The sequence below is a fragment of the Dermochelys coriacea genome, chromosome 3 (assembly GCF_009764565.3).
Source record: "Dermochelys coriacea isolate rDerCor1 chromosome 3, rDerCor1.pri.v4, whole genome shotgun sequence".
Lineage (NCBI taxonomy): Eukaryota > Metazoa > Chordata > Testudines > Dermochelyidae > Dermochelys > Dermochelys coriacea.
The window spans coordinates 16,138,565-16,260,460 of record NC_050070.1 but is presented as its reverse complement, the minus strand read 5'-3'; the positions used below and the strand labels follow the sequence as shown (position 1 = coordinate 16,260,460).

The window sequence follows — 121,896 nt, the reverse complement described above, 5'->3', positions numbered from 1 at the left end:
AGTCCACGGGGGTGGGGGCAGGGGACGGCAGCAGCAACGGTGTTGGCTGTGTCTACACCTGTGCTGTGCTGCCATCGGCTTAGTGCCAAGTCGAGTTGCCTGCCGGCGGCTGCTCACTACTCCTGGGCTAGAGACGCTGCTCTTCCCCTGCTGTCTGACTCGACCACTTGGTTCTCCTTGTATCTAAATAATAAATGATGCTTTTCCCTTGCTGCTCCCAAGTCATATAATGAACCCAAACTAGACAGTGGCAATGATTTTCTCTTCAGCATAAAGCTGGTAAATAACACTGCTGCCTATAACCACTATGCACTAGCACCAGAGCTGCAGCTAATGGTATATGAAACCATTCCACCCCAACACTTAATTCACCTCGGTCTTGTACAGAAAAAAGGGGGTAATTCACTCTGTGGGAGAGGGAGCTAGCATGTCTCCTCTCTTGGGGGTGGGAGAGATGTCCAGTCAGGGTTGGCCAACTTAAAAATCCAGCCAAGCCAAACCTCACCAGCTGAGGCTGCCCAAATTATTATATCCACTGTGTCTTTCGCTCCACCTCTGCTTCAGTCAGCTATACCCACAGTGTGGGGTCTCTTGGCCAGCTCCCATCCCGGAGTGGAAGAGGTGGAAAGGGCAGCGTGGACTACTGCAACCGTGTTCCTGGGAGATTTTTCTCACTGGGGGCCCACAGGGTGCTTCCACCAGTGAAAGTCAGGAGAAGCCCGAGGCCAAATATTCCCAGCCAAGTGCAAGTGAACATGAGTGGTTTGAAAGTTGGCATTATCCCGTCCCCCTGATTTTGGTCATTTTGCTCAAGGGGAAAAAAAACAATGCATGGATTCCAGAGTCCTTTGTTCCAGCTCTCTTCAGGTGCACACCTCCAATACCCATCCCCTACCATACTACCTGGAGTTGGGCACATACTCAGGGGGAGATTTTGTCAGAGTCCTTTATTAGTATACTGACAGTATATTGCTGGCATAAGCCACACCCCTCCGTGACACTTCTTGGGTGTTCCCAGGGTTGTGAGGCACCTCGCCACCGCCAGTCCTTATCATGAGGAAGCCTTGTCTGTGCCTGCCAGGGATCAACTTCCCAACTCCACTGGCAACACAAACATTCCCCTCTGGACCTACACAGGCCCCGCTCTCTCTCTCTCTGCAGCTTAGCAATAGACACACAGCAACCCCCAAGCCCTCCAAGCATCTCCCTGAAGTGTCCAGCCCCTCGTCCACTGGATGCTCTCAGTATTCACTGATCTGCAGCTCCCAAAGCAGCAGTAAATCCCAGCTTACCAGTTACACTTCAGATCACTGCTCCACTTAACTCACAGCACATAGCTATGTTTACAGTGTGAACTAGTATAAGTTAATGTAACAAAGCACCAAAATGCAAGTGATAGCAGGGAGAATTATTGGAAGCAGGTGGTTCCATATCAAATACAATCATAACACACATTCTAGAACCTAGACTTATTTAACTGGACACTTTTATGTCTTACAGAGCAATGGTGACCAAAATCCTTCCAGCATTGTACAGCCAGGGTAGGCAGTGATCTCCATGCATGAGCCAATTCATGCTCTCAACTTGCCTCCTAGGTGAAAGATTACAGGTGTCTGTTTCACCCCCAGATACATCCCAACAAACCATTGTCTGTATTCATAAACAGACTCCTCTCCTGCTGCTTATTTCTTCTTGTAAACTTCCTCTGGAGGATTTTGCAATCTCTTGAGTAGCATTTGGTTCAGCATGCAAACAGACATCCTCTGAGAGATACAATGCCCAATGTACACGACGAGGCAGAACAGTAAGGATCTATTACCTCCTCCTTGAAAGGAACAGTCCAGAGGTAAGTCACTTCCTGGTGACCTATACTAATTCCAAATCACTAAGAACATAATTTTATATAGATAGATAGCTTCTTAAATATTATCTGCACATACATTTCACACTGATTATGACGACCACTGGGCTACTGGCTCTTGGTAGAGACCTCACATGCCAGCCTTTAGTGAATTATTACTCTGTGTGTGTGTAGGTAGGAACAAATAACTATGCACCCCCTATGCCTTCTGCCAGTTGGCACCAAAAGATTCCTGAGTGTCACACCCCCTGTGAGGGAAAAGGGAGGGAGAACAAGGCAGTTGGGACAAAATTTATAAATTTAGGCACTCAAATGAGTAGCTTGATAGTCAGAGGTGTTGTCAGCCCACAGCTGTCGTTGGCATCAAGCTTGTACCAGCAACAGCCTCACACCATTGCGTTTCCTGTAGATATTCATGCAAGCTGTAGATGCTCATGGAACCACTAAGTCCCAGATCCTATGAAGACTTACCCACATGCTTAACTCTTTGCACTCAAGGAGTCCCATTGACTTGAATGGCCCTACTCATGTGCTTACAGTGAAGTATGTGTATGAGTCTTTGCAGGGCAGAGACTTCTTCTGGAGAATGTATGTGCTAGGGGTGTCCTCTTCTAGTCATTAGCCAGAGGAAGAGCTGCCGCTTCGAGTTTCTGCAACACAACCAACGGTAGCCTCAACATCACAGCGTTGCATTGGCCCAGCATGCTGCAAAATGCTGACTTGCAAAATCAGTTTGAGAGTTTCTCTGTCTCTCCCCTGACCTGTAAGGAAGGGACAGAGTGGTTGTATCACAGGCCAGGATGCTATATTACATACATAGGTCCACAGTGGATGGACACCTTCTTTAAGGCAAGCAATCTAACCTGCCCATCCATCCAGTTCAATCAGACACCTTCCTGCCTCCTCATCACCCTGAGCAAGGAAACATCCACACTCTTTTTACTTAGTTGGACCGTAAGCTCTTTCAGGATGGGGCAGTCTTTTTGTTCTATGTTTGTACAGCACCTAGCACACTGGGGTCCTAGCCCATCACTTGTGGCTTCTAGGTGCTACCACAATAGAAATAATAAAAACTCCCCCTCCTTTCCCCTGATGTTTTGTAAGCTAGGAAGTGGAGGTACTATGTCCACACGGGAACCCCTCAGATCTCAAAAGGTCTGTACCACACCTCACACTCCGAACAATAAAAGGTAAAAATAGTTTCAGACAGAAGTCTGATTTTGCATTGGATGGTCTCCCTTTAATTTTACACTCTAACTGAGCCATTTTACCTTTCTGGGGGATTTTGTGTTGGTGTTTTTAACTCTTCAATGGGAGATTCCTTTTCATCTTATATAAAAATTATTTATTTTCACCTTATAGGTCCTATGTTCTTTCCATTATACCCAGTAGGCCTGATCCTATTCCTGCTCCCACTGACATCAATGGCAAAACTCTGATTGATGTCGTCATTGGGATACAGATGAGGCTCTATATTCCAATCTATGTTTGAGATAAAATCTCATATCGCTGCTTCCTTTAGTCTGAAGCGTGCAATCCTAACATGGAAATGAAACAACTTGCAATAATGTGATGCTATTGTTTTTTATTTAAAACCACACTCCAATAACATAACTGTGAAACAAAAAACAAAGTCTACTAGTGAGTCTGTTCGTCTAGATTGTACGTGTTTAGCGAGAAAGCAGGTGAAAATAAATGACCTGTTGTTCCAATGCAATGACAGAAACCGCAGATATAATGACAGGCAGTGCACACAACATATTGCTAACCCTAACCAAGTCAATCTGCAACATCACTTGAGAAATTATGTGGATGGTATTTACAAGTGCATCTCATATATTGCACTGGCATATATAGCATTTTAAACATTTACAGTAGATAATAATTAATGAGTTACTATTAATTACAAAGTTGTAGCAGTTTATGAAGTCTCAGGAGCATTAATAGTCTTGTTCATATTTCCCCCATTATTTTGATCTTACATTATATTACAAAATGTAGTAATAAATATTTAGTAAATATTTTATATGATTTTTTGCCTTACAGCTGTAGGCAGCATTAAATGTTACTTGCTGACACTGGCACTTTAACACTGACATTTGTCAGCTGTCTGCCAACAGCTGGTAGAATGTTGAGTGCATTCCGCTCAACATCAGCTCTCAGCTGGTTATGATGTGACTACTTCTCACTTCTAAATGTTGTGTACCATTTAATTATTACCAAAAACAGTCAGACCACAAAACTATCCCATCAAAATGCGTCAATGCATCAACCATCTCTTGTATAATGTACACTGAAGGTAAACATTTACGGAGGCTGGACTAATAGGACTTGAGTCTCTTCTAACTTCCACCACATTTTTACAAGGTAGTTCCATTGACATTGGTGAAGTTACTCCTGATTTATGACATGTAGGTGAGTAAAGAACCAGGACCATAGTCTTCTTTCATTATGCCGTTAGGTAGGCATAACGAAAGCAGAGTCTGATTCTATTCCAGGTTGTATTGGTATAAGTTAGATGCAACTCTGCTGATGCTGAAGGAGCTGCTGTGGTGGAAAACTTATTTAGAACCATAGAATCATAGAATATTAGGGTGGGAAGAGACCTCAGGAGGCATCTAGTCCAACCCCCTCCTCAAAGCAGGACCAACACCAACTAAATCATCCCAGTCAGGGCTTTGCCAAGCCGGGCCTTAAAAACCTCTAAGGATGGAAATTCCACCACCTCCCTACGTAACCCATTCCAGCCTAATGAAATTGTTTTTCCTAATATCCAACCTAGACCTGCCTAACTGCAACTTAAGATCATTGCTCCTTGTTTGTCATATGCCACCACTGAGAACAGCCTCACCCCATCCTCTTTGGAACCCCCCTTCAGGTAGTTGAAGGCTGCTATCAAATCCCCCCTCATTCTTCTCTTCTGCAGATTAAATTAGCCCAGTTCCCTCAGCCTCTCCTCATAAGTCATATGCCCCAAGCCCTTAATAATTATTGTTGCCCTCTGCTGGACTCTCTCAATTTGTCCACATCTTTTCTGTAATAGGGGGCCCAAAACTGGATTCAGTACTCCAGATGTGGCCTCACCAGTACCAAATAGAGGGGAATAATCACTTCCCTCGATCAGCTGGCAACGCTCCTACTAATGCAGCCCAATATGCCGTTAGCCTTCTTGGCAACAAGGGCACACTGTTCACTCATATCCAGCTTCTCATCCACTGTAACCCCCCAGGTCTTTTTCTGAAGAACTGCCGCTTAGCGAGTCGATACAAAGCCTGTAGCGGTGCCTGGGATTCTTCCGTCCTAAGTGCAGGACTCTGCACTTGTCCTTGTTGAACTTCATCCATTTTCTTTTGACAATCCTCCAATTTATCTAGGTCACTCTGGACCCTATCCCTACCCTCCAGCATATCTCCCTCTCCCCCCAGCTTAGTGTCATCCATGAACTTGCTGAGGTTGCAATCCATCGCATCATCCACATCATTAATGAAGATGTTGAACAAAATCGGGCCCAGGTCCAATCACTGGGCACTCTGCTTGATACTGGCTGCCAGCTAGACATCGAGCCATTGATCACTACCATTGAGCCCGATGATCTAGTCAGCTTTCTATCTACCTGATAGTCCATTCATCCAATCTATACTTTTTTAACTTGCTGGCAAGAATACTGTGGGAGACCGTATCTAAAGCTTTGCTACAGTCAAGGTTTATCACATCCACCAGTTTCCCCATATCCACAGAGCCAGTTATCTCATCATTGAAGGCAATCAGGTTGATCAGGCATGACTTACCCTCGGTGAATCTATGTTGACTTTTCCTGATCACCTTCCTTTCCAAGTACTTCAAAATGGATTCCTTGAGGACCTGCTCCATGATTTTTCCAGGGACTGATGTGAGGCTGACCAGTCTGTAGTTCCCTGGATTCTCCTTTTTTTTTTTTAAGGATGGGCACTATATTTCCCTTTTTCCAGTCGTCCGGGACCTCACCCAGTCGCCACGAGTTTTCAAAGAGATTGTCCAATGGTTCTGCAATCACATCCGCCAACTCCCTCAGCACCCTTGGATGCATTGCATCGGTCCCAGGGGCTTGTATATGTCCAGCTTTTCTAAATAGTTCTTAACCTGTTCTTTCACCACTGAGGGTTGCTCACCTCCTCCCCATACTGCAGCAGTCTGGGAGCTGACCTTGTTTGTGAAGACCAAGGCAAAAAAACCCAAACCATTGAGTATTTCAGCTTTTTCCACATCATCTGTCACTAGGTTGCCCCCACCATTCAGTAAGGGTCCCACACTTTCCCTGACCACCTTCTTGTTGCTAACATACCTGTAGAAACTGGTCTTGGTACTCTTCACATCCCTTGCTGGCTGCAACTCCAATTGTGCTTTGTCCTTCCTGATTACATCCCTGCATACTCGAGCAATATTTTTATACTCCTCCCTAGTCGTCTGTCCAAATTTCTACTTCTTGTAGCTTCCTTTTTGTGTTTAAGCTCACCGAAGATTTCTCTGTTGAGCCAAGCTGATCGCCTGCCTTATTTGCTATTCTTTCTGACATCGGGATAGTTTGTTCCTGTACCCTCAGTAAGGCTTCTTTAAAATACAGCCAGCTCTCTTCGACTCCTTTCCCCTTCATATTAGCCTCCCAGGGGATCCTGACCATCAGTTCCTTGAGGGAGTCAAAGTCTGCTTTTCTGAAGTCCAGGGTCTGTATTCTGCTGCTCTCCTTTCTTCCTTTTGTGAGGATCCTGAACTCAACAATCTCATGGCCACTGCTGCCCAGGTTGCCACTCACTTCTGGTTCCCCTACCAATTCTTCCCTGTTTGTGAGCAGCAGGTCAAGAGGAGCATGGCCCCTAGTTGGTTCTTCCAGCACTTGCACCAGGATGTTGTCACCAACACTCTCCAAAAACTGGATTGTCTGTGCACTGCTGTATTGCTCTCCCAGCAGATGCTAGGGAGTTTGAAGTCCCCCATGAGAACCAGGGCCTGTGAACTGGAAACTTCTGTTGTCTGAAAAAAGGTCTTGTCTACCTCATCCCCCTAGTCTGGTGGTCTATAGCAGATGCCCATCACGACATCACCCTTATTGCTTTCACCTCAACTTAATCTAAAGACTCTCAACAGGCCATATCAAAATATATAACCACAAGCCCCTAGTAGTTGTTTTATATATATCATGTCATTTTCTACCATTTATTTTCCCCTTCAGTTACAATATACATGAGCCTAGTGGTTTCTAAACATAATATGCTGTACATACAATTGTACTCTCAACAGTCACTGGCATTGTTGAAAATGCCCTGGTTTAAACATGTTGAGTTTAGGGATCAATGTGAGATGGGGCTATTTTTCATTGATGTTGGGGAGCTTTGTCCAATCTCACTCAGGCACATATCGGGGTAAAAATAGTGCTATCATCAAAAACCATTTGTCTACCTATTTTATCACCACCTCCCCCCAAAATATTTAAGTGTATCCAGATCTGAGATATAACAAAAGTATTGTCTCATTATTTGTACTCCCTCATCTGTCTGTATCTATTTGTTGTCTCTTGTCTTATACTTGGATTGTAAGCTCACTGGGGCCAGCACTGTCTTTTTGTTCCATGTTTGTACAGCACCTAGCACCCTAGGGTCCTGGTCCATAACTAGGGCTCCTAGGTGGTAACACAAATAATAAATAATATTACTAATAACTTCACAATATAAGTATCAGGCAAAGAACATATCTTCTCACATTTCAAAGTAAGGGTTATATCATAAATTGCAATATTTCATCTCAGCCTGAACGACACGTGTTGCATATTTGGCGCTACCAATAAATATCCTGTATGCAGTAAATGGAACTTTATTTAGCGAAGCCAGTTCTTTCACAGAAAAGTAACTCTAAGCAGAGTGAACCCTAACTGACTTTGCACAGCTCAGAGCTTTGCAACAAACTCTAAACTTCACTCTACTTCACAATAAATGGAGTTGCAGTTGCACTGCATGCGAGTTCACAAGAAGATGACTTCACTGTGTGCAATATAGCGACCTATACACAGGGGTCACTACTGACTCTCCTTATAATAAAGACACCACTGGTGGGTTATCTAATCTGTTCTTGAATATCCACAGAAATGGTGCCCCAACGGCTTCACTTGGGACCCTGTTCCATTGCTCAAGTACTCTTGTAGCTGAGACTGTTTAGCCCAACTTTTCCTTCTTTAGCGTCAAGATTTGTTTGTTTTTTATTCTACTATCTTCTGAAACTGTGAATAATTCCCTGCCTTCATTTGCATTATCACCTTATATATAGACTGACAAATCACTCCAAGCCATTTCTATTCTAGACTACTTCAACTTAACCGTATCGGCTTCTCCTCAGAGCCTCCATTGCTTTTACTGTAGCGTTTTTCCACCTTTCCCTCCCTATATCTTTGCTAAACCATGGGGACCAGAACTACATGCAATGGGGCAGTCTCTATTCACACCGTTGTAAATCAGAAGTAACTCCATTGAATTCAGGAAGCCTGATTCTCCACTGTGTTGGAGAAGATTCTCAGCTGATATAAATTTACCTCTTGAGTGTAAACCAGATCAAAATGGAGGGGTCAATGCTGACTACACCTGCAAGTTCCAAAGGGAGGAGGGGGGAATGTCAAAAGTCCGAAATAGAATCAAAGGCATTAAGCACCAGTGCTAAGTAAACCAACAAAGCAACAGGGTTTCACATGCTCCTTCCACTGCCCTGGATGGGAACCTTTGCTTCAATTCTGCTTACATAGCATGAACAGACACTTTTCAAGCTCTTCAAAGGCTGGAGATACTGTTAACTTTTTACATTTCAGTGCATTGCTTTCTTCAATTTTTTGGATAACATAAAAGTTTCTATTTAATCTTCTGCCAGCCCTGGTATCTCTTGCTAAATCAGAAATCTTGGCAGAATTCAATTTTTTTTTTTTATAATTTTGACATAAAATATTGGTGTTTATTGTTAAGCCTTTTTATCATTTTACATTTTTACAGATGTACAAAATTATGGGTTTTAAGCATTTTTTCTATTTTTATCAATTTAAATGTTCACCATTGTGTGAAATTAGGGGAAGGACCAGGAAGTACAGGGATCGGATAGGAATTGTTTAATGACAATACATATACAGATTCAAAAAGTGAGAGTTATAACTGTTAAAACACAAATTGTCAGCATCACATGTCAAAATGTACAAAGTCAATAACCTTAAATCAAACACTAATAAATTCTCAAACAACATTTTTCTTACTTTGCCTATCTGTAAATGTCATCTATGGAAACATTTTTTTTTGTCGGTTTATGTGGATATGGTGAAATAGACGTTTACGGATAAAAAGCTAATCCTTCCAAGATGAGCTTTCAGTAGCCTTTTAAATCTGTACGGGAGGTACTTACAGCTTTATGTTTGGGTTCCATTTTCTCCATTGTCTATGTCTACATGATAAGCTAATCAAAAAGTCTTCACATCTATATGGTCTGTGTGACTTTACCATCTGCAGTCTGAACTGTAACCTTGAAATAGACAGCAAGGCTAGATCTCACTGAGCCAACTGAGGTGCCCAAGACAGGTAAATATTAAAGGATAATGCTGTCCTGTTTAGGACTGGAATTGAATCATTTTCTTTATCCAGGAGGCATTGGAAGCAAGTTTAAGTTTTTATGACTTTACCTGATATCACTTTGAATTGGGACAGTTTAATCTGAGTGTGCATACAAGACATCTAATGAGATATGTAAATGTATAATATTATTTATAATATTTATTCAGCATTTGTGTTAATATTTATGTATAAAACCAAGAAGTTCCTTAACATAGCTAAGACATTGAATTACTTAAAATATCATAAAAAGATCTTTCAGAGTCATATTTCACACTCATTCATGCTGACTTGCTTTTATTTTTTCAGTAATTTGACTCAGGTATTTGGGTCCCAGCCCAGATTACAACAATCACAAGTGTGGATCTTATGACGAAGTTTTATAAGATTTTCATACACTGTCCTTGAAATATGAATTTTATTTTTAATGGTGAGCATGATCAGCCATTGGGACAAGCAAGAAAGGGAAGTGGTGGATTCTCCATCTCTTGTCATCTTCAGATCAAGACTGGATGTCTTTCTGGAAGATGTGCTTTAGTCCAACACAAATTGTTGTGCTCAGTGCAGGGGTAAATCGGTGAAATACCATGGCCTGTAATAGAATAGATGATCTAATAGTTCCATCTTGCCTTAAAATCTGTTAATTGGATGAGAGCTACAAGGCCTTATTAGGGTTTACATAAGTTATCTGTATTTAAATTAGAATATTATACACTTAATGCTTCAGGCCCTGATTCAGGAAAACATCTCTACCTAGGACTGCACTTGAACACATGCTTCACCTATCACCAAAATGCAGCCACCTCTGGGGTGACACAACAGCTGTTTAACAATGTATAGTTAAACAGCTAATTGTTCAGGACAAGAAGTGAAGAAGAAAAGTTTGAAATTGAAGGAGAAATTTAGGCAGGAACCATGAAACCATCCTCGCTGGAATTTGGCCAGAATGCTGGTAACTCTTACCACTATCATGAACTCTGATATAACAAATCTCTATTTGTAGGGCCACAGTCTGCAGGTCGCAGTCAGTCCTTAGTTAGGCTAAACATCCATGGACAAGAGTGGAAATTTAGCCTGAGTAAGGACTGATTAAGAGCTGCAGAATCGTTTCATTGCCAAATGGAAGCCCGCTTTCTGGATTTGGCCTCAGTAGGTTGCACTGTGCAAAATGCAGTGTTGGTCATACTGAAATTATTCGGGGGGACGGGAGGGGGAGAGGAATCCCAGCTTCCCTAGAAGAGCCTACCGCTAGGCTCTTCCAGAACTTCCTCAACTCATTTCCTTACTTAACTATTTTGAAAGGGGAAATTGTATTTTCCCTTGTTCCCAGCCGAGGATCTACAACATACACTTTCCAGTCCCTTGTCTGAAAATCAATCGATACAGTGAGAACTGTTTATAGTGCAGCTGTGGAATGACAATATGATAAAAGCACCACGTCTTCTATAGTCTGGGTGTAACAACTCATCTCAAACAGGCTATTAGCTGAACTTCTCCCTTAAATGTTGACTTTCCTTCAAGGATTCTGCTCCTTGGATTGGATAAAGCTGATGAACAGGAAGAGGGAAATCAAGTGATTTCAAGATAGCCTTACAAATGCATAGCATGGGTACTCATCAGACTCTCACTTTCCATGAAAAAAAGAGTCATTCATATGAATGTGCACAGAAAATAAATAAAAAGGGTTATGAATCCGGCCAAAGTGAATTCACAGTTTTAACTGAAATGAAATATTTTCTTCTTCTATTTGCCCAGCTCTAATGTTGATACTTCAGATAGGGTGAAAAATCACATGGTATGTAGGTTAGAGGGAAAAAGAAATACCAAAATAAATCTGCTATTGTATTTTAACTAATTTGCAAAGGAAGAAGTTGAGAAGAAAATGATTGTCAGCATGTTTCCATACACCTGTCCATATGCCATCACACCTCCAGGTGGGTTTCGTTCATTGCTGTTGGCTCTCTATTTCCAGATATCGTATATAGCCTACAGGAAGGAAAAATATGGTCATATTGCCTGAAATAACCTGGCTTTATAAATGATTAAGGTTCCATTCCTGCAGATCATTTTATTCATCACCAAACATACAGAAATTCTCAAGTCCTCACCTAAGGCTAGAGCAGCTCTTCCGCAGGTGTAAAAGCTGGGAGAGACTATAAAAAACCTCCCTCCCATGTGGAACCCCAGCACAAAGGCTAGACATACACTCAGTCCTTACACTCCCTGAGCCCTTCCACATGAAATATAAGAGCCAAAACCAAATATATGGACTAGCTTGGGGGGTTATAGCAGAGTGGTACTGTGGCAGAGGGAGACAACCTCCATTAATTCCAGTTGATAAGATGGTTCTTGTTTCAAAGTAAAATGTAAAGAGAGTTGTAGACTAGGGATGCATTCTAAGGCCTGGCCTCCATGGAAAAGTTATATCGGGATAGCTATGTAGGTCAGGGATGTAAAAACCACACCCTGACTCATGGGCGGTAGGTATCAAAGACAGGGGAAGGCTCAGCCTATCCAAACTGCCTGCATGATCCCACCCACACTCTGCCCCCAAGTCCCCTCCTGCTTCCCACCACCGGAATGGGGGAGAGGGTCAGGGGGCCATAGCCCTCCCACTTTTTGAAAGTGGACCGACCTGGCCCGTCCACTTTTTGCCAGGGCAGACCCCACCATCTTTCTCTCCTCGCTTTCCCCCCGGAGGCCCCACCCCCCAGCCAGGCCAGCATGGAGCCCGGTCAGCTATAGGGAGCTGCAGCGGACCCTCCACCCGACTGAGGTGTGGGGGAGGGGGCCCGAGAGCAGCCCCCAACCCGTGTCCCCACCCCTTGGGTTTCCTGGCCGCCTGGGGCAAGACAAGGGTCCGAAATTCCATGCTGGCTCCCCACAACGCTCTCCCTGGCCCAGCTCTGGCCAGATGGGGGGGCCTCAGAGCTGCAGCCTGGCCATGGTAAGAGCCACGCAGGCGGCTGTAAGGAGCTGTGGAGTTGTGGACTCTCCATCTGCCCCAGGTGGGAGGGGAGCCCAGGGGGCGGGGACTGCTCGGGCCCCCCGCAATGCGGGCAAGTAGTGGGTCTGCTGCCATGGCTTCCCACAGCTGCCCGCCTGGCTCTAATCATGGCCAGGCTGCGGCTCCGATGCCCCCCTCTGCTGGAGCTGGGTCGGGAAGAGCTGTGCGGGCAGCTGTGGGGATCCTGGGTCCCTTCACCTACCCTGGGCGGGGGCCTGGGTCCCTTCACCTACCCTGGGCGGGGGCCTGCCCCTCCCCCCCACACTTTTGGGAGCGCTCTGGTGCCCTTGGTCTGGACTGGTGCTAGTGGGGGCGGTCTGCAGCCAGGACTCCAGGTGGCTGGAGCCAGGGTTCGCGCCACCCGCCTACCAGGTGCTCCAGGGTTGGGGGGACAAAGGAAGCTGTGGAAGCTTGGGATATTTAAACCTAGGCTGGACAACAGGCAGGAAAATGCATTATAGGGTGCAGTTCTGTAATTTGTAAGGGAATGGGTGATGAATAGGATCTGGTCTGTAATTCTATAATTCTGTGAAAAATTCTATTTTGTACTTCCGCACCAGAGGATGCTGTTGGAATCTGAAATGCTGATGCTTAAATCTCCCAGCATTGCTGGGCCCTCAAAACCATTCTCCACAGGCTTGGTGGTGAACAACGAATTGATATTCTTTGTCAAGAAAATAAAATAAAATGCATAGATGGTGCCAACATTTTAGCATCCCATACAGCTAAGAGGCCAAATTCTGCCCTGGATATGCCCTATGGATCCCCAGGGACACTGCAGGCTTGTAATGGCTGGTTTTGCCTCAATTATATCACTAAAGCAAATAGCTTAGAAAGATTCTTTTTTAATTAGGCACTTCTGTGACTAACACCTGCATTTAGGGATCGATCCTGGAAGGTGCTGAGCACATGCAGCTCCCACTGACTTCACTGGGAATCAGTACCTTTCAGGGTTGAGTGCTTACATTAGCTAGGATGGTAAGAGTATGTGTCTCATTCAAAGCCCATTGAAGTGAAAGGGGATCTTTCCATTCATTTCCATGTTTTTTGAATCAGGACCTACACAAACTATTTCTGTGCTTCAGATGACAAGCTGATCACCAGTTACAGCCAAGAAGAAATTGTCCCTCATTTTATATTAGAGGTGTAGTACAGCTAAGTGTATTAGTAGGGGAGGGGTGAAACCTTCCTGTGTAGTGTCCAGCACTGGCCACGATATGAAAAAAAGAAACTAGGCCAGATGGACCATTTCTGTATTGCAGGATTGCAATGCTTATGCTCTGTAAAGATTTTAAAGTAAGGAAATGACTATCCAGAAATCAAAATGTTTTTGGGCTGCCCACTTTTTTCCAAAATTTACCTGGATTTCTTCAAGGAGCTCTTCTTCTGCAATGAGCGGCAACAGGAAAATTTACAATCAATGACCTGGTAAATAATTGGGTTGTACATAGCTGCCGATTTTGCAAGCAAGGTTGGGATGACTGAAACTTGAATGGGCACTGAATCTGGCTGTCCAAAAGCTGACCACACGGATACTACAGCATATGGGATCCAGGCAATTAGAAATCCTGCACAGATCAACATTGCCACCTTGTGAGAATAAAAAGAAAGGAGAGAAAACAGTTACCTAATCAAATGGTCTTTTATTGATGCACTGCACTGCACAGTACTCATCTTTCCCAGTGTTGCAGACAATGCAAGGGTGCATGCAGCAGAAAGGAAAAATGACTCCCACGTCAGATAAGGTCTGCAGTATGAACCAATGCTGTAATTCATTTCACTTTTCCTTATCTATCTCCAGCTGTACTTTTGCTTCACATTTATAGAACAAATAGGGATTCTGCTGGCCCAAATCTTTCCTTGAGGTCATTAGGCCAGACTAAAAGTGGAGAAACTGAACAAAAAGCCAGTGAATTATGATTCTTTGAAGTTAAATTAAATGAGTATTTACTATATATCTAGAGAGAGAGAGAGAGAGAACAAAGAGGGGATGATGTTTAAAAAAGGGATATTTATATTTATATATTTATATCCTTTATAAAAACAAAAGTCACCTTGTTCTTGGGAATTTAACACCAAGAGAAATTATTTGAAATGTCAAAGTCCTAGATAACATTAAAGTGATCTGGGATCATTTAAAAATTTGTGCTGCTTAAGCCACAGATTTGGTGCTTATCTGAAATACTTTTTACTTCTATTGCCTCTTTCCCCCAACTGCTTTCCAAATACACATTTACTGAGCTTCACAACACCCCTGAGAAGTAGTAAGTATTATTTTGTCTCTATTTCATAAATGGCAAACCGAGGTCAAGCAAGACTGAGCCCAAAAATTTCAAACTGGGATATCTAAGGCTTGAAGTCAATGGGAACTGGCTAGTGCTCAGCACCTGTCAATATAAAATTACTTAGTGAAAGGCCTAAAGAGGGATTTAGGTGTCCAACTCTGTACACCCAAGTCTGAAAATTTTAACCTAAGTGACTTGCCAAATTGGCAAATGAGCAAATCAGTGGCAAAGATACGAACAGAATCCTGGTCTTCTGGAGCACAGCCTTATGGTGAAAGCTCAAGGCCATTCTTCCTACCACTCATTTGAACCCCTTTGAAATCACACTACAAACCTTGTAAGACCAAGGACTCTAGAGAGATTTCCAGGAATGGGTTGAAATATTTCCTGTTAATGTTTCAGAAAGAAAACCAGGTTGCTATTCAAGTGTTGTGTGCGTGGGAGGAGCTATAGCGTTCTACTCTCCCTGTTCCCCATTGCCAGTCAGTGCAGTGAGGCCAAAGGACTAAGGAGATGAAAACAGACTGCAACAACCGGAGTCAACATAAGGATTCTTCCTCCCTTGCAGGCAGTACTGATGTTGTGTGACGGCATCACCAGCACCCTAGGAGCAGCTGGCAATAGGTCATGGTGGAGGGTTGGTTGTAATAGGAGGGTTAGAGTCCTAAGTCAGCCTCATCTCCTCCCTGTGCCCAGGCAGCTAATAAGAATCCTTCCCATCTTTCACTGAGAAAATGCAGACAATCTGATTACTTCGGAGGGTGAACAAGTGAGAAACTGAATTTGCACTTGTCACTTGCAAAACACATGCATTGACAGACCTGTAGGAATAGCCATAACTATTGTATTTCACTGGTACATTTCAAAATGACACTGCTGAGAATTTAATACTTCTACAAATTTTTTTAACCAGCTCATAGCAGGGATCTCATTCTCTGTTAAATTCTATGTTTTAGGGAGAAGTAAATTACATAAAGATTGTAGACTTCCCCCCCCTTTTTTTGCGCCGTCTAACATTCATGAGCCAAAAGGGGAAACTCAGATTCAACCCCCTTTGAAATTTTGAAGGTTGATGATGGGATTTCACTCCACAAACCCAAACCTGCCCCAATATTTTGGGTTTCAGTTAGGATCTGGAACTGGATGGGACATGGTTTCCAGTGTACTGATTCAGACCTGACAGAAATTTCACATAAACGTCTGCCCTTCCAGATTGCAGAAATCTCATAACAGCTGATTTCATATTTCTGTAATATTGGATCCAAATGTTCCAGATTTAGAATCTATAGAAGTGCAAAATATTTAGATTTAGGTTGCTATAGAAGTGCAAAATGTGATTGTGAAAGCAGCACTGCAGGTACTCGGTATCTCTGAAAATAAGGCCACCAGAATTTGGGGTTCTTTCTACTGTCAAGGCAGCAGCAGCTAACTAACCCAAACTATTCCCATGGCTGTATTAGCCTGACTGATTATGCTACAGGTGGTCTGTCATAAATATAAAGGGAAGGATAAACACCTTTAAATTCCTCCTGGCCAGAAGAAAAACCGTTTCACCTGTAAAAGGTTCAGAAGCTAAGTCAACCTCGCTGGCACCTTATCAAAATGACCAATGAGGAGACAAGATACTTTCAAAGCTGGAAGGGGGGGGAACAAAGGGTTCTGTCTGTGAGTTGTCTTTTGCCGGGACCAGAGCAGGAATGCAGGTCAGAACTCCTGTAAAAAATCATAGAATCATAGAATCATAGAATATCAGGGTTGGAAGGGACCCCAGAAGGTCATCTAGTCCAACCCCCTGCTCAAAGCAGGACCAAGTCCCAGTTAAATCATCCTAGCCAGGGCTTTATCAAGCCTGACCTTAAAAACCTCTAAGGAAGGAGATTCTACCACCTCCCTAGGTAACGCATTCCAGTGTTTCACCACCCTCTTAGTGAAAAAGTTTTTCCTAATATCCAATCTAAACCTCCCCCATTGCAACTTGAGACCATTACTCCTCGTTCTGTCATCTGCTACCATTGAGAACAGTCTAGAGCCATCCTCTTTGAAACCCCCTTTCAGGTAGTTGAAAGCAGCTATCAAATCCCCCCTCATTCTTCTCTTCTGCAGACTAAACAATCCCAGCTCCCTCAGCCTCTCCTCATAAGTCATGTGCTCTAGACCCCTAATCATTTTTGTTGCCCTTCGCTGTACTCTTTCCAATTTATCCACATCCTTCTTGTAGTGTGGGGCCCAAAACTGGACACAGTACTCCAGATGAGGCCTCACCAGTGTCGAATAGAGGGGAACGATCACGTCCCTCGATCTGCTCGCTATGCCCCTACTTATACATCCCAAAATGCCATTGGCCTTCTTGGCAACAAGGGCACACTGCTGACTCATATCCAGCTTCTCGTCCACTGTCACCCCTAGGTCCTTTTCCGCAGAACTGCTGCCGAGCCATTCGGTCCCTAGTCTGTAGCGGTGCATTGGATTCTTCCATCCTAAGTGCAGGACCCTGCACTTATCCTTATTGAACCTCATTAGATTTCTTTTGGCCCAATCTTCCAATTTGTCTAGGTCCTTCTGTATCCTATCCCTCCCCTCCAGCGTATCTACCACTCCTCCCAGTTTAGTATCATCCGCAAATTTGCTGAGAGTGCAATCCACACCATCCTCCAGATCATTTATGAAGATATTGAACAAAACGGGCCCCAGGACCGACCCCTGGGGCACTCCACTTGACACCGGTGAGCAATCTAGTTAGATATGCGTTAGATTCTGTTTTGTTTAAATGGCAGATAAAATAAGTTATGCTGAATGGAATGTATATTCCTGTTTTTGTGTCTTTTTGTAACTTAGGTTTTGCCTAGAGGGATTCTCTATGTTTTGAATCTGATTACCCTGCAAGGTATTTACCATCCTGATTTTACAGAGGTGATTCTTTGACTTTTTCTTCAGTTAAAATTCTTTTTTTAAGAACCTGATTGCTTTTTCATTGTTCTTAAGATCCAAGGGTTTGGGTCTGTGTTCACCTATGCAAATTGGTGAGGATTTTTTATCAAGCCTTCCCCAGGAAAGGGGGTGTAGGGCTTGGGGATTTTGGGGGGAAAGATGTTTCCAAGTGGGCTCTTTCTCTGTTATATTTGTTAGACGTTTGGTGGTGGCAGCAATAAAGTTCAGGGACAAAAGGTAAAATAGTTTGTACTTTGGGGAAGTTTTAACCTAAGCCGGTAAAAATAAGCTTAGGGGGTTTTTCATGCAGGTCCCCACATCTGTAACCTAGAGTTCAGAGTGGGGAAGGAACCTTGACATGGCCTGAATTCCCAGTGATGTTTTGGCTTTGTATACTATGTAGAAACGTGTTTATCAGAAGAAATTTTTAAAATATATTAGGAACAAAAAGAATCTTGTCAATAGTATTGGCCTGTTACTAGACGGAAATGGTAGAATTATCAATAGTAATGCAAAAAAGGCAGAAGTGTTCAATAAATGTTTCTATTTTGTATTTGGAGCAAAACAGATGATATAGTGTCATCATATGGTGGTGATAACACTCTTTCCATTCCACTAGTATCTCTGGAGGATGTTAAACAGAAGCTACGAAAGTTAGACATTTTTAAATCAGCAGGTCCAGATAACCGCATCCAATAGTTTTAAAATAGCTGACTGAGGAGTTTGCTGTACTGTTAATGTTGATTTACAGTAAGTCTTGGAGCATTAGGGAAGTTCCAGAAGACTGGAAGAAAGCTAACGTAAATGAGATGACTCGGGAAATTATAGGCCTGTCAGCCTGACATCAGTTCAGGGCAAGATAATGGAGTGATTGATATGGGACTCACTTAATAAAGAATTAAAGGAGGGTAATGTAATTAATGTAAATCAGCATGGGTTTGTGGAAAACATATCCTGTCAAACTAACTTTATATCTTTTTTTGATGAGATTAAAAGTTTGATTGATAAAGGTAATCGTGTTGACATAACATACTTAGACTTCTGTATGGCATTTGACTTGGTATGTACAATGTTTTAATTAGAAAACTAGAATGTTATAAAATTAACATGGAACACAAATGAATTAAAAGCTGTCTAACTGATAGATCTGAAAATATAATTATGTAAATGGAGAATGATCATCAAGTGAATGTGTTTTTAGTGGTGTCCGCAGGGATCAAGTTTTAGCCCTACACTATTTAACATTTTAATCAACGACCTAGAAGAAAACATAAAACCATCATTGATAAAGTTTCAGATGAAACAAAAATTGGTGAAGTGGTAAATAATGAAGAGGACATGTCACTGATTGAGAGCAATCTGGATCTCTTGGTAAACTGGGCACAAGCAAACAATATGTGTTTTAATACAGCTAAATGTAAATGTATACATGTGGGAACAAAGAATGTAGGCCATAATTACAGGATATGGGACTCTATGCTGGGAAGCAGTGACTCTGAAACAGATGTAAAAAGAAAAGGAGTACTTGTGGCACCTTAGAGACTAACAAATTTATTTGAGCATAAGCTTTCATGAGCTACAGCTCACTTCATCGGATGCATTTGGTGGAAAATACAGTGGGGAGATTTATATTACACACACAGAGAACATGAAAAGATGGGTTTTATCATACACACTGTAAGGAGAGTGATCACTTAAGATGAGCCATCACCAGCAGCGGGGGGGGGGGGAGGAGGAAAACCTTTCATGGTGACAAGCAAGGTAGGCGATTTCCAGCAGTTAATAAGAACATCTGAGGAACTGTGGGGGGTGGGGTGGGGGGGAGAAATAACATGGGGAAATAGTTTGCCCATCAACTGCTGGTGATGGCTCATCTTAAGTGATCACTCTCCTTACAGTGTGTATGATAAAACCCATTGTTTCATGTTCTCTCTGTGTGTGTGTGTGTATATAAATCTCCCCACTGTATTTTCCACCAAATGCATCCGATGAAGTGAGCTGTAGCTCATGAAAGCTTATGCTCAAATAAATTTGTTAGTCTCTAAGGTGCCACAAGTACTCCTTTTCTTTTTGCGAATACAGACTAACACAGCTGCTACTCTGAAACCTGAAACAGATGTGAGGATCATGGTGGATAATCAGCTGAACATGAGTAGAGCCCTGAGCAGATGCACACTTTGTATCCACATCGAATCCGTGATCCGCAAAAATGATCCACGGGTATTGGCGGATATAAAGCGGATATCCGCAGATTTGCAAAGTTTTCAATATAAAATTTGGATCTGCATCCATCCACCGTCCACAAAAATGGTCCGTGGATATCCACATCTGCATCCATGGATGTAGATATAAAGCGGATATCTACAGATTTGCTGGGCTCTAAACATGAGCTCCTAGTGTGTCGTTGTGGCCAAAAGCGCTAATGCAAGTCTGTAATACATAAACAGGGGAATCTCGCGTATGAGTAGATATGTTATTTTACCTCTATATTTGGCACTGGTGCTACTGTGAGTGGAATAGTGTGTCCAGTTCTGGTGTCTACAATTCAAGAAGGATGTTAATAAATTGGAGAGGATTCATAGAAGAGCTTCATGAATGATTAAGGGTTTGGAAAACAAGCTTATAGGGATAGATTCAAGGAGCTCAATCTATTTAGCTTAACAAAAAGAAGGATAAGGGGTGACTTGATTACAGTCTTTAAGTATCTACAGGGGGGACAAATATTTAATAATGAACTCTTCAGCCTAGCAGAGAAAGATATAACACAATCCAACATCTGAAAGTTGAAGCTAGATAAATTCAGCTGGAAATAAGGCATGCATTTTTAACGGTGAGGGTAATTAATCCCTGGAACAATTTCCTAAGGGTGGCGGTGGATTCTCCATCACTGACCATTTTTAAATCAAGATTTGAAGTTTTTCTAAAACATCTGTTCTAGGAATTATTTTGGGGAAGTTCTTTGGCCTGTGTTATACAGAAGGTCAGACTAGGCGATTAAAATGGCCCCTTCTTGCCTTAGACTCTGTGACTCTATAAATCTATTATATGTGTTGCAACCACTTGTTAATTTCAGTTCATTTCCAAACATGGAAAGAAAATAAATGTGTATCCTACTAATCAGTGTGTTACAAGTTCCCTCCCTCCCCCCATACCCAAACCACAGAAGATGTGATTCTGTTTCTGGAAACTTTGTCTCTTTGTCTCAGGCTCTAGAGACTGATGCTTTTAGCACTGGAGGTTCCCAGTTCAATCCTCCAGTGTCAGCCAAGCTCATGGCTGACATGTTTGCCAAACAGAAAAAGGGTACAGTCGGATGGGGAACACACTACTGTATTCTCAAGGTTCTTGGAGGGTTTCTTAGAAAAAGAACTGCAAAAATAAGGCCGGGGTAACCAAAATTTGTGACAACAGAGGCTGTCTTGGCATTTTGTCTGGACTTTGATTTTTATAAAAAATTCATTGTGAATCTTTAATCAAAGAAATTCACATGATCACCACATTTTCTTGTACGTGTATCTTCTTTGATAGAAGAATACAAATTGTCCATAGTTTTATTTCACCAGTAATAAAACCCCGCTTTTCATCTATCTATTTTATAACCCTCTTCATACCTGAGTGATACCTGAGTGCCTCAAAAACATTTTTAAATTTATCCTCATGACCACACCTGTGAGGTAGGGAAGTATTATTATCCCCATTTTATGGATGGGGAAACTGAGGCACAGATCAAACGATTGATCCAAAGTTACATAGCTTCAGACTGGATCCATCTCCAGGGTCTCATTCTAAGTGCCTTAATCACAATTCCATCCTCCCATTCCTTCAGCTGTGCCTTGCAGATACAGCAAGAGTAAGAGCTGCAAATAACATCGCAGGCCACCACAATCTTTTGCTTGTGACACATTAGAGGTTCACAAATACTCAGTACCAATTATAGGATCTATGGGTTCTTCCCATCTGGTTTTATGGTCTGACAGAGTTTGATAAAAATGTCTCTTACCTACCTTGGTCAATTTAATTTCCAGTACATGACTGTTTTGAATCCTGGTGTCATAATGAGCAACTTCTTTGGCAGAAGACTTGACTTTTGCAATGATTTTAACGTAGGAAAACACAATCACTGCAGTTGGGAGCAATAGGCAGAAGAAAAGAATATTCAGAATAAATGCCTGTCCAGCCACTGAACCCTGAGCCAGCCACCAATCCAGAGTGCATGAGGTTCCAAATGGCTCGGGAGCATAGTTCCCCAAACCAGCAAATGGCACAGTAGCCCAGAATGTAGCATAGGCCCAGATTATTGCCAGGCAGATAAAGGCATGATGTCTCTTAAGCCAGGTACCTGGAAGATAATTCAACAATTATAATGGCAGATTATACGTATTTGGCTAAAGACAACTTGAAATTCTACACCTGCAATTAAGAGCTGGTTAGACCATTTACAGCAAACCAATTCTTTGTTGCATTTGTCACTATCATTTTTGTGAACCTTTCTTGGTTTAGCAGAGAAAGGTATAGAAAGATGCAATGGCTAGAAATTGAAACTAGACAAATTCAGACTGGAAATAAGATGTGTAATTTTTTTTACAGAGAGATTAGCTAACCATTGAAACAATGTACTTAGGGATGTCATGGATTCTACAACACTTAGGGTATGTCTACACTGCATCTGGGAGTATGCCTCCCAAGTAGACAGATTCATGCTAATCTACATAGAGCGCGGATGTTGCAGCATGACAACAGTGGCTTGGGCTAGACACCCGGGCTCAGACCCAGGGGGTTGGGCAGGATTGGACTTAGTCAGCTGGTCCAAGCCACACTTTTGTAGCAATGTCCACACTGCTATTTTTAACATGCTAGCTCAAGCAAAGCCTGTGCAAATCTGTCTGCCTCGGCTGAGAGGGCACACTCCCAGATGCAGTGCAGACATGCCCAAAAGTCTTTAAATCAAGACTGGTTGTATTCCCAAAAGATATGTTAAAAAAAACAATGAAGAGTCGGGTGGCACCTTAAAGACTAACAGATTTATTTGGGCATAAGCTTTCGTGGGTAAATAACCCACTTCTTCAGATGCATGGAGTGAAAATTACAGAAACAGGCATAAATATATATTGACCATGAAGAGAGGGAGTTACCTTACAAGTGGAGAACTAGTGTTGAAGGCCAATTTAGTCAGGGTGTATGTGGTACACTCCCCATTAATTGATGTCCTAATAGATTCATAGATACTAAGGTCAGAAGGGACCATAATAATCATCTAGTCTGACTTCCTGCACAACGCAGACCACAGAATTTCACTCACCCACTCCTGCAAAAAACCTCCCACCTATGTCTGAGCTATTGAAGTCCTCAAATCATGGTTTAAAGACTTCAAGGAGCAGAGAATCCTCCAGCAAGCGACCCGTGCCCCATGCTACAGAGGAAGGCGAAAAACCTCTAGGGCCTCTTCCAATCTGCCCTAGAGGAAAATTCCTTCCCGACTCCAAATATGACTATCAGCTAAACCCTGAGCATATGGGTAAGATTCACCTGCCAGATACTACAGAAAATTCTTTCCTGGGTAACTCAGATCCCACCCCATCTAATTATGTGGTACACTCCCAATAACTAAAAGAAAAGGAGTACTTGTGGCACCTTAGAGACTAACAAATTTATTAGAGCATAAGCTTTCGTGAGCTACAGCTCACTTCATCGGATGCATTTGGTGGAAAAAACAGAGGAGAGATTTATATACACACACACAGAGAACATGAAACAATGGGTTTATCATACACACTGTAAGGAGAGTGATCACTTAAGATAAGCCATCACCAACAGCAGGGGGGGGAAGGAGGAAAACCTTTCATGGTGACAAGCAGGTAGGCTAATTCCAGCAGTTAACAAGAATATCAGAGGAACAGTGGGGGGTGGGGTGGGAGGGAGAAATAACATGGGGAAATAGTTTTACTTTGTGTAATGACTCATCCATTCCCAGTCTCTATTCAAGCCTAAGTTAATTGTATCCAGTTTGCAAATTAATTCCAATTCAGCAGTCTCTCGGAGTCTGTTTTTGAAGCTTTTTTGTTGAAGTATAGCCACTCTTAGGTCTGTGATCGAGTGACCAGAGAGATTGAAGTGTTCTCCAACTGGTTTTGAATGTTATAATTCTTGACGTCTGATTTGTGTCCATTCATTCTTTTACGTAGAGACTGTCCAGTTTGGCCAATGTACATGGCAGAGGGGCATTGCTGGCACATGATGGCATATATCACATTGGTAGATGCGCAGGTGAACGAGCCTCTGATAGTGTGGCTGATGTGATTAGGCCCTATGATGGTATCCCCTGAATAGATATGTGGACAGAGTTGGCAACGGGCTTTGTTGCAAGGATAGGTTCCTGGGTTAGTGGTTCTGTTGTGTGGTGTGTGGTTGCTGGTGAGTATTTGCTTCAGATTGGGGGGCTGTCTGTAAGCAAGGACTGGTCTGTCTCCCAAGATCTGAGAGAGCGATGGCTCGTCCTTCAGGATAGGTTGTAGATCCTTGATGATGCGTTGGAGAGGTTTTAGTTGGGGGCTGAAGGTGATGGCTAGTGGCGTTCTGTTGTTTTCTTTGTTGGGCCTGTCCTGTAGTAGGTGACTTCTGGGTACTCTTCTGGCTCTGTCAATCTGTTTCTTCACTTCAGCAGGTTCTCCCTCCCACCCCACCCCCCACTGTTCCTCTGATATTCTTGTTAACTGCTGGAATTAGCCTACCTGCTTGTCACCATGAAAGGTTTTCCTCCTTCCCCCCCCTGCTGTTGGTGATGGCTTATCTTAAGTGATCACTCTCCTTACAGTGTGTATGATAAACCCATTGTTTCATGTTCTCTGTGTGTGTGTATATAAATCTCTCCTCTGTTTTTTCCACCAAATGCATCCGATGAAGTGAGCTGTAGCTCACGAAAGCTTATGCTCTAATAAATTTGTTAGTCTCCAAGGTGCCACAAGTACTCCTTTTCTTTTTGCGAATACAGACCAATACGGCTGCTACTCTGAAACTCCCAATAACTGATGCCCTAATAAATCTGTTAGCCTTTAAGGTGCCACCGGACTCCTCGTTGTTTTTGTGGATACAGACGGCTAACCCTCTGATAAAAAATACGTTCTAGCTCAACCAGAAGTTATAGGCTTGATGTAGAAACTACTTGGTGAAATGTTATGGCCTATGATATAGAGGGGTCAAAGCAGATGATCATAATGGTCCTTTTTGACCTTAAAATCTATGTTTCTCAGTTGCTACTCTCAGTACCATGGGTTATTACAACTGAAATAATTACAAAAATCTAAATTTACTAATTTACTTATTACTGTTCATATTATTTCTTCATTTCTCTTATGATAATTTTTACTTGGACTATGAAAATAGATCAAACAAAGTAGTCAGTTTTGTTCCTAACCCTGTTCATTTTTGCTTAGGCACCTTCTATGCTGCAGTGTTTGGGTTTCAAACACAGCAAAAAATTGTTTAATAACGGAAATTTTTAAAAGTGCATGAAAGCATTTCCGCTGACACTAGGTTTTGTAAACTAAATTACTGTTGGACCTAACCTGACCTTTAGGGACTTTCCCACTGTTCTGAGAGATAGGTAGGGTAACCATACATCCTTTTTTAGCCAGGACAGTCCCTTTTTTAAGCCCTGTCCTGGCCGTCCTAACTTTTTTGGCAAAGGTGGGCATTTGTCCCATTTGCTCTTGTTGACTTGATCAGTTGGCAAGAGTAAACAGGAACAAATGCCCACTTTTGTCAAAAAAGTGGGGTGCAATGCAGAGGAATGTACAGGAGGAGCAGCAATGCCAGCCCCATGCAGCGGGGGGTAGGGGACAGGCAGGCAGGGCTCAGGCGATAACTCAGGCCAGCCCCACGGGAAGGGTGGGGACAGCTTGGGCCAGCCTCGCACAATGCCCCATTTTCCTTTTGGGAAATATGGTCACCCTAGGAATAGGGAACATGATTCTTATACATTTCAGCTTAATGCTTCTAAACAAGTCTCCAGCAAGGATGGGGGGAGAAAATAGCTGCATAGTGTCACTCAATGCAAATTTTCCTTCTTACCGTAAGTTAAATGACAAATTTTCAGGTATCTATCAAGGCTGACAGCTGTCATGGTGATAAGGCTCCCACAGCCAAAGAAGAAGCCGGCCCATCCATACCAACGGCAGCCCAGCCAGCCAAACACCCATCGGTGAGAGAAGAAGGAAATAATACTAAATGGTTTTCCTATAACTACAAAGAGGGGAAACAATGCGTCATTGGAAAAGTTGGTGCTGTCAAAATAATCTTTAAAAAAAAACAAAAACAAAAACTACCTTTATTCAAAAGACAGGACACTGAGGGAAGAGCAATGATAATGTAGGCATCTTCAAACATAGAGTTGAGTGAGGTAATTGCCTTTTGTCCAGGAGTAAGGTCAAACTTGTCAAATTTGCAAATAGTTTCAGGTTGATTAAAATTGTATTTTTCAGTAAGTAAACTATTCATCCAAACAATTTTGCCCTGTGCTAGTTACAGCATTACATAAGCAGAAAAAGGCTGAACTAATCACATTAATTATTTGTTGCAAAGTATTCACTCAATGTTCATTATAGGCCTTTTACACAATGGCATAGGGAGATTGATTTGGTCAAGGATCACACTCTATGTCTGGGAACAGGGACTAGAACTGGGAATAGAACCCAGAAGTCCTGATCATAAAATGCTTGCTGTAATCACAATTCTAAACATACCGCGAGTTGCACAGTACAGGCATGCGTTATCCAGTAGATGGCATCAGAAATGAATGCACGTTTGCAAAAGTCACCAGAAAGCTGATACTTCACGATTAAATGAGTTGGAGTCACAGGGTATAATTGACGTACGAGACTGGAGCTGTTTCTTGCCTATCTAGAATTCATTTGCTGCATTTCTAAGTGCTAGAGATGGAAAATATCTAAGGTAGCATTCTAAGGGGGTTATCTTGACACTAGAGCAGACATTTTTATGGTAACACTCTTAGAAACAAGCAAATCCCACAGCAGAGACTAATTTGTACATCCACAGGTTGATCATTCAGCCAGAAAACATCATCTTGTACAGATCCTCAGACCCAATCATGCCATTTCCTGGAAAGCCTAATGACAATGACTTTTCTCTAAGGTGTATTAACAAATGAGAGATAACTATACTGGGATCTAAGGAAGTTTGGAGTCGCCTGTTCCTTTAAGCTATCATTTGTATCACACTGATGACACCCTGTGGTTAGTTGGGTGAATATCAGGTGTGGATTTAGAGTGGATTTCCTCCCATTCCTGCGGTCCAAGCCATTTTTTTCAAAAGGTGTGTACAGTTTTTCTCCCAGGTGTGTACAACTCTCATGAGTGTAATGAGAATTGCACAAGCATCAGATTAAAAAATAAAGTATCACCAAGAGCTAGGCACCTCCACAGTGCTGCACAGTCTTCTAAAGGGTGTCTATTCTCACCCTTGAACATATTGAGGTTGAGAGTTGTGCATATGAATCTTTTCATAGGTTGCTTCTTCTTTACAAATTGACACAGACAGTAGAGCATGGCTTTTTACAGGAAGGAAAAGAGGCAGCATCCCATTCTTAAAAGGGTAACTAGGTAGAAAACTATTAGATTTGAAGATCTCAAAGCCCTCAGCATGCCTCACCCCTCGTTCTATGGGATTTGTTCAGTATGCGTTTATATCTGGGGTATAATATTTGGTAGAACTGAAATATAGTGTTCTTCAGCTGTTATGAAGGCTGTTTTGTATTCATCATGCCAAATTGTACAATGTGAGCTTCTGAGATTTGAACCTGCCTGGGCCATTTGCCTGATTCAGGATCGCTGGAATAGGTCATATTTCTCTTCATTTTCATTCTTTTTCCAGGGGAGTTGCTCCTCCCTAAAATTTCTCTGTTGTACTCTTTCCTATCTTTTTTTTTTTTTAATGTAGAAACAATGGAATGGAAACAGTATGGGCTGAGTTCCGCCATCACAAGCACACCCTGACTTCCTACTGTCATATAGGGGAGTCCCATCTGCACAACACAGGGTAGCATTTGGCCTCACATATCACAGCCAAAAAAGTAATAAAAATAAAAAGGGAGGAAACGTAAAAAGAAATAAAACACTGAATTACCTGAAATCCCCAAGTCACACATGGCTAAATTGACAGTCATTATCTCAGCGGGTCTGAGCTTCTTTTTCCGTTTCAAGGACATAAAAAGAACATAGCCATTCCCAAAAGTTGAAAGAACCCCTGTAATAAAAATATCAAAATAAACTGCATGTAAACAAAATTGCTGAGAAACACTTCCCCACAATTCTTTGGCACAACAGTGTTTTTATTTTAATTCTGAGCTTCACAGTTCCAGAGAGAAAGAGGTCAACAAACTAGAAGTAATTCAGAGAAGAGTAACAAAAATGAGTACAGTTCAAGTGGGTGGGATTAGGGAACAATCACATGGAAGGCTGTACATCAAGGAAACTGAAGAACTGTGTGTGATAAAGCATTAAGAGTGACAGGTTGGAATTAGGTAAGGGAGAATTTACATGCAACATCTTACTGAGATAATAGGCTATGGAATAGTGAGGTGTCACATCATTAAATCTTGACAAAACAAAGTCCTGCAGATTATAGTGCACTCAATCCGATCCCATCCTGGGAACTGCTGTAGTGGAAGGAAAAATCATCCTCTGGGGGACGGCAGGTTACATTTGAACTGCTTGTCTCCACTGTGGGTGATTTAAGAAAAAAAGCAGCTTTGATTTATGGCCAGGGTACTATAAGAAAGTTATAAAAGACAAAAAGTGATCAAACCAGAGGCTGCTGACTCCTATGTCACTGCCACCAATCCCATTCAGCCAGCCAAATGTAGGCTAGATATAAGCAGATGCCACTCTTGTGTTGTATTAAATTCCCAACCGGGACAAATCCAGCATGAAATGTGCCAAACAGTGGTGTACAGTACATGTCACATATAAACTTGTTAGAAATGAGTGTGAGTGCAAAAATGGTATAACCGGCTTTATTTATTTTTAATCTTGTCCCTCTGCAACTCATCACACCCCACCCCTGCTCTGAATCATAGCATCTGTCCTCCTCCCATCGCCCTACTGACTCCATTTCCCTTTCCTGGTTACCCAGACCCTCTACAGTTCCCACCAGAAAAAAACCAGTGTACCTCCCACCAAAAGAGAAAAGCAACGTTGTGGACCATGGTAGCAACAAATAAGAGGCTGTAACAAGGCATCTCAGTTATACAATTTGAAACAACTCCAGTGGTGTACTGTGAGAGTGCATTGCTATACATAGTTTAACCCCAGCCCCAGGAATAAATCCACACTGACTTAACAAGCAGTTCAAATGAAAACACGTTTCCCCCCCATACACAATCATCCACAGCAGTAGACCTTCTGGCTCCACTTTTACAGCTCATTTTCTATTTCCACAGAGGATTTAGTTCCAAAACATGTGCTCACTGCTTCAGCTTTGGGTTTCCTTTTTCCATTTTTATTTGAAAATAAAGATGCATTTCAGACATTCATAAAAAAAAAACATAAGGAGCTTGATCATGGTTCTATTTAAATCAATAGGATCTGGGCTGTGAACCTAACTGTAGTACATGAAGCCAATTCTAGTAAGCCAATGAAGCCAATACTAGTAATACCAGGAGCATTAAAAATCATGTTAATTCATTTTGATACTGAGTTGAGCAGCTGAAGGGAAGTAAAACGTAAAGATTGTGGTCAAAATTAAAGTGACCACAATCAAATGCTTAAAATTATTGAAAGAATGTAGTGAACATTAAAGCATATAAAAATGTAGCAATTTAGAATACAGTTGTTCCAGTGACAGGGCTAGCTGTAGCCAGCTTTGTCCCCTTTCTGTTTTCTCTGTGTACATGTCCACATGGTTGGGCCCTGTGCTCTTACCTGCCTCAGGGTAGAATCACAGGATTCCTCCACTCTCAGACTATGACCTGGGCTACAGTACAATGTGTATTAACTGTTCTTACCCTGCAGGTCCGACTGCATTCTGGCACCTGCGATTCTTCCCTTCAGGAGCCAGTGACCAGTGGTATATGGTGACCAATCAGCCTTTTTAAACAAAAGTATCATTTATTTAGCAGTAGGATCAAAGCATAAGAGAAAAAGGATTTTAAAAGAACAGTCTACATGTGTGTCTCTCTTACCTAAAGCCATCCCATAATGAAGCTTGTCTATACAGTGAGGTAATGCGCTCTATGGGGGTGTGATTTCTAAAGTGCACTAACTGGTCCAAGTAGACCCTGTAGGAATACTGTAAAATCATGCTGTTTTTCTATGTTAAAGCACACTAGGGAAATTTTAGTGCACAACTACAGTGTCTGCATGGACCAATTAATGCGCAACTGATTAGTACACTTTAGAAACTAGTTTCAGAGTAGCAGCTGTGTCAGTCTGTATTCGCAAAAAAGAAAAGGAATACTTGTGCCACCTTACAGACTAACAAATTTAGTCTCTAAGAAACTAGATCCCCCATCACATACAACTCATTATCCTGCCATGTAGACGAGCCCCTAGCCTAACTTCTCCAGACAACACCAGCAGACTCCTGTATCTGGGTCTGAGTCTAGTCCCACCTCCCCACCCCCTTTGTCCCTGATCGGCTGCCCTTCTTTAACACCCGTCTGCCCAAATCCTTTGCTGTCCTGCGTTTGGCAGGCCTTGGTTATTCCTCATTAAACCAGTTGAAGGCTGGTCAGAGACAGAGAGAGTCATCAAAGCTAATAGTTCTGCCATCATCCCTTAATGACTCAAGTGTTTGCTGATAGAAGGCTATCTTCAGCCATTCTTCTCCTTGCTGCCTGCATCCAGAAAAAATTCCTATTAATTTTAACCAATATAGTCATACACTAAATAACATCTCAATAACCAGGCTATAAGGATCCTAGGTTTGCAGAGCATGGGCTAGCTGATGGTCCCACAGTGCGACCAGGAGGTAATGCAGTGCTGCAGCCAGGTATCACTGTGGAGAGTAGGCACTACAGGAAGTACTGCCCAAAGGACCCAGAGTGACGGTACCCTGCAGCGTGTTGATTGGCCAAGTGCCCTATTTCACCCTGGAGGGTGGCCCAGGAAATTGTCTGGGCAATCATATGGTTTTCAGGCTTGCTGGGACCCCAGATCTACCACTGATCTCTGATCTCCAATTCTGGCCTGAATCTGATTCAGGCCTGGTACTGTCTCTGACCCCAGGCTGACTATGATCCTGACTCTTCTAGTGATTCCTCCAACCCCTGCTCATAGACTACTGCCCCGATGTGTGGACCCCAGTCCAGCTGTGATCGCTAGGCCAGACTGCCTATGCCCTGGTCCCTTATACAGGCCAACATACAGTACTCGTAAATTATCACAGGGCAGCTCCAAATCCATCACAATGACCTAGAAAAGAAAGAGAGGAATGGGAAAGACCCTAGCTAGAGATGTGTGAATAACTGATTTTGGGGGGGTTCTCTGGCCATACTGAAAAAATATTCATTTTGGGTTGACCCTAAACAAAATTTTTGGTGAACCCCAAAAATTATATGTATATTACACATACACAAACAAATAAACCTTTTTATTAAAAATAAAATTGAAGTAAATTTCAAAATAAGAAGTCAAAATGTTTCCATTTCAAAATCTTCAATTAAATATTTCAACTTTGTGGGGGGGACACTTGGTTTGTTTGTTTTTGACACAAAATTCACCCGATTTGACACTGTCACAGGGTAACTGGTGAGCCTACTCCAGACAAGGGGTTTGGGATACATCTGGGGCTATAAAGGACCGTCAGAGGGCAGGAAGTGAGAGGTGAAAGGGAGTGATGGGGACAGGCTGTGCCTGTGGAAAGGACATCACACCAGAGTGGAGCTAACACCTGGTTCCTTGGAGCAAGGGGATAGATGCTCAAGGAAGCAACCCTGGGGCTACTGTTCCAGGAAGAGTAGCAGCCGTGTTAGTCTGTATTCGCAAAAATAAAAGGAGTACTTGTGGCACCTTAGAGACTAACAAATTGCATCTGATGAAGTGAGCTGTAGCTCACGAAAGCTTATGCTCTAATAAATTTGTTAGTCTCTAAGGTGCCACAAGTACTCCTTTTCTTTTTGTTCCAGGAAGGGAACATAGCTGACTAGATCTGGGAACTATCCGGAGCAGAAGCCCCAAAGAATCCTGGGAGGGGTGGCACTGAAGCAAGGGTTTTTTGACTGGAACACTCAGTTGAAAGGGGACCCTGGCAGCTCCAGTCAGAACTGCTGACCGGGCCGTTAAAAGTCCGGTTGGCATGGGACTGGCAGGCTCCTTACCCAGCTCTGTGCAGCTCCCAGGAGTGTCTGGCATGTCCCTCTGGCTCCTAGCTGGAGGGGTGGCCTTGAGGATCTGCGCGCTGCCCCCACCCCGAGCACTGGCTCCACAGCTCCTGTTGGCTGGGAACGGCCAATGGGAGCTGCAGGGGCATCACCTGTGGACAGAGGCAGTGTACCCTGGCTGCGTCTCCACATAGGAGCCAGAGGGACATGCTTCCCGGGAGCCACCTGAGGTAAGTGCCACCCGGAGCCTTCACCCCTCACCCTCTTCTGCACCCCAACACACTCCCCCAGCCCTGAGCCCCTTCCTGCACTCCAAATCCCTCATCCCCAGCCCCACCCCAGAGCCCATACCCCCAGATGAATCCCTCACCCCCTCCCACACCCCAACCCCCTGCCACAGCCTGGTGAAAATGAACGAGTGAGTGAGGGTGTTGGAAAGTGAGCAACTTATGGAGGGGAATGAAGTGAATGGGGGCAGGGCGTTGGAGAAGGGGCAGGGCAAGGATGTTCAGATTTCCATTATTAGAAAGTTGGCAACCCTATCTGAAGCCTGAAAGAAAAGAGGAGAGTTCAAAGACTGTTTTCTATTGGTTTACTTGCCTGTTTTAAGAGAATAAACCTTCTTAAAGGAGACAGGGCAAGACAGCTAGTGTTTGAAAGCTCAGGAGAAGCCCTGCCCTGCAACAGACATGGATTTGCTAAACGTTTCGGCTGTCCTGAATTTGCATTTTTCACTGAAAAAAAGTTTCAACTGAAAATTTTCACCCCGCTGTAACCTTAACAGAAATGACCAATAGTACAAAAAATACTAATTTCTCATTCTCAGAGGAGTTGCTCACAATGGGAAATGACACACGATTAGAACACTTAGTGTATAAACAATTGAAGCATTGAAATGTGATTTAGCTCACTGTGGTTAACTCTAGAGTTAAAACACCAACAAACAGAACTTAAAACACATCAGTTCTTATCTTCACTGTGTGTTTTACATTTTGTTAGTGTTAAGGTTCCTTCCCCACTCTGAACTCTAGGGTACAGATTTGGGGACCTGCATGAAAGACCCCCTAAGCTTATTTCTACCAGCTTAGGTTAAAACTTCCCCAAGGCACAAAATCTTTCCCCTTGGATTAGGTAAAACGCTGCCACAACCAAGTGCTTTAACAAAGAACCAGGGAAAAGGACCACTTGGAGTTCCTATTTCCCCAAAATATCCCCCCAAGCCCTTACACCCCCTTTCCTGGGGAGGCTTGAGAATAAACAAGATGAGCACAAACCAACTTTGGATTTTTAAGACCCAAAAAACCCAGTCAGATTCTTAAAAAAATAGAACTTTATTAGAAGAACAAAAAAAGAGAAGAGAACAACTCTGTAAGATCAGAATGGAAGATAATCTTACAGGCAGTCAGATTCAAAGCATAGAGAATCCCTCTGGCAAAACCTTAAGGTACAAAAAGACACAAAAACAGGAATACACATTTCCTCCAGCACAGCAAATTTACAAGCCAAAAAACAAAGAAAATCTAACACTTTTTCTAGCTAGATTACTTACTAATTCTACAGGAGTTGGAGAGCTTGCATCCTTGATCTGTTCCCGGCAAAGGTATCACACAGACAGACAGACAAAATCCTTTCCCCCCCCCCACCTCCATATTTGAACGTATCTTGTCCCTTCATTGGTGCCACCAAGGTTACCTTAGCTTCTTAACCCTTTACAGGTGAAAGGATTTTGCCTCTGGCCAGGAGGGATTTTATAGCACTGTATACAGAAAGGTGGTTACTCTTCCCTTTATATTTATGACAGTTAGTAAACACACCTTCCAGATTAGAGCCTCGCAACATTTTTCAGACAAATGATTTAGTCATCAAAAAAAATGCAGTTTCGGTCGACCCGAAACTGTTCATGAAATGGACACAAATTCACTGAATAATTTAGACTAAAATAAAGTTGTCAGGTTAGAGAAGTCCCAAGTATGTGATTTCATTGTCATTATGAGGGATTAAGAGTGAGTGAGTGAGAGAGACTATAGCCTGATAACTACAGCACTCACCTAGTCTAAGAATGTATGAATGGCCATACTGGGTCAGACCAATGGCCCATCTAACCTAGTATCCTGTCTTCTGACAGTGGCCAATGCCAGATGTTTCAGAGGGAATGGACAGAACAGGGCAATTAAATCCCTAAATTAAACTCAAGTCCTTGCTCCATTGGCTATTTAATTATTTATATAAAGTGGAACAGCTTCAATCAGGAAAAATTGCAAGGGCTCTGCCCAAGAGTATCATATAATCTAGAGACCAGGGCACTGTCCTGCAATATGGGAGACCCAACTTCACCTCCCCATCAGGGAGAGGGGAGAATTGAACCATGGTGTCCAAACGTCTCAGGTGAGTACCCTAACCACTGGGCTAAGGGTTATAAGAAAGGCCACCTCAGCTTCCTCCTCCATCAGTGCCTTAAAAAACTCCATTTGGGGTTAAATTAAATGTGTTTCATTTGACTCAAAATGGGGTGGTTTTTTGTTTGGGGGTTAGGGTTTTTTTTTTTAATTCACTGACATTTTTCATAGCTTTTGGATTTGATTTGATCCAAACCAAAATATTTTTTTAATTCTTCAGAACTACCAGTGAACTGAAAAAGCAGTTATTTGCACAGCTCTGTTCCCCAGTGTAGATAAACCCAGAGACAGAAGGCATCCCCTTCCTCACAGTGGATGAAACATCCTTGTGCAGATGCCCACTATCTACACTATTTGAGCCTTACTGTAAATAGTTAAATTGTTAATCTAATGCAGACAATAAAACTTCACATTTTCTTTATCCTTTAATCCTTGCTATCCCCATTTCTCACGTGCGTGTATATGCAACCATAATGATGAAATTCATTGTTTTGGCTCAGTCACAAAGAACTATATCTCCAAAATAACATCAGGTACTTAGAGTAGCAGCCGTGTTAGTCTGTATTCGCAAAAAGAAAAGGAGGACTTGTGGCACCTTAGAGACTAACAAATTTATTAGAGCATAAGCTTTCGTGAGCTGTAGCTCACGAAAGCTTATGCTCTAATAAATTTGTTAGTCTCCAAGGTGCCACAAGTCCTCCTTTTCTTTTCTTTTTATCAGGTACTTAATATCAGAGGAGAGGAAGTCCTTCATGCTGAGAAGTTCCTAGAGGGTGGTTCCACTTTCAATGGCATTTCACTCAGCATTTTCTTATGAATTTCACATCTACTTTGTTGTGTACAACAGGCATAAGAAGGTATCTGGGATTTGCTCAGTGAGGGAGAACTTGTACTATTCATAATGGATATTATTGTCTCTCTCTGCTCACCAGCTGGGGTCTCTCAGAGCCTTGTCTTGGAGTTGTCACTCTACCATCACCCTAACCAGTGGTGAGCTCGAGCCGGTTCGCTGGAACCAGTTGTTAAATTTAGAAGCCCTTTTAGAACCGGTTGTCCCATGAGGGCTTCTAAATTTAACAACCGGCCAAACATGGTGCCTTAGGCGATGACTCTGTGGGTGCTCTGGGGTGGAGCACCCACAGGGAAAATTTGGTGGGTGCAGAGCACCCACCGGCAGCTCCTCGCCCCGCGCCCGGCCCCAGCTCACCTCCGCTCCACCGCTACCTCCTCCCCTGAACGCCCCGTCCAGCTCTGCTTCTCCGTCCCCCTCTCCCACCGCCCCCAGGCTTCCCGCAAATCATCTGTTCACGCGGGAAGCCCGGGAGGGCTGAGAAGCAGGCGGTGGCTTTACGCTCAGGCCCAGGGAGGCAGAGGGGAGGTGAGCTGGGACGGGGGGGGGAGGGACGTGAGGAGGGCCACCCGCACCACAGCAGGTAACCCGGGGGGGGGGTGCGCAGGGGAACCGCTCCCCGCCCCAGCTCAGCTCCGCCTCCCTGGGCCTGAGCGTGAAGCCGCCGCCTGCTTCTCAGCCCTCCCAGGCTTCCTGTGCAAACAGCTGATTCGCGGGAAGCCGGGGGCAGAGGAGCAAAGCAGGGTGGCACGTTCAGGGGAAGAGGCGGAGCAGAGGTGAGCTGAGGCCGGGCGCGGGGTGGGGAGCTGCCGGTGGGGGCTCTGCATCCACCAAATTTTCCCTGTGGGTGCTCCAACCCTGGAGCACCCACAGAGTCGGTGTCTAAGGCGCCACTTTTGATGTGATCAGTGTAGGGAGAGGCCGCTGCCTCTGCTTCCCCCCTCAGCTACACTCCCCTGCCCCTAGGAGCCAGAGGAACCTGCCGGATGCTTCCTGGGAGCTGCCCCAGGTAAGCACCACTGGGACTCCCCACCTCGCCCCCCGGCAGGTCCCTCTGGCTCTTAGGGGTGGGGTAGGCACCCACTACAGTGGCCCACGAGACCCTCCTGCCCGTTTCTGGGGGCAGTCAGGGGACAGGGAAGGGGGTGGATGGGGTAGGGGTCCCGGGGGGGGGGGGGGTAGGCCACGACCCCCTCATGGGGTGAGAAGGGAACCAGTTGTTAAGATTTTGGCAGCTCATCACTGACCCTAAGTCCACTGGTTTCAGAGTAGCAGCCGTGTTAGTCTGTATTCGCAAAAAGAAAAGGAGTACTTGTGGCACCTTAGAGACTAACAAATTTATTAGAGCATAAGCTTTCGTGAGCTACAGCTCACTTCATCGGATGCATTTGGTGGAAAAAAACAGAGGAGAGATTTATATACACACGCACAGAGAACATGAAACAATGGGTTTATCATACACACTGTAAGGAGAGTGATCACTTAAGATAAGCCATCACCAACAGCAGGGGGGGGAAAGGAGGAAAACCTTTCATGGTGACAAGCAGGTAGGCTAATTCCAGCAGTTAACAAGAATATCAGAGGAACAGTGGGGGGTGGGGTGAGAGGGAGAAATACCATGGGGAAATAGTTTTACTTTGTGTAATGACTCATCCATTCCCAGTCTCTATTCAAGCCTAAATTAATTGTATCCAGTTTGCAAATTAATTCCAATTCAGCAGTCTCTCCTTGGAGTCTGTTTTTGAAGCTTTTTTGTTGAAGTATAGCAACTCTTAGGTCTGTGATCGAGTGACCAGAGAGATTGAAGTGTTCTCCAACTGGTTTTTGAACGTTATAATTCTTGACGTCTGATTTGTGTCCATTCATTCTTTTACGTAGAGACTGTCCAGTTTGGCCAATGTACATGGCAGAGGGGCATTGCTGGCACATGATGGCATATATCACATTGGTAGATGCGCAGGTGAACGAGCCTCTGATAGTGTGGCTGATGTGATTAGGCCCTATGATGGTATCCCCTACATTGATGACATCTTCATCATCTGGACCCATGGAAAAGAAGCTCTTGAGTAATTCCACCAGGATTTCAACAATTTCCATCCCACCATCAACCTCAGCCTGGACCAGTCCACACAAGAGATCCACTTCCTGGACACTACGGTGCTAATAAGCGATGGTCACATAAACACCACCCTATATCGGAAACCTACTGACCGCTATTCCTACCTACATGCCTCTAGCTTTCATCCAGATCATACCACTCGATCCATTGTCTACAGCCAAGCGCTACGATATAACCGCATTTGCTCCAACCCCTCAGACAGAGACAAACACCTACAAGATCTCTATCATGCATTCCTACAACTACAATACCCACCTGCTGAAGTGAAGAAACAGATTGACAGAGCCAGAAGAGTACCCAGAAGTCACCTACTACAGGACAGGCCCAACAAAGAAAACAACAGAACGCCACTAGCCATCACCTTCAGCCCCCAACTAAAACCTCTCCAACGCATCATCAAGGATCTACAACCTATCCTGAAGGACGAGCCATCGCTCTCTCAGATCTTGGGAGACAGACCAGTCCTTGCTTACAGACAGCCCCCCAATCTGAAGCAAATACTCACCAGCAACCACACACCACACAACAGAACCACTAACCCAGGAACCTATCCTTGCAACAAAGCCCGTTGCCAACTCTGTCCACATATCTATTCAGGGGATACCATCATAGGGCCTAATCACATCAGCCACACTATCAGAGGCTCGTTCACCTGCGCATCTACCAATGTGATATATGCCATCATGTGCCAGCAATGCCCCTCTGCCATATACATTGGCCAAACTGGACAGTCTCTACGTAAAAGAATGAATGGACACAAATCAGACGTCAAGAATTATAACGTTCAAAAACCAGTTGGAGAACACTTCAATCTCTCTGGTCACTCGATCACAGACCTAAGAGTGGCTATACTTCAACAAAAAAGCTTCAAAAACAGACTCCAACGAGAGACTGCTGAATTGGAATTAATTTGCAAACTGGATACAATTAATTTAGGCTTGAATAGAGACTGGGAATGGATGAGTCATTACACAAAGTAAAACTATTTCCCCATGGTATTTCTCCCTCTCACCCCACCCCCCACTGTTCCTCTGATATTCTTGTTAACTGCTGGAATTAGCCTACCTGCTTGTCACCATGAAAGGTTTTCCTCCTTTCCCCCCCTGCTGTTGGTGATGGCTTATCTTAAGTGATCACTCTCCTTACAGTGTGTATGATAAACCCATTGTTTCATGTTCTCTGTGCGTGTGTATATAAATCTCTCCTCTGTTTTTTCCACCAAATGCATCCGATGAAGTGAGCTGTAGCTCACGAAAGCTTATGCTCTAATAAATTTGTTAGTCTCTAAGGTGCCACAAGTACTCCTTTTCTTTTTCCTAAGTCCACTGATATTGACACTGTGGAATATGTGATCCCTTAAAGGGGAAGCCTCTCCTTGCCATCTGGTCTTTCAGAGAACTGGACTACCCATCTAGATTGCGCTAACTGGACATCTTGTGAAAGAAGATCATGAAAGAAGAAACCTTGAGTATTGGTGTCAGAAAACCACAAACAAATTCTACAAACTTGTGTCATTTTTATGAAAGAGGCACAAAGAGCTTAACAGTCCTCCACCATAGAAATAGCAACGTCTACCAGACCATAAATAGCTTTGCAAATCCAAAGTGCCTCCATTCAGTCCCATAATACAGCACCTACTGCTGCAAGGAATTATAATCTTGTTTCACCGACAGGATCACTCACATCTGGAATGGCTTCATGGGCCACCAAAGATAACAAGCCAGTCAGAGAACCAGAATCACATTGCCCTTCTGCCAAGATTTGAGCCCATTCAAACAAACAGAAGCCATGGAGACACCAACAGGAATCAGGATCACCATCTTGATTCTGATTCCCACCTCTCCTGCCTGGTAGAAGAGTCGAAAATAACAGAGATCCTACTAATAAAAACTATGAACATCTCCTTTATGGAGAGGAATCTGCCACACTTACTAAACATACAGTAGTCCCACAAAAACTGAAGAGACCATTGACTGATGCTAGAGACCTTACAAAATATTATCCTGTATCTAGCCCACATTTTCTAAGTAATCTGATTGAAAACCTAGCAAAATACAAGTAGTCTCCAATGCCACCAGTGAATTGCCCATTTCCTCTCAGAGAACCCATGATAGCTACGTTCAACAAGAACAAAGAAACCATCATCCAACTAGGAACAGAGGTGCTGGAACAATTTTTATAGTGGGGGTGCCGAGAGCCATTGAACCAAACTGTAAACCCTGCAAATGATGGAAACGCCTGCAAGTCAAGGAGGCGGGAATACCCAGCACCCCTAGTTCCAGCTCCCATGCTGGGGAGGTTCTTAGATGAATGAGACAGAACTTTGACAGGAGTTGGACCCTAGACTATGGAACTCAAGATCATAATAGATATGAATGATCATGAAACTAACCACTTTCAGAATTGAAGGCAAAAGTAATTTATTTCATTTCCTTTTTCCCAGTCACGACATCCAGCCATCAATATTACCCTGTAGTTCTGTAATAATAATAATTTTATAATTATATAGAGACACACACACAGACGGTTTTTTTAAATAAGAAATCTGATTATCTTAAAATGTTATGTCACCATGGTTTCCTACTAGGAATTTATTCCTAATTATAGGAAGATACAAAAATCCTGTTTTCCCACTAACGTGTTCCTTGTGGTTTTGTGAATGATTTTACTTCAGTTTTGCTTACATGTACTCTTACTCCTTTTTATGTCTAGTTTTACATTGTAGCTCTAGTGAAATTAGGTATATCATCTGTGATGCTATAAAATGATAACTTTTGGCAAACCCCTCAAAAATACTTATCTCCTGATATTTTCCAATAATTTTCAACAGGCTGGAAATCCAAAAGTAATTCCAGTAAATTTATTTCAGATACAGCTGAACAATAAGTGCTAAGTCATTATTTTCAGTAACAGTATTTCAGTAGCATCTAGAAATTCTATCAGGATCAAAGCCCCAATGTGCTAGACATGGTATGAACATAGGCCATGTGCCTCTTTCAATAATGCAATTTAATATTGAACTGACTTGAAACAAAGTGTTTTGAGCCATTTCAATAAACCGAAACAAATCATTTTCCCATTTCTGTATTGAGATTTTTCAGACTTTCAGTTCTGTGAAAAAATGCAAAATTTGAGACAAAAACAAATGTCAATATGCTGGAATTTCCCACAGGATGGAAATTCAAATTTTTCTCAGCTCTGTCACTGACAATAAGAAACACAAGTAGCAGCAAACAGAGACTCTAGGGATTGGATCTACCTCAGCACCTGGACAGCCCACTAGACCCAGCTTCCTCTTCCTTATACATTCCACCCAGGTAGTCAGGGATCCCTTAACCCTTTCCAAGCTGCTGCCTCACATTGTCAGAGTGTCAGAGGCCTCAAAGGATGTATCTACACTGCAATCCTGGAGTGTGATTGTAGCTCATGTTGACAATACCTGAATTAGCTTTAATCTAGCTAGCTCAGGTATTGCAGCAATGATACTGATCCTGCAGCAGCATGCTCTTCAGCATGAACTGTACAAGTCCACCCTGAACCCTAGGTAATTACTCTCACAGTACGCTCCAGTACCCGAGCTAGGTAGATTAAAGCTAGCTCTGGGATATCTACATAAGCTACAATCACATCCCCTGATTGCAGAGCAGTCATATCCTAAATTCCAGCTTTGGGATATTTAGGTACCTGACTATGTGACTTAGTATTCAGAGGTGCTGAATACATGTAATTTTAGTTGAAGTCAATGACAACTGTGGGTGCTCAGCAACTCGGAAAGCCAGGCTACCTACTAGATGCCTAGCTATGGATTTAGGTGCATAAATTCAGGTATTTAAATTTCAAAATTGTTCAAAATACTATGGGACTTGGGTGACCAATCACAGTTCTCGAATAGATAATTCCAAACAACAAAACTCAGGTGACTTCTCATTATTAGCAGTACACAAACAACCCAGAGGCCAAAATGCGTTTGTATGTCCAATAGTTTTAATTACTTCAAACTGTGACAATTCTCAAACAGGGAAAGGGCTAAATTCAGCAGATACAAATTGTTCATTGTGACAAAATGCATGTGTTTACTAATCACTTTTCAAGAAAAATAAAATATTAAAAACCACTATGAAGTATTGTATAACTTATAATGAAATTATATAAGGCAGTGGCTCTCTACCTGTGTGAGAGCTAGTTGGTTGCATGGTACAGATTCTCCTTATTTGCAAGTGGTAAAGCATTATATTGTTTTGAACAGATTTTAGCTGGCTTAATATTTCTTTTATATGTAATCAAGGGTTGCAATTGCTACGAGGACATCGTGTAAATGTGAAGCAGAAAAGAGGCAGTCTAATGATGAATGAGAGGGGATGTCAGTCCTCTAGAATATGCCTATTAAGATATAGTCTATACTATGAACAAGTGAAATTCCTAATTTAACACTTTAATAATTGGGCAAAGATCATCTAATCAGAAAACACACTTATCTACAAGCAACATCATTATAACAATTATTTAACGTCAAATATGGTGAGGTGGGCAATATGGTTTTTATTTATACATACACGTGACCCCATATACCAACATTGCTATTAACAAAAACACAAGGATTGTCATAGTAGATCAGAACACTGATCCATCTAGTGCAATATACTGTCTCTGATAATAGCCAATACCAGATGTTTCAGAGGATTTACTTTAATGCTTCAGAGGCCGTTTGTACTGTAAACCAATGGAGAGGATAACAGGTTGCCTCACTGTTTACCAATCACTATTTAATATGCTTTACCCAATTGTTGACATTTAAATAATCATTACTGTCATCTGAGTTAGTACACATTGCCATTAAGATACTATAGTTTAAACCTCAGAGCTATTCTTTCTACACCTGGGAAAAATTTTTTGGACAAATAGTATATTCTCCAGAAAATACAATCTTGGGCTGATGAAAACTATTCATAAATTCAGGTCAAATTTGGGAAATAGTTTCAGCTGAAATTCACCCCTCCCTCACCCCCCCCCCCAGTCAAAATGCTTTGTTTTGATTTTGACTGTTTATTTTAAAAAAAGCAATAAAAAAGTATAAAATAAAATAAATTCTGAAATGAAAGGGGATTTTTTAAATGAAAAATCACAATGTTCCACTCTGGTAATGTTGAAATGGAATGTTTCAACATCACCAAAGAGCTTAATTTCAATTTTTTTCTTAGCAAAGTTTTGTAGGAATCCACATGTTCCTGTGAAATATTTCAATTACAACAAAACAGCAATTTTTCAAGGGAAGACGTATGTCAGAAATGGTCTGGCCAGCTGTAGATTCTATGGGCAAATTTAAAGAAATCCCCTTAGCAGGTTTTTAGAACAAGATCAGGACCTTCAGGTACTATCACAATCCTCCTCTGGCAATGCCAAATACTGCACCAGGAACCCTTCTGAGGGACTGAGATTTCAGCCAGAAGATGCACTTACTCACAGATCCCTCAACTGAACCAACGATAGCCTCCCCTCTGCCACATCTGCACAACTGTACTCTGCAATGTGCTGGGGATATGCACTCTCTATTTAGGTTAGGGGGCAAATTATGAGGGGAGGGGTGAGAGGGAGGCTTATGTCTCTATAGTCCTTATTTTTGTTTTGAAAGTCCGATGAAGTGAGCTGTAGCTCACGAAAGCTTATGCTCTTAATAAATTTGTTAGTCTCTAAGGTGCCACCAGTACTCCTTTTCTTTTTACCATGGAAAAAGACACCACAAAGCGGTGCACAGGGAAATGGCTGGCATGAGAAACAAAGATTTGCTCAGAATGATTTATTAGAGTGAATTTGGTGGAACGTCATTAAATGATTATCTTCCACATAAACATGGACACATGAGACGCTGTGTATTTTAATACAAGCAAAAGTCTACTGCAGTCTCCTATGATGATGAGCTAACCAGATCAGCTACAACAAAACCAGGTTCACTCAAACCTTTAATCAAATCAAAACCATTTTTATACTGTACAAAAGGTTTGTTGAGGAACCCTTCCCACTGTCTCCAGACAAAAGGAGATGAGGACCACCTATCATGGCTTCTTTCATGATCTTTGTGAGCCCCACAATCTCTCTGTAATGTCACCACCGACCTTCTCCTTTTTTTGGACAAGATTGTAGAGCCCAACACTCTTTAATCCCCCTCAACCGCATAACTGAAAGCTCACATGCTTAGAATCAAGTTCATGAACACTGGGGTCTTAGTATCAGAGCAGAAGGAGTCTGAATTCAGAAGTGTGGTGTACTGAAAACTATTAGAACTGTGATCTATCACTTTAAATTCTCAGTGGCTTTCCTGGTCCTTCTTGCAGGCAGGGGGCTCTGCAGGGAAGCATGGCTGCGATCAGAGTCGAGGGTGGGGGATGAGTTGTGCCTCTCTATTTTAGGGAGCAGTCTGCTTTGTCTTTTTCTGTTTGGGGTTCTTCTGTGTTATTCTGAATTCTTAGAAATAAAAAAGTGTTACATTGCAACCATCCAGCAAGAATATTTTATGCTTTTAATTTAACTTAGCTGTTTGTTTACATGAAACATAATCAGAAGCTCAGAGGCCTAGTAGACAGTGTGTTGGCAGCATTTTCACTAACTCAAGATTACCATGCCTTTTGTACCATTGGTTTCAGAGCGTGGACCTTAACAGTAATTTTTTGAAGTGTTTCTTGCTTAATATCCCAATGACTAGATGATCACTCTACTTTAGTATCAGTAATTCCCTACTTATACTAAAGACACAATGCTCTGCTTCTTCAGAGAGGCCACTTTTAAGGGCCCCCACACTTCTCTGGACCTCTATGCTTTGGCAAGAGTGCATCCATTCATGTATGACATGGAAAGGCCATCTTTGCGGGCACACACTTTCAAAGGTTCCACTCAAGTTTTATTTGTAAAGGATTAGGGTTTGCAGGACCTGAGGTGGGGAAATTCTGGTTATGTGGCCTGGTTTCTTTTATGCAGAGAGTTTACTACTGATTTTCTTTGTCTTCGTCTGATTGTATTTTTTATTATTTCTCAAAACTGCTTAGAGCCTGCGAGAGATGTTTCTTTTAAAGTTATATATTGAAATCTACATTTAAAAATTATTGTATTTAAAGGCAAGACAATGTATTTTGAAAGGAATACTTTCAACTAGTCTGAGTCCTACATAGTTCCTGGAATCTCAGTAAACATAACTTACTCAGGAAAAAGACCTGAGGATTGCTTTGTTTTGGACAACTCACTGAACACATCTGTTTACACAGCAGCAGGAAAGAAAAAAGTGGGGGGTAGCAAACAAAATGCTAGGATGCATAGAGAGCAGGAAAAGAGTACTGAGAATAGCGTAACATCACTGTGTAAATCAATGATGTACCTTTCACATGGAATACTGGGTTCAGTTACTGAAACCAGGAAATGCATTCTGAACACAGCACTCTATATGAGCATACTCCCCTGATTTATAGAGTGACCTTATACTTCTGAATAACAACAGGTAGAAGAGGTGCCAAGAAAGGCAACAACAATTACTCAAATCTTGAAGAGACTTTCACAGCAGAAGAGATTGAAATATCAAGCTTGTTTTGGGAGGAGACAAGTAAGAGAGGGTCTGATAGAGGTATATGAAATAATGAATGATTATAAAGAAGATTATAATGATTTATAAATTATTATAAATTGGGAGCCCCTGGTATTATGTGCAATATTAAATAGAACAAGGAGAAATGCAATGAAGGACAAATAAATATAAAACCCATACATGTAGAGATGTATTTCCTCAACACATGGAACTCATTGACATGCAGGATCACTGAGACCAAGAGCTTAGCAAGACTTAGATATGATTGGGTGTTTGTGGCTATTCTCATTATCCATATAGTTATATTAGATAGATCTTTTTTAAAAAAGAAAGCGGTATAAACCCCTATGCTATAAGGGCAGAAGCCAGCCACTAACTGTCTGAGGCTAGAAAGCAACTCCTATGAGCAGTTTACCGAATAATTGTCCTTTAAGGACTTCTTGCATTTTCCTCTGACATATCTAGTACTGGTCACTGTCACAGATAGGATACTGGACCAGATGGATCATGGATCTGATCCAGTGTGGCAATATGTGGGAAATGCTGAGTATCAGATGTTTTAGAAATGTGTGCCAAGTAATGGAAAATAACAATACAAGAGATAAAGGACAAGGCCAGAAGATTTTGGCTGGACTGAGGACTAAACTTTGGCTGAACTAAGGACTAATGATATAAGCAGCACCTGAGAGTCTTTACTACCACAAGATAATGGAACCCAAAGATAAGAATGATGAGAACATTGGGTGATAAACAACAGAAAAGGAATAAACAAGTGCTGTATATATATTGCTGTGGGAAGGGAAATAAAGTGCTTTTTACCAGCAACTGTGTCAGTTGTCCTGTAAGCCAGCCTGCTAGCAGCAACAAATGGTGACCCCGACGTGATAGAATTCTGTGAATTTGATACCACGGACAGAGGAAGAAATAGCAGGGACCGCCGCTGCCGGTGTCCTCCGTTCGGGTGAGGAACCGGGACGCCCAAGAGGCGGGGGAGCTCCCACTGAAAGGTGAGCGGCAGGGAATATCTCTCATAATGGGAGCGGCAGCATCAGCAGATGAGCAGGCCGTGTTTAAGGTCTTAAGCAATCTGCTTAATAACCAGGGAGAAAAATTTTCCCCAGAAGCTCTTCAAAAATTGCTTCGGTGGGGAAAGCGACGGGGTGTCCTGGTTAATGCAAAGAATGTGTTTGACTCCTCGGTGTGGAAAACAGTGGGGGAAGACCTGTGGGACTTTGTGGGGGTCGGAAATAAAGAAGCTGCTGTCTTGATCCCTATCTGGCGGACTGTTCATCGAGCCATTACCACCGCAGCGGCTCAGGCAGGGGCGCGTATTCCATTACGCGAGGCATTAGAATCATCAGCGAAAGGGGCCTTCACGGTAGGAGCGAAAGACTTTTTTGGTAAAACAACGCCTATGATTCCTTTGGTGCCGTTGGACCCCAGTGAGGTACCGTTGCCCTTGAAGGATGACGACTCAGATCGGGGCGAACCGATGGCCGTGGATCAGCCTGTGTCGGGGGAATCGTCATTGGACAATCCAGAGAACCCGTTACAAGGGGGGTCAGGATTGCCGCCCGCGGTTGTGCCATCAGCCCCTCCCCGACACGTTCTGATTATTGACTTGCCTAAAACTGGAGAGTTTGATAACTTGACGCAGGATCAGATAATTTGGTGGTTATATAAGGAAGGTATTGCAGCTCAACAGATGATGGATGAGCTGGATAGAAAGGAAAACAGATCGCAAGGATCGTCACGATCGCATCTGCTACAACAGCTTCAAGAGCACGGCATACCTGACCCCCACGTTTGCCCCATATTTGTAGGTTGTGTGGGTATTATGGTTGTACGGAGCACCTCACTCCCGAGGGAGAGTTGCGACCGACAGCAGAAGAAGAATATCGCAAAATTTATGCCCCCGCTACGCAACCGGTTCAACCAAAAGTGAAATCTCCACCACCTATGTGTTCTTCAATTGGACAAAGGCAAGAAGAACGGGGGACGGGGGGTGATTTGGAGGGATGGGGGGGAGGAGTGGGATCTCCTGACCCAATTAAGTGCTGGCATGGATTAATAAAGGATGCTATAATTGAAGGGGAATTTTTGGATGCCATGCCGGCTACTTTCCCGGTATCGGTATCAAGGGAGGGGGTTAAATCTTGGGTGCTGTTAGACTGGAAATTGATGAGGGAGGCTCAGAAAGCTATTGTGGCGTATGGCTTGAAAAATCCGTATGTACAAGCGTTATTAGAACAAATATTCTCGGGGCAAGCGATGTGTCCCTTTGACGCCCAGAAATTTGCAGACATGTTGTTAACACCCACACAGAGATTATTATGGAAGGATTCATGGAGAAAAAAGGCTGAGCACGCGGCAGTGCTTAATTTAGATAGACCCTGGGACGACCCTCTCCAGGTAGCATCAATAGACATGTTGTTGGGACAGGGGCGATTTGAAGAGCCTCAGCTACAGGCGCGATTGGTACCCCAAATATTACAACAGTCTCAGCTTCTAGCATTGGAGGCATTCAAAGAGCTCCCTGATTTGGGCACCCCTTCACCTCCCTATTTAAAAGTCACGCAGGGAGTGGGCGAATCTTTTGCCCTCTTTTTGGACCGCCTAAGGACGGCATTGGATAGGTCCCCTAATTTAACACCAGACGCCAGATCAGCATTGGGGGTAGATTTAGCCCTTCAAAATGCTAACCCCACGTGTAAGAAGATTTTGGTGACCTTACCAAAATCGGCCTCCCTAGTCGACATGATTGAAGCCTGCACTCGTGCCCCCTTGGTGGAGGAGGAGGATAAGGCAAAGATTCATGCACGCGCCTTGGCGGTAGCCTTGAATACCTCCAAGTCGAATTGGCGTAGAGGAAGGGAGGGGGCGTGTTATTAGTGTGGAAAGATGGGTCATTTAAAACGGGATTGCCCCAAGAAAAGAGGTCAGACTAAAGCCCCTTTTTTGTATTTGGGACTTTGGATCACTGACTGCACCGTATGCCCCCAGCAGTTGAAAATCTCTCCTCATGTTCGCACACTGTATGATGCACAGAAACTGCTAGGTGAACTGCAATGGCTTTGCCCCCTTTGTGGCATCACAAATCAGGATATAACTCCTCTCCTTCCTTTATTAGAAGGGGGGAGAGCCCCTGGAGATAAATGACAACTGTCGGTACTACAGAAGCAAGCATTACAACGAATAGGACAGAAGGTGGGAGAGGGTTATTCCGGGAGATATCGGGAAAACTTACCCTTCGTGGTAGCGGTCTTTAGCCTAGATGCAGTATTGGAAGCGCTTTTATTTCAGTGGGATACAAGGGATAAAGACCCCCTAGTCGGTTTGGAATGGATATTTCCACCGTGTAAAAATGTGCGTACGGTAACTTCCAGAATTGAAGCAATAGCCATGCTAATAGTGCAAGCGCGGAAAAGAGTAATCATAATGACAGGAATTGATCCGCATCAGAGGAGGTTGTGCTTGTGGCCATATCCTGTTTATTTCCAGAATGAGGATGTGGGTTATCGATATTGTTATAGTGGTATTGCTTGGGTTACAGGGGGGACTCCTTGTACCCCTACGCGTGCGAATGACGTATAACCTATGGGAACGTCTAGCATTGATAGCCAATGTCACACACTTTTGTTTGTCTGATTCTGTGGCAGCCGGGGAACTACTGGGCACTTGTCTTGTGCCCATATGTCATCATCCCGAAGAAATTGGCAGTCACACCATGCTTGCAGCTTATGCCAATTTGTCTTCACAGTATTCGAATATGGCAAATTGGGGCCCCGCCAATTACTCCTTGCCCCCTGGGGCCCTATCTTTACATACCCCGTACCCAGCCGGGGCAGATGATGTAACGTGTGCGCGAGTGGTTAATTGCACACGCGCAAAAGTACCCATGGGCTGCCAAACCATAAGTGCCCCCCTTTTTAATTGTACTAATGCGGTTAATGTTTCTTTTAATTATGGACATATTATTTTGCCGTCTGGTTGGTTTTTTTACCTGCGGCGAACGAACCTTTAGTTATATTCCTGCCAATATAAGTCATAATACTTTGTGCTGTCTTAGCCGAATGACCCTTTTGTTGCCCGGAAAGAATCAGCAGCGAAATCGGCGAAGCACGGCCCTGCAAAATACGTGTTCCGCCGATGTTACCTTATATAGTCACTCAGAATATTTGGCTTTGCTGAATGCTGTTGGAGGCATTCCTGGCTTTGCAACTTATTACACGGTGCAAACTTTGAATGCATTAGCTTGTTTTGCTGTTAAGGCGCTTAATGCTATATTACAGGCAATTGCTCTTTTAAGTATGGAACAACAGGAATTAAGAGATGCCATTTTAGATATTGAGCTGCGATTGATTTTCTATTGCTTAAGCATCCCTGGTGTTGCTATTATGAAAAATGCTTTTAATTTAGAGAAATTAGTGTGTTGAAGTATTAAACAGTTTAATCTAATTTTGAAAATATTAACTGAGTTATTAATCGATGTAGATAGCATTTGCCATGCAGTTTTATATAATAGTGCTGCGAGCGAATTTTTGTTATTAGCACCTGGACACGGTTGTGAAGATTTTGAGGGTATGTGTTGTGTTAATTTGTCAGATCATTCTCACTCTGTTCATGAGTTACTTGCAAAATTAGAATAAAATATGAACAACATCATTATAGCACACTCTTTTATTAATTGGTATCTGTATTGGTATAATTTGTTTGTGTGGTCCATATATAGTTCAATGTATGCGTTGGGGAATGTCACGGATGATTCAAGCTGCTTTTTAACAAAAAGGGGGAGATGTGGGAAATGCTGAGTATCAGATGTTTTAGAAATGTGTGCCAAGTAATGGAAAATAACAGTACAAGAGATAAAGGACAAGGCCAGAAGATTTTGGCTGGACTGAGGACTAAACTTTGGCTGAACTAAGGACTAATGATATAAGCAGCACCTGAGAGTCTTTACTACCACAAGATAATGGAACCCAAAGATAAGAATGATGAGAACATTGGGTGAGAACAGAAAAGGAATAAACAAGTGCTGTATATATACTGCTGTGGGAAGGGAAATAAAGTGCTTTTTACCAGCAACTGTGTCAGTTGTCCTGTAAGCCAGCCTGCTAGCAGCAACAGCAATACCCATGTTCCTATTATTTAAGTTCTCCACCCACCATCCCATCACATCTTTCTTTCTACTATCTGGTGCACCACAAACATGACTGGCTGCAGCCTTCTTTGCGGGTGCCTCACAGACTTTCAACACCATTAACAAAATAATTAAAGAGCCTTACCAATTATTGTTAAATAAAATCCGGCTACTATGTCAGCTTCCCTAGAGAGTTTTGATGCAAAGGGGTCTTCATCCTGGAGGTAATGAGGAAGATGGTCATCTTGGAGCGAAGTGCTGTGATTTGATGCCATGCCACTCACGTACAGATTAGCAGTGTCTGAAAAGTGAAATAATGGAGTCCATAAGAGATTAGAATTTCCACCAGGAATCACAATGGAATTTTTGTTTAGATACAGAAGAGTGCAACCACATCACCCCATCCCCATCTCTGGTCTACCAGCTCTCCTTTCATTTCAGGATCCAGTTCAAAATTGTACTCCTGGTTTTCAACCCTCCCCCTCCTCCAGTGTCTTGCTGCAAGTTACTATCTGACTTTCTCTATGTATGTAGGTACAGTACTTATAAGGGTCTCAGCAATGTAATATACTTGAGCAATGTCTTTACTCTCCAGCCCCTCTGTTCATGTGGCAATAGATTCTCATCTGCCCCTTCAACCACTCTTACAACTCTTGATCCAAGCACTTTCACATAGGCAGCTCCTTTTAGATGCAGAAACCATAGTATTAATCCTACTTACATGTCATATTTAGTAAATAATATTTCACATTTGTATAGCACTTTTCATCCATACATCTCAGAGCTCCCTCCTAAGGGGGAGTTGCATTATCATTCCCATTTTACAGATAGGGAAACCGAGGCACAGAGAGGCTGGCATAATGAGTGATGCAGATTCAGAATACAGATTTGAAGAAAGGTGCAATGCAAAATGGAGTTGTAGTAGCTTTATTCTGAAAGTCAGATTTCATTTCCGTATGCATTATGTTGTGATGGTCCAAGACTGGGTCCCTCAGTTGATGTCCATCAAAAGCATTTCAGGCTAAAACGAAAAGCAGGGGTATTCCTGCTTATAAAGCTTCTACAGAAAAATGTGGACTTAATAGCCCCATTGAGACTATATATTCCCTACCCCTAACATCTCAAAGGGTTACTGAGTCCAATTCAAGTTCCTGGTTCTAGATATTAAAGCCCTTAATCATTTGGGATCAAGCTACCTCAGAGTTGGCCTCTGCACTGCAACCCTCCAAAACCACTGCACTCTCAATGCCTTTTGGAGCTGCAAACACCACCTTTTTAGTGCCAAGTCCTGAGCTAGGAACACCCACCCTACCTGAGAAAGTCAGAAATATGCTTGAGAACATGGCCACTTTTAGTGTGCCATCCAAACCTACCTTATGGCAGAAGCCAATACGCAATAACCAAAATGAAGGAGAAGAAAGAAGGCCAAGCTAAGGAAGAAAAAAAATCAACTGCAAATGGAAAATTCCAGGAAATCAAGGGCAAAAAGCCAATTTTGTTCTGAGGATCCATGGGGTTGCCTCATGTCATGCTCTATAAACTATGTGTATCAGACCATTTCTGGAGGAAAGCTGGCTCAGAGTCCCATGGGAAAGGGGGCTGACCAGGAAGACTTACCAGGGGAATGGCAGGATGGTAACATGTGATGCCTGACAGAAGCTGATTGGGTAATCATGGGCTCAATCAACCTATTTTTATTTTCACTGTCTCAGCTCACCAGTGGCCAGAGTCTGCAGTGAGTTTAAAAAAAAAAAAAAAAAAAAAGCCAGGACAGCATCTTTTGCAAAACTGGACAGAAAGTCAGGAAATGAGGATCATTCCATAGTTCCAGAGGCAAATGGTCAATCTACCTAATAAGTAGAGCTGATCGGGAAATTTTTTTCAAAAACTTTTTTGTAGGAAAACCTGATTCGACACCCAACTTTTTTGTTAGAAAGGGATGGTTTCAGTTAATTTCTTGTCTTGAAAAACATTTTGAAAAAAGGTTTGAAATAATCAAAACTATTATTTTGGCTTTTTCAACCAAAAAAATTGTTTTTTCAGTTCAAAATGACTTTTTGTTTTGAAATTTAAGATAATTATAGTAAAAACAATTACTAAATGAATAAAAGATTGAAATCTGAATGAAACATTTTAAAATTATCAAAATGAAACATTTTTATTGACCTAAAACTACATTTTTTTTCTGAATGTCCTGTTCACAAACCTTTTCAATATTTTAACTGTAGGATTCCATTGTTGAAGCTGATTGTGGTGTCCAGGAAGTTGATGTTAGTGTGAGTGTGTTCTACAGATGGTTTAGTGGATGGATGGCTGATAGTGAAGTTTTGGTAGACATCTCAGAGGGAGTTTAGGTTTCCTGTCCAGAGGATGAAAATATCATTGATGTATCTCAGATATGTCATTGGTTTCATGATGCATTTGTCCAGAAATTCTTCTCCAAGGTGGCCCATGAAGAGAATGGTATACTGGGGAGCCATCCAAGTGCCCATAGCTGTTCCAATGGTTTGGACAAAGTGTTTATAATTTAATGTAAAATTATGTGTGAGGATGAAATGGATGAGTTTGGTGATGTGTTTGGGGTGGCTATTGGATGGTTGTCCATTATCTTGTAAATATATAAGGCCGTCAACAATGCTGTCATTGAAAAGAAATGTTACAAGAAAAGGGAGGTTACATCCATGGTTTCAAGGGTGATGTTCTGAGGGAGGCTGTTCATGTTGTGGAGTTTCTGGAAGAAGTTGGTTGTGTCCTGGAGAAAGCTGGCCCTTTGTGTGATGAGTGACATAAGGATGTTTTATATGAGTCCCAATATTCCTTCAGTAAGAGTGATGAGGCCAGATACACAAACAAGGAACCCAGGAAAAACTATTATATCTTGGAAAGCATGTGGAAAGTCCCTGGGATGAGCTCACAGGGAATGAGAATATAAAACTTCTCTTGTTGTTTGGGGAAGAATTTGATGATATCCTTAAATTCCTTAGTAAATTGTGGTGTGGGGTGTTCTTTGAGTTCTTTTTAGTAAGCGATGTTGGAGAGTTACCTAGGGAGATGGTGGAATCTCCTTCCTTTGAGGTTTTTAAGGTCAGGCTTGACAAAGCCCTGGCTGGGATGATTTAGTTGGGGATTGGTCCTGCTTTGAGCAGGGGGTTGGTCTAGATGACCTCCTGAGGTCCCTTCCAACCCTGATATTCTATGATTCTATGAGAGGTGTCGGTTGGCCTCCTTGACATAGTCATCACGGTCGAGGACTATGATGGTGCCCCCTTTGTCTGCTGGTTTGATTCCTATTTGGTAGTTGGATTTCAGAGACTGTCTAGCTGTCATCTCAACTGTGGAGAGACTGTGGTGGATGTGATGTTTGTTAAGGATTTCATAGTCAATTTTTTTCCTGAAGCAATCAATGTAATGATCCAGACTGTGGTTCCATCATCCAGTCAGATGATTATTTTTTCTTCTGATTGTTGGTGAGGATGTGGTAATTGTGGGCAGTGGTGTCATTTTTGTGTAAGAATTGTTTGAGGCAGAATCAGTGAAAGAATTCTTCTAGTTCTCAATATGTTCGTATGGTATCAGGTTCTGTGGAGGGGCAAAAGTTCAGTCCCTTGGAGATACAGATAACAACGCTGGTTAGGGGTAATGTAATGGGGTGGAGTAGGCCCAAGGCCCCCTGTTGGAGACCTCAGGGTTCTGCCACACCCATTCCAGGAAAGAAGTAGTGGAGAGGTTCTCCAAGTGGTCTAGAGTGGTTGTGAGAAAGCAACCAATCACAAGGGCTGCTGGAACTGTCAGGATCCAGGAGGGCCCTATAAAAGGAGGTGCAGAACACAGCAATAGTTAGCTGCTGCTTGGAGCTGGAAAAGAAAGGACTGCATGCCTGGCAGGCTGGAAGAGCAGCAGGACCAAAGACAGTCTGCTGGCAGGGACCAAGGGAGCGAAAGAGCTGGCTGCTGGGACTGAGTAAGGACTGAGCCCGGGGAGGGCCACAGGAAGATAGTGTCTCCAGGGAGGAAGCCCTGGGGATACAGTCCCATACCAGGGCTACTTAAAGACTGAGCCCAGGGAGGGATAGAGATACCACCACCAAAGGGGTGGACTGTATCCCTTGGATAGGGTATGTTCTGGTTCACATACAGACAATGTGTGGGATTTGGCTGGACGGCTGAGTTGTTGAAAAAACCATCTGAGAACCACCAAAAAGAGTCACCAGAACTGAAAGAATGCAGACACACCCAACCAGAGGGGACGGTCACGTGAAGTGGGTGCCACCCCATTTCAGGTAGTCTTGATACATTGATGATGTTAGGGTGTCGTGTAGTGTCCATGTGGTGGGTCCTGGTGCCATGGTTTCTCCCGGAGGTGGTATTCTGTGGGCTAAGTTGTTGTAGTTGGTTCCACTTTTTGTTTTTATATTAGTTGGCTGTCCTCAGGTTTTTTTGATAACCGTTTTGGATTTCTTGCATGATTTCCAGGTAAATTTCCTGATTTTTTTCTTCCAGGGCTTGGGAGCATGTGATGATTTCCTGTCTGAGGTAGTTCCTTCTGGAGTATCTGAGATGCAGAAAGTGGTTCCTCAGTTTTGTGGAAGTCCTTTTGCAGAGAAATTCAGCATATTTGGAGTTGTATGTAGTGATCAGAGGGTTACAGATGTTGAAACCCCTGCGGATGATGTTTTGTGTCCTACATTTGCTTAGTAAGTAGATGTCACTGTTAAGTTTTGCTTCCTTTTTCTTGATATTGTGGAATTTCTACTTCAGATCTCTGTTCCCTCTAAACTGTGTGCACGCACACAGATCCTAAACCCCACCCACATGGCAAAACACCACGTGCACAAAAATTTGCACAGAAGCACAATAATTTGTACAGAATAAATTTTTTGTGCACTCGGCCTGTCAAAAATTAGAGGGAACGTTGCTTCAGATGGCAAAATTCGATATCTTCCATTGTTCTATGCAGTGCTGATGTAGCCATGTTAATTACCGGATATTAGAGAGACAAGATGGGTGAGAGAATATATTTTATTGACCTTTTATTGGTGAGAGAGATAAGCTTACACAGAGCTCATCTTCAGATCTGGGAATTATACAGTCACAGCTAAATACAAGATGGAACAGATTGTTTAGCATAAGTAGTTAATACATAGTTCAAGGGACCATTCAAAGTGAAGTGGCCCATTATCTCTCCAGTCACAGGGGGAAAGGGGAAAAAAAGCTGTGGGAGGGGAGGAGTTATAGATTGTTGTAATAACCTGAAGGGCTAAAATCCGTATGCTGTTTATGTTACAACCTGATATATAGACTGTGTCAGCTCTTTTTACAGGCCCAAAATCCAGAGTTTGGTCAAGAAGACAGAGGCTTCGCAAATAATGAACAATATTAGCTAAGAAGCAGAGCAAACAAAGGACAACCTTGCTTTTTGCTAAGATAAGCTTGATCAGCAAGAAGCTAGGTGGAAATTATAATTGGGGGCTTTATCTCAAAGTTGCAAACAGAACATAGGAATGAAAGGGGCCCTGTTTCTTCTGTAGAAGAGGTGCCTTCCTACACACCAGCCTTGAGTTTATGGAAGAGGTTCAAACATATCAATATGAGTATGATATCCTCCCTCTCACAGATGTGCACCTCTCCTCCTAGCCATTGCCAGTACCTGCCTTAGAAACACAAATAAATAATTAAAAGACAATTTTTATTGCTATATACTTTTAATTTGTCCTTTTGCTTTAACTCCTAGGTGTGTACCTGTTGGACAATCAGGGGAGCTACTTCATTATCTATGGATCCCAAATCAGAATTCAACATATATATATTTTATACTAACACACTTAATATATTGTTTAATGGAGAACAACTGTGTACTAATTAAGTGTCATGTGTTAATCTGAAATCATGGGTGGAGACATTATGTAACTTTTTGACCATTGGATACTGTGCTTATCTTGTCTTGCTGCTAGACCTATCCAGGGGTTTAGAATCATAGAATCATAGAATATCAGGGTTGGAAGGGACCCCAGAAGGTCATCTAGTCCAACCCCCTGCTCAAAGCAGGACCAAGTCCCAGTTAAATCATCCCAGCCAGGGCTTTGTCAAGCCTGACCTTAAAAACCTCTAAGGAAGGAGATTCTACCACCTCCCTAGGTAACGCATTCCAGTGTTTCACCACCCTCTTAGTGAAAAAGTTTTTCCTAATATCCAATCTAAACCTCCCCCATTGCAACTTGAGACCATTACTCCTCGTTCTGTCATCTGCTACCATTGAGAACAGTCTAGAGCCATCCTCTTTGAAACCCCCTTTCAGGTAGTTGAAAGCAGCTATCAAATCCCCCCTCATTCTTCTCTTCTGCAGACTAAACAATCCCAGCTCCCTCAGCCTCTCCTCATAAGTCATGTGCTCTAGACCCCTAATCATTTTTGTTGCCCTTCGCTGTACTCTTTCCAATTTATCCACATCCTTCCTGTAGTGTGGGGCCCAAAACTGGACACAGTACTCCAGATGAGGCCTCACCAGTGTCGAATAGAGGGGAACGATCACGTCCCTCGATCTGCTCGCTATGCCCCTACTTATACATCCCAAAATGCCATTGGCCTTCTTGGCAACAAGGGCACACTGCTGACTCATATCCAGCTTCTCGTCCACTGTCACCCCTAGGTCCTTTTCCGCAGAACTGCTGCCGAGCCATTCGGTCCCTAGTCTGTAGCGGTGCATTGGATTCTTCCATCCTAAGTGCAGGACCCTGCATTTATCCTTATTGAACCTCATTAGATTTCTTTTGGCCCAATCCTCCAATTTGTCTAGGTCCTTCTGTATCCTATCCCTCCCCTCCAGCGTATCTACCACTCCTCCCAGTTTAGTATCATCCGCAAATTTGCTGAGAGTGCAATCCACACCATCCTCCAGATCATTTATGAAGATATTGAACAAAACGGGCCCCAGGACCGACCCCTGGGGCACTCCACTTGACACCGGCTGCCAACTAGACATGGAGCCATTGATCACTACCCGTTGAGCCCGACAATCTAGCCAGCTTTCTACCCACCTTATAGTGCATTCATCCAGCCCATACTTCCTTAACTTGCTGACAAGAATGCTGTGGGAGACCGTGTCAAAAGCTTTGCTAAAGTCAAGAAACAATACATCCACTGCTTTCCCTTCATCCACAGAACCAGTAATCTCATCATAAAAGGCGATTAGATTAGTCAGGCATGACCTTCCCTTGGTGAATCCATGCTGACTGTTCCTGATCACTTTCCTCTCCTCTAAGTGCTTCAGGATTGATTCTTTGAGGACCTGCTCCATGATTTTTCCAGGGACTGAGGTGAGGCTGACCGGCCTGTAGTTCCCAGGATCCTCCTTCTTCCCTTTTTTAAAGATGGGCACTACATTAGCCTTTTTCCAGTCATCCGGGACTTCCCCCGTTCGCCACGAGTTTTCAAAGATAATGGCCAAGGGCTCTGCAATCACAGCCGCCAATTCCTTCAGCACTCTCGGATGCAATTCGTCCGGCCCCATGGACTTGTGCACGTCCAGCTTTTCTAAATAGTCCCTAACCACCTCTATCTCTACAGAGGGCTGGCCATCTCTTCCCCGTTTTGTGTTGCCCTGCACAGCAGTCTGGGAGCTGACCTTGTTAGTGAAAACAGAGGCAAAAAAAGCATTGAGTACATTAGCTTTTTCCACATCCTCTGTCACTAGCTTGCCTCCCTCATTCAGTAAGGGGCCCACACTTTCCTTGGCTTTCTTCTTGTTGCCAACATACCTGAAGAAACCCTTCTTGTTACTCTTGACATCTCTTGCTAGCTGCAGCTCCAGGTGCGATTTGGCCCTCCTGATATCTTTCCTACATGCCCGAGCAATATTTTTATACTCTTCCCTGGTCATATGTCCAACCTTCCACTTCTTGTAAGCTTCTTTTTTATGTTTAAGATCCGCTAGGATTTCACCATTAAGCCAAGCTGGTCGCCTGCCATATTTACTATTCTTTCGACTCATCGGGATGGTTTGTCCCTGTAACCTCAACAGGGATTCCTTGAAATACAGCCAGCTCTCCTGGACTCCCTTCCCTTTCATGTTAGTCCCCCAGGGGATCCTGGCCATCTGTTCCCTGAGGGAGTCAAAGTCTGCTTTCCTGAAGTCCAGGGTCCGTATCCTGCTGCTTACCTTTCTTCCCTGCGTCAGGATCCTGAACTCAACCAACTCATGGTCACTGCCTCCCAGATTCCCATCCACTTTTGCTTCCCCCACTAATTCTACCCGGTTTGTGTGCAGCAGGTCAAGAAAAGCGCTCCCCCTAGTTGGCTCCCCTAGCACTTGCACCAGGAAATTGTCCCCTACGCTTTCCAAAAACTTCCTGGATTGTCTATGCACCGCTGTATTGCTCTCCCAGCAGATATCAGGAAAATTAAAGTCACCCATGAGAATCAGGGCATGCGATCTAGTAGCTTCCGTGAGTTGCCGGAAGAAAGCCTCATCCACCTCATCCCCCTGGTCCGGTGGTCTATAGCAGACTCCCACCATGACATCACTCTTGTTGCACACACTTCTAAACTTAATCCAGAGACACTCAGGTTTTTCCACAGTTTCGTACCGGAGCTCTGAGCAGTCATACTGCTCCCTTACATACAGTGCTACTCCCCCACCTTTTCTGCCCTGCCTGTCCTTCCTGAACAGTTTATAACCATCCATGACTGTACTCCAGTCATGTGAGTTATCCCACCAAGTCTCTGTTATTCCAATCACGTCATAATTCCTTGACATCACCAGGACCTCCAGTTCTCCCTGCTCGTTTCCAAGGCTTTGTGCATTTGTATATAAGCACTTGAGATAACCTGTTGATCGCCCCTCATTCCCAGTATGAGGCAGGAGCCCTCCCCTCACAGACCTTCCTGCCTGTGCTTCCTCCCGGTATCCCGCTTTCCCACTTACCTCAGGGCTTTGGTCTCCTTCCCCCGGTGAACCTAGTTTAAAGCCCTCCTCACTAGGTTAGCCAGCCTGCTGGCAAAGATGTTCTTCCCTCTCTTCGTAAGATGGAGCCCGTCTCTGCCCAGCACTCCTCCTTCATGGAACACCATCCCATGGTCAAAGAATCCAAAGCCTTCTCTCCGACACCACCTGCGTAGCCATTCGTTGACCTCCACGATTCGACGGTCCCTACCCAGGCCTTTTCCTTCCACGGGGAGGATGGACGAGAACACCACTTGCGCCTCCAACTCCTTTATCCTTCTTCCCAGAGCCACGTAGTCCGCAGTGATCCGCTCAAGGTCATTCTTGGCAGTATCATTGGTGCCCACGTGGAGAAGCAGGAAGGGGTAGCGATCCGAGGGCTTGATGAGTCTCGGCAGTCTCTCCGTCACATCACGAATCTTAGCCCCTGGCAAGCAGCAGACTTCTCGGTTTTCCCGGTCAGGGCGGCAGATAGATGACTCAGTCCCCCGGAGGAGAGAGTCCCCGACCACCACCACCCGCCTTCTCCTCTTGGGAGTGGTGGTCGTGGAACCCCCAACCTCAGGACATCGCATCTCATGCCTCCCAACCAGCGGAGTCTCTAGGACTGCCTACCCTGTCATTTCCCTCCGCCCATGGAAAATCCATATAATTCATTGTAATCAATTGTTTGGCATCGTCTCTGAGCCTAATAAGCGAGGTGACACTCCGCCAGCGCTGTGCATAATAAACCCACGTGCTTGATTCTACATAGTGTCCATATTTGTTCCTTCAAACCCATACATCTACTGTCTCTATTCAGTCCATGTTTTATACCAGTGAAGCAGGTTAGGTGTTCATTACAGAGTAGCACGTTTCCCTAATGTAGATGGGACCTAAACTTTTTTTTAAATTCACAGTCAATTCCTTGGGAAGTACTTATTATGTGTGCACTTAATCAAATCAAGAGGGGGAAAAATACCTTCTTTTACTTTACTCAATGTGCTCAGAAGATGATCAAGAAATAAGCTTTTCTCTACAGATCTTTAACTAACATTTTGTTTTTCTCCAGAGGAGAAAAATAAGGGTAGTCTGGAAAAATAACTCTCCCTGTCTGGCTCTCACATCGCTCTATATTTATAGTCTCTCCCTGCACAACAACCAGCTCAATAATGTGCTGCTAAGGATCCTGCAGTTCAGCTAGAACGAACAGCTTTCAGCTATACATAACCCACACACAGAAATATGTTTTGTTATCTCACCTATTCACTCTCTCTACAATCTCTTCTACAACAGCCATACGTGATGGGGAAAATGTACCAGACAAATAAAACTATGGTGGAAGTCCTCTAACATCTGGACAACTGGTGTCCCATTCTCTAGCTGCTCCATACACACAAAAGACTGATCAGTTCAAAGAAAGTCAGACAACAGGAGCACACACTGCTCCATTATATACTGATAAACCCCCTTCATACAGTAATTACATATAAGTTATCCATGGGAGATGTGGTCTTGTGCATTTTCCAAAGTGAAAGAAGTGCAACATTGCATCGTGAATTAGTCATCTGGCGGTAAGACTGTTATTCTGACTGTAGATGTTTATTTCTCTCCTGCCCCATGATGTGGTAATGAAAAGTTTAGAGTCCCAACGCAAGCTGACAGAGGAAACCTTGGAGTGACTAACATGGCAAATAGTCAAATGGTGTGCCAGAGATCCCAAACAGGTAGCATTACACCTTATATCGATGCAAGAATTTATTAATTTTAGGAAAATATGTTGCAGATATACAGGCCATTTAAAAAATAATTTGATTTATTTTGTTTAAAAACAAAAACATAATGAAGGGGATAACAAAAATTCAGGGCATGGTAAATAACGAAGATGACAGGTCACTGATTCAAATTGAACTGGATGGCTTTGGTAAACTGGGAGCAAGCAAACAGTATGCACTGTAATATGGCTAAATCAGGAAGGCCAAATCACACTTGGAGTTGCAGCTAGCAAGAGATGTTAAGAGTAACAAGAAGAGTTTCTTCAGGTATGTTAGCAGCAAGAAGAAAGTCAAGGAAAGTGTGGGCCCCTTTCTGAATGAGGGAGGGAAGCTAGTGATAGAGGATGCAGAAAAAGCTAATGTACCCAATGCTTTTTTGCCTGTCTTCACGAACAAGGTCATCTCCCAGACTGCTGCACTGGGCAGCACAACATGGGGAGGAGGTGACCAGCCCTCTGTGGAGAAATAAGTGATTCAGGACTATTTAGAAAAGCTGGACAAGCACAAGTCCATGGGGCCGGATGCACCGCATCCGAGAGTGCTAAAGAAGTTGGCGGATGGGATTGCAGAGCCATTGGCGATTATCTTTGAAAACTCGTGGCGATCGGGGGAGGTCCTGGAAGACTGGAAAAAGGCTAATGTAGTGCCCATCTTTAAAAAAGAGAAGGAGGAGGATCCGGGGAACTACAAGCCAGTCAGCCTCACCTCAGTCCCTTGAAAAATCATGCAGCAGGTCCTCAAAGAATCAATTCTGAAGCACTTAGAGGAGAGGAAAGTGATCAGGAACAGTCAGCATGGATTCACCAAGGGGAAGTCATGCCTGACTAACCTAATTGCCTTCTATGACAAGATAACTGGCTCTGTGGATGAGGGGAAAGCAGTGGGCATGTTATTCCTTGACTTTAGCAAAGCTTTTGATACGGTCTCCACAGTATTCTTGCCAGCAAGTTAAAGAAGTATGTCCTGGATGAATGGACTATAAGGTGGATAGAAAGCTGGCTAGATCATCGGGCTCAACAGGTAGTGATCAAAGCCTCCATGCCTACTTGGCAGCCGGTATCAAGCAGAGTGCCCCAAGAGTTGGTCCTGGGGCCAGTTTTGTTCAATACCTTCATTAATGATCTGGAGGATGGCATGGATTCCACCCTCAGCAAGTTTGCAGATGACACTAAACTGGGAGGAGTGGTAGATAGGCTGGAGGGTAGGGATAGGATACAGAGGGCCCTAGACAAATTAGAGGATTGGGCCAAAAGAAATCTGATGAGGTTCAACAAGGACACGTGCAGAGTCCTGCACTTAGGATGGAAGAATCCCATGCACTGCTACAGACTAGGGACCGAATGGCTAGGCAGCAGTTCTACAGAAAAGGACCTAGGGGTTACAGTGGATGAGAAGCTGGATATGAGTCAACAGTGTGCCCTTGTTGCCAAGAAGGCTAACGTAATTTTGGGCTGTATAAGTAGGGACATTGCCAGCAGATTGAGGGACGTGATCATTCCCCTCTATTTGACATTGGTGAGGCCTCATCTGGAGTACCTTTTCCAGTTTTGGGCCCCACACTACAAGAAGAAAGTGGAAAAATTGGAAAGAGTCCAGCAGAGGGCAACAAAAATGATTGGGGGCTTATGACTTATGAGGCGAGGCTGAGGGAATTGGGATTGTTTAGTCTGCCGAAGAGAAGAATGACAGGGGATTTGATAGTTGCTTTCAACTACCTGAAAGGGGGTTCCAAAGAGGATGGATCTAGACAGTTCTCAGTGGTAGCAAATGACAGAACAAGGAGTAATGGTCTCAAGTTGCAGTGGGGGAGATTTAGGTTGGATGTTAGGAAAAACCTTTTCACGAAGAGGGTGGCGAAGCATTGGAATGGATTACCTAGGAAGTGGTGGAAACTCCTTTCTTAGAGGTTTTTAAGGTCAGGCTTGACAAAGCCCTGGCTGGGATGATTTAATTGGGGATTGGTCCTGCTTTGAGCAGGGGATTGGACTAGATGACCTCCTGAGGTCCCTTCCAACCCTGATATTCTCTAATTCTATGATTAAACATACATGGATACATCTAGGAACAAAGAATATGGGCCATACTTACAGGATAAGGGACTCTGTCCTGGGAAGCAGTGACCGAATAAGATTTGGGGGTCATGGTGAATAGTCAGCTGAACATGAGCTCCCATGTGATGCTGTGGTCAAAAGAGCTAATGTGACTCTAGTATGTATAGACGGGAATTTCAAGTATGAGTAGAGAGATTATTTTACCTCTGTGTTTGGCACTGGTGCGACCACTGTTGGGAATTCTGTATTCAGTTCTGGTGTACACAATTAAGTGAGCTGTAGCTCATGAAAGCTTATGCTCAAATAAATTTGTTAGTCTCTAAGGTGCCACAAGTACTCCTTTTCTTTTTTACAATTCAAGAAGCATGTTAACAAATTATAGAGGATTCAGAGAAGAGCCTCAAGAATAATTAAAGGATTAGAAAACACGTCTCAGAGTTATAGACTGAAGGAACTCAATCTATTTAGTTTGACAAAGAGAAGATTAAGGGGTGACTTGATTACAATCTATAAGTATCTACATGAGCTCTTCAGTCTAGCAGAGAAAGATGTATAACATAATCCAGTGGCTGAAAGGTGAAGCTGGGCAAATTCAGACCAGAAACATTTTTAATGGTGAAAGTTATTAACCACTGGAGCAATTTACCAAGGGTTGTTGTGGATTCCCCATTATTGTCCATTTTTAAATCAAGATGGGATGTTTTTCTAAAAGATATTCTCTAGCAATGATTTTTGGGGAAGTCCTATGGCCTGTGTTACACAGGAGGTCAGACTAGATGATTACAGTGATCCCTTTCTGGTCTTAAATCTATGAATATATTAATATAAAATATAAAAACTCAAGGCCATGCTCACATGTGGAAACTATTACTATTATTTGAATTATGGTAGCCCTAAAGGCCCCAACCAAGGTCAGGGTATCATGGTGCTAAGTGCTCTACAGGAGAGTCTGCAGAGAAAGGAATTCCTATGATCCCCATTTTACATGGGGGAACGAGGCACAGTGAGATTACACAATTTGCCCCAAATCACAGAGCAAGTCTGCAGCACCCCAGCCATCCAAGTCCCAGTCCAATGCCTTAGTCACAAGACACAACTTTCCTCAGAATAGGAGTGTTAGCCCTGGAATTCTGGTTAAATTAATTCTAATCTGCGCAATTACATTCTGCCTTTCAAAATCCCCCCTCCCATTCCAGTTTGAAACTGAACCCTTCTTTACATTCTCTCCTATGTCTGTTGTGCTTTACACTTTTAAACATCTGCTATATTTTAACCTTAAGAGTAGCTGAATTTATGTGAGTGGGGAAATAATTTCCTCCGTGTTTGGAATCTTCCAGCACATTTTGGTTGCAACCTAAATACATAATATCAGCATACGTAGGGGCATATTCTCCTCTTGTTCTACTTGCAAAACTCCATCGGCATCAACAGCAGTTCTCTACATGGCACAAAGGAGAATATTGTCTAGATTTGTAAATCACACTGTTATATTTCAAATCTGCAGCCCACATTCTACTCCACCAAGAGGCCCACTTCAGTAAATCTGGTTCTTAAATTGTCACCAGAAGAAAGCTGCAGGTTTCCTGTACTTTATTGAGAGAGAGAGACCTGGATTAATTTTTAGACTCCCCCAATAGCAGATGAGAGCAAAGATATATTTGCATTAAATGTAACTTGCAGCAAATTAATACAGTTAAAACTGAGCCTTATCAAGTTAGCACCTATCACTAACTAACACTTTTTGTGTCCCCTTTCGCAAAGAGAGAAGGGTTTTGAGTTTTGTCTATAGCTTCTGGAAAAAAGGCAAAATCATCTTCAGAAAACTAACAATTGTCCTCCAGTTAAGCATTTTGAACTCTTTGGCCAGGATGGAGGAAAACATTTTCTATTGTTTTCATGTATATTTTGGACTGCCACTGCTGGAAAACAATTTCTGCAGCTGCTGGAAAAACAGATATTAAAATAGTTATTAATTTTATTTCTTAACAATTCCAAGTAGAATCCTGTTTTAAAATGTGAACTTCTATTAAGAGCTCTAATTTTGGGGAGAGTTAAATTTATGTGACTTGACAACGGATAGCTAGGTGTAAAACTGTGATGAAACAACTAAGACTTATGCTCAGCTTTTTATATTTATTATTTTACCTTTCCACCCCTTCCAAGCCCATTTGTTTGTCCCATCCACCTGTTACATCTTGCCTTTTAGATTCTAAGCTCTTTGGGGCACTATCATTTATTATAGAAAATTATTCTAGATATATAAATTATATTATAGATTTATAAATGGGGGGGAGGGATAGCTCAGTGGTTTGAGCATTGGCCTAGCTAAACCCAGGGTTGTGAGTTCAATCCTTGAGGGGGCCATTTAGAGTTCTAGGGCAAAAACTGGGGATTGGTCCTGCTTTGAGCAGGGGGTTGGACTAGATGACCTCCTGAGGTCCCTTCCAACCCTGATATTCTATGATTATAAGTTTGTACAGAGCTTAGCACAATGGATCCTAATGCTATTGCACTATGAATTACAGAGTAGGGCTCAAAAGGACTTCACAAATCCATGCTGAGGCAGGATTTCTATACATAGACCATCTCTGAGAGGTGTTCTTCTAACCTGTTCATAAAAATCTCCAGTGACTGGAATTCCACAACCTCCCTTGGTAACTTATTTCAGTATGTCCCCATTCTTATAGTTCAAAAGTGTTTCCTAATATCTAATCTAAACCTTCCTTGTTTCAAATTAAGGCAATTACTACTTGTTCTATCTTCAGTGGACATGGAGAACCATTGATCACCATCCTCTTCATAACATCATTTTACATTTTTGAAGGCTGTTATATAAACCCCCCCTCCACACACACACAGCGCCTTCTCTTCTCTAGACTAAGCATGCCCAATTCTTTCAACATTTCCTCATTCATTATTATTTTCCTTGAATTGGAAGTAAATGTTACAAATCCACATTATATAAATGATCCTTATTAAATTTTCAAAAAAGCACCTTTGTGCTTTCTCCTGTTGCCCCTCACGTTTGAGAGGAGCTCTCCATAAACATCCATAAAACCACATCATTGCCCTCCTTCAAATCCCTTTCTAAAACTCGCCTTTGCCATGATGCCTACAAAAAACTTGACAAGGGTTAGGCTTCAGGTGTACCAAGATCATTGCCTGTCATGCTAATACTGTCTCATTGTTTCTCTGTGCTCTCCCATCTGGCTCTATCCATCTGTTGGTCTCTTGTCTTATACTTAGAATGTTAAGCCAGTTGGGACAAGGGCCATCTTTTTGTTCTGTGTTTGTACAGGGCATAGCACAAGGGGATCTTGGTCCATGACTCAAACTCAAAGGTGCTACCACAGTACACATAACAACAATAGCAATACAGAATGCTGGTGGGAATAATTTATAAAATAAGTATAGCAGAAGGATTTATTCACCATTTTTCTAATGATAAATTTTTCAGTGACTTTTTTTGTAAGATTTATGAAAATAAAAGTTTTACAACTCTGCAAATGTATTTTTAATCCTTCTGGAACATGCCTGTAGGATTTAAAAGAGGTTACACCAACAGGATTCTATATAAATTACTATAAAAACTGAAAGACCAGATCTTACTGAGTTCAGTGAGATATAGACTTTTTTTTTAACAAAATATTTATTCATCAGATGATACCGATTGTCAAAACGTAAACTTTTGGAAGAAATGTATCCGTTTTGACATAAGTTTTGTAAAGCAGATCTCAGATTCAGAATGGAGTTTCTGATGAAAACCAAAGAGAGGGGACAAGACCCACCTCATGGCTACAATACTCATCTGAGATGTGAGAAACCCAGGCTCAAGTGTCTCCTCCACCTGATTCAGTGAAGAAACTTGAACCTGGGTCTCCCACATCCCATGTGAGTTACCTAAACATCAGACTACTGCCGGGTTGGGGCTCTCACTCACTTGTGTTCAAGCTGTTCCATCTTATGTAAATAAATATTCACTGAGAAGAAAGAGAGACTGACTTTATACGCTGGTCCTCGCTCACTGTCTGTTTTTTCATGAAAAATTTCAAAAACTCTGTAACCAAATGTTGAAACCTCAAAATTAACTGGGTTCAAAAAAGAATTGGATAAGTCATGGAGGATAGGTCAATCCATGACTATTAGCCAAGATGGTCAGGGATACAACCCCATGCTCTGGGTGTCCCTAATCCTATGACTGCTAGAAGCTGGGACTGGACAACAGGGACTGGATCATTTGATAATTGCCCTGTTCTATTCTTTCCCTCTGAAGATCTGGCACCGGCCACTGTGGGAAGTCAGGATACTGGGCTAGATGAATCATTGCTCCCAGTATGGTCATTATGACCCTATGAAATTTTTCATTTTATGGAAGTTTCCCAAAAAACAGAACAGTGGTGAAGGCCCAGGCTGCACCATTTCTTACAATTTTTTCACTGTTATTAGTGTGAGTCAGGTGGATTCTCTTTGCACTCAGTCATGAGCCTAGCTATGTAAATGTGTAGGGGAGCAAATAGCACAGTCTTCCAATACCAGCCGAACTGGCACAGGGTTTGGGGGAGCGCAGTCACCACCAGGCTGCTACTCCCTGCTTGAAGCAAGGGGGAAGCATGGAATAGATTGTGACTCTTGGAGTCACTGTCAGCTTCCTGCCCTGCTCTTCGGACTGCAGAGCTACATGCTCTGCCCTGCTTTGGCTGGATTGCAAGGTGGAAATTCAGCCCTTATAGATTTAAGAAAATGTCAGGAATCCCATGGTTTTGGTACAAACCAGGAAAGAGAAAATCCAACCTTATCTTTTTATACAAAAAATGTAGATTTATCTCATTTCAATGGATTTTCTCTTTCCTAGTTTGTACCAAAACCATGGTATTATTGACTTTTAAAAATGGGCTATTTCTTTAAAAGTTTATCTTGTTGACTGGTGGAGAAATGAATGCAGCCTCATATTACAAAAGGCCTAAATTATCCTAAAATAAGAAAGCATGCCTTTTCTTACATCCAAAAAGGAACCCTAATATAGAATTGATTCAAGAACACTAGAAACCTAAAGCAGAACAGATTAGTGAATTTACTGTTTCTCTTGTCATTCAAAATCAATAGGAGTTGTAACCCTAGTAAACAAATATTTCTCCTTCAATGCTGGAAGATAACAATAAAGACTGAAGATGGTTTTATGGTATTAATACAAGGCCAGGGTAAGAATTTTTCAATTTCTTTTAATATCTGTGCCTCAAACGCTGATATTCCAAATTTTGTTTTAAAGAAACTAAGGACAATATTCAGGTTTCAGAATAGCAGCCATATTAGTCTGTATTCGCAAAAAGAAAAGGCGTACTTGTGGCACCTTAGAGACTAACAAATTTATTTGAGCATAAGCTTTCGTGAGCTACAGCTCACTTCATCAGATGCATTCAGTGGAAAATACAGTGGGGAGATTTATATACACAGAGAACATGAAACAATGCGTGTTACCATACACACTGTAAGGAGAGTGATCACTTAAGATGAGCTATTGCCAGCAGGAGAGTGTGGGGGGAGAAAACCTTTTGTAGTGATAATCAAGGTAGGCCATTTCCAGCAGTTGACAAGAACATCTGAGGAACAGTGGAGGGGGGGGGGGAGGTGGAATAAACATGGGGAAATAGTTTTATTTTGTGTAATGACCCATCCACTCCCAGTCTCTATTCAAGCCTAAATCCAGTTTGCAAATGAATTCCAATTCAGCAGTCTCTCATTGGAGTCTGTTTTTGAAGTTTTTTTGTTGAAGAATAGCCACTCTTAGGTCTGTAATCGAGTGACTAGAGAGATTGAAGTGTTCTCCGACTGGTTTTTGAATATTGCAATGCATAGCAAAGGAATGACGAGCCTGGTACAACGAGTCTTTGCTATTTCATCAAAGAACCATGATGCTACTATAAAATTATGTATTTCCATCTGCCAACCTCTGTCTGGTTCTCCAATCCCTATATATGGTAACTTGAAAAGGAAAAACAAAACAAAACAAAACAAAACAAACTTTGACTACGTTACAATTTACTACTATAACTGATGTGCAAAGCCAAGATTTGAATGTCATATCAGTGGATATTAACACAATTAAAATAATGCCCACAGAATTTCATGCCTCCTTCATTCCAGTTCTGTACAATGTTGTTGAAAACTCTGTAAAAATGGTTGAGTTCCAGCCACAATGTATGATGCAGGTTTCAGAGTAGCAGCCGTGTTAGTCTGTATTTGCAAAAAGAAAAGGAGTACTTGTGGCACCTTAGAAACTAACAAATTTATTTGAGCATAAGCTTTCACCGATGAAGTGAGCTGTAGCTCACGAAAGTTTATGCTCAAATAAATTTGTTAGTCTCTAAGGTGCCACAAGTACTCCTTTTCTTTTAATGTATGATGCAATCACTTAAGCACATGAGCTGCTTTATTCATGTGAGTAGCCCCATTGATGTCAGTGGGACTAGTCATGCATTAAATTCATCCTTTGGCAAAAAGTCAGCATGAAGCCTTCTCACCCCATGTGAGTAAAGCTACCCAGGCAGCTTTCATCAGGAAGAACACAGAATGGCGGGGGGAGGGGAGAATAAGGATCTGAGACACCTAATGTTCCCCTTCTCCCCTCCACCGGAGCCCCGAGACCTAGAAGCAAAATTTACAATGACAAGTGCATTAACAAGCCATTTCCTGACCATCACATTGCTCCCTCTGCTTGTGTGTTATAATCTTTTCCTCCCAAATCTGGGCCTGGCTTTTCTATTTAGATTGCAAGCTCTTCAGGTCAGAGAGTACCTCTTATTCTGTGTCTGTGCAGTGCTTAGCAGAAAGAGGTCTCAATCTTGCTTAGTGTGCCCAGGCACTGGTGTAATATTAATAACAATAACATCATGTGAGTACATGGCAGGATAGGCTGTGGCACAAAATAAGACAGGAGAAGAAGGGATCTATCAAAAGACTCTGATAATACAGATATAAGCTTTAGAGTGATTGTAGTCACTTGTTCCAATCAGTGGTGATGGGATTTCAGGGTAAATTCTTGTGATGGGGTGTACCCACCCTACTCTGAGCCAATGGGGATGGACCAATCACTGTGGGCCCAGGAGGCCATGCCCCTCAAACCTGCTGCGCATGCTCCAGGTGGAAGGGACAGATAAAAGGAGGCAGCCCAGCTCAGTTTGGTCTGGCTGAGGAGAAGGAAGGACATGTGTTGCAAGCTCTTGTGGAGACGGCGGAGACTCCCAAGGGGCGGAAACCATAGACCAGGACTATGCTGTGAGTGACCAGACTGCCACACAGATTGACGGGGACGCCAAGTCACTGCCAACCAGGGAGATGCATGAGAAGCACCTTGCCACTAGCTGCGGCTACTGCTTGGGCTACAAACTGACTGTGTTCTCCCCTGCCCTTAGGGTCAGAACTCCAGTTGCTGTTTGCCTGCCCCAGCCAGGAAGCTCGGGGCTATAGACTGTTTGCTCTGCCCCACCCAGGAGCTACCAATGGGCCACGGATAGATATTTGTTCGACCCCGCCAGAGGTCCCGAGACCACATTGTTCCAATTATTTGATCCCCCAGGGAGCACAAATGATTGTGTGATGGGGTGTACTGGGCCATGGGGACTCCCCTGCTGACAAACAGGGTCCGCCCCTTGCACTTCTGACATTGGATGAGGGGGATATATGCCGGTCCTATGGCTGTTATAACTGTGAATGGGGATAAATCTGTACATTTTAAGATGGAAGGGAGATGAAGGCCAGGAGGCCCACTTTCACCAATTTTATTTAATATTACCCTTGAACCCCTGGTACAAACACCAAGACAAAGGGCATGTCCACACTAACGAACTTACAGAGACACAGCTGTACCAACGCAGCTGCACCCCTGTAAGATTGCTTGTGTAGCTGCTCTATGCTGACGGAAGAGAGCTCTCCCATCAACATAATAAAACAACCTCAATGAGCGGTGGTAGTTATGTCAGCGGGAGAAGCTCTCGCATCAACACAGCACTGCACACGTGAGCACTTATGCTGGCGACACTTATGTCACTCGGGTTGTTTTTTTTTCATATTCCTGAGACACACAAGTTTTTATGACATAATTGCTAGTGTAGACATGGCCTAAGGCCCTGATTCAGGAAGGTACTTAGGCACATACATAGTCCTGTTGAAATAAATAAGTCTGATTACATACTGAAAGTTAAGCACATAATTACTCTCCTGAACTAGGATTTTAATAAAGGCATCCAGGGTAATCAATTTGCCAAAGTTCCTTTTTTTGCTTTTGTTCTCCATACAGATGCTATGTGCTCCTGTACCAAGCAGGCTTAATTCAAATTTTTTTTTCTGAGGAATTGGGGCAAAACATCTTTGGATTTAAAATAAAGACAAACAAATCCTCGGTAAGGATTGGGAAAAGGTAAAGAAAGCAATTAATCACTGCCCTTCGTTTGGGTACCTCTACACAGCAAGTGGGAGAGTGAGTCCCAGCTTGGGTAGAAATAAATGCAGTAAGTCTGCTCGAACTCGAGCATAAAAATAGCAGCATGGGCGGCGACTTGTGTTAGTTGCCCAAGTCCATATGCAGGGGTTGGGTGGGATTGTATTCGGGCAAGTAACCTGATCCATCATCCACAACCTGTGCTGCCGTGGCCACACTGCTATTTTTAAGCACTGGCTTGAGCAGAGTTTCCATGTGAATGTCTACCCAAGCTGGGAATCATCCTCCCAGGTACTGTGTAGATACACCCTAAGTGACCCAAAAAAGGCTTTATGAGCCTTACCTGAAGCCCACTGATTTAAATCTTTCGATTGACTTCAATAGACTTTGGGTTAGGCCCTAAGTACCTAGATACCAAGTATAAGACTTGAGATCAAGAACATATATACCACAAACATCTTACTGGGGCAAGTTATGGAGGATTTTAAAAATGGTCTAATCCATGAGGGTAAAATTCACTCCAGTACAAAAGGCCAGCACAGGGTTAAGGCCCCACTACATCAGCTCATAAATTCCAGATAAGCTCACAAAATAAAGTGGTATATAACACTCTGTTGGCCTTTTGTACTATATTCCCTCCTTCATTAGCAGCTTGGAAGAATTAATGTAATGAAAATGGTGAAGTGGCAAACAGTGATTGTCTTTAAAAACAAAAAAATAAAAACTTTCCTCCTTATCACAATACCTAATAGATTTCTTTTTAAAACCTCCATACAATTGTAATCAATTTCATCTGGAATGGTAAAAGACCAAAGTTAAATTGGACCATTATGTTAAAAGTGAAGGAAAAAAAGAGTCTCATCTTGTCCGAAGTTTAAAATGTGCTCCTTGGCCTCTCCCCCTAATATCTTTGACAATAGCCCTCGTAATTGTACCCAAATGCATGCTTCTGAAGAATTCCTCATTTTGAGGGACATCATTCATTTTAGTCCTAAAGTTACCTTTGCTCCACACAAACTTGGTAATCCCTACACTGAAGTGAGCTGTAGCTCACGAAAGCTTATGCTCAAATAAATTTGTCAGTCTCTAAGGTGCCACAAGTTCTCCTTTTCTTGTTTTCATCAGAAATATAGAATTGTGAAACTAAGGTTATAGAAAAAGTGTGTTATGCTCATAGCATTTTAAATGGGATTTAAAGTCCTTCATTTGGGGGCTTTGTTAGCATCACACATTGAGTCCATCATTTGGGCCTTAATAGCTTGAGACCTATGCCCAAATGGAGAGTCACAAAAACTATCAAAAATTGGCAGTATCTTCCAGATGATAAAGAGAAACCGAAGAAAAAGACAACAGAGGAACAACACTTTGCAATGGTTGCTCTAACTGTTTGCATCAAGATTTGCTACTTTCATGGAAAACCTCAAAGATTAGAAGAACAAGGCTACAACTATTTGATAAAGATCAGTTTGCTACTTTGCAAAAGATGAAAAATATCATAGGACTTGAACTAGATCAGCTTCAATTTTACAAGTAAAAGAGTCTGCTGCAAAATCACATTGGAAGCCACAGTTCATAGGACATTAACAATGTGAACAAAGTTTGGGTAACAATTCACTAACAAAGGTCCCAAGCCCACAAAGAGATATAGCACATGTATAACTTTACTCATCCAAGTAGTTCCATTGAATTCAATGAGACTTCATAGGGTTGGGATCTAAAAGGATGTAATACGTAGGGCTGGGCAGAAAACATTTCCATTTCATGAACATTTTGAGGTTTCAAAATTTTTTCATGTCCAATGTGGAATTAAAATGAAACCTTTCAAAGTCAGGGATCAGTTAAATTAACAATGTCTTAAATGCTCTACTGTTGTCACTACCGAAGTAAATGGAATTCACTGTCTGGCCTGTTGAATCCACAAGAAAAATATCTAGACAGTGCAGCAACCTGGACACCCTTCTCTTGTTATAATATATAGTAAAAAGTTTCCCCAGTATGGGATGCCCTAAAGACTGTCTCTATGTTTCTTCTCTTCCAATTTAGGGGTTTTTTTTAACAAAGTTTCAGTATGCTTTACCTTGAGAAACTCAGCCAACTGGAAATTATTGTTATTGTCCTGATTCAGCAAGGGACAAAGCATGTGACTTGAAGACAATGAGACTACTGTGACAGTTTTGTTCATCACTTTTACAAGACTATGATAAATTTTGTACAAAGTGTGCCTTGTGAGGTATCACTTGAAAACTCATAATCTGCTGACCATTATTGTCCTGTTGAGATATGTGTAGCGACACTATGTATGAAGTTATAAGATTCTACTGTATGAATCTTACTGAAACTTGCTATAATTCTGGGTAATACCCACAAACCAGTTTTTCAGAGAGAAAGGCATACTGGTCCCAGCCAGTTAAAGAATCATCAACTGCCTAAGGGTAACACCGACAGACCCCGGTTGTCGGCGGGCAGGATCAAACCGAAGACCTCTGAACCTTAGTGCATGAGCCTCTATCACATGAGCTAAAAGGGAACTGGCTGTTAGCTAGGGCTGTAGAGCAGATTCATTTTATCTCTCTCTCTAAGTGGTCTCCGTGCCACTAGAGGGGACAGAACACCACACCCAGGAGGTGTGTAGGTTACATAAGCACACATTGTCCAGCAGTGGGGGCAGTGCAAATCTCACGTCCTCAACAGACAGCTTGTCATCTTCACCCCAACTGGGGGTAATCCTCAAAAAGAGGAGGGCAGTATAAAATGTGAGACAGTGGCCTCCACTTGACCTCTCCTCCTCCTCCCATCTCTGTACTGAAGACATCAAGGAATACCTGAATGACTCTGACCTAAGAGGGAAGGGTCCCAGCCTGAAAGGAGAGCCAGCTTGTGAAATGTACTACAGTTTATGGTGAGACAAACATTTTGCTTTTACGTTTATTTAGCTTGCTAAGTTTAGACATTAGATTGCATTTTTTCATTTTTATTCACTTTGTAACCAGTTCTGACTTTTATGCCTCATGATTTATAATATATCTTTCTGTAGTTAATAAACTTGGTTTACTGTTTTATCTTACCCAGTGTGTTTGAATTAAAATGTGTGGGAAACTCCATTTGGGACAACAAGGCTGGTGCATTACCATTTTCCTTTAAAGAAATGATGGACTTTATATGAGCTTGTACCACGCAATGATTGGACTGGGCAGTATGAGATGCACATTTCTAGGGGGAAGTCTGGGACTAGAGAACGTGCTGGTGTTATTCTTCAATTTAATCTATGAGTAGCTAGCTAGTAGCACTCAATACTGTGCAACTGGGAGCTAGTTACATGCTGAAGACTGGGTTGTCTGGCCAGGAGTGGCTGATCTCATAGTAAAGCAGTATAAGAGGCTCCCTTCATGGGAGAACTAGGAGAGACAGCTGTTTAACAGTCCAGATTGTACCTTGGGGAACACATGCTTAAAGTTACACACATCTTGCTGAATCAAAGGCTATATTATAAAACAACAATGAATTAGGTTAAAATAATTTATTTCATTGGCAGTTTATACTGGATTTCTTTTTTCAATTTTTTTTAAAATTATTATATTTATGTATTTTGCCCCAATTTTCTTTTACATGGTCACTTATTAAATACATCATCATAGGGTTTCCACAGATTTAATCAATAGCCCCAATTATCTAATGCTGTACCCCTGTTCTGCTTTTTGGTAAAGGGAGGCATTTCTGATGTTTGGACTAGATCACTTCGTATATTTGTAGTGGACGTAATGCCCAATGTAGTCAATGCAAACCTCTCCATCAGTTTAAACTGGCACAGGATCAGGCCCAAATAAAATAATTTGTAATAAAATTACTTGACATGGTAACAACAAAGGATAAAAAATGCTTGGCTCAGATGGAGAAAGATAAGTGGTTTAGTGTGTGATAGGAAGATAACAGTAAAATTAAATGGGAAAGTCTATAAAACAGTGGTCTGTCCAGTTTTAATGTATGGTGCTGAGCGTTGGGCAACAAAGAAAAAACATGAGCAAAATTATGTCTTCCACAGAAATGTGACTGTTGAGAGGGAGGAGTGGTGTAAGCAAGAAAGGCCACATAAGGACTGTGTATGTTTGATACTTGCTCAAAGTAACATCCATAAATGAAAAAACGAAAGAGTGCAGGCTCAGCTAGTTTGGTCATGTAAAGCACAGTTCTGGCAATGATGTGGGTAAGACAGTCCAAGAGATCATGACTGAAGGAAAAAGACAGGGAGGCCGCCCCAAGAAGAAGAGATGGAATGTCATAAATTAAGACATGTTAGCATGTGGTGTGACAGAGGATATGGCATTGAAAAGAGCACTTTGGAGGAAGAGGACTCATGGCGCATACCCCATTTGATGGGTAACCAAGGAAGAAGGTAATAACAAACATTTCCAAGTATCTCCTAAGTTAGTCTCCACAATTAGATCTAAGAATAATTGTACAACATAGAGTCATTGCAAACATTTTGCTTCATATAGGGAACTGAAACTTAAAGGAAAGATTTAAAACAATCATACATTCATTATCAAGTGATAAGCAACTCCCGCTTTCATCTTGGACATTTAGGATGCTCAAGCCAGAGAGATCCCAACTAAAAATATCCCTTGCAAATCCCAGCTGTTCTCTCCTCAGTTGTTCCAGTGCCAAATTCCAGGCTTTTGTGGCTTGATAAAGATGCAGATAATTGATAAGCTCCCTCACACTTGTGTTTTACAACCATTATAAAATCATTAAGAAAGGGAATCTATGCCGCATGTAGGGCTCCTGCCTGCCAAATGCTGAACACCATCGGCTCCCAGCTGGCTTCAATGGAAGTTATGGGCAGTCCGTACTTTACGGAATGTTCAGCCCTTGCAAGTTCAAACCCCAACAGCCTCGGGGGACTTCCGTTTGTGATTCCTGCGCTCCAGTGATTTCTTTCCCTGTTCATTTGGATGAAGCAACCTTTGCTTTGGTCAAGATTTGCAAGTCTCTAGTAGTTCACAAGACAATGTGCTTGTGATGGTACACCAGCATCGTCTGCATCCTTCTATGCCTCCCTGTCCTGACTGTTAAATCCACAATGGAATTGTAAAGGAGTCCAACACGTGTCATGACCATCAGTGCCATATCCCTTAACCACCTGCTTCTCTTCATTCAGTCATTTTGTCCAATTAGCAGCGCTTTCTCTAAGCTGGTAGCTGGTTTCTACTAGAGATATACATCCTTAATCACACATTTCTCTGATAGTCCAAGTAATAACCACATTTGGGAAGCTAAACCAGAAAACATATTAATTAGTTAATCCTCACCATCTCCCGGTGAGGGAGGCATGATAATGTTCAGAACCATCTGAACTTATAACATCTTTGGGGTCCATCTCTATGGCTCAGCAAAGAACACCAAAAAATATACTTTGCAGTGTGATACCAGACTATGAGATGTGGCTTTGGTATATTTGTTATATTTGAAAAAATTAATAAAAATATAAATAAAAATAAAAGATGTGGCAAGAATGTTTGTCCCCCACAAGTCAGACTCTGACTAACACGAGATAATATCTCAACAGTGGATGCTTCTGTTCTGGAAATACTAGTGCTTCAATAACAGCAACATGATTTCAATAAAGCAACAGTCTGCTTCGCAAAGTAATAAAAGCTGCAAATATTACTGTTGGTTTGCTATTGTGGATAGTCCCAGTACTTCAATAGGGCTATTCATGGTAGTAACCACTACACTGAGTGCTTGCAGAACTGAGCCTAAATCAACTACAGTGATCAAAAATTAGGAAAATTCAAAGCAATAGCAATCAAGTGATGACTGATGTCTCAACAACAGTAGTACGAATCAACAAACAGTGAAGGCTGTCCAGATGGGAAGGCAAGTATTTGGGAACAGAAATGCCCACAAAGATCATAGCTCCAACTTCAGAAACCCCAGAAATCAGACCAAAGACAGAGCAACAGCAAAGCAACAATGTGCACAATTTTCACAGAACAACACTGAGTTATTGCAATGATATTGTGTGTTGTAATTTCCTATAGGAGAATGCAGGAGAAAAATACAAACACAAAAATCTCCCTGCACAAAAACAAAGCAAAACAAAAATCAATAAAACTGAAAAGAAATTCAAGTCCCCAAAAATATATATATATATTGTCTGTAATTATTTAATTTAACAGGCCTTTTATTATTTAGGATTGTTACGCCAAACACCCTAGAACTCTTTCAGGTAGAGGTCTCCTATTAATGGGCCTACTCCACCTTCAATGGGAGAATGGAACAATATGCAGAGTGCCTTGTCTACATAATTGTACTGTATATAATTACCAAGAGAGAGTTACAGTTGACAAAGTGAGGGAAGTGTTGACCAGCCTATAAGGTCACATGTATTCACTTCTCACACAGAAGAATCAAGTCTTTCAAAAGCCCTGTGGAGTTACATGTTCACATAAATATTTTACAATGTGTAAAGTTAATTACTGAGCAGTGTAGTTACTTGCACTACAATGAGTCAATGGCTGGGACTGTAACCCAAGAATACTGATACCCATTTCTCTGCTCTCCCCACTGAAGAACTCACTCCCCCAGTTACAGGATATAGTATATGTTAAAATTGTCTCTCTCCCTGCCGGCCACTGAAACAGCAACTGTTTCAACCCTCCAAATTTGCACAATGTGTGTACATGAAAATGCGTACTCCAGAAAAACAAAAACACAGGCTCATTGCATTCAAGCTGTCCATAAACATTAGTATTATTGTCCTAATATACCACTCCTAACAAGCACTTTGGTGTTCATTCTTGATTTAAAATGGGGTTTTAAAAATTACAATAAAGATTAAACAGTCAAGTTTTTTTTTTTTTTTTTTTTTTTTTTTTTTTTTTTTTTTACACTTCCTATATACAAAGGACCAGATTTTCAGCTGGTGTAAACTATCACTCAACTGAAGTCAATAGAGCAATGACATTTTATGCCAGCTCAGGATCTGCCCCAGGTGTATCAATCTACATATAAGACATATTATGTCAAACCTAATAGAAAGCTTAGAGGAAGGGATTTTTTATATCTTCTAGATCCTCAGAACAAAATCCTTCAGCAAGCCCATGAAGTGTACTCTAGCGAGCTCCAGCTTTTCTGCTGTTGTGACACATTCACTATTTCTTACTTTGAAAACCGTCAATCAATATTTTACATTTCTAATGTTGCCCAGTGAAGGGATTGCCCACTCATTTCACACAGACATAGGAGACATGCTACCAGCTAAAGGGGGAAAGAGAAACCAACATAATTGCTATATATCAAAACTTTCATTTAGAACCACAGCTTTGAATTTATTAGTTACCTTTCTAAGGGCCAGATTCTGGCACCCTCACTCATGCTAGGTAGTACCTTATTTTGTGGGATGTCCCATGGAAATTGATGGGACTTCTTGTCTAGTAAAGAATTACTCAATATGAGCAAAGGTCATCCAGATCTGGCCCTAAAAGAAGGATATACATGCATAAATGAAAGGTGGATGAAGAGTAGACCTACATACACACAGAGTAAATATCTGACAGTATATATGCACACATTACACACATTGCATACACACACATACACTTTTATTATTCAATTTTCTTCTTAATAAGAGTTATAACAGAAGACAACAATACCTTGTTCTTGAGCTCTGTATAGTGCATTCCCTTCAAAGAGCCAATATTCCCCTTTATGTCAATGTCTGGATCAAAGCAATCTTTCAGCAAGCATAAATCCACAGCATGTTCTTTGTTGCTTAAGTGTTCCAAGTTTTAGAATTCGAAGGGAGGATGTTTATAAGAATGATCACTCTCTCCTCCCCTTTCTGACTTCTTAGGCTAATAGCTCTGCATGTTTCAGTATTTGTTCTCTCTCTCTCTCTCTCTCTCTCTTTCTGATGTGGTGGTGCTGCCACATGAAACTATCATTTTCTAGAGCATCCAGTTCCCTTGGTTCTTCCCCAATCAGCTTGCTATAACATCCTTAGAGAAAAAAAGAATCTTGCTAAGGTACTTATGAATGAATGAAGAGAAATGTGGCTCAAAGATTTGTAGGAGCAGAACTAGATAGAACAATAACAAAGAATCACATGCTGGGAATGAGAAAGTCCCTCCAGTGTAAATCAGAGGCCATAATAATAATCCTGTGCATTGTCTATGGCACAAAAATTAAGAATGCTTTTAAAGTTTAAGGATTAGAGGTTTTTCTCCTCAATAAGTAATACTTGCCCTATGGGCTAGAAAACATCCTAAATAGTAAAAGGCTTTTTATTATTGTTATAATTAATAGAAACATCTCTTGCTATTTGTTTTCACTGGTGTTTTCCCCCTCCACTGATTGGCAAAATTGTACACAGCTTTAAAATTCAGGGCTTGACCTTCTGCTTGTGTAGAGTAATGGAGCAATGACTATTTACAGCAGCGAGGATCTGGCCCTCAGAAATCAAAGAATTTCAAGAAATTTTAAATTTAAAGAAACTTTTAAATTAACTATCTGTGAAAGAAATGTAAAGTCATGAAATCTCAGAGTCAACCACAACCTTTCATCAGAATAGAGATAGATTTTTTAGGAGCCTGCAGGGCCTGTCCTGCAGAATCACTTTGATTTAGCCAGTGTAGGTTCACATTTAACAGCAGGTTAGGGTGTGTGCTTGCAAGATGAATCTGACCCCACCTATGGGAAGGATGATGGCCACAAGAAACATTTGGACTAATTCTGTCACCTCTCAGCCAGAGGTTAAAAATGAAGAGACTGCAGAGGTTACCGAGAGATTTTCATAAAATACAAACTCAATGTGTTGACTTTACATGCAGACTAATTTTTCTATTTCTATTTCATACAGGCTTTTTTTCCTTCCTTCCCTTGTTTTAAAAAGAAAATGTGAATTTCATTAGCCCTTTGCTCTTCTGACCTGAAGTGAAAAAGGCTCCATCATATAGGTAGAAAGATATAAAAATTGGAAGAAGATTAAAAGGAAGAAAGGAGCTGGCAACTGATGTTCTAAAATTAGGACAGCTGCCCTTCTTAGCCTGAGGCGGAGATGGATAGTAGATTTCCACTCTGGCTGTTATTTCTTGATGGTTAAATAAGCAGAGAAAAAGAAAAGGCACATGTTTAAGACAATATAATCAGAAAAACAAGACAACTAGGAAAGCATGCCCTGAAGGGCTCATATACCTTACAGAGCAGTAAAGACTTACGACTAACATAATACTTTTCAGTTGTAGAATTCAAACTGTTTTACAGAAAAAGATATTATCCCCATTTTTTACAGGTGAAGAAACTGAGGCACGGAGGGGGAAAGGCCAACCTTTTCAAAATAAGCCGTTAATTCGGAGTGTTGTTTACAGTCAGGTGGCCAGCTTGAGACACCCTAGGGCCTGACATCACAACTCCAGGTTTCAGAGGCTCTCTGGGTGTTGAAGCTCCTCAAGCTCCATAATTAGTCATCTCATGGACCCAAATAAACCAGGAGTCCAAAGTTAAAGTGCTCAAGAAACTGGCTGCCCAGTCGGCTCACCCTGAAAACAGACATCACACGGTAAGCACCTCTCCCCACACACATACACTTGGGAAGAGAGAGAGCCAGACAGGATGTCCTTAAGGAAAGAGAAAAGGAGTACTTGTGGCACCTTAGAGACTAACAAATTTATTAGAGCATAAGCTTTCGTGAGGTACAGTTCACTTCATCGGATGCATTTACTGAAGTGAGCTGTAGCTCACGAAAGCTTATGCTCTAATAAATTTGTTAGTCTCTAAGGTGCCACAAGTACTCCTTTTCTTTTTGCGAATACAGACTAACACGGCTGCTACTCTGAAACCTGTCGTTACTTAAGGAAAGAGTATTCCAAAGGACGATGAGTGGAAGAGTCAGGACTGAGGGAAGGCCTAGAACAGTGGTAGGAGGAGAAGAGGTGGAAAGGGTCAGTGGGATTGACAGCAGCAGTTTGAGACAGTGGAAGCTAACAAGAGCATAGGCCTGCTCTATGCACAGCAGAGACACAAAGCAATAGACCTGGATTTGGTCCACACCTATGTCTGTGTCCCACCAAAGTATCCCTCAGTTATTCCTCATTCAGAATGGTGCAAGTCTCTACCAATGGCGTTATATCAGTGAAGAGGTAGACATTGACACTGGTATAGCTTCAGTCCTCCCACTACAATCCCATCGCACTACTGTCTTCAGCAGCGACCCATCTGGTAAACTATTTTATCTCCACTGCCCAGGGATCAGAGTCCCCATAACTTTTAAAGGGCTGGTGCTGGCTTTATAACCAGTGCTGCAAATGCAGCATTATGAGAGATCAGCACTTCTTACCAACACTGAGATTGTGGCTTGGGTTCCTGATCAGACTCAGGCTTCAGCATGAGCCAGAAAACTCTGCCCAGCCTCTCCAGCTGCCACCACACATGCTTGAAGTGGGCAGAAATATGCTTCCCAGGGAAGTGTCCTCTCTCTTCATCCCATTCTCCTGACACTGGTACTAACTCCAGCCACCATTTCACCTTCCAGCCCCAATAAGGGCTTTCCCATTCTCCACTGCTCCCAAATCACCTGCCAACAACTTGATTTGAGTTGCAAGATGCCCAGGGCCCACTAAATGCTATTTTAAACACTTTGCAATTACCCAGGTAACCCATTCCCCTACCCCAATATGGCCAAAACGTGGGGTGTGAGGATATAGGTAGTTTCTAAACAAAGGAACTTTCTTCCATTGCAAATTGCAGGTGTTTTTAATTGCTAAAGCAAAAGACAGGGATGGCCACACTTTCACCTCACTAATATAATACATCACAGCACAGACTTTTTTTTAAGAATGCAACTAAATCCACTCATGAAATATAGCAAGAACTGTTAATTGCCACAATAGCAGCATTATTTGGTATTCATAGTGCAGCAGATATGACCAATTTAAAGTAAACATGTGCCAGAGGTAGAAAAGTGCATTATATGGCAGATGCATGTCAAACATGTTCATTCACAAAGTCACGTGAAATACTGTGGTGCCTTGCTTTTTGACATATACATAGCAGCTGGGGTACCACACAAAAATGATTTTGCAGCCAACTTATACAGTTTTTCACTACACAACACGATTTTCTTTGGTGCAACAGCCTCACCCACAAACATATTCACACACACATTGCTCTTATGGCATACCCATTGTCATAAATATAAAGGGAAGGGTAACCACCTTTCTGAATACAGTGCTATAAAATCCCTCATGGCCAGAGGCAAAGTCCTTTTACCTGTAAAGGGTTAAGAAGCTCAGGTAACCTGGCTGGCACCTGACCCAAAATGACCAATGAGGGGACAAGATCCTTTCAAATCTGGAGTGGGGGGAAAGGCTTTTGTCTGTCTGTGTGATACCTTTGCTGGGAACAGATCAAGGATGCAAGCCCTCCAACTCCTGTAAAGTTAGTAAGTAATCTAGCTAGAAAATGTGTTAGGTTTTCTTTGTTTTGGCTTGTGAAATTCGCTGTGCTGGAGGAAATGTGTATTCCTGCTTTTGTGTCTTTTTGTACCTTAAGGTTTTGCCTAGAGGGATTCTCTATGTTTTGAATCTGACTGTCTGTAAGATTATCTTCCATTCTGATCTTACAGAGTTGTTCTCTTCTCTTTTTTTGTTCTTCTAATAAAGTTCTGTTTTTTAAGAATCTGATTGGGGTTTGGGGGTCTTAAAAATCCGAGGCTGGTTTGTGCTTATCTTGTTTATTCTAAGCCTCCTCAGGAAAGGGGGTGTAAGGGTTTGGGGGGATATTGTGGGGAAATAGGAACTCCAAGTGGTCCTTTCCCTGTTCTTTGTCTAAATCACTTGGTGGTGGCAGCATACTGTTCAAGGACAAGATGAAATTTGTGCCTTAGGAAAGTTTTTAACCTAAGCTGGTAAAAATAAGTTTAGGGAGTCTTTCATGCTGGTCCCCACATCTGTACCCTAGAGTTCAGAGTGGGGAGGGAACCCTGACACCCACTATCTCTTGTTCAGAAATACATGCCAGAATTAGTTATGCAGCATGCACAGTGCAGGGCCACGTGAACAACAAAATGGTACATCTTGCTGCGTGCCAGCCAATAACAGCACGAAGCTTAGACTGCTCTGTGCTGGGTCTGCACTGTGCCATGTCTTACAGCAGAAAAAGCCTGTTAACTGTGTCATGAATTCTTCTAATGTCTAATGGTGTTATCTCAGGAAACATTTTGAACATTAATACTTTATCTGATTTCCCAGAGGAAGCACTTTGGACATGTTCCCAAGCTACTCTGCCAGTATTTCAGGTGAATCATCCAGGAAAAAGCATTGCTGATTATTTGCCTGAATGGCCTCTAGACCTCTTACAGAGCTCCTTTCTTTGGCACTTTGGGATCCTTCAGAGGGGTATCTCCTCCAGGGTCACAAGTGCTTGAAATAAGTTAACTTTCTTTACTAAATATATTGCCCTTATGTGCAATACCTGATTTTCCCTCCTTCCCCCCTGTATCTTACCAGGAGAGGGATTTCAGCAAAATGCTGATCTTGCAAAGCAATGCAGACAACACACACCATCCTGAGGACTTAAAGACAGTACTCACCTAAGAGAATTTTAGTAGAAGCTGCATATTTCTAAGTGGGAGTTATTAAGGCTTTGAAACATTTAAATCTATCATGGAATGCACATCTCCCCATAGCTAACATGTGTCTATCGCTATCTGAAGTGGCTTACAACTGAGAGATTAAAGCTGGTAAAATATATCACAGCTTGTAACCCCAAATGGTGGCAGTGATGTAATAAACTGCCAGTTTCCCAAAAGTCTCTTCAGGTTACCTAGATGGTCTCTGGAGAGCTCTACTTTGCATCTGGTTAACTTCCGTGTAAGGTTCCAAACAGTCCAGAGATGAAGAATCTTTCTTTGAATCCATTCTTATATCTTCTTCTGACAGAAGACAAGGTCACATTGTCTCTACCCATGTGGGCTTTTCCTTTGATGATGATGAGTGAGGAATTCACTTTGAGTCTCTGACCTCAGGTTCATCACACACAATGGCAACTTGCTTTGGAATTAACATGTTTTCTGATAAATCCTACATTAACAGGCTTCTTTGATGTCTGATGAGTTATTTAATTACAGGGGTATTTACAATGTAGATGTTTGCTATTACATTATGACAGGACACCGATAAGTAAAAACAATGCCTGTAACAGCCCATTAATTTTACAAAGTTTAAACACCCAAAACATTAATCGCTTTCATCTATACTAATACACAAGTGAATTGACCTGAATACACTCTGACATAACCTGGTCTGCCAGCATCATAGTGTCCTTTGAGTTTTATTAAATTGGTGGATGTGGTGGGTAGATTCTTACGACATGTCTCCCTAGCAACTGCAGAACATCTGGAGCCAAAAGAAAAAGAACCATGGACAACATGTTTTCTGACCTTATTGATGAGTGCCAGAAAAACGTCAGCAAAACTAGTGAATGGCATGAAAAGCTGCTTGAAAAACAAAGGACAGAGAAATACAATAGGACATGGTTCAGTTAATGAAACAGCACACAGCGCTGGTTGAAAATATAAGGGAGCAGGGAACACCCTGGCTAATATACGATACACTAAAAGGAAAGTGAATACAGATCCTTGCTAGGAACCCTAACCCACCCGACACACATAGAACCTTCTCTTAACACCCCCCATATAGCATTTCCCATGTCACTCCACCCCATTGGACTGTATCTCCTGCAACAATACATTGTTGCTAAAGCTCAAGGGTTATATAAAAAAGGTCTTTTTTATTGTAAGCAACAACAATGTCAATAGATGGTCTCTACTCTACAACAATAGAGATAAGTGCCATGGCTTATCCTTATGTTACTGTGTCATTGTACACACGATTTACCTCTATTGAAGGCAATTGCAAAGAAACACCTTCAAGGCTATGAGGATAAGAAACTATTAGAAAACTATGGCTCACTTTCTAAGTTTTGAGAGCTTCCCTCCTCCCAACTTCACTGGTAAGTGATCTAATTTCTGGCTGCTCAAAATTATCAGACACATCTTCACTTCACTTTCCCAGACAGGTAAAAGCATTACAGATGACAATTCCTAACTCAATGTGTTGCATCAAACACAGGAGATTCTATAGGAGACCTCGTATTGACAGATACAGAGGAACTGATCACAGAACTAAAAAGTTAATGGTAGCTTAGGTATAAGTGATCATGACTTGATCACATTTATAATGTATATAAGAACGGCCATACTGGGTCAGACCAATGGTCCATCTAATCCAGTATCCTGTCTTCTGACAGTGATTGGTGCCAGGTGCTTCAGAGGGAATTAAAAGAACAGGGCAATTCATCAAGTGTTCCATTCCCTGTAGTCCAGTCTCAGATTCTGGCAGTCAGACATTTAGGCACACCCAGACCATGGGGTTGCGTCCCTAACCATCTTAGCCAATAGCTATTGATGGACTTATCCTCCATAAACTTATCTAATTCTCTTTTGAACCCAGTTATACTTGTGGTCTTCACAACATCCCCTGGCAACAAGTTCAACTGTACATTGTGTGAAAAAGTATTTCCTTAGTGTAAGGTTATGCATTTAGGGATTAATAACAAGAATTTTAGTTACAAGTTGGGGACGCATCAATTAGAAGTAATGGAAGAGGAGAAGGACCTTGGAGTATTGGTTGATCATAGGATGACTATGAGCTGCCAATGTGATATGGCTGTGAAAAAACCTAATGCAGTTTTGGGATGCATCAGGAGAGGTATTTCCAGAAGGGATAAGGAGGTTTTAGTACTATTATACAAGGCACTAGTGAGACCTCACCTAGAATACTGTGTGCAGTTCTGGTCTCCCATGTTTAAAAAGGATGAATTCAAACTGGAGCAGGTACAGAGAAGGGCTACTAGGATGATCCGAGGAATGGAAAACTTGTCTTATGAAAGGAGACTTAAGGAGCTTGGCTTGTTTAGCCTAACTAAAAGAAGGTTGAGGGGAGATATGATTGCTCTCTATAAACGTATCAGAGGGATAAATGCAGGAGAGGAATTATTTCAGCTCAGCACCAATGTGGACACAAGAACAAATGGGTATAAACTGGCCACCAGGAAGTTTAGACTTGAAATTAGACGAAGGTTTCTAAGCATCAGAGGAGTGAAGTTTTGGAATAGCCTTCCAAGGGAAGTAGTGGGGGCAAAAGATCTATCTGGTTTTAAGATTCTACTTGATAAGTTTATGGAGGAGATGGTATGATGGGATAATGTGATTTTGGTAATTAATTGATCTTTAAATATTCAGGGTAAATAGACCTAATCCCCTGAGATGGGATATTAGATGGATGGGATCTGAGTTACCCAGGAAAGAATTTTCTGTAGTATCTGGCTGGTGAATCTTGCCCATATGCTCAGGGTTTAGCTGATCACCATATTTGGGGTCAGGAAGGAATTTTCCTCCAGGGCAGATTGGAAGAGGCCCTGGAGGTTTTTCACCTTCCTCTGTAGCATGGGGTACGGGTCACTTGAGGGAGGATTCTCTGCTCCTTGAAGTCTTTAAACCACGATCTGAGGACTTCAATAGCTCAGATATAGGTGAGGTTTCTCGTAGGAGTGGGTGGGTGAGATTCTGTGGCCTGTGTTGTGCAGGAGGTCAGACTAGATGATCAGAATGGTCCCTTCTAACCTTAGTATCTATGAATCATATGTTTGTTTTAAACCTGCTGCCTATTAATTTCACTGGGTGACCCCTGTTCTGTGTGTTATGTGAAGGAGTAAATAACACTTCCTTATTCACTTTCTCAATACAATTCATCATTTTTTAGGCATCTATCACATCCCCCCTTAGCCATCTCTTCTCTAAGATGAACAGTCCCAGTCTTTTTAATCTCTCTTTATATTGAAGTTGTTCGAAACCCCTAATCATTTTTAGCATTTAGGAAATAGCCTACCTTGCTTGTCACCATGAAAGGTTTTCCTCCCTCCCCCCCCTGCTGCTGGTGATGGCTCATCTTAAGTGATCACTCTCCTTACAGTGTGTATGATAAAACCCATTGTTTCATGTTCTCTGTGTGTGTATATCAATCTCCCCTCTGTATTTTCCACCAAATGCATCCAATGAAGTGAGCTGTAGCTCATGAAAGCTTATGCTCAAATAAATGTGTTAGTCTCTAAGGTGCCACAAGTACTCCTTTTCTTTTTGCGAATACAGACTAACACGGCTGCTACTCTGAAAACTAATCATTTTTGTTGCCCTTCTCTGTACTTTTCCCAATTCCAGTGTATCTTTTTTGAGATAGGGCAACCAGAACTGCACACAGTATTCAAGGTGTGGGAGTACCATGGATTTATATAGTAGCATTATGATATTTTCCGCTTTATTATCTATCCCTTTCCTAACTGTTCCTAACATTGTTAGCTTCTTTGACTGACACTGTACATTGAGCAGATGTTTTCAGAAAACTATCCACAGTGATTCCAAGATCTCTTTCTTGAGAGATAAAAGCTAATTTAGATCCCATCATTTTGTATGTGTAGTTGGGACACTGTTTTCAAATATGCATTACTTTGCAATTATCACTCTTGAATTTCATCTGACATTTTGTTGACAAGTCACCTAGTTTTGTAAGATCCCTTTGTAAGTCTTTGCAGTTTGCTTTGGACTTAACTATCTTGAGTAGTTTTGTATCATCTGAAAATTTTGCCACCTCACTGTTTACCCCTTTTTCCAGATCGTTTATGAATATGTTGAACAGTATTTGTCTCAGTACAAACCACTGGGGGATAGCACTATTTACCTCTCTCCCTTCTGAAAACTGATAATTTATTCCTACCCTTTGTTTCCTTTCTTTTAACCAGTTACCGATCCATGAAAGTACCTTTATCTTTTATCCCACTGCTGCCTACTTTGCTTAATACCCTTTGGTGAGGGCCCTTGTCAAAGGCTTTCTGAAAGTCCAAGTACGCTATATCCAATGTATCACCCTTATCCATATGTTTGTTGACTCCCTCAAAGAATTCTAATAGATTGGTGAGGTGCTCTTTCCCTTTAAAAAGCCCTGTTGACTTTCCCCCCAACATGTTGTGTTCCTCTGTGTCTCTGATCATTCCATTTTTTATTATTGCGGCAAAGAGTCCTGTGGCACCTTATAGACTAACAGACGTATTAGAGCATAAGCTTTCGTGGGTGAATACCCATTTAATTAGATCCAACGAAGTGGGTATTCACCCACGAAAGCTTATGCTCCAATACGTCTGTTAGTCTATAAGGTGCCACGAGATTCTTTGTCGCTTTTACAGATCCAGACTAACACGGCTACCCCCTGATACTTTTTTTATTATAGTTTCAAGCAATTTGCCTGGTATTGACATTAGGCTTGCCAGCCTGAAATTGCCAAAATCACCTATGGAAGCTTTTTTTAAAAAATTGTCATTACATTAGCTACGCACCAGTCTTCTGGTACAGAAGCTGATTTAAATGGTGCCACAAGTACTCCTTTTCTTGTTACATACCACTGTTAGTAGTTCTGCAATTTCATATTTGAGCTTCTTCAGAATTCTTGGGTGAATACCATCTAGTCTGGGTGATTTCTTGTTGTTTAATTTATCAATTTGTTCCAAAACCTCCTCTAGTGACACCTCTGTCTGGTACTGTTCTTCAGATTTGTCATCTAGAAAGAATGGCTTAGGTGTGGGAATCTCCCTCATATCCTCTGCAGTGAAAACCAAAGCAAAGAATTCATTTAGTTTCTCCACAATGGCCTTGGCTTCCTTTGGTGCTCTTTTAGCGTCTTGATGGTCTAGTGGCCCACTGATTGTTTGGTAGGCTTCCTGCTTCTGATGTACTTAAAAAAATTATGGTTAGTTTTTCTGTCTTTTGCTAGTTGATCTTCAAATTCTTTTTTGGCTTGCCTAATTATACTTTCCAGCCTTTATGTTCCTTTCTACTTTCCTTAGTAGGATTTAACTTCCAATTTTGAAAAGATGTCTTTTTTTTCCCCTCTAACCACTTCTTATTCTGTTGCTTACCCCTGGTAGCATTTTTGGTCCATTTACTGTTTTTTTTGGGGAGGAGGGCGTAGTTTGGGGTATACGTATGGTTTGAACCTCTACGATGTTGTTTTTAAAAAAAAATTCATGCAGCTTGCAGGCATTTCACTCTTGTGACTGTTCCTTTTAATTTCCCTTTAACTAGCCTTTTTGTTTTGTATAATTGCTACTGTGATGGGTTTCCTTGATATTTTCCCCCTTGCAAAGATGTTAAATTTAATTATATTATGGTTGCTACCATCAAGCAGTTCTGCTGTATTCACTTGTGTTCTGGGCCAGGGTGCTCAAAGCACCACAGGCCTGGCAGGAGTACTCTGAGAAAAATGAGGCTTACACACAGCTGTGAATTATTGGCTTTATTGAAGGTTAGTGACCCACCCATAATGGGGACTCCAAGCATTGCAGTCACGGAAGCGGGGAACCCAGCACACCTGAGCTTTGCCTGGGATGGAGTCCAACGGAAAGGCAGACAGTCAGCATTAATAAGCATTACATAAAAACAGCTCATGAATATAAAGTTAGGTGCTTCTTAAAGGGGGGCTTTTTACTACCTGGCGAAGGGCCATGCAAAGCAGCTGTGTCTTTCAAAAACAATTTTTATCCCACAATAACAAAGCAGCTATCTATGTCCCACAGTAACCTCTCGGCTTGAGAAAGCGGAAGATCCCTGAGTAGGCCATAACAAAGTCTTCCGCAGTCCTTTACAACTTGTTAGAGCAGATTCTGTGTGCCACTTAGAGCTAAATCAAGAATTGCTTCTCCCCTTGTGGGCTCCAGTCAGTGCTTAATTTGTAATGAAAGAAGTGCCAGGGCTCAAGCATTTAGGTGCTGGGGCTCAATCAATTTTTTTACATTCATAACTGATGCAGATAGCCCAGAGGTGCCAGGGTTATGAACTGCCAAGCCTAGCAGTGCCGGGGCTTAGCCGTGGCAAGCCCAAGCACAAATTAAGCACTGGTTCCAGGACTAGATGTTCCAAGAAATGATCATGAATGTTGTCAAGAAATTTTATCTCCACATTCCATTCTGAGGTGACATGTTCCCAGTCAACATGGGGATAGTTGAAATCCCCATTATTTTTGGTTTTCTGTTTTTGAAGCCTCTCTAATCGCCCTGAGCATTTCATAATCACCACCACCATCCTGGTCAGATGGTCAGTAGTAAATTCCTACTGCTATTCCCTTATTGTTCAAGCATGGAATTTCTTTCCATAGTGATTCTATGGAACTCTTGATGCATTTAAGACTTTTCTATATTTGACTGTATGCTTTACTGTATTTGACTCTGTGCAAACAGAGTAAAGTCCAGACCAGTAGTATGGTTTTAAAAGGGCAGTTTTACAAACTTGAAAACTATAAAACAAAATCAGCTGGGAGGAAAAATTTAATCAGAAGCATGTAAATGAGAATTGGTAATTGTTTAAGAATTTATTAGATGCCCCAAATGCCATGATCTGACAACCAAGGAATAAAGCCATATTAGTTTAAAAGCCTGCCTTGATTAAAAGAGAAGTGAAGGCAGCTGTGAATAATAAAATATAACTGATGCAAGAAGAGGGAAGTTGATAGTCATGAATATCAGTCAGAAGCTAGGAATTGTATAAAACTGATAATGGAAGTACAAGGAGAAATCTATGGCCAGCAGAGCTAAGGAAAATAAGGAGGGTTTTTTAAAAAGTATATAAGGAACAAACAGAACCCTAATAATGGTACTGGTCCATTACTAGATGGAAATAATAAAATTATCTGTAATAATGTAGAAAAGACAAATGTTCAGTAAGTATTTCTGTTCATATTTGGGAAAAAACGGATGTAGTCATAGAATATTCTATGGAATATTCTGAGGAATATTCTGAGGAAGAGACCTCAGGAGGTCATCTAGTTCAACCCACTGCTCAAAGCAGGACTAGCCCCAACTAAATCATCCCAGCCAGGGCTTTGTCAAGCCAGGCCTTAAAAACCTCTAAGGATGGAGATTCCACCACTTCCCTAGGTAAACCATTTCAGTGCTTCACCACCCTCCTAGTGAAAAGGTTTTTCCTAATATCCAACCTAGACCTTCCCCACTGCAACTTGAGACCATTTCTCCTTGTTCTGTCATCTGCCACCACTGAGAACAGCGGAGCTCCATCTTCTTTGGAACCCCCCCATCAGGTAGTTGAAGGCTGCTATCAAAGCCTCCCTCACTCTTTTAAATAAGCCCAGTTTCATCAGCCTCTCCTCATAAGTCATGTGCCCCAGCCCCCTAATAATTTTCATTGCCGTCTGCTGGACTCTCTCCAATTTGTCCACATCCTTTCTGTAGTTGGGGTGTGGGGGCAAAACTGGATGCAATACTCCAGATGTGGCCTCACCAGTGCTGAATAGAGGGGAATAATCACTTCCCTTGATCAGCTGGCAATGCTCCTACTAATGAAGCCCAATATGCTGTTAGCCTTCCTGGCAGCAAGGGCCTACTGTTGATTCATATCCAGCTTCTCGTCCACTGTAATCCCCAGGTCCTTTTCAGCAGAACTGCTGCTTAGCTAGTCAGTCCCCAGCTTGGGGCAGTGCATGGGATTCTTCTGTCCTAAGTGCAGGACTCTGCACTTGTCCTTATTGAACCTCCTCCAGTTTCTTTTGGCCCAATCCTCCAATTTCTCTAGGTCACTCTGGACCCTATCTCTACCCTCCAGTTTATCTACCTCTCCCCCAAGCTTAGTGTCATCCGTGAACTTGCTGAGGGTGCAATCCATCCCAACATCCGGATCATTAATGAAGATGTTGAACAAAATCAAGCACTCTGCTTGATACTGGCTGCCAACTAGACACCAAGCCGTTGATCACTGCCCGTTGAGCCTGATAATCCTAGCCAGCTTTCTATCCACCTTACTGTCCATTCATCCAATCCATACTTTTTTTAACTTTGTGGCAAGAATACTGTAAGAGACCGTATCAAAAGCTTTGCTAAAGTCAAGATATATCATGTCCACCACTTTTCCCATATCCACTGAGCCAGTTATCTCATCATAGAAGACAATCAGGTTGGTCAGGCATGACTTGCCCTTGGTGAATCCATGTTGACTGTTCCTGATCACCTTCCTCTCCTCCAAGTGCTTCAAAATGGATTCTTTGAGGACCTGGTCCATGATTTTTCCAGGAACTGAGGTGAGGTGAGGCTGACCGGTCTGTAGTTCCCCGGATTCTCATTCTTTCCTTTTTTAAAGATGGGCACTATATTTACCTTTTTCCAATCATCTGGGACCTCCCCACAAGTTTTCAAAGAGAATGGCCAATGGTTCTGAAATCACTTTCATTTCCACAAGTATCTCAAGAGAATGTTTCTTGACTTTAGCAAAGCTTTTGACACGGTCTCCCACAGCATTCTTGTCAGCAAGTTAAGGAAGTATGGGCTGGATGAATGCACTATAAGGTGGGTAGAAAGCTGGCTAGATTGTCGGGCTCAACGGGTAGTGATCAATGGCTCCATGTCTAGTTGGCAGCCGGTGTCAAGTGGAGTGCCCCAGGGGTCGGTCCTGGGGCCCGTTTTGTTCAATATCTTCATAAATGATCTGGAGGATGGTGTGGATTGCACTCTCAGCAAATTTGCGGATGATACTAAACTGGGAGGAGTGGTAGATACGCTGGAGGGGAGGGATAGGATACAGAAGGACCTAGACAAATTGGAGGATTGGGCCAAAAGAAATCTATGAGGTTCAATAAGGATAAATGCAGGGTCCTGCACTTAGGATGGAAGAATCCAATGCACCGCTACAGACTAGGGACCGAATGGCTCGGCAGCAGTTCTGCGGAAAAGGACCTAGGGGTGACAGTTGACGAGAAGCTGGATATGAGTCAGCAGTGTGCCCTTGTTGCCAAGAAGGCCAATGGCATTTTGGGTTGTATAAGTAGGGGCATAGCGAGCAGATCGAGGGACGTGATCGTTCCCCTCTATTCGACACTGGTGAGGCCTCATCTGGAGTACTGTGTCCAGTTTTGGGCCCCACACTACAGGAAGGATGTGGATAAATTGGAAAGAGTACAACGAAGGGCAACGAAAATGATTAGGGGTCTAGAGCACATGACTTATGAGGAGAGGCTGAGGGAGCTGGGATTGTTTAGTCTGCAGAAGAGAAGAATGAGGGGGGATTTGATAGCTGCTTTCAACTACCTGAAAGGGGGTTTCAAAGAGGATGGCTCTAGACTGTTCTCAATGGTAGCAGATGACAGAACGAGGAGTAATGGTCTCAAGTTGCAATGGGGGAGGTTTAGATTGGATATTAGGAAAAACTTTTTCACTAAGAGGGTGGTGAAACACTGGAATGCGTTACCTAGGGAGGTGGTAGAATCTCCTTCCTTAGAGGTTTTTAAGGTCAGGCTTGACAAAGCCCTAGCTGGGATGATTTAACTGGGACTTGGTCCTGCTTTGAGCAGGGGGTTGGACTAGATGACCTTCTGGGGTCCCTTCCAACCCTGATATTCTATGATTCTATGAATGTTGAGAAGGTCCAGCTATTTTGCACAAGAGTTTTTAAAAGCTGGCTAAAGAGCTTGGTGGACTGTATATGTTTATTTTCAATAAGCCTTGAAACAGCAAGGAAGTTCCAGAAGACAAGAAAAAAGCTAACTTTGTGCCAGTATTTCAAAAGGATAAATGGGATGTCTTAGTTAATTATAGGCCTGTCAATCTGACATCAATCCCGGGCATGGAGCAGCTGATACTGGACCTGATTAATAAAAAATTAAAGCATGATAATAAAATCAATGCCAATCAACATGGGTTAATGGAAGATAGATGCTGTCAAATTGAATTGATATATTTTTTTATGAGATTACATGTTTAGTTGATAAAATAGTGTTGATGTAATATACTTAGACATCTATAAGACATTTGACCTGGTACTGGATGACATTTTGATTAAAAACTAGAAATATATAAAATTAATATGGCACACATTAAATGGATTAAAATCTGGCTAACTGATAGGTCTCAAAATGTAATTGTAAATCACCATTGACCTGGTGTATTTCTAGTGGGATCCCGCAAGGATCAGTTTTTGACCCGACGCTGTTTAACATTTTTATCAGTGAACTGGAAGAAAAGATAAAATCATCACTGATAAAGTGTGCAGATGAAACAGAAATGGGAGGAATGGTAAGCAATCAAGGGGTTACTGGTACAGAATGATCTTGATTCCTTGGCAAACTGGACATGTGCAAACAATATGTGTTGTAAATGTAAATATACACATCTGGGAACAAAGAATCTAGGCCATACTTACAGGATGGACGATTCTGAAAAAAGATTTCAGGTGGATATTCCGCTGAACATGAGCTCCCAGTGTGATGCTGTGGCCAAAAGAGCTAATGCGATCCTGGGATGCATAAATGGGGGAAAATCAAGTAGGAGTAGAGAGGTTATTTTCCTTCTGCATTTGACTCTGGTGAGACCACTTCTGGAAAACTGTGCCCACTTCTGGTGTTCACAATTCAAGAAGGAGGTTGATAAATTGGAGAGGGTTCAGAGAAGAGCCATGAGAATGATTTAAAAAAATACTTTATAGTGATAGACTCAAGAAGCTCAGTCTTTTTAGCTTAACAAAGAGAAGGTTAAGGGGTGGCTTGATTATGTGTTCTTTTATATTCAAATAATCCACTAGTCTTAATAATAATTCATTGCTAGTTACTTAACAATCTTTGTTAGATAGATAGTTAACATATACACCGAGCATCTTAACTCAGGTCCATCTGTCTGTCTAACCTAAAACCAACTGCCTCCTCCATCTGTCAGCTCCCACAACCTGGATTCATTCCCTTAACATCACATCTCTTTCCTTTTTTGCAAAAATTTGTTTATATATCAGAATTATTTTAACAGTTCTCCTTTGACACAATGTCCATTTAACTTTTATATTTGCTGTGTTATTGAAGTGGTTCTCATTACTTATTACATTACATTAGAGGAATTATGTCATTTTAATTTTCTTGCTGCTCTTTTTGCCATACTATATTGTTTGTTCTTTCAGCTGAGCCTGGTAACAATTGTAAATGTCTCCAATTTCATCTATATATTTAGTCATGACAGCATAAGATTGAGGTGCTTCCTCTTTTGTTACAGTGGCTTTCTGAGCCCAATTTCTACCATTATACATACTCTAACATTTGTTTTCAAATGAGGTAGTTTATGTACTCCTCTATCGAAATAATTCTTTTGATACAAACACGATTGATACTTAAACTTATTCCTTTCCTTATAGCCTTCTTGAAAAAAATAGTTTCAGAGTAGCAGCCGTGTTAGTCTGTATTCGCAAAAAGAAAAGGAGTACTTGTGGCACCTTAGAGACTAACAAATTTATTAGAGCATAAGCTTTCGTGAGCTACAGCTCACTTCATCGGATGCATTTGGTGGAAAAAACAGAGGAGAGATTTATATACACACACACAGAGAACATGAAACAATGGGTTTATCATACACACTGTAAGGAGAGTGATCACTTAAGATAAGCCATCACCAACAGCAGGGGGGGGGAAAGGAGGAAAACCTTTCATGGTGACAAGCAGGTAGGCTAATTCCAGCAGTTAACAAGAATATCAGAGGAACAGTGGGGGGTGGGGTGGGAGGGAGAAATACCATGGGGAAATAGTTTTACTTTGTGTAATGACTCATCCATTCCCAGTCTCTATTCAAGCCTAAGTTAATTGTATCCAGTTTGCAAATTAATTCCAATTCAGCAGTCTCTCGTTGGAGTCTGTTTTTGAAGCTTCGATGGTCACATAAACACCACCCTATATCGGAAACCTACTGACCGCTATTCCTACCTACATGCCTCTAGCTTTCATCCAGATCATACCACTCGATCCATTGTCTACAGCCAAGCGCTACGATATAACCGCATTTGCTCCAACCCCTCAGACAGAGACAAACACCTACAAGATCTCTATCATGCATTCCTACAACTACAGTACCCACCTGCTGAAGTGAAGAAACAGATTGACAGAGCCAGAAGAGTACCCAGAAGTCACCTACTACAGGACAGGCCCAACAAAGAAAACAACAGAACGCCACTAGCCATCACCTTCAGCCCCCAACTAAAACCCCTCCAACGTATCATCAAGGATCTACAACCTATCCTGAAGGATGAGCCATCGCTTTCTCAGATCTTGGGAGACAGACCAGTCCTTGCTTACAGACAGCCCCCCAATCTGAAGCAAATACTCACCAGCAACCACACACCACACAACAGAACCACTAACCCAGGAACCTATCCTTGCAACAAAGCCCGTTGCCAACTCTGTCCACATATCTATTCAGGGGATACCATCATAGGGCCTAATCACATCAGCCACACTATCAGAGGCTCGTTCACCTGCGCATCTACCAATGTGATATATGCCATCATGTGCCAGCAATGCCCCTCTGCCATGTACATTGGCCAAACTGGACAGTCTCTACGTAAAAGAATGAATGGACACAAATCAGACGTCAAGAATTATAACATTCAAAAACCAGTTGGAGAACACTTCAATCTCTCTGGTCACTCGATCACAGACCTAAGAGTGGCTATACTTCAACAAAAAAGCTTCAAAAACAGACTCCAACGAGAGACTGCTGAATTGGAATTAATTTGCAAACTGGATACAATTAACTTAGGCTTGAATAGAGACTGGGAATGGATGAGTCATTACACAAAGTAAAACTATTTCCCCATGGTATTTCTCCCTCCCACCCCACCCCCCACTGTTCCTCTGATATTCTTGTTAACTGCTGGAATTAGCCTACCTGCTTGTCACCATGAAAGGTTTTCCTCCTTTCCCCCCCCTGCTGTTGGTGATGGCTTATCTTAAGTGATCACTCTCCTTACAGTGTGTATGATAAACCCATTGTTTCATGTTCTCTGTGTGTGTGTATATAAATCTCTCCTCTGTTTTTTCCACCAAATGCATCCGATGAAGTGAGCTGTAGCTCACGAAAGCTTATGCTCTAATAAATTTGTTAGTCTCTAAGGTGCCACAAGTACTCCTTTTCTTTTTGAAAAAAATGGTAATCTGTTTCCAAGCTTTCTGTTAAGCAACAACTATGCAAGTGATAAACCTTGTTGTAATAACAATGGTCTATAATTTAATAATGCCAAATATAAATCAGTATTCATTTCTTCGGGCTTTATTAGTAATATTTTTACTATTTTAACACCATTTTAGACTAGCACGTTAGATTGTGGGTAACCTGGACTTGATGTAATATATTTGAAATCATATGTTATGGCAAAACTTTTAAAAACTTGATTGTGAAATTGAGGTCCATTATCAGTCATCATCATATTTGGAATGCCATACCTTGCAAAAATTGAATTTGATTAGTGACTTGTTTGGCAAATATGTTTTCTAGTATAGATATTGCAGGAAAATGTGAAAAATAATCAAGAACTATAACATATTCATGTCCTTTATATTCAAATAGATCTAAACCTATTTTAGACCAAGGTCTGAAGTTTTCTTGAATAAATGGCATAGATTGCTTAGACTATTTCTATATTTTTGACATACATCAATTTTTTTTATATATTCCTCTATGTTTTCATTTATTAGAGGCCAGTACAGAACCTCTTACTCTATGTTTACATTTTCCTGTGCCTAAATGTCCTTCATGTATGCATTTCAACATCTCTGCAGTTAATCCTAAAGAAATTACTATTCTCTTACCTTTAAACAGAATTCCTTCAATTACGGATAAGTCTTGAATAAAATTATTTGGTTTGGGTATTTTTTATTGTATCCTTTTTTAACAGCTGCAATAATCCTTTGCAAATTCCCATCCTGTCTAGTTGCTTGTGCAATTTCTTCCTCATATTGGAAATAATTTAAGTACATCTACACATACCACATCATCTTCAATTACATTGGTTACATAATAAGTGCTAGAAAGGGTATCGGCAACAACTAATGATTTGCCTGAGTGATATTCTAATTTTAAATCATATCAATTCAATTGAAAAAATAATCTTTGGAACTGAGGTAGGATGTCTGTCATGTTCCTTTTTGAAATATTAACTAATGGTTTATGATCTGTTTCTGCCAGAACAGATCTACCGTATTTAAAGAAAAGGAGTACTTGTGGCACCTTAGAGACTAACAAATTTATTAGAGCATAAGCTTTCGTGAGCTACAGCTCACTTCATCGGATGCATTCCACCAAATGGATGGAATGCATCCGATGAAGTGAGCTGTAGCTCACGAAAGCTTATGCTCAAATAAATTTGTTAGTCTCTAAGGTGCCACAAGTACTCCTTTTCTTTTTGCGAATACAGACTAACACGGCTGCTACTCTGAAACCTACCATATATAAGTATGTGAATTTTTTTTGTGTACAAAAACCGATGCCAAAGCCTCTTTTTCTATTGAAGCACACTGACATTCCATTTTTGACATGGCTGTAGATGCACAAACAACTGGTTCCCATCGATCACCATACTTTGTAATAGAATTGCTCCTGGGCCTTATCTGAAGTCCATTACTTGTCAATTAGTTTTAATACTGAATCTGTTTTTATTAGTTGCTTAAGCTGTTTAAATTCTTGTTGGTGTTGATTGTAGGCCTGAGGCCTGATCGACGTCTCACCCCCATATTAAACCAGCCTTCTGTGAAACTCAGGGAGTTCACCGCTAAAATTGAAAAAAATAATGTTTTGCTGATGATAAAGCACCCCGAGCTCAGGAATGTCCCTCACGCGAGTTATAACCACCAAGGTTGTAAAGTGGAGACACCCAGCACTGGGAAATTAGGGAGGATACAGAAAGAAACTCAATAAAATGATAAAATAAGCTCTGACCAGTGTTTTTATGCTGACCCTCTGCATAAACAGAGAAGGTCACAACTAAGTTACAATGTGGGCATGAAAGATAAAATTTAAAAAACTTGGGCAGAAAGAAGGACACATAGGTGCCAGTGTGTAATTGGTTAAATTTTTGTTATTTACGAGAGTGGGATAATGTGATAGGTTAAGTAAATTCGAAGGAGGGAGCTAGTTTTACCTCTATAATATAAATGAAAAACAATGCTCTTTGGGAATCATTTCTGGACTGCAGTTCAACATCAAGCTGCTGGAACTCTAACCCCTCTGCATGATTGTGATGTACAGAGGAATCGCCAGGAAACCACAGATGAGTGCATCCTGACTGGCCATTGCATGAAATTTGTCTGTATATTGGAAGTGGTGAGCATAAGAGATTTGCCTGCCATATGTATTCTCTGTGTGTTACTAATAAATAGATGTTTAGAGCACAGCTGTTTAAGGCTTTTTCACTGGGAAAAAGTTCTGCAGACCCGTAGAGCCCTGAGCCCCGAGGTAAAGGGTGGGTACTTACATTGACTAGGATTCCTCCCGAGTCCTATGGGTAAGGATAGATGCATTATACCCTGAGCCCTCAGAAGGGAAAGGGTGGAGGTGCCTAAATGGATTGGATCATGCCTTGAGCCCTCGTTAGGGTATAGGCAGGGTGCCCTAGATTTTTGCAGGTAACAGACAGTTCCATTTCCATTGATTGTTTTTATAAAGTAAAGCCTTTGTTGGGAATGGGCAACAGGGGATGGATCACTTGATGATTGCCTGTTCTGTTCACTCCCTCTGAAGCACCTGGCATTGGCCACTGTCAGAAGACAGGATACTGGATGGACCTTTGGTCTGACCAACTATGGCCGTTCTTATGTTCTTTTGCTAGGTTAAGTATGTGTTTTCCTACAAAATTAACCATACCCAAAAATTTCTGTAATGACTCCTTATCTTCACAGGAAACATCTTTTGGGTAAGCAAAAGATCAATGGCTTGTATTCACCATGGATCAATCTGTAATCTCTCACTGGTCCATTTTTCTCCTAGAAATGTTAATTCTTGCACTCTAAATTTACATTTATTTTTGTTAATTTTCAAGCTGCCTTCTTTTTATTCTAGATAATGCTTTAGTTTATACCAGGTTCTTCTAAAATTTTTTCCCATATTATTACATCATCTATGTACACTGGTATGTCATCTATATTTTCAAAAATCTTTTGTATTGCTCTGTGAAATATCCCTGGAGCTGAACACAATCTAAAAGGTAATCTTTTAAAACAGTAACATCCAAAAGCTGTGTTAAATGTAAATATCAATAGAATTTTTTGCTCCAATAGTATTTGCCAAAATGATTGTGTTTCTCACTGTTCCCCCCTGCCCCCCCCCCCCCCGATTTAGAGCTGGCTTTTTCTTACACTACTCTTTTATACTCATCACAATTTGATCTTATATCATTCACTCAGATAGATTCTGGAAATTACACATCTGACTTCTTGTGACATTCCCCAGAGTACAATCTGGACTATTGAACAGTAGTGTCCCCTTAACTTTATAGCCTGAGGTGCCTTTTACACTGCTTTGCTGTCAGAATAGCCACACCTGGCCTGCTCACATACAGCCACTAGCACATAAAATCACTCCCAGCTATGTTTCATGAATGCTTTCCCAGCCATTCATGAGTTACATACAGGGCAATACCTTCATATTCTTCAGTCCCAGCCTTATTCCCCAGAAATGTGTCTTTCACTGTTCAGTACCCTCCAGGACAGTATAAGCTCATCATAAATCTGTGATTCCAACACTCGGTTATTATTATGCACGAGCCTTGTAGTCTCGAGTAGAAGTTCTCCACACACTGGTAAAATAAAACAATAAGTTTGTTAACTACAGAAAGATAAGTTTTAAGTGATTACAAGTATAGATGCATATGTCAGGATTGGTTACAAAAGAATTAAAAAGATAAAAATTCAAGCTAATATCTAAATGAAATTAAAAGCAAAATGGCTCTCTGACCATAAACTGTAATACATTTCATAGGTTGCATCCCTTTCCAGAGTCGTTGTCATGAGCAGAGATGGAAGGAAGAGAGGTGAAGTGAAGTGTTTTCCTTCCCCTGTATAACTCAATTTCTTGTGCTAGAAACATCCTTGCTGAGTCATGATGACACGCAGTCCCTTGTGCACATGAGGTTTGAAATGTTCTTGCAATGCAATGTAAATTTCTTATTTATATTTTCTCCCCTGCTGGAGAGAATATTACATGCAGTGATATTACACACATTTCAAGAGGATAATAATATTCAGCAAATTATGTGTTTTCAAATGAAACCTCACAAGACATACTTTGTACAAAATATATCATAAGATTATAAAAGTGATGAATGTGGGGTACAGAGTGTCACATTTATCTTTCATCTTCCGATGAAGTGAGCTGTAGCTCACGAAAGCTTATGCTCAAATAAATTTGTTAGTCGCTAAGGTGCCACAAGTACTCCTTTTCTTTTTGCGAATACAGACTAACACGGCTGCTACTCTGACACTTATCTTTAGATCTGTTAAAAATTCTTCAAAAGTTGCTTCTTCCATTAAATTTTTGAGTGAAACAAATCTTTCAGATGTTTCATTTCTTTTTGATAAACAATATTCCTCAGTTTAACACAAACTCATAGTCAGCTTGGTCTACAACATTAAGAGCAAATGAATTATATAATGAAATTGCTTCTGTATCAAAAAGATGGCAATCTTTTGTTCATCTTCCTTATGAGTAAATCCAAATGCCATCAAAAATTAATCAAATTCTTGTTTAAACCTTTTTCAATTGTCTGCAGCATTTCTTAACATTTTTAGAAATGTGGGAACCCTTAATTGATCCATCTTATTTCATTCAAACTTGTTTTTCACTTCTGAGTAACTTTTACCTCAGAGTTTTGTTTGTTCGCTTGTTTAATTTCTTCTAGTTCTTTTTATCACTTCCTTAACTCCTGGTACAATGTGTTGTTTTATATTCAAGTAAGCCACTAGTCCTAATAATAATTCATTGCTAGTAATTTAAAAGTCTTTGTTAGATACACGGTTAACATATATACAGAGCGCCTTAACTCAATCTATCAGGCTAACCTAAAACCAACTGTTTCAGAGTAGCAGCCGTGTTAGTCTGTATTCGCAAAAAGAAAAGGAGTACTTGTGGCACCTTAGAGACTAACAAATTTACATCGATGAAGTGAGCTGTAGCTCACGAAAGCTTATGCTCTAATAAATTTGTTAGTCTCTAAGGTGCCACAAGTACTCCTTTTCTTTTTGCTAAAACCAACTGTCTCCTCCAACAGTCAGCTCCAACACCCTGGAGATTCTATTTCTTCTCTGAATGCCACATTAATTGGAAATAAGATATACGTTTTTTACAGTGCGGATAATTAACCATTAGAACAATTTGCTAAGTGCTGTGGTCAATTTTCCATCACTGGAAATTTGAAATCAAGATTTGGCATTTTTCTAAAAGATCTGCTTTAAGAATTATCTGGGGCAAGTTCTATGGCCTGTGTTATATAGGAAGTCAGACTACATGATCACGGGGTCCCTTCTGGCCGTGGAATCTATGAGTCTATTTATTTCTCCCTTAGTTTCACAAAATGTTATGCAGTTCCCAAGAGGCAGATAGAACAGATGAAATATTTTCCTCACTATGCTCAAGTTGTGTCATGAGACTCCTCTACCTGTCCTTCAGCTTCATTAGCACACTCCACATTCATTCTTCAGCTAGTTAGGTAATAATTAAACTGTTCCTTGCTTCTGTCCATCCATTGTACATCTTCAGCTGCCGGGTAAATAAGGATAAACAGGACAATCCACAATCATGATTAGAACAGAAACCCTATCAGTTGGATTGTCCAGGAAAAAAGTCCCGCTTTCTGCCTGTCCAATAGTTCTGATATTCTGGAATATGGACTTTACTGGATCAACTGATCTTAATGGCAGCAAGGCATCCCTGCTGATCTATCAAGGCCTGCATCAAGAAGTCCCCCTTCCTTTTTATGTACTCAGACTAGTTGAGGGGGACAACAATTAATACATGTATCCTGTCTATAGCTCCACCACAATTAAGGAAATCCAACTGCTTGTAGCCATCTATGATCTCCTGTACAGTGACCAGCCTGACCACCATGTAGAGTAGAACGTGATTTATTGCCTTGCAGATCTTGATGACAAGTGCACCCCTCACTGTTGATTTTCCCAGCCCCAATTGAATCCCCACTAACTGGTAGCAATGTGGAGTTGCAAGCTTCCATGTTGCAACCACCACTTGTTTCTCCACACTCAGAAGAGCTCTCAAACCACTGTTCCTGCACTGCAGGGCATGGGGCTAGATCAGCACAGAGCTCCAGGAATGCTGCCTTCTGTATCATGAAGCTCTGGAGCATTACTGGTCATCCCAGGTCTGCATAACAACCCAGTCCCCCAGTGCTTGTTGGATGAGCCCTGAAACATCCTTGCACCAAGTGAAGACATTATGCAAACAGAGCAAATAGTCCTATACCCATTGTCATCCCATGAGGGTTCTAATTAATTAAGATGGTGGGATATAATTGGTTACATAATCATGTTACAATATGTTAGGATTGGTTAGTTAAATTTCGGGAAAATGATTGGTTAAGATATAGCTAAGCAGAACTCAAGTTTTACTATACAGTCTACAGTCAATCAGGAAGTGGGTGTGTGTGGGGGGGGGGAAATGGGAACAGGGAATGGGGGTGGAGAAATTGGAATCATGTTTGGCTAAGGGCAGGAATGGGAACAGGGACACAGGTGTAAGGCTCTGTGGTCTCAGCGCTGGGAAGGGGGACACTAAGGAAGGAAACTGGAATCATGCTTGCTGGAAGTTCACCCCAATAAATATCGAATTGTTTGCACCTTTGGACTTCGGGTATTGTTGCTCTCTGTTCATGCCAGAAGGACCAGGGAAGTAAGGGGTGAAGGAATAAGCATATATCAATAAATCCTATACTGGTGCAACTTGTGAGTTTAGACAAGCCTTTAGACTTAGCTCTGGTGTGGCCCTGCTCTGATGTTCATAGCTCCACAGACAAAGCAGATTGGTAGGCACACAACTACTCTGCAACTATTGATCATGTAAGCACAAAATGCTTGAGACTTTCCTGTGAATTCAATTGCTTTTTAGGCAGCTGTATGCTGCTCCATAAAGTAACAAAGTGCAAGGATTTTGAAAGTGTCTGGGTTTACTGGAGGGGATAGGGAGAGAGAGCCATGACATTTTGAAGCCAGGCAAGGAGCTTTGTCATGAATGAGATGCTTTATAGTTTCAGAAAGCAGATAAATACTGGGCATAGTTTTCAGACATCAATAGACAGTCTAACGCTGCTTTGAAAAATTACCCATTTTCAAAGCACAGAAAACTGCCAGTTGACCCAGGCTCTGAGACTTGCTGCCCTGTTTGTTTTTTCCACTGCGTAGACATACCCTCAAAGGCATAATCAGAAAAACAAGTGGACTGGTATGGGGAAAAATGCATTGAAGAAGCAATGTATCTGCACGGCAGTAAAGACTTATCACTCAAATCACTTTTCATCCATAGATTTCAAGTTACTTTCAGGAGGACATCATTATCCTTCTTTAAAAAAATAGAGAAAGAAACTGAGGCAGTGTCTGTTACAGACCAACATTTTCCAAATTATCCACTTATTTTGGATGCCCATTTTTCATACAGTACGGAGCCCCCACACTTTCAGTTGAAAGCATCCAAAAATCAGTAGACACTTTAAAAATATTGGCCAAAGTGGCATTTACAAGAAAACAATAAAGGAGTCAGTGGCAGAAACAGGAAGGCCTTACTGCTCTCAGTGAAAAGTCTCCCCCATCTGTATCTTGTCTCATCTTATACTTAGATCGCAAACCCTTTGGGGCTTAGACTCTCTTTGTTCTGTATTTGTACATCCCCTACCACAGTGGTGGGTAACCTGTGGCCCGCAGGCCACACACAGCCCATCAGGGTAAGCCGCTGGCAGGCCACCAGACAGTTTGTTTACATTGACTGTCGGCAGGCATGGCCTCCCACAGCTCCCAGTGGCTACAATTCACTGTTCCCGGCCAATGGGAGCTGCAGGAAGGGCGGCCAGCACATCCCTGTGGCCCGCGCCACTTCCCGCAGCTCCTATTGGCCGGGAACGGTGAATTGTAGCCACTGGGAGCTGTGGGAGGCCATGCCTGCAGATGGTCAATGTAAACAGTCTCCTTGCCCACCAACGGATTATTCTGATGCGCCATGTGTGGCCTGTGGACCGCAGGTTTCCCACCACTGTCCTAGCACAATGGGGTCCTGGTCTATGACTGGAGGCAGAGCTCCTAGGCACTACTGCGCTACAAATAAATAATATACAGTACAATTTACAGTAAGAAAAAAGTGATTACAACAATGGCAGCTTAACATATCTGCTTTCTGTATGCTTTTGTGTGGTCTCTCTGCCTTGAGACACAAGATTATACTGCAGTTAGCACCTCAGAGTTAATACAGAAGTAGGAGAGTAAGGTGGCTGTATTCTGCCTTATATCTCATTTACATCTTTCTAATCTCTCTCTCATAGGGTTTCTATGATTCTTGCATACTACTGTGATGGGAGTTAAACTCTGAACTCTCTACACCAAGGAGTATCTTATCTTGTAAACAGTCCCACTAAAGTCAATGGCAAAAGGAGGAGTAACAGCTATTAGGGTAACCTAATCTGGCCCTAAATGCATACGTAAGTTTCAGTCCAGGATCTTTATTACTGAGGATGAAGTAGAGTCAGAAGGAACACAGCTCCATTTTCAGCTCCAATATCCTTCCTGAATTGTGGGCACCAAAACTAGACATATTCCAGTAGCAATAGTACCAGTGCCAAACAGAGGTAATATAATCTCCCTTCCTCCTACTCCATATTCCCCAAGGATCGTATTATCCTTTTTGGCCACAGCATCGCACTGGGAGCTCATGTTCAGCTGATTATCCACCATGACTACCAAGTCTTTTTCAGTCATTGCTTCATAGGATAGAGTCCTCCATCCTGTAAGTATGGCTTACATTCTTTGTTCCTAGGTGTGTACATTTACTTTTAGCCATAGTAAAACTCATTGTTTGCTTGCACCCAGCTTACCAAGCAATCCAGATCATTCTGTATCAGTGATCTGTCCTCATTATTTACCAATTCTCCAATATTTGTCTCATCTGCAAACTTTATCAGTGACAATTATGTGTTTTCTTCCAGGTCATTGATAAAAACATTAAACAGAATAGGGCCAAGAACCAGTCTCCTCACCACCTTGCTAGAAACACACCTACTCTCCGATAATTCCATGTTTACAACATTTAGACCTATCAGTTAGCCTTTTTTTATCCATTTAATATGTATCATCTTGACTTTTAAGAATTTCTTTTTTTTGTCCTCAACTCTGCTAGCCATAGTGTTCTCCTTGTATCCTTTGACTTCCCTTATTTTTTTTACAATTCCATAAATTCATCTGTTTTGTGTTCATTACCATCAACTTTCCCTTTGTTCCATTTCTTTCATCTCTGTGTGTGTGTGTGTGTGTGTGTGTGTGTGTGTGTGTGTGTGTGTGTGTGTGTGTGTGTGTACACATATATATACACATACACTTTTACTTCCCCTCTAAACAAGGTTGATTTTTTAAGCAGTGTGCCCTTCTCTCTCTATTATGGCTGTTTGGGCATCTAGTAAAATGTTCTTAAACAGTTCCCAATTCTCATTTGTCTGTTAAAATTTTCTCTCACAATTGATTGGACTTGTAGTTGTTTTCAGCTTTGTGAAATTGGCTCTTTTAAAACTGCCAACTATATATATTACCGGTTTGGACTTTATTCTATTTGCACATAAACCTAAACAAGTCATGATCACTTGTAGCTGAATTACCACTAATTTTTACTTCTGTGATCAGTTCCACTATTTGTCAAGATGACGTCTAACACTGAATTCCCCTATGTTAGATGAGATATTTTTTAAGTTAGGAATTTGTCATCCATAATTTTTCGAAATTCTGAGGATGCTTTAGTACTAGCACCATGAGACCTTCAGCATGTTACTCACATGCAGCTTTTTTTCCTGACATATTATAGATGAATACTTAAGGAATGGGCCATCCTGTTCTTCAGTATGATTTGGTGGTCTCTAGCAGGCACCAACCTCATATTTCACTATATATGTCAGAGCACTGATCACCAGGCATTCAAGACCAAGATCATTTGCTTAAGAACTGTCAGAGGTTCGGAAACAGGTAATGTCATTTTTGACAGAGTGCCACATTCCTTTCCCTTTTTGTCCACTCGATCCTTCCTAAATAGATTATAGCCATTGATTTTAACATTCCAACCATGAAAATCATCCCAACAGATTTCAGTAATTATTAGAAGTTTGAATTTATACTCAAATGAACAATTCCTATTCCTCTTGTTTATTTCAAATACTCCTAGCATCAGTATATAGGCAATTAAAGAATTTCTTCCCATCACATCCTTTGGTATCTTGATTAACTTTGTTCTCAACATCTTGATTTTGTGCTAAATGAGTGTTCATTTGGTCCCTCTTTTCATCCTTCCCTTTTATTATTAGTTGAATGCTCTCCTGACTTAAGTGACCATACATCCTGTTTTGGCTGGGACTGTCCATTTTTTAAGCCCTATCCCAACCATCCTGACTTTTTTTTTTTTGGCAAAAGTGGACTTTTGTCCCAACTTAATCAGTTGGCAAGAGCAAATAGGACAAAAGTCCACTTTTGCCAAAAAAGTGGGATTTGAAGGAACGTGCAAGGATGCTAGCCCCATGCAGGGAGGGGAGGCAGGGTTCGGGCAGGGGTCAGGCAGGGCTTCTGTGAGCAGCAACACCAGCCTCGCATGGCGCGGGAGCTTGGATAAGTGGCTTGGGCCAGCTAGAGGGGAGGGGGAAAAGGGCTTGGGCTAGCCCCACGCTATGTCTCGTTTTCCCTTTGGGAAATATGGTCACACTATCCTGACTAATCTAGCCAGTCTGTCACTGCAGGGATTGATTCTCTTGCAGCTCCTCTCCCAGTGGAAGGTGAATCAACATTTCACAAAAACAAAATCCTCTACCTTACACCACTTTCCAAGTATTCACTTCCAGAATCTTCTGTCTTCATTTGGGAGACAGGAAAGGATCTACAAGATAATTACTTTGATGTTCTTCTCCTTCAATACCATTCTGAGTTCTTTGAAGTTGTTTATAATCTATGAAGAGTCCCATGAAGAAATGTCATTTGCATCAATATGCACCATCGCCAGTGGGTCTTTGCCTGCTGACTTCAGAATCTTAGCATGGTGTCTTGTGTCTTGGTTCCAGGAAGACAGAACTCTGTCCTGTTGTCCACCAGTCCCTTGTGGACTCCCTCTTTCCATTCTGCTTATAACAGAATCCCCAGCAAGAATCACATGTTTTCCCTGAACAGCTTTAGATCTCTTTGAGGGAACACATAATTTTATTGGGGATTGAGTTGAGCAATCATCCACAGTTAGGTATATGAGAAATCTCTCCGTTCCATTTGTCCAGATGGCTCTTCAGAGATATCTTTGGCAGCTTCCATACTGAGGACCTGGTAGCAATTGGAACTTCCAGCTGTATGGAAATCCTTCTAGGGCTCTTCTTTCTGATACTCACAGCCTGCCCCTCCTTGTCTGCCTCTAGCCATGTGGAATGACACTTCGTCCTCTTGTCTCTGGTGATTATGAACTGTAGGGCTCCCTATCTGATTTCCCTTCTGATTCCTTGGCTGTCAGTCTCCCCCCCTCCTTGAATCTGAGATGGTGAGATTTCCCATGCCTTGTTGTTCGAGAGCTGCTCTGCTTCTCTGAGAATCTGTACTGTCTCTTTTTGCCCTTTCAATCCAACAATCTTTTCTTCCAACACTGCCACCAACTGGCACTTCAGACACTTCTGGCTTCAAGCAAGAGAAAGAAAACACTAACTTGAATGGGGCCAGGATCACATGCTTTCAGAGTGTATGTCTATGAACATGTTGTCCTCTAATTTTTTCCTCTTACACACGTACACAAAAGCCTATAACTAATCAAGCTATTTTCCTATAGTCTGGGAAGGCAGAAAGAGAGGTTACAACCGGAGGTGTTAAACCTACAGCATACATATCATACAAAATTCATATTACTTACTCCTTCTCTGCTGCCCAGCCCAAGACACTTCCAGTACTTTTTCCCCATTTGGCCAAAATGAGCATGAGCCAATTCATTCCTCAAACTACCAAGGGAAATGGTGTATTTCCCAACTTTTGACATCTTCAGATAAAGACTGGATGACTTTCTGGAAGATATGCTTTCGTCAAACCAGTTATTGGGCTCAATACAGAGGTATTCTGAGTGAAATTCTATTGTCTGTGTTACACAAGAGCTCTGTCTAGATCTAATTGTCCCTTTTGGCCTTAAAATCCTTGCATGTTTGGAGCAGGAACCACCTTTTTTGTTGAGTGTTTGTGCAGTGCCTAGTACAATGGGGTCTCTGGTCCATGACAAGACTCCTAGGTAGTACTGCCATAAAAATAAATAACAAACAAAAAACAAAATCTCTTGAGAACTTAAATATGTTCAGAAACCCAAGCCAGCATATATACTGATAAGATGATAATTCTTGGCATCAAATCTTTTTTTACTGGCATTATTTCATCTTGAAGTAAAGGACAATAGAACATCAAAATATCAATTTTCATGGCATAGCAGATTTATTTCAATGCATCCATCAATTTTTATTATATGACTTGGTTAATCCATTATTTTTAAGGATAAAAATGTTTAATCCTTAAACATCCTTAAAGGATATTTAGCTTCTGTTTATCCAACTCCTATAGCCTCAAAAAGGCAAATTTAACTCATTTAACACAATTAGGCTGGGACTGCCAAACTATCATGGAAATCTCATGGGAGTTAGAGGAGTAATCCCTGTTAACTCTTGATAATCTCCACTTTAATTATTATTTGTTGAGTTCCCACAGCATACTCAGTACCAGAAACAGATGGAGCCATGGCCCCGGCTCTGAGGCAGTTATGGTCTAGGGCCCTAATCCTTTCTCTATAAAATATTTTGGGGACATTCTATGGCCAATGTTATACAGGGGGTCAGACTAGATGATCACAATGGTCCCTCGAGGCCTTGGCATCTATAATCTAGGACTCCTCAAATCAGATCCTTTCAGAGACTAATTGAAGTCAGTGGGGCTATTCACATGTATAGGGATCTGCCTTTTCTAATCCAATTTTCTGACCATTCAAATATTTACTAGCATCAGTAGCACTTACATGAACAATTCCATTCACTCCATTATCCCTGGCAATATGTGTTTGTAGGCTCAAAATGGAAACAAACAAGGCAGTAAATACAACAGAACACAGCTCAGGTATGTTCCAGCGACTTTCTTGTGGTCCATAATTACATTAATTTTATGGACAACAACATTTATTTAATATATTTATGGACCAACCAATTATCTTTATTTTATGCACTGTCGTATTTATAGCCTAGGCATGCATCCTCTAGGTTTCAGGAATGCAGTGAGGCTCTATGCAGAGGAAAACATGAAGCCAAACAAACAATTTAATTACAGAAAAAATAAATCAATCTACCTGGGTAATTATAGTGGAGCACCACTATATCTAAGGCTGAGACTAGCTTACTGTTCAACAGCTGATTTTCTTTAGTGTTCTCAACTTCACATGCTTATTCAGATTTTCTTGAAAATTGCTGTGCTTAATGGGGATCTGGAGTAGGGTTAGTGGTCCAAATGTTTGATCAGGGGTTTCTGAGAAACAGTCTCCCCATCAAAAAATGCACACAAACTTCCAAATTTTACAGGTTTCTCTCTCTCCACCCACCCCCTCACACACACAGGGCACAAACTATGGCTCTGATTCTCCCCAGACTAACATAACCTGTTCATGATTGATCTCAGTGTCCAGAACCCACTGACCCTTTGAGGAAGCAATATTTGAAATGTGATTCAGGGTAAAAGTTGGCTCGAGCCACATTGGAGATCCAAGTCAATTAGCTAGAGAAAATTAGCAAGGGAGTACCCATGTATTGCAAGTCTGAGTCCTCCCCTGCACGATCTTTCTCTGAATGTGTATTGTATGCATTAGTTGCTTGCTACCTTCATTCTGCAGGGGCTGCTTCTGGAAGTTTTGCCCCGAGAGGAAACTTGTAGTTTAAGAGCCAATATTTCAAAGTGCTCTAAAATCCACATGCATACTCAGATTTTCCTTTAGCAGTATTGTCAAGGAAAATAGTATTCAGATAGCGGGAAAATGAAAGACTCTAGTAAGCATCGGCATTAGGTCAATGTAATCATACCAACTCTTTACCCCTTTCCTTAACAATGGGAATGAGGGTGATCCACAAAAGCAAGTAGTTGGGACTTCCATCAATTTCAGCATGATTGCTGAACAAGAAAATATTAATATTAGAGAACCCTACACTAAGGATGGGTGTACAGTCCACATTAGAGTTGACTGGAGGATGCCAAGTTCTGTTTTGTGGCAACTTTTGAGGTTTTGAAATTGCAATGAAAATAAACCTCTTAAAATGTTTGCATGGAAGTGTGTGCTCATTTGTGTTCTCTCTGGGCTGGTGATTAGGGTACAGGTCTGGGATATGGGAAACCCAGTTTCAAGTTTCTGCTATGGAATGATCTGAATCAGGCAACACAGGGACTTGAATATTAGTGGTCTCCCTCATCCCAGGCTAGTACGCTAACCACTCAGCTATTAAGAGTCTCTCAGTCTCAAAAACCTTCCTGGAAACATATACATCTCTGCAAAACAGTTAGGCATATTTTGCAAAGAAAATCATTCCAATTAGCTGTAGTCAACACTGACTAATGCGATGTGAAGAGACTCTCCGTAGTCAAAGCAGTACCTTATATTTACCATGAACAATAAACACAGAAAACAACTTTCCACTTTATACAACATTTCATTCAATCTACACAAACCAAGGAATCACACCTACAAGTTCCACACCTCCAAGTGCTGTCACTTCTGTGAAAAAGGAGTCCCCAAAGGAATGTCATCCACTATAAAAAATTTTGTCTCATAGCCCTTTTTTGTTTTAAATAGACATGGCAAACCTCAAGCGATATTTTCCCTCCACAAGTTACTTTACGGGGAAAAAATCAAGCTGTGCACAATTTACAATAAACATTTCAAAATGATACTCACATAGAATTTTGTAGACCTTTTTCATCCCTATAAAAATGGAAATCCTGGTGTAACCTTAACACCGGTGGCACTAACACACCACAATAGTATTGTTGTCCTACATTACAGCTGGGGCAGAGATAGTGTTTCAAGTTCAGGTCACCTGATTAAGAGGTGTCTCAGATACAACCCCTCCCCCCAATAAAGAGCTTATTTTAATAATCAAAGTGCTATAAATATCCATAAAGAGATTGTCTTGAAACTTGATATGCCTCAACAAGAGTTAGGGGTAGACTTTTGGGTGTAAATTGGGAGTCATTTAGTTAAAGGGTTCCAAACATACAGCCCTCCCCATAATTTTCAAAGTGAGCTGAAATCCACATGAATATGTACATTGCTTTAAAAATGTGCATGCAGCAGCAAAGTCTGGACTACAGCTAATGTGTCACGACTGGGATATGGGCAGTCATACCTAGTGGTCAGAGCAGGAGTTGGGCCAGGTCGGGTACCAGAAGGCCAGAGTTCAAAACAGGCCAAAGGGCAAACTAAGAATCAGGTATCAGAAGGCAGGCAGCATCAGAAGCAGGAGTCTGGGGTCTCTTACATGCAGGATCTGAAGCAGGGCTAGGCAGACAATCTGTATTGTTGCTCAGACAGTTCCCATCATGGCTTCCTGACTTGTACAGGTGCCAGCCAACCAATGGGCTGTGAGGAGCTGACGCTCAGGTCCTGCAGGGCAGTACCTCCTGCTGAGCCCAGCCTCACAAAGTCCTCCCACCGGAGCCCAACCTAAGATCTTCTGCAGTGATGTGGAGGCATCAGAACCTCCCTGACTGTAGCCCTGCAGGTTCTTACATAATGGTGAAAACTTGGGGTTATTTGGTCAAGAGAATGCTCTCACCAAAAAAAATCTGTTTTATTATTTTCAGATTCTGTTATGGTTTGGAAATGCTGAGCTTGGCTAAGGTTTGGATCTCAACAGTCTAAAGAACCATCACATCCCTAGCAAGTCCCAGAAAGTTCTTGACAAAATATAACAAATGACTTCTTGTTATGGAAACTAAATTGCTATTTAGTAGTAGTAGTAGACTCCTATTGAGTGTTTAATTGTGGACTCCAGGGCAGGGGTTGTCTTTGTTTTACTCTTTTCTCTGGGGCCCTGATTCCTAACTGGGGCCTCAAAGTGTCACCACAACAAAAATACATAATAGTAATAAGGATTCATAGATACTAAGGTCAGAAGGGACCATTCTGATCATCTAGTCTGACCTCCTGCACAGCGCAGGCCACAGAATCTCACCCACCCACTCCTATGAAAAACCTCACCTATGTCTGAGCTATTGAAGTCCTTAAATCATGGTTTAAAGACTTCAAGGAGCAGAGAAGCCTCCCTCAAGTCACCCATGCCCCATGCTATAGAGGAAAGCGAAAAACCTCCAGGGCCTCTCCAATCTGCCCTGGAGGAAAATTCCTTCCCGACCCCAAATATGGCGATCAGCTAAACCCTGAGCATATGGGCAAGATTCACCAGCCAGATACCCAGGAAAGAATTTTCTATAGTAACTCAGATCCCATCCATCTAATATCCCATCTCAGGGGATTAGTCCTCTTTACCCTGAATATTTAAAGATCAATTACTTACCAAAATCCCATTATCACATCATACCATCTCCTCCATAAACTTATCAAGTAGAATCTTAAAACCAGATAGATCTTTTGCCCCCACTGCTTCCCTTGGAAGGCTATTCCAAAACTTCACTCCTCTGATGCTTAGAAACCTTCGTCTAATTTCAAGTCTAAACTTCCTGGTGGCCAGTTTATACCCATTTGTTCTTGTGTCCACATTGGTGCTGAGCTGAAATAATTCCTCTCCCTCTCCTGTATTTATCCCTCTGATATATTTATAGAGAACAATCATATCTCCCCTCAACCTTCTTTTAGTTAGGCTAAACAAGCCAAGCTCCTTAAGTCTCCTTTCATAAGACAAGTTTTCCATTCCTCGGATCATCCTAGTAGCCCTTCTCTGTACCTGCTCCAGTTTGAATGCTTTGAGCTGAGTGCTCTGCAAGAGACTAAGGAGCTTAAACCATATTCCAAATATTAGTTCTTACAACACTCTTCTGAAGTAGTGCAGTAGTGCTTAAAGAGTTGTTAATTTGTCTTGGTTAACTAAATAACATTACTTCCGGATTCCCTGTACTGAATGGCTGCAGAGACTCATGGCTGGATAGACTAAGGCAGCTGGGTGATGAAGGGAGTTTGCCAGTTGGTGTGTATATCTGGGCTATGTACTCTTCTTGCTACTAAATTAACTTGAGAGTAAAAAGAGCACATTCCAGTGCTGGAAATTTGCTATCCAGATTTGGTTGATGCCTGGGCTAGACTGTTCTTCAGTTTGGTGGTTAATGAGTGAGTTTGGATGGTAGTGCGTGAATTCAACTAAATCAAGGTTCTTTGCAGTCATGTTGCAGTGGTCACCAGAGCTGGCCCTAGACCTAATGGCGCCCCAGGCAAGGAGCATCTTTGGTGCCTCGCCCCCTCCATTTGCTAAACTTTTGAATACCTTATTTTAATTGCATTTGCAGCCCATTTCTCAACTTTAATGCACGATTTGCATGCCTGCTTTATCCCTGTCATATAAGATGATAAATTTGCATGCTAGGATCTGGAAATATGTATTTTTATCTCACTGATTGACTGGGAGTGCCCTGCCCCTTATCTACCTGCAAGGGCCTGGCTGACAACATTCTAGGAGGTTCGAAGAAAATGTAATTCTCAGAAAGTCTGGAAGTTCCACAAGATTCTACAAAGTTCCAGAATATTCTAGGAGGTTAGTGAAAAATGAATCCACATACGGAATACCTGAAACCTGTTACTTCAAACATTATATTTTCCCTTTTGTTGCTAACAACAAAAATAGCACCCCAAGCCTGACACCACCCAAGCCTGGCATCCCAGACAGTCCCCTGGGTTGTCTGCGCCTAAATCCGGTCCTGGAGGCCACCGATTGGTGGCAGCTGAGTTAAAGGGAGGGAGTTACCACTACAGTTTGGGGCACGGAGCCTTTAAAAAGCACACATAGTGCCAGTTCTCTACTTATAAGAGGTAAAAGCAGAAGATTTTAAGGGTAACCATGTTTAATTATCTCTTTTAGAGAGATGTGTTATCTGAATGCTTTTATCAAAGTCACTGCATGGCCAAAAGAAAGGATTGTACTGAGTGAAATACAGGTTGTGGAGAGCTGGAATCTCCCCTATGTGATATTCAATCTATTTCAAGAAGGAACAGGCAGGTGAGCTTGGTTTGGCTCTGTATTAAAGTACACTATATAAATGAATACAGTACAAGGTATTTGGAACCACTGGTATCATCTCCTGTGGGTGACGCAGCTTCCATTTTGATCATTCAAAACTTATTTGGCTGAAGTGGAAACTTCAATCAGCCCACAGTGAGCTCGGGAACACTGTCCGATGGACATCAAAGCAACATGGATAATAAGATAAAACTGCTCTAATCTGGTCAGAATAAAAGCAAAGATTTTTCAAAAGCAGATCAGTCAGAATTGGATCAGAACTTCATCTGACCTCTCATCACTAACTAGATGCCTCTGCTGCACAGTCAGGCTTAGATACCAGGCAGCAGACCTCTGCCTATGCACTACCTCTCTGACCGGCCCATGAAACATGCCAAGTCACATGTTTGTACTCAGCCATGCTTGCTGTAGAGTTTGCTTACTGAAATTAGTCATGCAGCCTGTTTTTTCGTTATGTAAAACTCCTTCGCAAAGGTATGCAGTAAGGCAGTAGATGAAGTCATATGCCTCCTGCCTCATTGTTATTACACATCCAAAAAATGTGCATTCTGCTTTGGCTTGCATATACCCAGTGGGACCGGATAAGAGCAGAATCCAAAAGCTCCTTTCAGCCTCTTTGTTATGGCACTGACCTATTCAGTATATCCTGGGCTCATTTCACCACCAGTGGCACAAGTGTACATTCTGTAGAAGTTGATGGAAGTTGCACATGTGTTGGCAAGCTTCCTGGCCAACACACCGGCATTGAATTGGGGACCTCCAGAGCTCATATCATGAGCCACTACAGCTTGTACTGAAGAGCCATGGCTCTGTACTGGAAGCTGTAATAACTCATATCCCCTGTGGACTGGCACAGTGGGTGACTCATAACACTCTCACCAATGGGTTACACATTCCCCTAGCTAAGAGCAGAACTAAGCCCTTTTGATTCAACTATACCTTCAGTTTCACATGTGTAACCCATCTGCTGGGAATCAATGGCAGGAAAGAGAACCAGGTTTAATAAGTTTAGGGGACCCTTTCTAAAATAAATAAAACATACAACTCAAGCCCCTATCCAAGACCACCCTCCATCTTCTGGCTCTAAAACTACAATTTAACCTCCTTGGTCACCTTTCCTCTTTGGACAGATCCTCTAATCACCCAGAGGCTTTCAGATGTCCTGCACCTCTCGCATCTTGAGCACAGTAATCAGACATCCCTACCCTATAGCTCAGAACAATTTATCTTCCCCAGGTTATACCTCTCCTAATTTCTCTCTCCTTTATGTAAATACACCTGCATTCACCATATCATATAATTTCCAAAAGCAGAACATAGCCAGATTCCAAACAATGCAACATAAAACATTGGAGAGAAATGCTCAGCGGTAAAACAATATGTGAATTAAGCCTGCTGGAGCTAGCCTGCTCCCTTTCACCCATGGGGGGAAAAGTCTCATATCTAGGCCTTACAGTTCTGGTACTTAAACTAGGGTAATTCCAGAGCAACTCCCCCTCAGCTTGCATTTTTAGGGCCACATTGTCAAAAGAATTTAGTACTAATCGAAAAGTTGATCCCAGACTAAACCTAAGTTACAATGAACTAAAAGCAGTTTACTCCTAAATTAGAGCATCCACATCGGGGATTCGCCTTAACTTTCTCGAGTGTCCTCATGTAGGCATGCCTTAAGTGATTGTTGATTTATCTATGAGGTACAGAGGTGCTAGTCTGTGTACAGCTTTAAAAGAAAGGAGGGTAGTTTTAAATTGGATCTTGGGATGAGCAGAATTATTTGCCCTTGTTGCCAAGAAGGCTAACGGCATTTTGGGCTGTATAAGTAGGAGCATTGCCTGCAGATCGAGGGATGTGAACATTCCCCTCTATTTGGCATTGGTGAGGCCTCATCTGGAGTACTGTGTCCAGTTTTGGGCCCCACACTACAAGAAGGAAGTGGAAAAATAGGAAAGAGTCCAGCGGAGGGCAACAAAAATGAGTAGGGGGCTGGAGCACATGACTTATGGGGAGAGGCTGAGGGGACTGGGATTATTTAGTCTGCAGAAGAGAAGAATGAGGGGGGATTTGATAGCTGCTTCCAACTACCTGAAAGGGGGTTCCAACGAGGATGGATCTAGACTGTTCTCAGTGGTAACAGATGACAGAACAAGGAGTAATGGTCTCAAGTTGTAGTGGGGGAGGTCTAGGTTGGATATTAGGAAAAACCTTATCACTAGGAGGGTGGTGAAGCACTGGAATGGGTTACCCAGGGAGGTGGTGGAATCTCCTTCCTTAGAGGTTTTTAAGGTCAGGCTCGACAAAGACCTCTCTGGGATGATTTAGTTGGGGATTGGTCCTGCTTTGAGCAGGGGGTTGGACTAGATGCCCTCCTGAGGTCCCTTCCAACCCTGATATTCTATGATTCTGTGATTTGAGAAAGGAGTGGGGGGGGGAGGAGGATGCTATCTGACCGAATATATTTGCCTATTTGCATATTCTCCACTTCAGAGTCAGGTCTAAGGAAACATTCCCACTCATTGATCCATTGTCAGAAAGGATTTTCATGTGATGGAGTAAACTAAGGAAATTAGGCCTTCAGCCCAGTTTCAGAAGATTTAACACAAGTGACTATTGAATTCTTGGAAGCCTTAAGATTCCAGAATTATTTCAGACTATTTTTTAAACAACACACACAGTTCCTTCAGACATTTCCTTTGACAAAAGCATCACTTCTGAATTTGACATCATAAACCCTGCAGCAATTTTGACCACGATTTTGTCTTCTAATTGTCAGAAAGTGCAGCAGCCTCTGGCTGTTTTTCATTTCCCTTGAAACACAAACAGCTTTCAAGTAAAACTGTTTATGCCAAACAGTAAACCTTTTTATGGCATTTTGAGGAAGAAGGAGAACTGCAAATTTCCCCGACTGTTCATTTTCCCCAGCTAGGGATCTAATGTGCTAGCCACTGTATAAAAGAATAAAACAAACAAAAAAAACCCACCACCAAGGAGAGTTCAAAGTCTAGGATTAAACTCTAAGAAGAGTCTTCTACTACTACTAAATAGCCATTTCCTTTCCATAATAAAATGCCATTTGTTACATTTTGCCATGAGTTTGTTGGGAATGTGATGTTTCTTTAGGCTGTTGTGATCCATACATTAGACACGCTCCACATTTCCAAAGCATAACAGGAATCTGCGGGTACATTTACACTGCAAAAAAACACTCCCACAGCAGCAAGTCTCCGACCCCAGGTTAACTGACTCAGGCTTGCAAGGCTCAAGCTATGGGCCTAAAAATAGCAGCATAGAAATTCCCACACTGGCGGGAACCTGGGCTCTAAGACGCTCCACGCTCACTGGATCTCAGAGCGTGGCCTTCAGCCAGTGTGGGAATGATGTTCTCACGGCTGGTTATACCAGCTCCAGGGTTAAACTTCGTAAGGTGGCCTGGCATAAAATGGGGCAGGAGAGAATCTGGACCAATATAAAAATGCCACACCACCAAGCAGTATATACGAAATGTGTGATTTTATTATCACTGACTTAGATATTAGCAAATGGTAGTGAATAGCATTTAAATGATCCAGCAAGAGAGACCCCTGCCTCCATTTGATGGGATCTCATGTGATATTATTTAAAAAACCTGAATTCATTCACCAGCACTCTGAGTTTAAGTGAGTGTGTCCACATTTTGAAGAGACCACTTTAACTGTCAGCCCTGTCTTCATATTTAATGCATCCTGAAGAACATTCAAATTATTCTGGCCTCCAGACACTATTAGAGGAGCGCCTGATGACTATTTAAAAGGCATTCCAAAGATAGCTCCTTTGGATACATTGTGTCTCTACAGAAGCTTTTTATTCCATGTTTGAGCAGAGTGTACAGTCTCCAAAGAGCGCAATCCTTGACACCAAATAAAGTGAATTATGTCTGCATATCAGGCAAACAAAAAGTTGCTGTCCTCCTTCACAGGCATACAGAAAAGCATTACCACCCCACATCTCCCACATCCTCATACAATCAAAAACACTGAGAAGTCCTGTTTAGATTTCAGCCCTCCCCGCAATCCCATCTCTCAGAAAGACACAAAAGAGGCATTAGAAGAAATCCATGGAAATTACTGGGTTGGGCTGGCAATGGCTGGGAATAAGGATAACTGGGTGATTTCCATAGATCTTTGGGTTGGTTGAACTCAAGTCCTCAAGTGAACATGAAGGGGTTCAAATTCACAGCCAGACTTTTACAAACTGATATACACGATCATTCATTCTCCCTACTTGAATTTGCTGTCCACTTGCGACTAGAGATGGTATTTCCAGTCACTTCCTGGCCTTATCTATCTTAGGTGTTTAACAAGCACCCCTCCTTTTGGTACCCAGACAAACTTTGGTATAAACAAAGTGTCTTAGTGTTGTGGTCCACTGTTAGTTTTTTATCAAACTCAAATACACCCTTTTGATGGATTGTATTAGAGTGTAAAAATAAAAGTTGGAAAAACTGCCAATAATCCCAGCCTAACTGTTGTCACCTCACTGAAACAGAGCAATGGCATTGGGATCTACCCTGATGCAGTTGTGTTCCTTCCCACTGCAAGGGGATGATATCTTGACATGACTTTGGGAGGATCTACAAAAAAGATACTAAGCCATATCCCGCAGTTTTAGCCTTTATTGAATGGAAGGGTCTTTTTGCCTGAGTAACAATTGCAGAATTGGCATTCGTTATGTAACATAACATTTGCATAACAATGGACATAGAGCATCTATACAGCACTTTACTAGTCCAGGCCAAATTTTTCAAACATAGCCATTGATTTCTGGGTGCCAAAAGCTGAGAAACACGAGGCCTGATTGTCATAAGTGCTGAGTCACCACAATGCCAACTGAAGTCAGTGGGAGCCAGGGGTGGGCTTTCAGCATCTGAAAAGCTGGCTCCCTGAGTCTTAAATGGGGCACCCAAATTCAGAGCCTGCTTTTCAAAGTTTTGGCCAAACTAATTAACCTTCACAATTCCCATCTCTCCCCCCATGCACATTGGCAGCTATTATCATCCACATATTATAGATGGGGAGAGTGAAACACAGAGGTGGAGTGACTCACCCAGAGCTGCACAGCCAGTCAGTGGTAGAACCAAGACCTCCTGACTCCTCAGCCGCTGCTCATTCCTCCAGACCACTATGCCTTCTGGTGTAGTGTACATACCAAGAGTGGACTCGCATCTAAACAACTATCAAGTGATTAATGAAGGACATTAGGGCAATCTTCTAATGGATAAAAAGGCTAACACAAAATAAGAAAAGGGTTTTATATTTAAAAGCCACTATTTGATTTATTTACTCTTAATGCAAACTGAAACCAAGGCCAGTCCACAGTTTTAGCAAGCTTCCAGAGACAACTGCTGAGTGAGTGGGATGCCACATTATGTAGCAGCTGGAGTTTCCAAATGGCCTTCAGGCACAGCTTGGAGTAGTTCTGAAGTGCTGCAAATTGAATGTAACCTTGGATACTTATCACCCATGAGCCTGTTACAAAACTCACAGCAGTCAATGAGATTCTTTCCATTGATTTCAATGGGCTTTGCATGAGGCCCTCAAATCAGATTGTATGTTTTAATTATTATTGTTTGTACTAAATTAGCAGCTACTGGCCCCAGCTGAGATTAAGGAGCCAGTTTACTAAGTGTTGTACATACACACAACAAGACAGTCAGTCTTCCCCAGAGAGCTTACAGTCCTAGCTAGACAAGACAACCAAAGGGTAGACCACAGTAGTGGTATTATCACCCCACTTTACAGGCGGGGAACTATTTAGCTGCTGTTCTCCAAACTCTTTAACTCTTTGTTTCATCCCCTTATTTCCATTAAGGAGTCTGTGACTGAGAATCAGCTACTCTAGGGGTTATCAGTCTTTTCATAGTGTGGATCACTTCTTAATAAAAGAGTGTGCATCTAGTCAATCACTTCCCATCTCATTCAACAGTATGCCCTTGTTGCCAAAAAAGGCTAATGGCACACTGGGCTGCATTAGTAGGAGCATTTCCAGCAGAGCAAGGGAAGTGATTATTCCTCTCTATTCAGCACTGTTAGGCCACATCTGGAGTACTGCGTACACTTTTGGGCCCCCCACTACAGAAAGGATGTGGACAAATTGGAGAGTCAGGCAGAGGGCAACGAAAATTATTAGGGGGCTGGGGCACATGACTTATGAGGAGAGGCTGAGGGAACTGGGCTTATTTTGTCTGCAGAAGAGAAGAATGAGAGGGGCTTTGATAGCAGCCT

At 41.9% G+C, this 121,896-nt stretch overlaps 1 protein-coding gene across 1 annotated transcript; it reads right to left on the bottom strand.

Annotated features, from left to right (window-relative positions):
• Nucleotides 1-6,903: 6,903 nt before the first annotated feature.
• Nucleotides 6,904-79,356, bottom strand: OPN5 (opsin 5). Its single transcript, XM_038396815.2, has 7 exons — nucleotides 78,921-79,356; nucleotides 50,238-50,393; nucleotides 27,826-27,945; nucleotides 25,756-25,926; nucleotides 21,693-22,027; nucleotides 13,836-14,065; nucleotides 6,904-11,454 (listed from the first exon to the last, which is right to left on the bottom strand). Exons 2-7 carry the CDS (start codon nucleotides 50,365-50,367, stop codon nucleotides 11,391-11,393), a joined length of 1,050 nt encoding a protein of 349 aa, XP_038252743.1. The 5' UTR covers nucleotides 50,368-50,393; nucleotides 78,921-79,356; the 3' UTR covers nucleotides 6,904-11,390.
• Between the last annotated feature and the right edge of the window lie 42,540 nt (nucleotides 79,357-121,896).

What these genes read in the sequence shown, in the direction of transcription:
- OPN5 (XM_038396815.2), bottom strand. Translation starts at nt 50,367, where the DNA reads ATGGCATCAAATCACAGCACTTCGCTCCAAGATGACCATCTTCCTCAT. An exon ending in ATTTTATTTAACAATAATTG is followed by an intron (nt 27,946 to 50,237) that starts GTAAGGCTCTTT and finishes TTTTTATTACAG; the next exon opens with GGGTTCTTTCAACTTTTGGG. An exon ending in AGCTCCTTGAAGAAATCCAG is followed by an intron (nt 11,455 to 13,835) that starts GTAAATTTTGGA and finishes TCCTTCCTGTAG; the next exon opens with GCTATATACGATATCTGGAA.